Genomic DNA, 108,409 nt, shown 5'->3' with positions numbered 1-108,409 from the left:
ACTGCATTTAGGCATGTAGACATGGTGAAGACGATGTGCTGCAGGTCAAAGTGGGCATTAGAACGGGGAAGAAAGGTGATTTAAGTGACTTTGGTTGTTGGTCCAAACTAGTCTGAGTGTTTCAGAAACTGCTGATCTGTTGGGATTTTCATGCACAACATCACTAGGGTTTACAGAGAATGGTCCCAAAAAGAGAAAAGATCCAGTGAGCGGCAGTTCTGTGGGCGCAAATGCCTTGTTTTAGCCAGAGGTCAGAGAAGAATGGACACACTGATTGGAGCTGATAGAAAGGCAACAGTAACTCAAACATCCACTGGTTCCAACAGAGGAATGCAGGAGAGCATCTGTGAACACACAACACCACCTACTTTCTAGCAGAGAGGGACCAGCAGCAGAAAACCACACTGACACTTTATTAAGCACCAGGTGTGCCTAATAAAGTGGCTGGTGAGTGTATATACTATCATTAGTTTTATCAATAATAAAATTTGTAGCCATAAAAACACCATCAGTGGTATTTATCATTGTAACACAGCTGTTATTACCACTTCTCATCATTGATTATATTTACCACCATGATTTTTATCATTGTCATATTCTATCACTTTAGCTGTGCTTATTTCTACTATAACTGCCATAACATATAAGTCATATTCACATAACTTTAGATATTATTATAGTTACTGTTACTTTTGTGGTTGCTTGCATCTCTGGGTCTTTGTCTCTCTCTGTCCATCTGTCTTTCTTTTCTCTCTTTCTCTCTCCTTTTCTTCCTCCTCCACAGAGCTGGGTGTGTCCAACGTTCCTGCCTGTTAAAGGGAAGGTTTTCGTTGCCACTGTGTGCTCAACGAGGGAATTGTTGGGTCTTCATAAATACGTCATAGTTAGGTCTTTACCTACTCTGTAAAGTGTCCTGAGATAACTTTTGTTATGATCTGGCACTATAAATAAAATTGAATTGAATTAAGTCTCATGACTGTAATCCATTTTATGTATTATTATAATGAAATGATAGAGACCTCAAGAATGGTAGCTACTGTCTAAGAGAGACTAAAGCTCATAAACAAACAAACAACAAGGTAATTCAAAGTGCTTTACAGAAAACATTAAAGCACATACAAGAAGAAACATATACAATAACATTTAGATATTAATTGATACTCAGGTAAAATAACTACACAATATAAAAACAAGCAAATAAACTAAATCAAACCAAGAATATCAAATGAATAGAAGTTACAGTGCAGTATAAAGAAATAACACATTGTTTTGTTTATTGAAAGGCAGCACCAAACAGTCTCCAGTCTTGATTTTAAAGAGCAGTTTTCTGTGAGTTTGTTCCAGATATGTGGAGCATAAAAACTCTGCGTTCCTCTCCGTGTTTAGTTTTAACTCTGGGATCAGAGTTATCCCAGACGATCTCAGAGGTCTGGATGGTTCATAGCTAAGCAGAAGATCAATTTCAGTATACAGCTCGTAATTTATCACAGAAGAAAAGCAAGAATATCAGCAGAAAATTGCAAACAGAGGCGAGAGTAAAAACGAAGGCATCTGTACTGTGGGCCAGCTGTACCCTGCTTACACACTATATTTATAACATCAGCAGCTATTATAAGCTCATTTAAAAACAAATTAAAAAAACACAACAGAAACATTATCAAGAACCGTCGCTGTGTCTGGTGATGTTAAAATAAGGGCTAATAATAGAACTAGGAATAATAAAATGAATGATGGCAGAGTTGCATCTATAGCTGCTGCATCTGCAGGCTTCTGGTGTTGTGCATATACTGTATATAAGGATACATATACAGTACATGGTGTTGTGCATATGCTGTATATAAAGATATATATATACAGTCCATGGTGTTGTGCATATGCTGTATATAAAGATATATATATACAGTCCATGGTGTTGTGCATATGCTGTATATAAAGATATATATATATATATATACAGTCCATGGTGATGGGCATATACTGTATATAAAGATATATACACAGTACATGGTGTTGTGTGTATACTGTATATAAATATATATATATATATATATATATATATATATATATATATATATATATATATATATATACAGTCCATGGTGTTGCCAGCTCACAACCACACTTTATGTCAATCTCAATGTGCACTAATTTCCTCTGTGCCTTTGTGGTGTAAATTTAAAACATTAAAAAAAATATTGTACATATTGTTCCTGTTAATCCTATATTTTAAATTTACCTGTGTTTATATTGTTCATATTTTTCATACAATTTATTGTTTCTTATTGATGCTTCTTCCATGTTTGCTATCCACTTTTCTGCTGTAATAAGGACATTTCCTCTTCGTGGCACTAATAAAGGAATATCTCATCTTCATGGACACACAATGAGAGGTCGAAATGACTGCAGTGATGATAACTGCTGTGGTACTATGCATGTGAAATCACTCTCCCTATAAGCATATTAATAACAGAATTTGGTCAACATGTTAATTTGACCTACATTTTAATGATTACAGTTTTGCAAAACATATTTTAGTAATAAACCAGGAAGCCACCCTCTCCATGACCTGCATGAGTCATGTCTATTGTCTATAAATATCATCTGACACTGTAGTAGCACACCTATATAAAGGATAATTATGAGTACTGGAAAAAATAAAAATGGTACATGGAAAATAGTATAGCGTGGCTCGTTGGTCTAGGGGCATGATTCTCGCTTTGGGTGCGAGAGGTCCCGGGTTCAAATCCCGGACGAGCCCACTTTTCCTGCATTTTTTTAATCGTAAATAGCTTTGTTTCTGTTATACTTCTTACTACTATGCATCAATCACGCATGTGATGATTTCTCGCACTCATGCCCTTTACATGTTTACATGTTTTGTTGTAAATGTATAGAAGGGACAGCTCAACAAGGGCATAAATAGAGAGCATGGTTATACTGGCCTCTAGTGCACCTTGACAGTACTACAAATATGTATTTCTGTTTATTGTTTCTTCACTAACATGCAATGAATTATTGTCTGTGTGTTATTTTCTGCACGAGGTACCTCCTCATCTTTCAGACATATAATTCAGTATCATAAATAACATCTTAGCGTGGTCAGTCACCCACTTGTGTCAGTTATACTGTAGTTTACCTCATATATAGACTGTATGGTTTATCCAAATACAAGAGGTTTGCAGTTAAGATATGCAGGATAGATAAAGGAAAGAAGTGCATGCAGTTTTCAGTTTTGTGCATCTTCTTTCAGTTCCTCTCTCTTGTGACAACACATCATCTCTGTAAGGGGAAACGCATCATCAGGCTACACCATCAAGAGCTAAAAAAATTGCTTACAAATAAAACAGTCATATGTTCCGGGTCTGAATCACCTGCCTATACTTATTCTGTGCAGCATCACTCCAGTGGTGCAGGAGGAGCATCATACTACTTAAAGATATGCTCACTTAATGCCTTTCTGTCTTCATTGGGCTTATCTGAGCTTGTTGTTGTGACAGCATCTCTGCTCCCCTCCCTCCAGTCTGGCTCAGGACAGCCACTGCTCCGCCTAACACGAGTCCAGGAGATATCTCAGTAAATACCACTTCCCCCCCCTTTTTTTTGTTACAGCAGGCATATCATCACCACAGGAGGTACACTATTCCCATTATTTCCATAAGCCTCTTACTGGCGCCATGCTCTGTTATTTAGGGGCTTCGTAGTATAAATTGTGTGTTTCTATACATTTGAAATGCCTCTTTCCTGCACCCGTCCAGTTAATATGGCACTGTTACTGTTACTTCCTGTTTTACAACAATAACATCACATTAAAAAGAGGACATGTTATAGACGAGCAAACCTGTCCAGTTAATGTCTAATGTTATACAGAAATAAGGGGAAATCAGTGGCAGGTAACATGTGAGAAAAACAAATATCATAGTGGAAAATACTCGACTTTTAGTAAATATCACAAACATGCAAAATACTCCTGTGGTCTTTTGTTTAAGCATGAAAAGATAAAGAGAGTTTTTTGCTCACGAAACACAAGAAACGCTTATAAAAAATGAAGTTTTGTTATATTTAAACTAAACATCATTCTTTACAGTTGAAGTCAATTAATCAGTTAGTTGATTGACAAAATATTAATTGGAATTAATTTAACTTTTCATGCAAAAACATTTCATGGTTCCAGCTTCTCACGTTTGCTGATGTGCTACTTTTCCTTTTAATGATTTTAATAATGTTAATGTGTTTATAATGTTGAGAGTTGGACTGTTGGACAAAACAAACATCGTGAGAGCGTCACTTTGAGCTCTGGGTGATTTCTCACTGCTTTCAGCATCTTTACAATTTCTTTACAAAACAAAAAATACTTCTGTTACTGGAGAAAGTCATCAGCAGAGTAATGACAATAATCATCAGCTGCTGAGCTACTCCTCCACAACTGAAACAGTCAAATGTCTCATTAATACAGTAATGATAATATAATGGTATAATATGAAATAGTTCAACAGTCACAGGGGGGGGGGCATTTTTCTACACTTTTAATACTTTAAGTGCTTTTCCTTGTTTATACTTATATACTTTCTCTATGAGTAATTCCTTCATCACTGATTGTAGGTTAGTGATTATGATGATAATAATAATAATAATAATAATAATAATAATAATAATAATAATAATAGAATGTTGTGGCAATGATGAACATTATGTATAGTGACGCGCTGCACGTCTCAGTTTGGGGGCACTGATATAAGTGTCTTTTAAAAATCAGTCATTAGATTATTATGTTTTTTTGTGTTTTTAATATTATTATTTTATTGTCTGATTCTTAATCCTTTTGTACTGTGTGTCTTGCTTTTATTTTTTGTATGGACCTTGAGTCTGAAATAAAGCTTATCTAGCTATCTAATAATAATAATAATAATAATAATAATAATAATAATAATAATAATAATAATAATAATAATAATAATAATAATTGAGTTTTCAGGTTCATAAATTAATTTAAATAAAACTTATTTCAGAACTTATTCTAAAATGAATAACTTTAAGGATAAAGGCATGATAGGCAATCAATTGAATTACTTTTTATTAAATAGGTACGTAGAGAAAGTCGAATCGATTCCTCTCTTTGATTAATGTGAACGCCGTCCTCTTTGTACCTGAAGGCATCATCAGATTCGGTCTCATTGAATCACAGCAAATCACTGCAGCGATCAGACCAAGAGCTAAAGTTTCTGCTTTACTTATTATTGGCAGAGTTATGGACCTTTTAATTAGATAATTAATACTATAAAATGAATCAAACCACCTACTTATAAGTGTTTGACTGGTGTCCCTTAGAAATATCACAGATTCTGAGTCAGATCCCTTTGGGGTCCGTAAAAGTGTACAGTTTAAAGTGTGGAAGAGCGCAGAAACAACACAATAATAAAAACTTTGTATATATTTGTATATATATGTATATACAAATATATATATATATATATATATATATATATATATATATATATACATATATATATCACATTTAATCCAAATGCCATGACTTCAGAGAGCTATTTCAGTCTCTTTAAGCAAACATTTTTACGTTTGAAAAAAAAAATGCACTGGAGACGTAATCAGAAGAAAACTTTGAGCCGCAGGTTCAGTTTCCTCCTCCCTCCATCGCCACGCCATCATCACCCCCTTCACCAGTCTGTCATTTAAAGTAAGCAGCCGCCTGCTTAGCCGGCACCTTTCACTTCTCAAGCAGGACTTAATTTACTGCAGGACATTTTAAATCTCCTGCCTCTGTGGCACTGAGTCGCTGACAAATGCCTGGTTGCAAATGTATCTCATTGACTGCTGACTCGGTTGTATTACAAGCCGGCTGATAGGGGCTGCCACAGTACTGTGGCCCTCAGGTTTATCCTCAGATGTTGGCGGGAGTGTGTTAATTTAGTTCGGATGGGGCCTTATGAAAAGTGTAGTGGCAGGCAGAGACGACCAGATCTTGTTTTCTCTCTCTCAACCTCTCTGGATTGAAGTTATCTTCCACAGAGCTAAAGCGTATTCCACCATCAATGTGTCAGGGGGAAAGCTATTAAAACAGCTTTACTTTTCCTAAGTATCATGAGAATAAGCACGAGATTTAGTGAAATCCCCCCCAGAGCACGGAAAATCGTGGGGATTTTCCCCCTGAAATGTTTCCTAATGGGCTGCTCAGAAGTGTCACAAACTCTTGCGTGTAGTTTGGGGATTTCAGTGTATTATTTGGAGCTGAAATGACACAATTTGAAGTGCATCTGAACTTTCCACTTGCTCAGATGCAAACTCATTCACCAGTTCACTAGTAGGCCTATAGATAGTGATAGTATAAAACAGTAATAGTAATATAATTTGATAATAATAATAATAATCACTCATTCAAATGGAGGATTTGAATAGAAATGAAAGTGTGGATTCATAATGAGAACATTTATAAAGGAATCCTGCTTTGGTTTACCACGATGTTCAGCAAAGCACAACAAACTGACAGCGTTTAGACCTGAGCAGCAGGGACTCTGACCTCCATCTCATCAAGTCTGCCTTACTTTCTAAATACAAGTACAGACGTTATAATGTTTACAATGACATAGGAATGCAACTTACAATCATTTTAATGTGAATTATTCTTTTTTTCAATTAGTCGATTGTCTACATAATGTCAGGAAATGGAAAAGAGATGCTGTAGTGGGAAAAATACTGTAATACTTGGTACTTGTTTCCACAGTGTCGTGGTGATCTGACCCTATACTTTACTGTCGTCCCTGTTGTGTTGGGTCTGTTTCCTGGCAACAGTATTGTAAATAAATGCATTCATTGTAAGATAGAGATGCAACAATAATCGTTTTCATCACGGACTGCGATAAAAAACACTCACAATAATTTCCATTATCGTGATCACGTGAAAATTGAATTTTGTGATTATCGTGATTATCGGGAACATTGCGAATATCGCGATTATCATTTCTATCCTGATTATCGTGATTATTGTGATAATCGTGTTTATCAATATTGTGATTATCAAGAATATCGTGACTATTGTGATTATTGCGATCATCGTGATTATTGTGATTATCGCGATTATCATGAATATTAGAATTATCCTGATTATCGTGATTATTGTGATTACAGTGAATATCGTGATTATTGTGAATATTGTGATTATCTTGATTATCGTGATTATCGCGATTATCACGATTACAGTGAATATTGTGATTATTGTGAATATTGTGAATATCCAGATTATCCAGATTATCCAGATTATCCAGATTATCGTGATTATTGTGATTACAGTGAATATCGTGATTAGCGTGATTAGCGTTGACATCCTCACGAGGGACCTGACTGCAGTTTGATATGATATTTTGCTTTTCATTTTGAAGCACATTGAGTTGACACCTGTCATATGAAATGTGCTTTATAAATAAACCTGACTTGAATTTTTGCCATTAAATTAAATGTCATAATCTTTGCCGTACTGGGAGCACACCTTCAGTAATAAATGCTGCAGCTCAGCACAACATGGACTGAAAGTAAAGTCATCAGCATACATGAGATGATTGATAAGTTTCCAACGAGACAGCCTGTGTTACACCCATTCAACAGTTTCCATAGGTCATCCTATACATTAAACAAAATAGGAGACAGAATTTCACATTCATTATTTACATGAAACAACATTGCCCCATTTATCCTGCACTGTCACACCAGAACGCAAATATTTTAAGTATATTGGGATACATCTAACTAACAATTTCAAAAACACAGTTAAATCGTTTTACTACAGTTAACTATCATTGAAAATAAAGAAGAGTCCTCACAGTTGAGACCCTGGAGCCAGATAATGTTTGGCATTTGTCAGAATAGGGTCATTTTCTCTTGATTGACCAATCGCAGCGTCAAAAATGACATATCCTTTTGTTCAGGTCTTTTTCAACAGTGGAAGATGATATGCATATAATATATATGCCGCATGTAATCTACTCTAATAGTATTACCCGACTCTCCTGAGCAGCTGCCATTAAACCCAACATGACGTAAGTCACTGAATGCATCAGCATCAGTAAACAATACAGTTGTCAAACACTTCAACTGAGAATGAAAGAAAGAACATTTCACAAGATGCGTAATCAGCTCTGCCAGTAATTATCCAGTAAATCAATACAGTAAATCAGTAGGAAACATCAGCTTTTTCTTCTCCAGCGTGGAGTGGACTTGATAGATTCTTTTCTTGTCAAACGCTGGCGCTCTCCCCTGGCCCGTGCGCCCGTCCTGCCTCTCTGTGTCGTCTTTCATTCCCTTTTCACCCCCAGGTCTTTCTGTACCTGTCAATTTCTTTCTACAGTGTGACTCCTTAATCCACCTGAGTGCATGGAGGACAGTTTTGACATAAGAAGAAAAGATAGACTCCTAAGGAGAGGACCAGTATCTTTAGAGCCCGTGGGGATAACCGGATTACGACAGCCATTTTGTGCTGCTGGCAGTTTTTCTTATTACCCATTTTTTTCTCCCCCTCATCTCTACGGAGTTGAAATGCTGCCCTTTCTTAGAAGTCACACACCAAACACTGACTAGTACACAAAAACACATACTCTCTGTGTTTTTCCCCAACTGAAGCACATGAAAGCTTTGAGCACAATGAAACCAAACAGATGACAGTAACAGATTTCTCCATCCTGCCCTTCAGGCACTCTCATGTTGTTGTTCTCAGACCGTTTTTTTTTCTTCTTCTCAATGTTGAAAACTCTCTAAAACACGGTTCCACTGTGGAAGTAATCATCGTCTCTGTGTGGCGGTGGGCGCCTCCCCCGTGTGAAGGCCTGAACCTACAGCACAGCAGATAACAGCACAGCCATGAGGAGACAGATCAACTGTCTGACCCCTGCTGCCAATCACTTTATCCCTCCAGCCCGTCTGCTCCGAGGAAACCCAGAGAAAAACACTCTCTGAAAAAGTCTTATCACCTCACCACTGATGCAGCGTGCACCACTGGATCTTTTATGTCCATTTATTTTGCCTCTGAAGAGGATAGCGGTGCCTTTGATTGTGGGAGGTAAATTGAATAAAGGCCTCCTCCTGGCTCGTACCCTAATATCGAAGTTTATCGCCTCTGCCAAAAACCTAAAACCAGAGCTTCCACTAACCCACACGGGTCTGTCTACGGGAAACACATCACGCTTCTGTCATGGTAATAATCCTTTTTGCAGAAGCCATTTTGGGTGCAACCTGGAAGCTTCCACCAGACACCCCAGAAGGACTGCTCTGAATTCGTCCTTGTAAATTGAGCTTCCTGAGTACACATGCATACTCCATACTGTTGTTATCCCCTTGTGACCTGTAAGCTCCAGTATACACATGCAGTTTGTAGTTAAGTTATTGCTCAGACTTTTCTCCATCAATGTCATTTCAATAACAGACGAGATGGCTTTATTTGATCAGATAACGTGGAGTATAATTATGAAAACTGTAACAACCAGTGAGTCATCCAGAGCCAGTGAATTACGGCTGTGATTAATATTGATTTGGTCGAGTATGGAGGAGCGAGAGGTGAGCCGTCTGTACAGTAAACATATTGATATATAGAGAAACTAATTTTCCACCAGGATTTAGTATTTCTACCCCAGAACTGTATTTCTAGAAGGATGGAGAGAGATTTGAAACATAATTTAAACTTTTATGTTAGGATATCAAACAGTTTTTTTTTACACTTGCTAGTCTGTAGATTTACATCTACCTGCACTAGGAGACAGTTATGTTGTTGTTTTCAGAGGATTTTCCTTGAAAGAATTGCTTTTACTTGCTTTAACAGTTGATCACGAAAAATCCAAGTAATAATAACATTTAGAGACTTTCTTTGTGGGGTTGTGAGGGGCGTTTGGGGGGCTGTTGACTCAAGTCTATGCAGCAGATTACTCTCTTCACTGGTTTCCTTCCTGCACTTGCCTCAGAGGACATTTGGAGAGACTAAACTGTTGGAGAGAGAGGAGGGAGTCCCTCAGCAATGTTGTAGCCACTTTTTGTGAAGGGATTACAGCTCTCTCTCTCTCTCTCTTTCTCTCTCTCCCTCTTTCTCTCTCTCTCTCCCTATCTCTCATTGGCTTGGCCCGCAGTGGCAGTGATGTGGTGATGAGTGGTTGACATGCCCAGCCTCATCCATAACACGCTTCAAACTTGGTCCTGTGTGACTCCCATTCATGCACACAGGCTTTGCGCTTTATGTACTTTTCAGCTCCACTTTGTGCAAATGCTTCAGACTATTTGGAATTACGGTTTCTAGTATTTTTCTTGCCAGAGAGACAGAGAAAGTATTTATGAACTGATCACTTTTTCCTTTTACGCACGAGGAGAGCATGAGCTTCTTGGAGAGGTGACTAAATTTAAAGTAAGGAGTGTGTGTGGTTGTGTTTTTTATTTTAATTATTATTAATTAATGAGTCAGTTTCTGAGATGGCAAAACCTTTAGATCACATCAAAAGACCCATGAATGCGTTCATGGTGTGGTCCAGAGGCCAGAGGAGAAAAATGGCCCAGGAAAACCCAAAGATGCACAACTCTGAAATCAGTAAGAGACTCGGCGCGGAGTGGAAGCTGCTGTCCGACTCAGAGAAACGTCCGTACATCGACGAGGCCAAGAGGCTACGGGCTCAGCACATGAAGGAGCACCCGGACTACAAGTACAGACCCCGGCGCAAACCCAAGAGTCTCCTGAGGAGGGACCGTTTCGTTTTCCCGCTGCCGTCTTTACTCGGAGACGCCGCGGAACATCTGAAGGGATTTTCCATGGACTCCTTCCTTGTCCCCGGGGATAAAGCCAGGGCTTTCCTCGCCCCCGTCTCCTCCCCTTCCTCCTTCTCGCTGCTGGAGCCGGTGGCGCAGTTCAGCACCGGAGCTGTCCAGCGGATGGCTGAGATCCCGCACGCTCTGGCCGCCGGCGCCCTGCCCTACAGCGCGCACACGTTTGGATACCAGACTGGAGGGATCGGGGGTCTGGCGTGCCACGGACAGCACGCACACACCCACCCGTCACCCACCAGCCCGGGATACGTGATGCCGTGTAACTGTAGCGCCTGGTCTGCTGCCAGTTTACAGCCTCAGGTGGCCTACATCCTCTTCCCTGGAGGGATGACCAAGAACGGCATGGACTCGTACACTTCACCCAGCTCCAGTGTGTGACAGGCTGGGTACACTTGAAGACGCGCGGTCATAACGGGGGAAAAGTTCTCATCTTACAAATGTCACAGCAACAACAGAAGACCGGGGAAAGTGTTTCTGCAGATATTAGATACATTTCAAACTGCCTAGGACCAAAACACACGACAGGTCTCTGTCTTACTCGTTATTCCATGATGTAAATTCAGAGTAAAGATTTGGGCGCAATGTGAAGACGTGTTTTGACAAAAACAAATAGATATAATAACAATAACAAATAAATCCAAACCAGTTTAAAATAAAATGCACGAGGCCCATGCCTAACTTTTCTAAATAATTGATTCAATCAGCAGAATTGATCTCAGTCAGGTCAACATACAGCTGCTGTGGCTGCAGGAAGACAGATGTGTTTTTGACATGTTTATTTATTATTATTATTTATTATTTAAGTCTTTTATTTCACTTTTGATTCCTACATTTTGGACAGTAACACCTGTTTGTCCCCCTCCAGTATCTGTCTCAGTATAGGTGGAAATAATAAATGTTTTCATAAAGAATTGTCTTATAATTGGATTTATTTTCCTTATTAATAATTATGTAAAGAATGTCCAAACATTTTATACAAGCAGCTACATCAGTTTGGGATAATACGCAGGTGCTGTTCAGTGAGTAATTTTCTTCAGATTACAGTTTGTATTTGGGATGATCCACATATTTATCCCTTGAATGTCATTTTATGTCAGACATCAGTTGTAATAATAATTGGGGGAAATATGTTTTCATGTTTCTGGCCACATAAATGTTCTTATTAACACAGGCTGACCGATAAGGTTCAGCTTTCACAAAAGACAAACAGATATAAATGTAATAAAGCAGAAGTCCATCCAACTGACGAACATAACAAAATCCAATCCTCTGGTCCCATCATGCTCGGTGAATGCTGTGTGAGTTTCGTTGTGTGTTTGTGAGAGCGAGGCTTCTGATAAGAGGAGAATAGAAACTTCTCTCCTCCCCAGCTGTTGACAAAGTGATAAGGTGATAAAGTTGAATCATGGAAATCGTATTAGGTGCTGTTTGTTTCAAAGTTAGTAAGAAGGAATGAGTCCTCACACTGAAACCACTGAGCTCTACGTCTCCATGTATGACGGCTCATAACGCTCGTCCTGTTCTGCGTCTGTGATGTAGAGTTATTGTACAGGAAGGACCTGACATCAGTATGTTTGGGTCGTGACAGGGGGGGATTTTTTGCCTTTATTAAAGATTAAAAGAGAAATGCAATGTCCTTGGTTGGACATGAATCAGGGACGTTGGAACAACATGGATAGCGTCTTCTCAGTCACTTTTCACTTAACACCGAGAAGAAGAGAACGTTCTTAGGATGAAGTGTCACATTTAAAGATGTCCTCTTGTTGAAGTCTCCTCGAGCAAAACACCAGATCTTTATCGATTCAAAGGTCGAGGTGTGCAGCCCTGTAGCTGAGTTTGACCTCTGACCTCCCAGTGGATGTGAGAACGGTTTTATTTCACTGGTTTCTCTTGTTCTTTTGAAGTAACACCCTGAGCATAAATGAGAATCTCTACTAATCTCAGGTGTGTTGTTTTGTTACTTCTCTGTCGTCCATTGTGCTCGAACTCTGTCCTTTCTTTAGTGTGTGAGGGTGTTGACTTCATAACTTGCTCAACTGTTGGCGGTTTACCTAAAAAGTCCTGTGGAGTCAGTGATTCAGTTCCCTGTATTTACACTGAAACAGTTCTCATTTAGGTGCCAGGTGCGCCTATCACCACTGTGTCCACACCTCTGCAGGACAAGGTAGCCCAACCCATGCTGCTGTATCACCCACTGGGTGAAACCCAACCGTCTCCACCCAACGTCACCCGTCACTACAAAGTGCCACTTTGCCCATTTTCATTCTGCACACCTGCTCACCTTTGGCACCTTTACTTAACCTCAATACATGCAGCTATAGTTCCAGTGTTTGGCTTTTTATTCATTTAAACTGGGCACAAACCGTCCTGTGCACACTCTCTGCGCCCCTCGGTATATTTCATTACTTCTGAAGGAGGAATCGACGATGGCGCCTTCAGTTCTGCAGAATGGTGGCTTCGTTTTGGGATTGATCGGTGCAGCAGCCCTCATCGCCGCTACTGCTATGAACAAATGGAGCATCAAGGACAGGCAGGGGGATGTGGTGACCTCTGTTTACACCTACAAGGGTCTGTGGCAGGACTGTGAGACCGCTTCCTCAGGATTCACAGAGTGTCGCCCGCTCTATGGCCTCCTGGGCTTCTCAGGTAGGACAAGACTCTACTTATATTTTAATGTGCAGAGCTTCTCCACTGACTGACTGTTTACATCTAAACAGCTTTTAGATCATTGCTGTTTTAAATAATTGACTTATTCTAGACACAAACTGTGTCTAGAATAAGTCACCTTCACTGTCAAGGCCACGGCCTCAGGAGTTTTTCTTCTGAGGCAATTCAATTTCTACTAAAGATCCTGAGCTTTCTCTGATCACTGAACAATGATGCAGCGAATAACAACGTTTAAGGAAGTTGTAACTGAGCAGTCCAGTATCAAGATCCAAGAGTGCCTGATTAGTTCTCCTCAAATGACAAAGCAGGAGGTCTTTCCGGTCTCATTCGGCATCACAGGGCCGATGATGATAAGGTTGAGCAACAAAAAAGGACAAATCTTCTCTCTATGCATCTTATTCACACCACGTTTTTATGAAATACTATGTAGGGAAAAGGGGATGATGAGAAGAGCAGGTGGTGGTTGTTGGTTTTAAAACCTGACAGAAACATGTTAACTCTAAAGATGAAGTACAAAAATTGTCCCTCAAATGCACCAAATACCTCGAATGAAGTTGTGGAACAAATAAATTTGTCATGGAAGCGTAGAAATATATATTTTGTTCAATTTAAAGCCAGTTTTAGGGGGAATTTTGAACATGAGGCATGGTACGGTTTATTAAAATAGATGAAATCACTTTGATTTGGCGCAAAACAGAAATCTTTGAGGTGCTGAGACGATAAATGTGACATTTTCACGAAGGGAAGCCAAAAGCAAAAAGCGTATCCTTAATAACAAATCATATTTTTCATTTAATAGATAATATTTAAAAACTATTTCACTCTCAGTTTCTGTCGTCCTCGTACTTGCTTTTGTTCCGGCGTCAAACCCACTGCTATCAGTGTTTGCATTAGCACCGGTGCATTCTGGTCACTAAAATGGACAGCCGGGCTGAGACTTAGTCAACAGAGTTATCAGAAACAGAACAAACAACAAGCAGAGGGCAGGTTCCTGCAGCACACCTACTGCGGGAGAATTCAGGTGGCATTATCAGATTAAAGACTTCTGTTTACTTCATCGTCTTTGGAAGAATATGAAGCTTTTGAAACATGAGACAAGTTCATGTGAAATATTAGTGTTGTTGTCAGAAGCATGATTTACATCTCTTGTGATGCAGAGTATTGTGTCGAGCATCTTGGTAGAGTAAGACACAATGGACTTGTTTTTAGAAATATCAGACTTAATGTTATATATGTTGAGTGTGTGTTTTCTGTGCACTAGGTACCTTCCAGGCTGTGCGAGCCCTGATGATAGTGGGCGTGGTGCTGGGTGTCCTCGGGGCGGTGATATCAGTTTTCTCCCTGACCTGCCTCACGATGAACAGCATGGCCGACACCACCAAGGCCAAGATGAGCCTCACCGCTGGCATCATGTTCATCGTCGGCGGTACGTTTACAAATAAAAGAAATAGGAGGAACAATTTTTATTTTTTTACTTTAACATGTCTGATTCTCTTAAGCGTTCCACTTAAACAGTTACTTTATGAAGAAATAAGTCATAGAGTGTGGTCTTTACCTACTCTGTAAAGTGTCCTGAGATAACTTTTGTTATGATTTGGCACTATAAATAAAATTGAATTGAATTGAACTGAACTGAAGTAAATAAATCACTGAGCTCCAGTCTACGTCACTCTATACCAGAGGTGTCAAACATACGGCCTTGGTGCCAGAGACGGCCTGACAGAGGGTCCAGTGCGTCCCGAAGAAGGACTTTGCAAAGTGCACAGAAGTTATTAACAGGGTTCGACTTTACCAATGTCAAATTCAAGCCCTTTTCAAGCACTTTCCAGGTCCATTTTGAGCAGCTGTTGTAAATGACATATTTCTACGAATACATACATATTGAAAATGATTATTTCACCTTTTTTTATCACGTTAAAAAACATAGTATTATGCTATAAACCACTAAAAACTAACATTGTGTTTCGTAATACCGGAAGGATAAGAAATTAAATCAAATTTCTATTTCTATAGCTCTTTTTGTGAAAGAAATGCAGATACAATTTCAAACATTTTTGAGTACTTTATCCAAAATTCAAGCAATTTTCAAACCTTGAAAACACAGCATTAAAATTTAAGCATTTTCAAGGATTTCACACACCCGCACGAATCGTGTAGTAATTCCAATTTTGCAATATTCCACCATTTATTATTAACAGATGTTAATGGGAAGCCAGCGTGCTTCACAGCAGCTTTCGACACTCAAGGAATATTTCATCAGCGCCACGCTCGGACTCATTTCTCCCACACTGACCAGAATACAGCTGACAACTGAGACAAACTGTTGAAATAAAACTTAATTTTATTAAAATATCTCAAGCTGTTCATCACCCCATTGTTCATTAATTTTCATTGTCTTCAAAATTGACTTCAATTTCACTAAAAAGGTAAAACACAAGCATGGAAGTGTTGTTATTCGGTTATTACGCATGTGTGTATGTGAGTCTGACACCTGTGCTCTACACCCTTCATTCAGGTGTGTGTGGCATCGCAGGAGCTTCCATCTACGCCAATCAGATCGTGGCCAGTTTCAGAGTGGCCACCTCGCCCAACTATGGAGGAGGTTTCGGAGGCAACATGCAGGGAGGGATGGGAGGAGGAATGGGAGGAGGACTGCCCAGGTGGGGAATAAAGATGATGTGTTTTCATATTTTCATATTATTTTCATGCTGAGCCTACATTACCTTTTGTTTGGCTGGTGTGTATTGTTTGTCTTTACAGATACACATTTGGCCCCGCACTGTTTGTAGCCTGGATAGGAGGCGGCGTCCTGGTTATTGGTGGCATCCTGAAGTCGCTGGCTTTCAAGGGAATGGTGAAAGATGAAAAACCACAGTGAGTCCCTTCACAGATTTACACTCACCGGCCACTTTATTAGGTGCACCTGTCCAACTGCTCGTTAACGCAAATTTCTAATCAGCCAATCACACGGCAGCAGCTCACTGCATTTAGGCATGTAGACATGGTGAAGACGATGTGCTGCGGTTCAAAGCGGGCATCAGAATGGGAAAGAAAGGTGATTTAAGTGACTTTGGCTGGTCTGAGTATTTCAGAAACTGCTGATCTACTGGGATTTTCACGCACAGCCATCTCTAGGGTTTACAGAGAATGGTCCCAAAAAGAGAAAAGATCCAGTGAGCGGCAGTTCTGTGGGCGCAAATGTTGATGCTAGAGGTCAGAGGAGAAAGGCCAGACTGGTTGGAGCTGATAGAAAGGCAACAGTAACTCAAATAACCGCTGGTTCCAACAGAGGAATGCAGGAGAGCATCTGTGACACACAACACCACCTACTTTCTAGCAGAGAGAGAACAGCAGCAGAAAACCACACTGACACTTTATTAAGCACCAGGTGTGCCTAATAAAGTGGCTGCTGAGTGTATAGTTGCTCACCCAGATGTCTGCGGTTTCACGCTCTTTTTGTTTGCATCAATCTCCAGTAATTGTTGCCTCTTGCTTTTTCAGTTACCCGGGAGTCACGTACAAACCTCAGTCCAACGCCAAAAGTGACATCAGTGTTCACCATTCAGAGGGCGGCCACAGAGACCAGAAATATGTGTAACTTTAGCAGTTCACATGCAGCATGCTTTGGGGGATGGTTTTTTTTCCAGTTCCTCAAATACACATTAAATACTACGTCTTTACTATCTGATAACAGGAGTCAATAATATCTCACACAGCAGTCCAACAGGTGTAATAAATGCTGCATGTAATTGAGGCCTTTTTTTTATTACTTGTTTTGTTTGATTTTTATGTTAATAAAAAAAATGATTTGTGAAATATGTGGTTTCAATTTTCTGTTTATTGACAAGTGAAACTTGTCATCCATGTATCGAGGACTTTTATGAGTGAAGGCATTTTGAGGAGGATGTGTTCATATATCTGCAGTGTGTGTAAGTGTAGATACAGCAGTGATCTGCAATATTTAAATAACCGCCAACAGCACCTTTCCTTGAATAAAAATGTACAAAAATGCACAAGTTAAAAAGAACTACAAGTAAAATCAGAAGTTACAATGCTGCTCTTTGTAGGAGAAAATACAGGTTGTAAACAGAGGTCAGCGTAGGTGGATTCACATACACAGTATTTTTAAATCTATCCATTATCTTCATGCTGCATCGTCGTGTACTTGAAACGATGATTTTCTTTCCCTTTCAGAGAATACCTGACAGGGTCAAGTATACTGTATAGTTTTTTTTTTCCATTTGAAAAGCTCACAAATACAGATATTGGTGCGATTATATACATTCTAGATATATATTTTAGGGCAAGCTCTGGCAATACAACAACCCAAAGCATGTTTTCTCCCTCCTTTTTTACAAAAGCAGGCTGAAACGTAACTTAAATATTCATGGGAGCATTATCTAGTGTGCAGACCAGGGCTGGGCGATAATTAAATATGATAATTTTTCGTCTCTCAATGGAATCGTATTTTGATAAATTCATGAGAGAGTGATACACAATTATGTCTACATTGATAACTAGCTCATTAATAAAAATGTCTTAATCCTTGTTTTTTGTGAATGCATGTAAAAGCCAATGTATGGATGGAAAAAACATTATTAAAATGAGAGTATAAGTAAGGAACGTAAGTATTAAATTCACACAGGAGCAGACAAAACTAGGCCTTAACCGTGTATTTATTTCATGTAGACTATTTAATTTAATTAGATGCTGATATATTTCATTATGGAGATATGAAATTACCTAAAACAGGAAAATTGCCCTTAGTGAAAGGTTGTCTGTCTCTGTTCATCTCTATGTGCCTTGTGATAGACTGGCGTCCTGTCCAGGGTGTACCCCGCCTCACGCCCAGGGTGGACCCCGCCTCACGCCCAATGTCAGCTGGGATCAGCTCCAGCTCCCCCGTGACCTCGACATAAGCGGTTGAAGATGAATGAATGAATGAGGATAGAAGATTTTGACTCAACCCTCCAGCCCAATATCGGACTACTTTTCTAAGAGTATTCAGCTCAGCACTGAGCTGCAAAGCTGCATCACACCACTAGATGTCAGTGGTTTATAATCAGTATGAGGAGAGTCTGTCACCACCTGTAGTCCAGTAACAAAGATGACTGTTATCATACACTGAATTTTCCATAAACATAAAAAAAAGAAAGAACACAAGACAGAAAAACCTTCAGAGACTTGGTTTATTGTTGCATATTTAAACTGTCACCTCTCTGCTCAAAAACAAACATCCAAAAGAAATCCAGTTTCTCTTCAAAGCAGAAGATGCCGAAGCACACAAACATCAGAGCTCACATCCCAACGCTGGTTTACTGTGAGCTCTTCACTAAAGTGCGCTTCAGCAAACATCTGCGCTTGGAGAGCAACTGGGACTCTTACTACAAATCCCATCCGTCACAATGTTGAGCGTTATAAAAAAATAATCATACAAGAATATCAGACAGACAACAAAACCGTTCATGATGTGAATTGTTGCTGTTTTTCAAACCTAATGGATTCACTTTGATTAAACTGGGTTGGTGATCATTATTTCGGGTGTGCTGCCCATCTGGGCTCTGTGATCGTGTCTTTTTCACACTCGCATAAGTTATTTGGTAAATACAAAAGCAGTCGTATAGTGATTTAACAACCATCTATCAAGGCCGAGTCGTGTACAAATTGGTAAATAACTAAATGGTTGATTCACCCAAATTAGATTAAAAAAAAACAACCTTTTATCAGTAGCTCCTAGTGGTCTCTAGCAATAAGATAGTTTCAATTTTCTCAAGCTTTAGAAGTTTTCGTTGGGAATATTTCTTCAGTACAAAGTGGTTCCAAAGAAACCTGTTGAGTTATCAGGACTGACTGCGGTTAAATATTTTAAATGTAATTGTTTTTCCTGCTGCGGGCGCCACAAACAAAACTCCATTTATCGGAAGGTAGACACAGAAATCTCAGGAAAATATCTGCATGGCTACATACCAATAGAGGTGTTATAATTTGGGTGAACCTACCCTGTAACTAAAGATTTACATCCAAAAAAAAAAAAACATACAAGTGTTTATATCCGGTCTAATTTCTCACTCAGGAACTCCTCCACACTGTCTGTGTTCCACTTGAGGATGCTGAGTTCTTCAGCGATGTTCCCGTTATCGTCCAAAAGCTTTAGTACAGGATCTGAGCCTCTGACGTACTGCAGCGTGGGAGGGCGTGAGTGGGGAGGAGAGAAAGAGAGAAAGGGACGTTAGGAACGTTTCCTCATCAATACGGATTAAAAAAACTAGTAAATGTGTGAGAGTCATATGACTGATTTGTGATGTCTACCTTGATCTGAAGACCCTTGAACATCTTTGGCTTGTCACTCCTGACAAAAGCTGAGGAGAGAATAAAAACACCAGGTCAGGTAATGAATCAGTCAATTAGTCTTTCATTTTTAGCACTGACGTCTGTAATTAGTGACAACTGCAAAACCTCCTGGGAATGCAGCGTTAACAGCGACAGAGACAGTTGAGAACACAGGAGAGCTACAACTGAAGTAAACAAATGGCGGCCATATGGCACTGACGGGGGCTCCAGACGTCTACCCCATACTGAGGCGAGCTGCAGTAACTCCATCTTTGTAACCCGACACTGAATTAACCAAATGTTACACTGAGCAGAGATGGGGGGGTCTGCTCCCAAGACACACACGATAAAAACTTCAAAAGCTTATTTGAAAATCAGCCCTGAGGCATTTTAGACCACCTACTGCAAGAAAAGTGATTTCAAGAAGATGTCACACACACACACGCACGCTCCTCTGTGGAAGTCTGATTTAAAAGACGCCTAACACACTTAGAATTTAAGACATATTTCACTTTATTGGTATAACCAAGTTACAGTGATGTTTGGGCAACTCTCACCTCGGCTATCTTTCTTTAAACAATAAAAAAGGCTAAATGACATCAGAAATTCCTCTGCTACTGCTTTAAATGTTGGAATGGGTATCAGACAGTATCCAAGTCTACGCACCGGACCTATATCACATAAAAAGATAACTTTAGAAGTAGTTTCACCAAAATAAAACGTCCGTTTTCCCTGGAAATCAATTCTTCCTCGCCCGCTGTAAAACAGCAGCCTACACAGCAAGTTTACATAACAGCCTATTGAAAATACGTTACAATCTGAACATTAATATGATCCTGAACAGAACTTTTCACATGACAACGTTATCCATTTTGGGGAGCTCTGATAGTCTTGTAGTTCATTCTCAACTAAAGGAAACTCTTGAGAATGTTGAAATCGTTTTCCAGGACATTTGTTTTCCATGACTAGGAAAGTGGGCCAAGTGTGTTTCAGGTTTTCCAGGACACGTAAAAAAACCCTGGAGTGGTGACTGTCAAAAATGAGATAATAAAAGTCAGAGTATAGTCATGGCCTAACACAGAACTCACCTTGGACTTGGGGGAACCTCCCCAGTTTTCATCCACACACCTCGAGGATGGCCCCGGCGTAGAGCTGTGTGCAGAGATACAATGTCAGGTCGTCCATGAGGAGTTTTTTCTCCCCCTAAAACACTTCAATGCCCGCACAGAGACAGAACAGGCTGCGGCCCTGCTGGTGGTAGGACGCTTTGCCTGGAGGAGTAATTTAATTCAGGCGGACTGATTCATAAACATGTCCAGGCGACTCCTTGGGCGTCATTAAACTGTGAGGCTGTGCATACTGTATGGAGCAGAGCTGATGGATGGTGGTTTGTGCGGGGCTCACTTGTAATCAAACCTCCAGCACCAATATACGATAAGTCAGAGGAAATTGGAGTGCTGCAGCAGTATTTCAAGACCATGCTCTGCTCACCGTTTCAGAGAGGAAAGTGGTAAATGGCCTGGTTGGTTCACGCAGCAAATTAAATTATGCATGCAAAGCCAAGATCCTCTTCCTCCCTTCCCTGTAAACAATCCAGTAATCCAATAAACTTTGTGTGATTTTCAGATTACCCCAGATGACGGATGAGAAACAAGTCGTGAGAGCAGGACACTAGGAGATAAATGATAGGCCCCTCTAGCTGGACCCATTGGAGCATTTTAACGTTTCAAAATGCTCCTAATTAATGAGTCACCATCTCTACAGTATAAGTGACAAAGAACAAAAACAAGCCTGAAAAGATACTTTCTCAGTAACTCCATCCATGTTCTCATCCTCTTTATTTCAGTTCTTCAAACAACCTTGCAGGTTTTGCCCTTTAACTAAGACATGGGAATTTTAAAACCAGAGGGAAGACTTTCAATGCCAAAAGATGTGGATTTTTTTCTTCCTTAATGGGAGATAATTCTGGATCATTCAACCCCAGGTCTTCAAAAAGACTACATAATTATTCTGTAAGCCTCTTAACCTCGCAAAACAACATTCTGGGAATCAATATTAATGCTAAGGCAAGGGATATTATATATTCTCTTATTGTCGAGTCGACGTGAAAAACACCAACATCAATGACTTGTTGTTACTGTTTTCTTCTTTCACTTCAGTCATCTTGGACTTTAAATAAATAACCACTAATAGACTTGTAGGAATAGGTTGGTCTGTTCCTACTTCATCAGTATTCAAAGCACAGAAACCACTGAGAGTCTCTGATAATGAAGAAAAAACGGGATCAACTCAAACTTTGAAATAAAACACACTAACACCTGATCAGAAAAAGCATGTTTTACAAGCCGGGAACCTTCTTGGCCTCAACCTCCCTTCCAAAATAAACTCAACAACCAAAACATGAATTAATAATTGATTAATTTCATTGTGGATACTAGTCACATCTATTTATGTTCGCAAAGGTTTGATTTTAACATTTCTCATCTATTCTACAGAGAATCTCTCTGAAGTTTCTTCACTGACCAGTCTGGTTATTTCATTCTGGTATGCACTGGAGATGCAACGATAAGTCGATTAGTTGTCAACTATTAATTAATCGCCAACTATTTTCATAATTAAATAATGATTTTTAGACATTTTTAAGAAGAAAAAAAAAATCAGAATTCCCTGATTTCAGCTTCTCAAAGTACATATTTTCTGGTTATTTTTCTCTATGGCAGTAAACTGAATATATTTGAGTTGTGGACAAAACAAGACATTTGAGGACATCATCTTGGGCTTTGGAAAACACTGACATTTTGCACCATTTTCTGAACCAAACAACTAATCAATTAAACCGAGAAAATCATGGACAGATTAACAGACAGCGAAAGGAATCGTTAGTTGTTGTCGTATGTAGAGGTCAAGATAATCTTTCTGCCTTTCTTTATATACTTAGTCTGATAATCTCTGCTTAATATTCTCAAATGATAAAAAATGATCACAGACAGGTTATGCAAGTAATACATGTACTGTAACTATAATAATCACATGTAGGTTATGCATTGATTCAACACACTCAGTACTTTCTAACTCCCCCAGCCTGTGGGCGGCACTCAGCCCCAAGCCCACCGGTTCCTACTGAAGAGAGTCCCATTTTAAAACAAAGACCACATCATTTCCTTAACAGCTGGGCTGCTCAAACACCAAGAAATTGAGCAGAGCTGCAGCACCAGGCTACACAGACAATACCTTTAAGTAGGAATACACTGTACAGGGCTGAGAGACTCTCTGACTCTACATAGACATACTGTAGTGTGGCACCCAGGGGAGCTGAGGTGCTGCAGGGTGCTCTGCACAGAAGCACATATTCGAAAAATGAGTAACCGAAATGTCCTCCATGCTCAGTGAATCTTACTAATCGACAAGGCTAAGCAATAAGCCATTTCTCAGAGGGTTTAATGACACGGCACTGATGTCAATTGTGAGACTGAAAGAATTCTTAAGGCAGATAATTGTTGCCGTCTGAGGAGAAAATGTGCTTAGTGACACTGTCGTTTCTGCGGGTACCCTCAGAGTGCAGCTGGAGACAGCCGATTGCTTTTCTAAGTGACATTTTCGCTCAAATTGTGAAGAGTAATCTTTCCTCTAAGTGTCTGTCTGAAGCAGAGTTATCGTCAGGAGGTGTAATGAGGTGTGCACTACACTTTCCCCTGGTGCTGTTGCTAGGTTACCACACACGCTCTTGGGGCTTTGATTAATCAACAAAGAATGACATTGTTTTTCCATCACCACTTGACTCTGTGTTTATCCTCCAGTGCCCAGCACTTTTATATCTGCAGTAATCACCGGAGCAAAGAGCACACAGTACAGAGAGGGTGTTACTGCAAAACTTGATACTTCCGCCCCACGGGGAGTGTCGAGCCGGGGTTAAGGAGCCTCGACTCTGAACGTCAGAGAGACAGAAAGCTGCCGACAGAGTTTGTGTGTGGCAGCTCTTTTCTGATGCACAGCTGCAAACAGTGCAAACAGACCCAGTGACAGGGAAGCTAAAACCAGGATGCAATCTTGTCAATAGATGTGACAAGGATCTCCTCTGAGTGAAACCACTATCCACTGAGGAGCCCGTCATCTATGAAGCTCAGTAAATGACTAGAGGCAGCATAAAGATCAGCTCAAGACTCCACAATTATCTGTTGTGCTTCATCAAATGTGTGAAGTCTCAGTCATGCAGCTCAGAATAAACATAGGCCTTTCATTTGACAATTTTGCTGCATGCGCATCTCCCTTTCTACAGGTCTTTGTAACACGCTCCTCACGCTGCGCCTGATCTTGACAGGCATTTACTTTATGTTTGCCTGTTCCCTGGAGCTCTGTTGTTCCTTTTACCTTGCGCGCTTCCATCTGGGCCTCCTGCTGGCAGCACCGCCGGCAGTCGGGCTGGAGCTTGGTGAGGCTGAACTCCCCGAGCAGGTCACAGGAGCTGCACAGCAGGTTGCTGGAGAAGCCCAGCTCCCTGCATGCCTCAGACGTCACGTCGGCACCGTACGCCGACAGCTGCAGAGAGGAAGAAGGAGATTAAGAGTCACACAGGCCAAGTTTAAATAAAAAGGGCTTTATTCCTATAGGCAGAGGTTACAGAATGAAAAAGAGCATTATGTTACTGATAAAACAGCCTGAAATTAAGAATTGGGATTGTGAATAATTATGTGCTTTAAGCTCCTGAAAGGAACACAGATGAGTTTGTGAGTTGTGTGTAGTGCTGAGAATAAATCTAAATAGACAATGAAAAGTTCAGTGTGTTGAACCAGAGAATACGTCTTTATTAGCCTAAAGGGCAGCAATGCTAAACTGACAATATCATCATCTATGATATTTACGATTACTTATGATTTATGACCTGTATTTAGGTGTTGTTCCCCTTTGAGTAGAGTGAACAAAGACAAAAAGAGCATTCATTTGATTTGTGATACAGACATAAACCATAATTAACAAATGTTTGTCATTCTGCACTTGATGAATCAAATGTAAACCATAGTTAATTAACTGTTGGAGGAATGTGGGTAAACAGGCTTGCATGTTAAAGTGCACAGTGTTCATCCTCTTTGTTGCTAAAGAACAAACGTAAAGCAGTGGTGAAAATGTCCTGGTATCAGAGAATAACAGTGGATTCAGTGAAAGCCAAGCTAATAAAGACCAGTTACATTAAACATACTCGGTTTCTGGTTTAATATGATGTATGCCTCTTTGATTGTACAATAAAACAAACAAATCTGTTTTTGCTTTCAGGATTCAGGAAGCCAGAGCCCTCTGAAGTCTGATTAGCCCTCAAAAATATAATATTTAGCTTTATGAAACAATGTTGGCATCCTGCATTACCGAAGCTGAATTTGTAGATTGTTTTAATGTTGCTTCATTTGATCTACATTAGTATCTTTCAAAAATGTTTTGTTAAAAAAAACAAATGTAATACTAACAAAGATGTATTTATAACCAATTCTTGAAACGCACATAATTAATTTGATAATTTACTTAGTAAAATCTCAACGACAATAAATGGGCAAAAACGTATTATTTATTACTTATTTAGGCAATTCAAATGTACCTTTTTTATGTTTTACTGTCTTTGTGCATTTTAACTTATTTCATTATTATTTCTGCATTTAGAAATACATTTTTGGTATTGTGTATGACTCTGGAAGATGAAAGAAAAGCCATGTTTATATTAAATCTTTTCTATTAAAAAAAAAACTAGCTTAGCTGGAAACAATATTTTGAGGCATTCAGGCTCATCTTAGAGAGTGGGAAACGAGGATATTCCAGATTAACGTTAAAACGACCGAAGTCTTGGTTAACCGTCGCCCCCCTTTTTTCGAAAAACACTTTTTGGACATCCCAATCTGTTTATAAATATATATTTTTAGAAATACAGTTATCTAGCAAGACAAACAGTGAGGAGGCTTCATTTTCTCATCATAGCTCATAGGTGTATCACCAGTCGTGCGCCGTTCGCTGGTGTTATCCCTATCCGGACGGATCTTGTTTGCCGCCGTTTCCGGTCTTTTCGTGGTGCTTTTACTGGGTGATTGCCACCAAAAGTGAAAGTAGATTTAATTTACAAACTTCTAAGAATCTACAAGTAAAGTTTCATATCTGTACATGGGCATTTACATGTCAAATTAGTTAAATAAAGTGACGTTTATGAGAGAAAGCAGTAACGCTTGGGCCACGCTCACTCTGAGCCGCTCAGGTGGTGGTTTAAATTAAAAATGGGAATTAAAACGAGTTAACGGTATATTTTGAAGCTTTTAAAGCATGTTATTTTACTGTGTAGTACTGAAATATGGTCCCATGGTATGGTATCGGGGTGTCCGACTAGGGCCGAGAGTAGCACAAGGCTAATTCACCGGTGTTAGCGTCGTTTTGATGACTCTTGTAAACAAAAAGCTAAATTAGACCGTTAACACGACATATGGTAACAAAGATAGGAAGTAAGACTTTATTTCTACACCATTAAATTAACTCTAAAGATTACAACATAATTTATATTCGTAGGTTAAACAGAAAGTTTGATTTAGCAAAAAACTGTCCGACTGGTGACACAGTTACGCTCGATGATGACACGTCACGTTGAAGCTCGAGCTCTGGACTTAACGTTCGACAGCAGGAAGCTTCGACAACCGTTGGTGCCAAACTAACACCAAAGCTGCTCCACCGAAACCGGCGAGGACAGCGCTTATTTTATCGGTAATAAACTCACCGTTTGTAAAAGCGACAGGAGCCACAGCAGATACACCTCTCCCGACATTTTACCGTCTGCGGCTTTGTTATTCTGGACCCCTTTAGTAGCTGAAGGGCGGCCCCGTCGCGCCTGACCGTTAAACCTCCTAACGGTTAGTTTATTTTTCAAAAAATGACCGTTAAACTTCCTAACGGTTAGTTGCTCTTTTTCCAAAAATGATCGACGCTTCCTGGCGCAACATCGCTCGTTAGAGGTATTTTGTCCAATTAAAACTCATAACATGCCGCCTTAAATCACAATTTCATAGGGTCTTGACATATGATTTAAAAAGTACTGCGCAGGGAATCACTTACCGTGCTTAACTTTGTTGTTTATTTGTCATAAACAGCAAACAGCGTGTCACTGCTTAACTTACCTGTTAACTGGTCTCAGGTAATGCCCAGCTCTTTCCACCATCTTCCTTTTCTGCCAGTGTATGGGACTTTTTTATGCATGTCTGAAATCTCTAAAATAAATAAAATATTTATATAAAAGGAGGGTATAGTTTGTTAAGCCAAATCATATTTTCAACGGAGTTCCATTGCTAGGCAACAGCCGTGTTCCTTGGTAACTTCCTGTCAGCTGATGCCATTCACAAACACCACAACAGGAAATAAACTTTATTTAAATTTTTCAAATTTACCACAATAAGGCAGATTAACATTTTTAAAATCAACATAGGTGGAGAAAAAAAACATGAAAGTAGGATACATAATAAAATGGTACAAATTAAAAATATAAACAAACCAAAATATAAGTAAAAAAATGATTATGTTTACGTCTTAGAAAAGGTCCATATTATATTTTCTAAAATAATGATCAAGTTAATTATGTTAATTAATCTGCAGAATATTTGGGATTGTTAGAATTAATAATAATCTTCGTTAGTACATTTTTTCAATACATAAAATTTTGAAAGGTACTTCTGTAAATCAAACCAAAAAGAAGTAACATGGAAAAAACAGAAATATTATTTATTTTAGGTTAGGCATCCTCCAAAGTCGACTCTAAATGTTCTTGTTCGCCTCTTACTCGCTTTATTATCGTGGTTAAAAAAAAAAAATGCGACACCTGCTGTCCGAGTTAAAGTGAGTTTGTGAAAACTGTCCAATCAGGTGCGAGCAGACAGCGATTGTCGACCAATAGAAAGCCTCCGCTGCGTGGTGGACTGTTGAGGCGTCCAATCAGCGTGAGCGGTGGAGATAGTGTGTCCGTGGTGCGGTGGTGGACACACACTGGATGGGACAGGGCAGCGCTGCATGGGGGGACTGCGGGCGACAGCGGCTGGTACCACCGCTCTTAACGTTTACACCCCCGGAGAGACCATACCACCAAGCCGCGCTCTGGAGGGACCTCTCGGGGCTTTACGAGGCTCCGCTGCTGGGAATTGACTTGACGAAATACCCAAGCCGAGCATGCACACAGCGAATTTGAGGTAACCCGAGGATTTGAAGAGATATCCACACACAGAGGGAGAGAGAGAGGGCCATGCTCAGACACTCAGCCGCTTTGTAATCGTCGCTGCTATGTGTGTGTGTGTGTGTGTGTTTCAGTGTATCCCTCTCTGAGCATGGACTGACCAAAAAAATCCCTCTCTGGATGATTTGATGGGGCTGCTCAGAGTCATGATGCCGCCCAAGTTGCAGCTTCTGGCGCTGCTGGCGTTCGCAGTGGCCATGTTCTTCCTGGAGAACCAGATCCAGAAGCTGGAAGAGTCCCGGGGGAAGCTCGGTAAGTTTAACGGGCTGCACCAGCACCGATCCCCGAACCCCGTCATAAAAAAAAACCCACCACAGCAACCCCGCTCTCTCTTGGGTCACTGTGTATATATTTATATTTATATGTTTGCGCATCACCATTGTGCATTTTTGGGTCAGTGTGCTGGGAGACCCACCACAAATGCTTCATGGTGTGGTTCAGACAGTGACACGGAAATGTTTTGATGACCTGGGAGCTGTCCTGCTGAACTTTTGCATGGACATTTCTAGTGTCTGTGGTGATTTAAAGCGTGCAGATAGTGTCATCCTTATGTGTGCAACGCTGTGTGGAGGTGCTGCTATTTTCAGCCTGTTGCCTTGTGGCAGTGAGTGAGTGTTCGTATACTTCAGAGCTGCTGCAGCCAACAGTTATTTTTCACTATTGCTTAATCTGACCATTGTTTTTTCCAGGGTGTTATTAATCTTAATCAGAAAGCATTGTAAATTGCTGTATGATCGTTTCCCAAAGCAGTCCTATACAACCAGTGTCCAAAACCCAAATATATTCACCTGGAACTGGAGCGTTTTATTCCATTTATGCTTCAAAAATAACTGATAATTCTAATAATTAACTGATTTTCAAAGCAGTTGCAGATTGATTTCCTGTCACTGACTATTTTTGAGATTTTTGGGACATGCACTATCTTGATCTGGGATGGTCAGTGATGAATAAACAGTAAACCTCTTTTTGCTCAGTGTAAGTTTTAGTGATATTCTGCACCCTCGGGGGACGCCACCCTGCTGCAAATCCTCTCCCGCCCCTTTACCAAACTCTCTCCTCTGATTGAAACGTTGCCTCCAAAATCTCATTGCGAGCTCCCATCAGGGGCTCACTCCCAATAAGGATCTGGGACATTGCAGGATTATCTCTCTAGTGCCACTGTTGGGGATTTTTTGTATTTATTTATTTAATAAGGAACAGCAGAACGGTGCAGTGAAGAGTACCTCAGGGGTTCAAACACCGCCTCTTTCTACTATAATTTGATGAGAGTGGGAGCCCGGAGAGAGGACGCTTACGGACCATTTTCACGGCAGACATTTTGACACGTTGTAGCAGGAAAAGCACAGGTGTAATCAATAACATTAAAAATGGCTGCAGCAAATTTCATTTAGGTGAGGCACTTCCAGGGACTTGTACTGCGTGTGCTTGTTTATTGAAATGGCTTACAGGGATACTTAAGGGAACAGACAAAGTGTTACTTTTATTAGTAACACCTGTGCTGTGACAAGTGAAAATATACATTGTATATTTCAGAGAAATACACCCACACAGGTGTCATTCTGGATGATTCAACCTCTGCTCAGGGGGACGTTGGGTGTAAATATGAGGTCACTGAACGCTGTGTGTTTATAAGGTGCAACAAAACGAACAGGAGAGCCAGGGAGCTGTCAGTCAAGCACAGTCTGTTCAGACCCACTCTGTTATTATGAGACACAATGAGTAATAACACCTCTTTGTGTGTGTGTGTGTGTGTGTGTGTGTGTGTCTGTGTGTGTTTGTGTATGTGTGTGTCATGACTACGTTGGGGCTTGAAAGACGGGCTGCCACCAGCGAACATATTGATGAATATGTTGAGTCTTTTTGAGATTTATGAACAAATCTTTAATCCAATTGAATGATGAACTTTGGTTTACCCGGTCTTCTTCCAAGAGAGTGAGGTAACTCTTTTTGCAAGCTGTAAACAAAGATGTCTTTTTTTTAGGTGTATGAGGATGATGATGATGATAACACCAGAATTATGCGACTCATAGCCCTGTTGTTCAACATTACTGCCTGCTAGTCGAAAAAACAATGAGAACATTTGGCAAATAGTGGCCTTGCAGCTAAAGCTAACCTATTGATTCAATTCAATTCAATTTTATTTATAGTGTCGAATCATAACAAAAGTTATCTCCAGACACTTTACAGAGTAGGTAAAGACCACACTCTATGACTTATGATTTATGATTTACATAGACCCAACAATTCCTCTGTAGAGTACAGTGGCAACGAAAACCTTCCCTATAACAGGCAGGAACGTCAGACAAACCCAGCTCTGTGGAGGACGGCCATCTGTCTTGACCGGTTGGGGAGGAAGAAAAGGAGAGAGAAAGAGAGAAAAGACACACAGATGGACAGGGAGAGACAGACAGACACACTTCCAGAGATGCAAGCAAGCAAAGCCTAACAGTAACTATAATAATATCTATAGTAATGTGAATATGACGTATACGTTAACACAGTTAATACAACAGGCATTAAAACTGAAACGGAAAAGCCAACTGCCCCAGAAGGTTAGCTTTAGCTTCCAGGTCACTATTTGCTCTATTTTGTACCAAATTTTCTCATTAGCCGTTTCTCAATCTGCGTTCTTGTCTGTACTTGTGTTCTCGTGGACTTGTGAAACGTCATCAGTTGCAGCCCAACTACTGTTCCAGTTTAGTAGTTCGCATCTCGCAGAGTATGGTCCAAATGCCCAGATGTGACTCGCTCCTTCCATTTCATCGATGATGCATCGGAGGTGACTATTGTGGACTTCGGACAGCCAGTTTTCCCAGAATGCATTTCGCACTAACATTAGCAAAGATTGCGCAGGAGACAACACACAACTTTGAGTTACAATTGAAATACTACTGTATTTGTGTCACGAAAAGCAGATTTAAGATGTTTTTTTCGATGAGAATATAGTTGTTTAAACTTTGTATTAAGATAGAGCCTATTTGTTTTCGGAAATGTGAGGTCCTGGGGTAACCCTGACAACCAAGACGAGCTGAGATGGTGACGTCATCAAGTTTGCTGCGTCCTCCGGAGTCTGGACTCCCGAGTCGAACTCGCCAAGTCTGAACTACTAAGTCATCAAGGGGCTTTAGGGTACTTGTCCCCACGCGCCCCAGGCCCGTTTGTACTCACACTACCGGGGCCTCGGCGGAATGCTTCTTGCTGCCTATACATCATCACGCCGTAACACGTCACTTGCATTGATTGTCATCGCGATGCGTCACATTGTTTACAAATCTTTCCATAGACCTCCATAGGAGTTTTTGTGCGTCTTGTTGACTGTTTTTGAATATTTCATCCGACCAAATCTGCAGTAAACACTCCACCTCCGCATCACACCAACGTGAACCTTTCACCACCATTGTTTTAAATGTCCCTGCATGGTCCGTCCTTCTTTTTTCTATGTCCAAAGAGGCGCACACAAAATTATGTCACAACTGCCGTAGGCTTCGTGCTCGTGCTCGTACACGTGCGCATGCTCGTGCCCGTACATTTGCAAACGTGCTTTACAAAAGCCCACCTCTCCCAAACGGGCCGTGGCTGGCAAGTGTACCGCTCCTAGACGCGGTACGGCTGCACTCACACTGGTCAAACGAACTAGACTTTACCCGTGAAACGTACCTGGGCACGGTGCGGATGGACAGTGTGAGTGCGCCTTTAGTTGATTAGTTGTTAAGGGGGAATATATCTGCAGCAATTTTGATGATCAAGATATGGTTTTAGTCATTTTTCAATCAAAAATGACAACAATTCGCTTGTTTAAGCGTCTCAAAGTTTTCCATGTCTGTTTCTCTGGGGCTTATGTGTAGGTGAGTAGGCAGACATTGTCAAAGGAGTCCAAGATGAGGCTGTGTTGGGAAGTTTACAGGCCAGATTGTAAATAAAGTAGTTAACAATCCTCGTAATTGAATGAAGTATCCCAGCTGGGTTTTCACATGTTGGAACAATCAGCAGTCCTGGGGGTATAGATGACTATATTGGCCTGTGACATGGTTTACTGCTGCTGTAAAGGGTTATACTTTACACCCAGGGAAAATCCAAACTCTCCTGGGCTACACACACACCCACACACACACACTCACGATGCTGAAACAGAACCTGAGAGGCTTTTCCCCCGACTGCCCACCACCACGAGAATCTGTGGACTTAGCAAAAAGCGCTGTGATGGATGACTGGGCTGAGCAGACGTCTGCATGCTGGGGCTCTGAATTATGTGCTGCATAGCCAAATAGTTGTGACCGAGGCTTTTAACGGGCACGGTGCTGACAGAAAAGCCACAGGACCAGTCACTTCACCAGGTATGCCTGCTGCAGGTCCATCTGTGCAACAATAAAAACCACAACAATGACATGTGGTGATCCAAACCCTGATCTCAACGTCATGGTCGCGAATCACTCTTATGTGATATAAATGGAAGAAGCTCTATATGTCGCCTCGCTGCATCATGTTTTCACACGTTCACATTTAACTTCATGCAGGTTGGAATGACCATCGCCCTCTTCTCACAGCATGGGATCCAATTGCCTGACACGTAGGTTGAATAATTTCCCCCATTAGACGCCTCCCGCTGGCAGACAAGCTGGGATTCGCTTCCAAACTAATCGTCATCCCGAGGTTTCATTGAGGAGTCATCTGCTTTACAATCATGGCGCGATGCAGCTGTGTGTCCCGCTGTGGGCCTAAATCATTATTCTGAGTATTTCTCTCCGGCTGCTCACCAGCACTGCTGCCGGCTGGGTTAACAGTAACTGTGCAGGGATGGACGGGTGGAAATAATAACAACGTTTCTTTAATAAAGAGCCACAAACAGGGATTCAGGGCCACTTTCTCTGTCAGCCTTGACATTAATTCCCCCTCAGTCTGTTTCACATGCTCACCTTGAAGAATTCTGTGCTATAATTTTGAAGTCTAAGACTGACATTCCTGCATAATGACTCATTGACGTCAAACTAGAGATGAATGCCTGAATCTAATTCAATGGTGTTTGGTTCGAAAATTCGATGAATCAGTTTGTGAAAGGGCACCAAAAAGCCCATAATCGGAATGATTTTAAAAGGACTGAAAATAATGTGCTGTCAAAGTAAAAGTATGTAAATAGTCTTTGAATTAGGGCCCGCTTGAAAGATTTGTACAAAAATGTGAATATCTTCACGGGTGATCATCTGCATGGCTTGTCTTGTGAAACTGATTCAAGTGACGCGTTTTTCTTTTGTTTGTGCAGATTCATTTGGAACTGATTGTTTTTTAAGTGCTAAGCTGACACGCGTGACTCCTGGATGAGACGTCATGTCCCTTCACAATAAGCTCAGTAAAGACAATAATAATAATAAAAGAAAGCCAGTGTGGTGTGTAGTGGGTGATGATACATTATTACCAGGGTCCCTTTCATTAGGAGTTATTTGTTTTCTAGCTGCAAGTATGTTAATTACACAGTTTATACAACATTATTTGTGTAAATCCCGCCCCTGCTACCTGCTTTTATGGGTTCGAAAATTGCAGAACTTATTTCCTTTGGGAAAATATTCATTAAACCGTAGTTTTCATTCTATGAATCCTTACTTTTTAACCCTTTTCTGATGCTTAAAAGAATAGTTGATTACAAAACACCGCCAGGTAGCAGGTTAATTCTAGATTTAGAAGATTTGGCATTTATGGTATGTTGTAAGCTGCGTAAATAGAAACGTTGCGTATAAAACTGTCACCTCATGGCCCTTGTAACTGTAGCAAACAACCTCTTCACCTTTGTGCCCCGCAGGCCGTGTAAGGGCCATGTGTCACCCAGAAGGACGGATATTCAGAGCGTACTCACACTGTCCTCCCGGACCGAGACCCGGACTTTAGGGTACTTGTCCCCCCTCCCTCTCCCCCCCGCGCCCCAGCCCCGTTTGTACTCACACTGCCAGGGCCGGCCAATGGTTCTTGCTGTCCATACGCCTTCAAGCCGTAACACGTCACACGCATCGATCGCGTGTGTGTGGCTTTGTTTACAAATCTTTCCATAGACCTCGGAGTTTTTGTGTGTCTTGTCGACTGTTTTTGAATATTTTCATCCGACCAAATCTGCAGTAAACACTCCACCTCCGCACCACACCAACGTGAACCTTTCACAGCCATTGTTGTTGTTGTTAAATGTCCGCGCATGGTCCGTCCTTCTATTTACATGTCCGAACATATAACGCTATTGCCGTAGGGCTCGTGCTCGTGCACGTGCGCACGCTCGTGCTCGTACATGTGCAAACGGCTCCGCTAAAGCCCACCTCTTTCAAGCGGGCCGTGGACGGTCCGCTCGCCGCAGTTGAGCGCGGAGCGGGTCCACTCACACTGCTTAAAGGTACTAGACTTTAGCTGAAAAAACGGTTTTGGCCGCGGCCAAAAGGACAGTGTGAGTATGATCTCAGAGACTTTTTCCCCCTCCTCCTCCTCAGCATCATTGCCTTTTCATCTTCTGGCAGTTATTCAGCCTGATTAAAGGAATTCAATTTCCATCTGTTGCGTGGTGATATTTAGTTCCAGACACAAGTGGCTCTGTGATGAGCTCTGAGAGAGAAGAGAGATACTGTCGAACGCAGAAGGAGATGCATGCGCTCATTGTCAAAGAGCTCATGCAAGACTTTTAAGCGGGCATTTGTCGCAACAGCTTGAACTTGACTTTGATTGTCATGCCAGGCACTCGTTGCCTCGAGCCCACCCTCACACTCTGCCGCGGAGGGACCTGGGGATCTGGTCAGAAATTTGCTCTTGAAATGACTTTCGTCAGGCATCGCTGGTCTGTCACCGCACAGACTTTGGTTGGACGACTTTATACCTTTGAGCTGCCCTGCGCCTGTCACTGATAAAACCTTTAGCTGCGGTTGTGTTTGAAATTCGACTTTATCGATGATCCAATCATCTACCTGACTCCTTTCACTCCTACACATTTGTCAAGTGTGTGTCAACTGGTTGCCGTGACTCACTCAAAGGACCGAACACCTAACAGGGGCTTTCTTTTTTAAGCTAATTGGTGACACATTGGTAGCACTCAACTAGACTGAGCCCTGTGTCCTCTCTGCAGCTCCAAACCTCATGTGTGTAACCCTCTTCTTCCTCTTGTGCTCTTATCCTTTCTGAAATGGCACTCAGTTTCCTTTTGACCTCTCCCAGACACCCTGCAACTCTGTTTTTAGCTACCCTCCGGAGTATAAAGGGTGCATGAGTCATTTCTTTCACTCTGCACGTTGGCATCTGCTGCCATAAGCAGCCGGTAGTGTCTTTCGCCTGGACCTGCCAGCTCAGTCACTCTCTGAAACATGCCATCTGAGCAGCTAATGGAGGGGAGCTCACAGCGGAGATAGGTGTAGGTGTCGGCGATGGATCTGTTGTGAGGAAGGGAGGCTGAGTGCTAATGGTCATACTGGGCTTTTGCTGTATTGTTAAAAGCATGGCTTTGATTGGGGCCGAGGATTTATGGCCCCTGGTGCACACTTTGTCTGACAGGGAATGTGTTTCCTGCAAAGTGGCCTGTACGGCAGCAACCGGAGCCAGCGCAGTGTTTTGCAGCTGTAGCAGGATGACGGACAGGCTAATCGGGGTGTTATGGACGGTTTCACACCCTAGATGTAATTGGAGGCCGTTCTAGAAGAGCGCCCCGCTCCCTACACCCACACGCCATCACTCCCCTCAGCTGGCCTCTCCTCACCTCTTCACTAAGACCCACTTTATTCTCACAGGCTCCCGTCCGTCTTCATTTCTTCCTGTGTCACTGTTGGGCAGCAGATGTGTCGGTTCAGTTAACTGGAAGAAAATGGCCTTCAAATATCATGCGGCAGTGAAACACTGCAGGCCAGATTATATTGAGTTAACTCGGGAGGACAAGTGGAGCTCTGACTGATGGCTGATGAGTTATTATTTAGTCGAAGTGATGAATCAGACGTACAGTATGTCGGCGAACAGTCCTGCAAAGATACTCAAGAGTGCACATTGATCCTGAGTGCTGTGCTGATGCTGTGCTCGTTTTTTATGTGGTCTCAGAAATGATCCTTTTTTTCTTTCTCCACGCACTATTTTAATGACGGTATAAGCTACAAGATCAAATTTAAACTCTCCGGAGGTCACACCTTGCTGTACCTAAGCCTTATGGGGGCTTTTGACGGATAATGCAGCCCGTGGTTGTAAACATTGGGGAGCAGGTGTCTGTTTCCTCTCTTCTTCACTGTGTTTCTTTTTCTCTGCAACAACTATTCAGCTCCTATTTTGGCAGGGGGAACAGCAAGCGGCTAATAAACCTGTCTCATGATAATAACTTCTAATGACAGTACACTCATCTAGCTCCTTCCTGGATCAATAGCTGTAAACAACTTCTTTATTTTTGCGTGCTGGGTCTCCTTTGTTATATTCAAATCCTTCTTATGTTTTACTAACCCCATTGGGTGAGCACCTGAAAGCAGAATATCACCGCTGGCTTTGAAATAAGGTGCTATCAAAGGAGGAGGAAGTGTGGAGGGAGGAGGGGGTTGAAATGAAAGAGATGATTTAATTTTCATTGCGGCACAGAAATATTTAAAGCCCCAGCTTAAGACAAAAAAATCATAAGCGCCTACAAGAAAAAAGGGAAAAAAGAAACGCCTGCAGCATTTTTACAACCAATTTCATCAGAGCACGGAGGGATAAAGGAGGAAAGAAGGTGGTCGGGCGGCACTGCCCCTCATCCTCAGCGCTGCCCTTCTGCCTCAGCGCTGCCCTCTCCTATTAGTTTTAGAGTTGACTTAAAGCTACCTTTATCTTGTTTTCCTGTAACACCAGGCATTCTTGGGGTTCTACTACTCTGTTTCCCCTCCTCTCCTCCCTGTCAGAAACCTCTTATCTCTTATCTGTTACTCCTCCTCTCACTCCGCTGTTGTCTTTTCTCTTGTCTCTGCTGAACCATGTGAGCAGCATTGCCAAACAGTTTGAAATTCAACTTGAAGTTCATTAGACAGAATACAAATAAGTACACTGCAAACAGCTAAGTGTGTCTATGTGTCTGTGCACAAGACCTTATTAATGAAATATCTGGGTTGCTGAATATTCAGCTCGTACACTCAGTCCGTCGCCCGCTGAGAGAGGATCAGTAGATTTATGTGTCTGCATCTCTTCCCCTTTTTTCTGTCGTGTTCATATTTTTTTCTCAAACACTTTCAGTAATGCTGCACACAAGGTTGATTGATTTGCTTTTTTTTATTAGACTAGTGTTTGTATCTATGCTGTCACTGGATTAGTATTTCCACTGAGTCAGACCTTATTAATCAGATCGGTCTGACATGATTAATTGATCAATAAAAAAGGTCTCTTTGTCAGTGTCGTTAAAACAAATGTAAAATCAGTTTTATAAACCTTCTACAACAATATCCACAACCAGCAACATAGTGTTTCTCCATTAATGTCTTCACTGATGTTGGTTGCAATCAGCAATTATTTAAAGTTTGGATTAGTCCGCCAACTATCTTTACAGCCCATTAAATGTTAGAAAATAGTCAAAATTCTTCCATAATTCCCAGAGGCGCACGGCCATGTCTTCTCATTGCTTGTTTATTCACCTGGTGCAGTGGCCATTCAGAGCGGGCCGAATGCTTGGCCCAGGAAGTGCTGCTTGCAGTTTTCTCGAAAAACCACCGATCTGATTGACCTCGCACTCAACGCTGCACTCCCTCAGGTCTTCAGCAGTAAACCTGTGAAGTGGATCGGATGGTCGGTTCTTGATATACACAGGCAAACAGAGATTCCTTCCTTTGACGTTGTGGCACCAAATTTGTCATATATTATCTACACATGTCCACCAAATGTGGTTGAAGCAGCAGAAAGAGTTCAGGAGATATCACATGCTTTGTAATATAAACAAACCGCCAGTAAAGAGGATGTGTCACTGTCAGATCACAGCTTCAACAGTCAGAACATTTTTGTTATTGTGTCTAACATTGTGCTGTATTTCAAAAGACAGATTAAATGTCTTTTGGTAAATCTGCCGCCCACGACATTTGAGCAAACTTTGAGGTTTTTATCGCCACTGTTGCTGTTTGCTCATGGAGGAATTGTTGGGCCTTTGTAAATCATAAATAAGTCATAGAGTGGTCTAGACCTTGAGATAACTTTTTTTGAGATTTTGCAGTATAAATAAAGATGAATTGACTTGAAATTGAATTGAATCTGAAGGCCAGTTAGAGAAAAACTGTATTGGAACATCAAAAATCTGAGAAAAGTCACTTTTTCTGGCTTGGTCCAGAGATGTTGTTTCTCCACATGCACTGTTTACCTTTCTGCAAACAAAGTCCACTCAAACCTGAGGGGTCAATACTACTCAGACTACAAACAGAAACCAGAACTTAAAATCTTGTCCCATCCACATTCATATGCGGAATCTGTTTAGAGATTACTGTGAGCGCGACGTAGAAGAAGAGATCGTTTTAAGCAGCACTTTAAGAAGTGTTGTGTATTTACAGCATCACATGACCGTACACACAGGAACGATCCAACTCCACATAGAGATATCAGAATCTGTATTTAGAGAGTAAAAGTGGGACCTGTGCATAGATCCTCTGATGGCTAACACGTTGCTATATGCTAAATATAATGAAATGAAAGAAGAGCAGCAGAGAACTAAGAGATGAAAGACACTGAGATTAGCCCGCAGAGATGAAGCGATAACAAGTTGAACTGATGTCGCAGCAGAGATGTTCTGCAGCGCGCCGCTCTCTCTCTCTGTAGCATGTTTCTGTGTGGGACAGATTCTCTGCGGTGTTCACCTGTCCCTCCCACTCGTCATTAAAACTATGAATAGCTGTCGTCTGCTCCGTCTTAATAGAGTGTGGAGTTCTCCCCGGACTCCCATACATGCATTATTAATTATCCGTTGCAGGGCTAAGAGACGGAGAGGGAACGGAAACATCTGATATCTGGGTTGTAGCTTGCAACCAGATCTACGCTGTTATGCAAACACTGTTTGTTGTTATATCAGGATATGAGACTTTATTTCTGTGTGAATTTAGCAGGTTTATCCCATTTAACGCTCTCTCAGATTTGCCTGTTATGTGTGTGTGTTGAGTGACGACAGAAATATTCCTGCTGATTTTGTTTATTACTAACTATATATTGAAAGGTGATCTGTGTCTGATATCCTTTGAGTGTGCATGTCAGTTTGACCTTCGTTGTGCGGAGTCCTTAAATCAAAACATCCTCTCTATTTCCTGTGAGAAGCTCTTATCTTTGTGCTCTATAAAACTGTCTCTGGAGGAAAGAGGAAATATGAGACAGGTGTACTGAGTGCTTGTACCGTTTACGGAAAAGATTGTCTGTTAAAACAAGTACTTATGAAAGCATGAGCCCTGTATTCATATGAAAACCTGTCATAAAACTCAGAACAGACTGCTGCTTTATTGTGGAATTTTTTACAACACTTTTTACTAACTTTTGAAGCACAAATGCCTCTTAAAATCAGGATTCAAACAAAGTTTGGAAAGTTTGGAAAATGTTTTGTTTAACCGTTGTGTTAGGAATATGCTTCAATTCTAATACACTCCTTGAAAAATGCTTGTTTTTGGTTTTTACACAGTCACTGATGTCATCAAAAAAATCTTTTAATGTTTGAAGCGAAATGATCCCATCTTCATAATTTTGTCTCCTGGTGTCTCATACCAGACAAAACATACAAAGTGAGTATGAACAGCTGGTTAAATCAACATGACAACATACATTGATTGCTTTTGGGTATAAAGCGATTCTGTAAACTTTATTTTTTTCAATTACATTTGTAGTAGCAGTTTAGATGTGTTGATAAAGGCTTCCAGTCAGAAATCGGAAGTCGGAAAAGTACCTTGAAAGGGCTTGAATTGTAAAGCTGTATGAACCCTGGGAAATGTTGGCTAATTCCCACTGCTTAGTCATTAGAGATCTGTGCCAAGATGAGATCCACTCCAATCAATCCAACCTTTACTTAACAAGGCAGCGGAATGATGGGATCTGCCATCTGTGTAAATTGCTCCATAATCTCATCTGACAGGCTGTTTCTGATGAAGCAGACAGCACGTGGCCCCCCTTTACTCTTTCTGTTTTTCCAGACATTATTGGCTCACCTGTCAGACAGCACTACCGGCTTCGATCGCACAAAAGACATATTAGCGGAGAAAGTGGCAGGTTGAACCATGACGATTATCATCTCCATCTATCCTGGATTGTTATCATTAGTGTAAGGACATGGTTTGCATTTAGACTAGGAATTATAAATCGGCCACATGTGGCGGGAGCTTATTTAGTGTACCCTCGTGTGTAGTCGGATAGGATGTTGCCAGCTGTGACAGGGGCGCTAGTTTTGTTTTTAGCTTGTGTGTGTCATCATTAGGGTTGTAAAAACAATTTTTCAGTGTTGGCATTAAAGCGTAATTCCAGCGCCAAAATCATCCCATCGTCTTGATCGTCACTAACATCCATCAAATTAGGGCTGCCCCTGACCACGGATTTTCTTGGTCGACCAGTGGTCGTCATTTTGTAACGGGTTTGGTTAGGACCCAATAGCAGCACAAATACAGGCAGGAATCGTTGGTAACAAACTTTATTGGCTTTGGTGCAGGGAATAATCAGAGTCACGGCGCTGCAGGTAGCCGCAGAGGAGACTGGAGTTACACTCACTCTGAAGAGCTGAACCAGGTAACCACCAGTTAGCCACAGGAGCCGACAGGCAGAATCCAGAAGGGGACAGGCGAGGATCGTGGTCAGGGACGGAAGGCTGAGGTGGTTTCCAGGAGATCGGTCAGGCAGGATTGTCGGAGGCAGGCTGGGTCGAAACCGGGAGATCAGGCAGAGTAACGCTGGAGAGTCTGGTGCAAGCATCGAGAACAATCTGGCAATGAGTGAGTGTGGAGATGGGGCTTAAATACAGCCAGAGCAGAGAGCACAGGTGAGTGGAGTTGGCTTGATGAGAGGGGTGTGTCTGATTGGCAGATTAAAGCAGGTGCAGAGTGTGAGGCAGAGATGAACTGTGACACATTTAGAGCGATAAGTCATTAGTTGACAAACCAATCAATGAAATTTTGGTTCGCTAATGATTTTTTTTCAGTCGACCAGAGACAGTTTTTTCGTGTATAAACTATTAACGGAGAAGTCCAGGAGAGTCGCTAACAGACAGACGTGCTAACAGTGATTAGCTCGGGACAGTACGGTGAAGGCATTAAAATATCTTTTTTAACCACTAATATTGCTTAAAATAACACCAACCTCGGCAGTAACATGATAAGAGTCCTTACACACAAAACGAAGCACAACGTAGTAAGTGAACCCAGAGTTTATTAAAAGAGTGTTTTAAAGACTTACCTACTAGCCCCGGTACCAGCTCCTTCAAGTCGATTACCAAAGTCAATCCAAAAGGAAGGAGCCCATTGATGTTTCGTTCAATAAAATAATTAAAACTTGAAGTCTGTTGAAATTTAACGTTTTTTAATTGTATTATTTTGCATGGATGTCTGCTGATGACAAAACATACTGTATGTTTAAATTTATGTTTGGATATGATACAGTTCTTTTAATTAACCCAAATTTCCAGTAAATTCCCATAATTCCCATGGAAACTTTCCAATTTGGAATATTTCCATAATTCCCCAGCTTAACGTCCTATGGACAGTTTCTGGGAAAATCTCCAGGAAACTTTGCAAACCATCATGGCAAAATGTGCTCCTGGAGAAACCAAGTGGAGCAGGAACAGTGAGGCAGTTTTGAGTATTTTGTCAGGTGTTCATATGTCTGTGAACAGATTTTGTCTCCATGACACAATGGAAGATAGAAGATACACACACAAAACTTAACAGGTTTAGATTGAAGTTATGGCTGAGTTCAAAGATGGGTGTGGCCCAAGGAAAGGGCTTCGGAAGTAGGGGTATAGGGAGTACAACATTACGCTCCTGCCCTGCTTTGGTGTCATGGCTGGTGTTATCGCTGTCAGAGCCAAATATGTTATTATAAGTTATTAATCATTGAGCGTTGTTGTACAGCGTGCTATGATTCTGTGCCCAGGTGTAAAAGTAGGAAGTTACTGTTGGCGTCTGACTTTGGCCGATTAAATCTGAGAATAAACCTTTTTCACGTTACACGGATAACTGAGAGAAACGATTTTGCAGATTATTGAACGCAGCACAAGACAAGGTATCAATAGAGTGCGTCAGCCAGATCATTTTGGCGTTGAGTGACCTCAGCAGCCGATAGTATTACACTGGGCTCCTACAATTCCATCTCAAAATAGTCCTCTGTAGTTCATGAACTCTACAGAGCAATAAACCCTCATCCTGAGCTTCTAGACTCTGTTATTCCCCCTAAAAAACTCTGAAGTTTATAATGTTAAAATCTTCTTCAGTGACACTCAATGGATTCATTCTGGTCTCAAGACCCATACCCCAAACCACTTAACCACTTTAAACTGTCTGCACAGTGTTGTGTGTGAGCGCAGACAAGGCCGAGGTTTGTCTCTTCTCTTTATACGAGGAATGCTTTGTCGGCAATCTCTGACAAGAACATGCTTGTTTTCAGCATGCTACATGCAACTTCCAGACTTTTCAGGATACACGACCTTCACATCGATTGTTTGTGCTGAGTTGAACTCCAGGGCCCCGGCAGCAGCAGCATCTCTCCAGAGAACGGAGAGCCTCCATCGGGCACCTCCCGTTGTAGGTGGAAATCCGGCTTATGACCTTAACAGCACGCTGCCCCCTTCTCACTTTCCTCCTTTCCTCTGTAGCCTTCTAATAAAAGCAGGGCTACCGTGAAAGTCATAACAATGAACAACTCTTCAGCCTGTATTTATGGAGCCCCACTAGGCAGCAAACTGCCAAGTCCAGGACAGGAAAGATCACGTCACTGTGAAACTTGTTATTTACGAGAATATGCAATGTAGCCAGACATTTTATTCGGCTGTGTCACCTCACCGGGTGCATCTGTTGATTTGAATTTCAACAGTGGAGCCTTTCTTTTGCAGATGTGGCAGTCTGACTTTAATTCATTGTTCAGCACCATTTCTAGCATCTGCAATCAGACTTTCCTATTTCCTTTTATCAATGTTTAAAGACAAAACAAATAGAAACTTCCCAGATCCTCCTGTACACAAGACAGTTTTGTATGTTTCTGTGCTTTGTCATTCAGTGACTGTCCTGGTTGGATTACCAGCACCACCACCACAGGCCACAAAACTCCCAGTTTCTCAGGATTTAGTCGTTTTATTATTGCAAATTTGTCAGGAAAGCTGCCACTAATGATTGTATTCATTACTGATTCATCTATTAATCTTTTTTCATACTTATACTTGTCTTTTTACATCTCTAAGTTAAATCCAAGATCTGTATTCTGTTACATTGTTTACATTGGGGAAATACCCGGGCTTACTTTTGGATCTGATACAGCGGATCAGTATCGATACTGACCTTGGGGAGTGAACTGGGTATCAACCGTAATGTGATCATTCCACATCCACACTTGTGTTTCCACTACCATTTAATAAAAATAATAATAAATGCTTTATTTTTGGATAGGGACAGTGCACATTAATGAAGATCGATATTTAAACATCTCTGTAAATATGCCGATTATTCCAAAGATACTAATTAGCATCTGTAGTCCCTAATAAATAAATAAATAAATGAAAAAATAGAAAAAATACAAATAGAAGACACAGCACACACAGCACAATACATTGCATAGTAAGGACCACACCAGACAGGATATAACAATGCAATAAGAAGTAATCCTTAATTATTCTCAAGTCCAGTTAGTGGTAGCAATTTTACATCCATCAGGCACGGCACGCCCATGACTCATTTCTTAAAAAAGATCACTGGCATGAAATCGGTACTCAGTATCAGTAGATACCTTGAGTTGAGGTGTTGAGGTGTTGGCATCAGTATTGGGAGAGAAAAAGTTGCATCGTTGTTAATGCTATAGTTTCTATTGTGCTTTCAAGTTACATATTCCAAGTTTAAATAAAGAGGCCAGGATTTGTTATTCCATCCTCGGGGTACTAGCTGGTGTCTGGGTCTCTATGTATAAATAATGAAGCTACCAAGTACAGTCTGCCAAGTGCACCGTGTTTAATGGGAACTTGGAGGCGACAGGATACACAGTGAGTGCACAGAGAGGTCAGGTTTTTACCCTGGGCCCCCTAGGGTTAATCCTGCCCTGGCTGTTTTACATGGTGATCAAATTGTTTGGCGACATTATTGTCGGTCTCCTTGCGACTCAGACCTGGTCCTTCTCTCCCTTGTCTCGTCTTCTTTCTTCTCTCCCCCTACCCTCCCACCTCTCCTCTCTTCCTCAGCTGAACTGTGGAGGATAGAGCAGAGTGAATGAGACCTTTCATAGAGTGTCAATGTCACACTTGTGTGTCAAAGCCAGTGGGAAAAAATGCCTCAGCTTCAGCAATTGACCTGTTCAAATAAAACCACATTTAAAGAATTGCCCATTACCTCAAATATGTGTTTTATCTTTCTCTAAAACAAGTGAAAATCTGTGAAATACGGCATGCAGCATAATAGTGTGTGTGTCTAGTCTTACAGTATGTTTTATGTTTCAGTGTGCGTGGTTGTGTACGTCTCTGTTCCTCCTCTTATGCTGAGCTTGTTTGAAAGCTCCGAAGGTGTTTTAAATGTACCAAACACCTTTACAGTCACTTAATGAAAGCGCTCCTTTATCTGTCCCCTTTTTTCAGCTCCCTGCAGCTGCCAGCAGAGTTTAAAAAAGCTGCACAACAGATTCCTCTCTCAGCATGGTCTATATTCCTTGTCATCACCTAAATAACAATGGTAATGCAGGCTCTGCTCAGTTAAATCAGGCCTGACTCCCCCTGTCAGTCCTGTTTCCTCTGCTAATCCACTCTCTGCTAAACGGATCCAAAGACTGAATTGGAATAATTAGGAATACGGAAGTGCACGGTTTATCCAAATGTTCCTGAGTGCTGCAGTGGTGACATAATTGTCCTCCCCCTAAACCTGGCACCGCAAAACAGCGGCGTGCCTCCAAGTCTATATAGAGGGGAAGAGGGAGAAACAGCACCAGCAGCAGCAGACTAACTCCATTTTTATACAGCAGCAACCTAGATCTCCTCCCTGTCATCCTTCATTGATTTTGCAATCCAGCGGCATCCGAGCAGAACCATACAAGCCATACACCTCAGTCTGCTGCTGATAGCCAATCTCTATTACCCACCTAGCCCAAGGCTTCAGTTGGAAGGGCTAACCCTCTCAGGGGAAGCAGACAGAGGAGGAGAGCTCCGACTGGCGGATCGGAGCGATGATAGATTTATGTGCCGCTTGGAGAAAAGGATCATCTTCTCTTCCCCCACTTTTATTATCCCATCAGATCTGACGTGATGGCAATAATACACGACGGCCTGTCACATATTCCCAGATCTGGCGGGCGAATATGAATGACGATTCCAAATGCTTGCATCTAATCAGCCGCGAAATTGCTTCAGTAAATATGTTCAACTAGCAGCGCTCCGTCTTCCTCCTGTCTCTCACTTTGAATGAAACTCAGAGTAATAGGCTTGTAGTTGTCACAGTGTTTAAGACCTGTGTTGGCTTCACGGTTCATAATTAGCTTTTAATGCACAGAGACGGCTTGAGGGGAAGAAACTGACGGAAATGTGGAATGAAAGTAGGCCCGCTGTGTGGCCATAGTAATTCAAGCTTTTCTTCTCTAATTAAATGACCTCAGAAGGGAGCGCTAAGCTTAAGTTTGTGTGTGTGTGGCGCCCTCTGATATAAAGGGCTGTGCCAAGTGTATTCAGCCTCGCAATGAATAGGGCGTCTACTACAAAGCCTAAGAAGCCCTCTCCGTCCCCGCTTCGCCTCCTTGTTGACTGTTGGAAATTTGCCACACAACACCATGTCTTTAACAAGTGGTTTCTGGGCCCATTTACATAGTTCAGGACGCTGTATTAGGGGACACAGTAGCCCCTCGGTTTTTCTCACTCTCCCCAACCTCCTATGGAAGAAAAAAAAACTGAGACACTGCCAGCCTTCTTTGCAAGCTTGAGCTGCACAAAAGCTTATATTTGTGTGCAAAAAGAAAGCTTACATGTTGATGCATGTTCTTCTGTTTGTCAGCAGTTCAAAATATGGAGAAGAAGTGTAAGTCTGTAGAGTTTAAAATGCCACGTCACTCAATTAAACATCTTATTTACCTCTGAATGATATCTAACCATGTAGCTAGCTTTTGTCCATTTTGTTCTTGAGTTTACTGCTGGCACAATGGAGGTGCATGGAATTTAATTTGCGATGCTCACAACATTGAAACAAAACATTTAAAATGTTCATCCAACCAGATCTCTTTCAGAAACAACGCCCTGGCTACTCTGGATAATCCACAGACCTCGCTGTCAACACTTTTCACTGAGTATTTCTTCAATGCAAAGTTCTTCCAGTGAAATAAACTGTTGACAGCGAGGTCTGTGGATTATCCGGAATAACAGGGACATTGCTGTTGCATTTAATTTTTTTGTGCTGCTCACAACAGTGAAAAATGTCAAATGTAATTCCATTCACCTCAGATAGCTTAAAGCCTCGGAAAACCACTAGAGATAAGAGAGAAAATATTGTACCATGGTTGTTATTTTTGCCATTTAAAGCCCCAAGAACTCAAAACATAACGAATAGCTTAAATAAGCAACCATCAAAAGTTAAACCTGCATCAACAGATTTTCTTTGGAGCACCTCAACATGCTCTACATTGACATATCATCGCCTCCAAGTCACAATAGTCATCGTAATATCTGCATTAAGGTAAGCAGCATCATGTCCATCAAAGCCCCAAATGAGCCGAACCCTTGAAATGAGGATGCTGCTGTACACCAGACTGTATATACAATGAAGGACAACGTGTCTCCACTTCCTCCCACTGTACAAAAATGAAGCCAAAATATCGCAGATACAGGCGCCGCCATGTTGTAATGTGGTGGCGCAGTCCGCACAGTAGTGATTGGACGGTAGAGTCGACCAATCTGAGCTGAATGGAATTACATCTGACATTTTTCACTGCTGTGAGCAACATTAAAAAAATTTAAAGCAACAGCAATGTATTTTTTCAGACAAGTGTCCCTGTTACTCTGGATAATCCACAGACCTCGCTGTCAACAGTTTATTTCACTGGAAGAACTTTGCATTGAAGAAATACTCAGTGAAAAGTGTTGACAGCGAGGTCTGTGGATTATCCAGAGTAACCAGGGCGTTGTTTCTGAAAGAGATCTGGCTGTTGAGCATTTTAAATGTTTTGTTTCAATGCTGTGAGCATCGCAAATTAAATGTCATGCACCTCCATTGTGCCAGCAGTAAACTCAAGAACAAGATGGACAAAAGCTAGCTACATGGTTAGATGCCATTCAGAGGTAAATGAGACGTTTAGAATCGAGAGTCGATCACGGCCGTCAATCATGACACGCTACCCCGTTTTTTAGCCTCAAATAAAGAGGCTATATCCATTTTGATATGGTGAAAGTCATCTCAAATTTCACTCCCTGTTACCTCTGTTTTTGGTCTCCACCAACTCCTGAGGGAAATATCTGTCTCTTTAGCCGCTAAATGCTCCATTTTGTTCACCAGTTAGTCTCTAACTGTGTCCGCCTGCTGGTAGGTGTTGAGTAGATGCATACAGTGTGGTTATCTCAGCCTTTTTTCTGAAAAACACGTGTGTGTTGCTGCAGGAAACAATACTCGTGGAAGGCATAAGAGTGAACAAAAATATAAAAGGTTTGAGCCGTACATGAAAGCAATACCCAGATAGGCAGGTGGTCTTTTTTTTTTTCATTGATCCATTAATGATGTACAAATATTGATTAAGAGCAGCTTTAAAGTAAATAATTTCACTATTCTTTATGAAGAGTTTAATCACTCAACAACTCAACTAATCTGCTTCATCAGGACTATGTGGGACAGTTTGAGATTTGATCGAGTGGTCTGGCAACAGGAGAGACCCCTCTACCGTCACTTAGATTCAGATGTTGCTTAATTCTGATTGGTGCGTTGTGGGTGTAGGTGACATCACCGGTTTCCAACTGAACCATGTGAAATTGACACAGCTATTGTAACTTCTTACTCATCACTTAGTAGTAAGAAGCTGATGGACACCTGGTACTACGCATCAGACGAAAAACACTTAATATTTATGACTTGCATTGTCACGGGTTGCACTCGGACTCTGAATGCCACTGTCTCTCTGTCTCCTCTCACTGTACGCCGTCATAAAAATAATCCTAAAAGGACATTTGAGCCCAGGCGATAAAGTTCCAGCATAGCAACTGTTATTGCTGTTGTTGTTGGCTAATGCATGCTTTGGAAGGGAGCGTGAATGAATGTCTCCATTACAGTTGTTCTGCGTCGCTGACAGCCTTCAGCCATTACAGCCACCTGGCACGTCCCCACACCGCCAGCCCAGGAGCAACCGTCGCAAGTGCGCGGTAGCGGCACGGCTCCGTCCGTAACCAGATCCCGCTTTGATGAGTGGAACATTAACAGCTGCTCAGGAGGGTGTAAGAGAGGGGGCAGTGAGAGTATTTCTGTGAATGTGTGTGTGTGTTTTGTGTGTGCTTGGCCACGTGTGTTCACAGACTTTGCAAAGATGAAGGAGAGGCGCGGCAGAATAACAGTTGACATCTTAATTGGGCACCGGTGCCAGATGATGCCAGCCTCTAAAGCCGGCCAGTCTAGGCTGTAACAGTGTCTGAGCGCCCGGTCCGGGCTTTAGGAGTCCGCTGGCTCCACTGAGCGCTCCCACGGGTATTAGGTGCTCCAGTGTTGTGCTGCCTCCCCACCTCACACACACACACACACACACACACACACACACACACACACACACACACACACACACACACACACACACACACACATACACACACACACAAACATCCTTCCTGCGGAGCACTCAGAGGCATTGTCAACACTGGTCAATCTGAGGCGAATTCAGACGAAGAAAAGCCCAAGGCCAACAAAGACCTGGGCTTCTTTGTGTTGAATCTGTTCACACCGAGGCACTGAGGTCTGGCTTTTCTGTTGCTTTATGCAGGGTTAGGATTGAGATCCCTCCTTCCTCCTCATTTTAGTGTATTGATGTCCTGTAAACATCCAGTTAGCTATCAAATAACTGTAGCCTTATTGTCCAACTACTGACCTTCAGCCTGCCACCTCTCCCTCTTCACCCTCTCACCCGTGGCTACATGATGCTTTTCTAAGAAGAAGAAACTAGGTTGGAGAAATCTATTCACACTATCCCGGGCACACAAAGATGCACTTGGCCATATGACAGTACATTTATTTGATCTAAAACAGGAGCACACAGGCACTCTGCAGTTAAATAAAGAGAGTGAAAGTAAAGGTAGGATATTAAAGTGGAATCTCATTAGCGAACAAGAGAGGTGGTATTGCAGCGTGAAATAGGCTGCTCACAAAATGATTAACTAATATTCCTGTTTGACATTATTCCTGATCCTTGGTGTGAAGCAGGGTTTTTATCTATCTGCTCGCTAAGAGAGACTACGTTCGAATTAAATGGAAATCCATTTTTAATGAAGTTACAGTTTAGTCTCATACGCAGCAGTTCTACTTCTGAAGGATTTTTTTAAGCAGCGGAGGGAAAAGGTTTTGGGGTGTGCATGCCACTGGCAGGCGGAGTAATTGTCAAAAACATTACATAAAATTATGCTTTTCCTTGACAAATTTTAGAACATATTTATTGACAGATTTTATTCATAGGGCGTGGCACTAACAGCAACACTTTCACCAGAAAAGATGACCTGAGAGTCATGAGATCTATTTCATACGTGGCCACTTCCATCCTAACGTTGTACAGGAAATGTCAGAGTTGTGTGAAGAGCTGTGCAGATTTTACAGCAAAAACAGTGATTCTCAGATAGGAAAGTATTTTTTTGGACAAAATCTTTATCTTGACTCGTACTGTTAATGTTGAATTTATAGTTATGTAACCTTTATTTCATTAGAGAGAAGTGTCTTAGGCACTGTGTGAGGTATTTCATCTGTGCTGATTTCAAACAACCATGCTGCTGCAGGGGTGGGGATGGTTGTAGCAACACACACATAGGCCAATATAGAGATTAACATGATTTCGTTTATTATGTGAAATAGTTGGAAACATTTCTATATGTGTAGCCGAATAAGGATAATTGATGTCAAAATTTAAGATGTTTAACTCATAAATTCAGGGAAAAGGGTTACAACCATCCCCGATTTCCCTATACATTGGTATCAATAAAATCTTTAAATTCCCCTTCTACCCCTAATGTAAAGGCATGTGGGAGTTGCAGATGGTAGCGTTTTTGCTTGTGATACCCACAAGTTTAACTCTTCGTATCTCTCTTGCTGACTCTTTACAATTTTCAGTATTAACAAGAAATACCTGCTGTTACTTTTTATAGACATTTTTTTATCGACTTATTCTGCTCCACAGCGCGATCAGAGTCCAGGTTCAGCTCCAGAGCAAAACTCCTGCAGCTGTTTGGAGCTCGCTGAAAGACATGTCCTATCCCCTCACTACTCCTGTTCTGCAGTGTTACAGTTTAACTCACCTGTATCTGTCTTTTCCCCGCCGTCCCCTCCAGAACGAGCCATCGCCAGACACGAAGTACGAGAGATCGAGCAGCGGCACACGCAGGACGGACTGAGGGAACGGGACTCGTCTGCCTCTGCGCTGTCCGAGGGAGAAGACGACATCGTCATCATCTACAACCGCGTGCCCAAGACGGCCAGCACCTCCTTCACCAACATCGCCTACGACCTTTGCGGGAAGAACCACTACCACGTCCTGCACATCAACACCACCAAGAACAACCCGGTCATGTCCATACAGGACCAGGTCAGTGACGGCTCACGCTTCACAGGCTTCTTTAACATGAATTGACCTTTTCGTCGTTGTCAGTATGTGGTAAACTGTGTTAAAAAACATTTCTTCCACTGGGTCATGATTTGGTTTAGGTGCGGTTTGTAAAGAACGTGACTGAGTGGAGGGAAATGAAGCCGGCTTTCTACCACGGACATGTCTCCTTTCTGGACTTCACAAAGTAAATATGTTGTCTTACAATATAATGGTAACACTGTTAAATAAAGTTTATTCTCCCTGCCGTGGTTTTGTGCAGCGGACGCCACCTTGTGGTCGTTTAATTTTCACTTAGGGTTTTAACTTGGCAGTAACATTCGTCCTGAGTGATCCGATCACAAGTTGACAGCTCTTACAGATGTACTTTGTAAGATTTTCATCTATTTAATTATCTTTTAAGTTTCTATCAAACAAAGAGTGAGTTAAAATAATGGTGATTGATCATATGACCCATTAATGAAAGCACTTCTACTTGCCTCTTTGCCGAGTATTTCAATATCCGTGTCTGTGACGACATTCCTGGGCTAGATGTAAATAAGCCGTCGTGTTAGTGACACTGCTGACAGCCGTTGGTCTTCCGGCTTAACTCGTCACTAACGGTTGTGCTGCGTTCACTTGTAATCAGAAATCTGGAACTTCCAACTTGAGTCAGGGCAGAAGTGTTATAGGAACATGTGTGTGTGTGTGGATTTAAGAGGGTAACATATAGGGGAAGGACTGGAAGTAGAGAGGCGAATGTGTAACAATTAAGTTAACTAAAAAAATAAAAAATAAATAGTCAACACACTTTGAACGTGACAAGATGGAGGCTCTGAAAGAACCGGCTCGCCTGCAGTTACCTCTTACCGCCAAAGACGCCTCTAGAAACAACATACTGTATCTCAATTCTTATGGAGTACAAATTTGAGTACAAGTGTGAATGCACCCAGGATGCTTTGAGATCCCATCATTTAGACCACATCCGGAGGCCGCATGTGTCCACATTGTTTTAGCAGCGTGTACAGGAATGTATAAAAGTGTAAAAAGTGAATAAATAAAATGTGCACACACACTTCGGTAAAGTTGTAACTGCCTTTTCTGACTGACTCTTTTAGGAAAGCTTATTTATTTATTTTTTTAAGATTATTTATGTGGTTCTTTAATGCCCCTATTTGTACAAAAGTGAAGGTATACAGGAATGTGATGGCATCTAGGAAACACAAAAATGCAGAAGGCAAGGGTCGTATGGGGCTCCAACACAGCTGGAGTGTGCAGCGTGTGCTTGGTGCTGCTGTTTACAGAGCGCTATCATTCATCATCGTCAGTGCTCACATGGTTATCGTGATAGTTATATTTATAGTTTTAGTTCTTGGTGTGGACACTTTAAAACCAGGTGAGAACGGGCGCTTACACAAAGCTTCAACAAAACAAATCTGCTAACTCTCTTGTTTGTCTTAAGAATATGAATTGTCGGACTCAAGTCCTGTTGAGTTGAGTGCTTCAACCCAATCACTGTCTTTTCTGTCAGGTTTGGGGTGAAGAGGAAGCCCATCTACATAAATGTGATCCGGGACCCCATTGAAAGGCTGGTGTCTTATTATTACTTTCTGCGTTTCGGGGATGACTACCGCCCCGGCTTGAGACGCAGGAAACAGGGAGACAAGAAGGTTAAAATCCATACATTCTGTCATTCTTTTGTTTAAATCATTCCTAATGTTCATATCAACCATATAAAGTCAGTTTGAAAAGTAAGTGTTTTGTTCAAATATGCTCATGCGTTGCGTTTGCGTTTCAGACGTTTGATGAATGTGTATCAGCCGGCGGCTCAGACTGTGCCCCAGAGAAGCTCTGGCTCCAGATCCCCTTTTTCTGCGGTCACTACTCTGAATGCTGGTAAGTGTTCAAGCGCCTGACGCTTTTCCTGTTCAGCTAACAACACTGAGTCAGAAGTACAACCTGATGTTTGACATGACAGAAAGAAAGCTTGATTTACTTCGGTGATGATCTATAATTTTCTTATCGTCCATTAAAAGTATAAAAAAGACATATATATATTTTATCTTCTCAGGGACAGCACATTTTAATAAACATCACTGTAAATATGCCAGAATTAGCCAGGAATCTAGTTCTAATCTGTAGCCTGTAGGCAGGTGGGAAGTTGGCTTCCTAAAGTCAGGAAACAGGTTTAAAACAATCATCTTAATGTAAAACATATCAGGAAAAGTAGAACACAGACGTGGTCATCAATAAAAGCAGAGTAAATGATAGTTCAACAATGTAAAATCAAACATTTACCCAACATCTTAGATTACAGAACAGTTTAAAAAAAAACAAAAAAAACAGACATAAGCAAAGACAGATGTGTGCAACAGGACAGCTGCTGCACTAATGCAAGTCAAGCAGCAGGGAAGTTCAGCAGCATACAAGTTTAGTTTTTAATCAAAACTAACAGAAATTTTGGTCGAAAAGGACGAGGCGTCCAAACTAGTGCTGACAGATGTGGTTTGGATTTAAGCCTTGATTTTTACAGTCTAGAAAAGGAAGTGATGAGTTCCCTGATGAATTTGCTTCTCCTAAGAATTCTGTTATGTAACGGAACTGTGTCACCAGTCGGACAGTTTTTGGCTAAATTCTATGAAACTTTCTGTTTAACCTACGAATATAAATGATGGTGTAATGTTTAGTGTTGATTTAATGGTGTTAAACTAAAGTCTTACTTCTTATCTTTGTTACCATATATCGTGTTAACGGTCTAATTCAACTTTGTGTTTACAAGAGTGGTCAAAAGGACGCTTACACCGGTGAATTAGCCGTGTGCTACTCTCGGCCCTAGTCGGACACCCTGAACCCCTCGCTGTAAACACTGGGAGCTGCTGGTCGTCCACATTAACACCAATGCTGTCAAAACATCCAGGACCATACTTCAGTCCTTCACAGTAAATGACATGCTTTAACAGCTCCAAATTACACTGCAAAGTCTTCTTCATTTCCATTTTTAATGTAAACTGCCACTTGAGCGTCGCCTAATGTTCTCACTGCTTTCTCTCATCGTCACTTTCATATACCAATATGACATTTAAATGGCCATGTACTTGAAACTTCACTTTTAGATACTCAGAAGTGTGTAGATTATTTCTACTTGCACTTCGGTGCAGATCACCCAGTAGCACCAGGAAAGCACCAGGAAAAGACTGGAAACTGCGGCAGACCAAATCTGTCCGGATAGGGATAGTACCAGCGAATTTAGTCCGATTGGTGTGTAACTAAAACCTGTTATATCTTATTCTTCTGAGCCCCATCGTCCAACAGTCCACCACTCTGTTGCATTCATCACTCACCAGCACACCAAATGTGTATAAACGACCACGACTGAAAATAGTCCCCAACATATGCACTGTTTACTTCTGTTTTAGAACCGTTCGCGAAAAACTACAACTGTAGAAACAAGGTGAGCAACATGGAAGAGGATTCGCTCCCTGTGTAGATATGAACGGTTCGTTCTAAGCCTGTAGTTCTTAAACTTGAAAAAGTACCAAGCCACGTACCTCTTGACCAACGCAAAACATTTTTGGTAGGAAAAAAAAAGTCTATACAAAGAGTAACAGTACATTTCTGTCCCATCAGTCATCAACACAGTCCATCTCTAAATTCATGGCAAACCAATGTTGTGTCAGCGCGCAACAACGCTAAGACAGCATAGAAGTTGCATTGAACGACGTCTTTTGAGTGAAGTTTACAATTTAGTGAGAAACGTGTGAGGATCTCTTTCTGATTCAACCACAAATCCATCATATTGATTTTCGTCCGTCATTCAATAACAAAACTGACTTCCCGCTCACAGCGAACAAACGCAATCTAGGATTATGTAGAAAATATTGAATTTATAATGTAGTTTAAGAAACATACATTTATTTATTAAACTTATAATATATACAGTATTTATGCATGACGCACGCTCACTCCCATTGAAAAACACAGTTCTAAGATAACAAAAAAACACAGGTGATTATACGCTAATGAAGACATAACTATGGCTATTATACATTTTACACTCTGCTCCTTTTAGTTTGAATGGTCGGCCTTTAGGTTACGTACCACAGATTGGGTAGAGACACGGACTAACTCATTGTTGTTTTTTTGTCTTTTTCAGTTGAATAAAATATAGAATACAGCCAACCTTGTCTTTTTCTTGCCCGAGGCAGTTCAGATAGTTCAGAGGGGATTCTGTATCAGTTTTGTTTCATACCGCACGACATTAAACCTCAAAGTCATTTTCTATCACTTCTGCTCCTCTCATCTTCACAAGGTCTCTGATAGCTCTCTCAGCCATGATCCATTCTCTCTACATGACGATCAGTATCAATCTCTCTGCCCTCACTTATCCCTCTTACCCTCCTTTAATCTCTCCTTGACTCTGCCTTCCATCTTTTACCCATTTACCCTCCTGAAGCAGGTAACCGACTGAAGGTCAGCGCGTCTAAGATTGAGTTCACTGCCGTGCACCAGCAGCATATTAAAGCAGTGGAAAGTCACATTGGAAACTTTACATAAATAAAGACAAAAAGGTGATGTTGCTGCCAGTCCTCTAATGCTTTTTATCGAGGCTTTGCCAAAAAGTTACTTTATTGGTTTAAACAATTTACTTCCTCCCTTATTATTTAATTTCCTGCAGGACAACGCCTGGCACTGACATCATATTTTTTTCCACATTCCTTCCTGCCTTTCAGCACCGTCCTCTGGTCCTCCTTGTGTCTCATCCCTCTCTGGACTCTGTTCACATCACACTTAATCATTTTTCCTGTCGCTGTCTTTGTACCTTTCAGCTCACTCTCTTCCTCCCCCTCGTTTCTGTCCTTTGCCAATGTTGTGATCGTTTTACATCCAGCGGAACCGTCACCATTTCATCACAGTACAAGGTAAAACAAATCCAGATACAATGAACATGATCCTCTGCGCAGGAACGTGGGCAGCCAGTGGGCTCTGGAGCAGGCGAAATACAACCTAGTGAATGAGTACATGCTGGTCGGAGTAACGGAAGAGCTGGAGGACTTTGTCATGATGCTGGAGGCCGCTCTACCACGCTTCTTCAAAGGAGCCACAGAGCTGTACAAAACAGGTGAAGAATAGTTAGAAACTACACTTAATTTTTTTTTTGTTTCCCTCACCAATATTACAATATACTGAATAACTGACTTAATGGCTCACTCACATTTCGGTGCTAAAGTGTCTTTGTGCTGTGATTGCATATTAGCCGTCTGAATTGCTCCTCTGACAATTGAGTCGTGATCAATATGCACTCATGCCTCTCGCTGGTGTAGTTACAGATTAGTTACGAGTGCAGCCAGCATGAATAATGGAGAGCGCAGAAGAATTAAATCTGACAGTGATATAGATGCACTGTGGCTCAAGTATATGATCTTCATCACTTTAGCAGCAAATATGCACCCAAGTACTCAAGTTAGTCAGGGATTAATTTAACGAATTTAAGTGTCAGAAGTCATGCCGTCTCTTTCCTAACCCCATACAAAAACTTTTAAAAAAGAAAAGAAAAAGATCTCTGTATTCATGCTTTGCTGAGGTATAGCTAATATTACTTAAACCTTGCAAAATTAAAGCAGCCAAAATCGGACAGGATTTAATAATTCCACAATAAACATTTCAGACATTTTGGGAAATACATTTATTTGCTTTCTCACTGAGAGTTAGATGAGTAGATTGATGCAACTCTCGTGCCTTTCAAAAACAAAGACAAAAGAAAAAAACAACATGAATCCCATCATCCCTCCCAATAACCCATGTCAGACACGGTCACAATGACAACCAAGCAGCCGCATAACATATAACATAAGTAGATAGGTCAAGTAAAAAAAAAAATCAAACTAAAACTCATAGGAAAAATAAATAAAGTAATTCAAGAAAGAAGAAAACAAAAACAAAGGGGGGTGTCTCTCTCCTTCCAGCACTAGGAAGTGTCCTCAGCATCATCAGGAGTAACAGTGAGACTGTTACTAATAAGAGCCAGCAGTGGGTCCCAAGTTTTGTGTAATTCTGTCAAAGATCCCCTCTGTGAAAACCTTAACTTCTCTAACTGTAGACATTGTAAAATATCACGTATCCAACTGTTGTGAGTCGGTGGAGAAACATGTTTCCATGTAAGTAGAATGTTACGTCTGGCGAGCAGGGTGGTAAAGGCCACGACCCGTTGTGTAGTAACGGGCAGATTTTAGATGCCGAGAGCCCAAAAAGAGCAGTCAGGGGATTTGGCTCCAAATTTGTGTTAAGAGCCTGTTTGAGGGTTTGAAATATATCGGACCAAAATTCAGCAAGCTTCGGGCACATCCAGAACATGTGTCCGTGGTCGGCTGGGGACTGCTTACAATGGTTACAAGCGTCACTGTGACTAGGGTATATCTTAGCCAGTTTAGCGTTGGTGAAATGTTCTCTATGAAGCACCTTCCACTGTTATAGGCCGTGCCTGGCACAAATAGAGGATGAGTGGACCAGTTTGCCCTCCACTGGACCTCAGTAATGTCTACTCCCAAATCCTTTTCACATGCATCTTGTGGATTTCTAAAGAAAAATATGTATATTTTTTTGGAAGTGTGGGACTATTTCTTGACTGGTTGCCGTAACATCCTGGTGTCTACGTTAGTCTAGCAAGTAACCCCTTGTTAAACAACAACTAGATTTTTATTTTTTTTTACACTTAATGTACAAAATGTTCAACAAATGTTCTTTTCAAATTTTCATACTAAACTAAGATTATCGTCTCCTGGGTGCAGCTTAATTTACCAAATAGATATGAGAGTCTTATTGATTTGAACCAATAAGCACCCTTCAAAAAAATACCATTGCATTAAATAGATATTTTACTTTTAACTGTGTTTCCCTCCGTTCAACTGCACAGAGCTTGATTCAAATCTGACTACTTTAACATTAAAACTAATAGAATACATGTAATCCTCAATCACTGAGCTACCCAGACCCCTTCAATCCTCCTCTCCTTTCATCACAGGGAAGAAATCCCACCTGAGGAAGACCAGCGAGAAGAAGCCGCCCACGAAGGAGTCGATTGCCAAGCTGCAGCAGTCGGCCATCTGGAAGATGGAGAACGAGTTCTACGAATTTGCGCTGGAGCAGTTCCAGTTCGTCCGGGCACATGCTGTCAGAGAGAAGGACGGAGAGCTCTATCTGCTGGCACAAAACTTCTTCTATGAGAAAATCTACCCCAAAAACTAAAGAGGCACATGTCCGTAGAAGAGTCTGGAGGGGACACTAAAGGCTCAGATGTTAAGTCTGAGACGAAGAAGAGAAAGTGAGACTAATAGACTACAGTTGACATGTTGGCGGCTTTGTAGGTGTGGTTGAGAATGTGTGCTGCAGACAGACCCGTCTCTGGTGACAGCTCAGTTAAACGCGTCTGTGTAAGCCAACCTGACGAGGAGCTTGTGTCGCAGGTCGTGTTCCCAGCAGCCCCTGGGCCTCCACCCCCTTTCACTTCCATGTCAAAGGTCGTCTGCGCAGAGGCACCTGTCTGGAGACGGCCTGCCCAACAGCTGCTCAACGGTCCTCGACTCATGGCTTCGCTGTTCCCTGATCCAGAACAAAACATTTTCATCAGCTCTGTACTGTTTGGTTGTGTTTGGTTGTATTTTAACTCTTTACTATGGTTGTCTTTTGTATGTAAAGACGGTGACATTTTCCATGGTGACACGACATCCCCATGCCTCACCACTACTAACTTAAAGAGATTTTAAGTGTAAAAAACTGACTACTGTGCTGTATTATTGGACTTGAATGAGAACTTTTGAGGTTTTTATGAAATAAAAATCCTGTGACCATGGACTATTTACTGGAACAAGTGCTTGATGTGTTTTCGCTGGATGTAAATGCGCAGCTTTGCCCAAAAGGCTTTTTCCTCCTAATGAAAGAAAACGTGATGTAGTTGTGAAGGTGAAGATGCTGCTGCTGTAAATATTTACTACTTTTTCAGTCTGATTCGTTCAGACAGATTTGCTACGATATAAAATTAATCCATTTATCCTGTTAAAGTCTTTATCAGGTCTGCATCTTCTCATTGTAGAACCAGTTAAACATGGGTGTCTACTAAACTGTTAAATCAGGAGATCGATAACACTTCATAATATCAGTCCCATAAGCTGCATTTCCATCTGACACATTCAGTTTCGAACCGTACAAAACACATACAGACATGAACCTAAAAACAATCTATTTTGTGTTTCAGCCACACACGGAGCTCACAAATGTAGGCGGGGTTATTATCAGATGGTAAGAGTCGTGCACTGAGACACGAGGAACATCTGCACAGATCCACGGACTGCACTGTTTCTACCTTTTAATGTCTGATCAGTGTGCTGTCACCACTGTTGCGGTAAACTTGATTATGGAATGGTTCTATTGGTACCATCTGCAACTTTTGACAATGTAAACGCAAAAATAACCTTTCTTATGTTTAATGATCTGAGCTGTGATGAACCAGACGTCTCTGTGGAGATGAGACTAAAGATTTAAGGCTACAGTGGAGAGCAGGTTAGCATATAGACCTGTTTTTTCACATCAGTTTTTGTACGAATCAAACTAACAACATATAAAGTGTGAATTCACGAGCCTTCAGTGTTTATGCTTAGTTAACATGGCTGCATTACATTTCATGGACTTGAGTTCTTCTGAGTTAACTCATATTTTCACACGAATGTTGAACCATTCCCTATATCTCTGCTGTTTTCTTCACAGTTCTTCCTGTAAAAGAGGCTGGTAATAACTTTGCTAATTCTTCTCTTGTGTAGTGTCATTTTGGTTTTTTTTAAGGTTGGGTTTATTGCGCTTTTATTGGCCGATCAAAGTTCTTGTCTGCCTTTCATAAATTGCTAACTAACAATTGGAAAAGTGTCTTAATGACGCCCCCTCAATTAATTCACCTGGAAGAGATTTTTTTCTACTGGTTCTGCCACATTACAGCATCTAAAGTATTTAAATACTGAATCTAATAATACTGAATCGGTATCATTTTTATCTGAGGAAATACTGTAGTTTTTCTGTGCCTTCTCTGCACCCAGCTCTCCCTGTGCTGCAGCTTTTGTCAGATGAAACATAAAAACATCATCAGCTGTTTTCATCTGTTGATTGGAATATACAGAACATTTTTAGAACCTACTAGAGAAGCGTGTGTGTATGTGTATGTGTGTGTGTGTGTGTGTGTGTTTTAATCTAATAATCATCAGGTACAAGAAAGCTGGTAAAGATGGATGAAGCTGCTGCTGTGAAAATTAAAACTGGATTATTTCAGGGGGCGGTGTCCTGCAGAGGGAGATAAAGAGCTGCTGCTGCTGCCTCGGCTGTGTGTGTGTGTGTGTGTGTGTGTGTGTGTGTGTGTGTGTGTGTGTGTGTGTGTGTGTGTGTGTGTGTGTGTGTGTGTGTGTGTGTGTGTGTGTGTGTGTGTGTGTGTGTGTGTGTGTGTGTGTGTGTGTGTGTGTGTGTGTGTGTGTGTGTGTGTGTGTGTGTGTGTGTGTGTAATCATTTTCACATCCTTTTCATCAAGAGTTTTTTTTCCAGTATTGATATGGTGATTAAAGTTAGTTAAATATGTCGACACCACACAACTAAATTATGCTTCATTAACATCTTAAAAAGGACAGAAAGTTGTCTTGTAAACCTGAATTTGTATATCCAGTATTTCCTCTTGTTGTGGAAGTCGTTATCTTGCTGCTGAAAACAATAAATAAATTGAGAGCACTGAAATAAGAACATGGTACCGTGAAGAGAAGAGGAGTCATCAGAGGCCCGAGAAAGTTTATATGAGCCAGTGCTGCCTCTCAGTGTTACTCACCTCGGCTCTCAGGTAATCCCTGGACAGTAATCAGCTATTGGACTCATCTGCATTAATCTCAGATCATTTTCCAGTTACAGCTTCCTGGTTTTGAACCTGTGACCCAGATAAACATAGAGGCGGTCTCCAGTAAACAAAAAAACAAGCACTAAGATGATTTCAGTGTCTGTGGGGATGTCAGGATTTAGTCAAATGCAACTCATCTGCACATAAGTGGCCCTCCACTCAAGAAAACCTTTTGTAACCTCACGTTTGAGCTTCACTGTGCAGAATGTTGTATGTGCACACTTAATGACATTAACACAGGGTAATATGTGTACTTGGGAGCCTGATTTTGTGATATCACAACTAGCTTTGAGTCACAGGAGGTGATCAATTCTGAAGTGTTTAATGAGGCAGACGGAAAAGACACTTTTTTTTTCGTATCAGTCGAGTATTTTTATATGGCTTAAAACATTTCTGGCCGTTATTATTTTGTAAAATAACCTAGAGCTTCCAAAAACAAGGAGGGAAGGAAGGCCCCTGGACACAACAACTACATGTTCAATGACTTTTTACAACCTTGTGGAACAATCCCTAATACCTGCGTGCTCAATAAAACTTAGCCATCATCCCATTAATCAGAGCATTGAATCATCATTTTTATTGTGGGTAATAATAACACGCCCACGGAGCAGTAGTGTTCATTCAACGGTAAAAGCAGAGCTGGAGTAAGAGCTGCAGAACAACACACATGTATCTTTTTCGATTAAGACAGCTATTAATTAATACGATGCTACAGAAACAGCATTTTCATATTCAAACACTGCACCAATTAAGTGCATATTGATCCACGCATGAAAGACAAAACCATCACGTCCTGTCTGAAGCACCTGTCCTCAGTCGGCCTCTGGAGAGGACGAACTTTAACAAAAGCACATCACTCATAAGTCTACCCAACAAGGCCTCTACCACTTTCATTATGTGGACAAAGCTCAGTTTATGAGTGAGGATCCTGCGTCGTTGTCCACACCAATAAATATTTGAGACATAAACACAGTGCCCAGTCTCTGAGACATATGGCTTGTGATGACTGTGTCCCTGAAGGTTATGTAATGCAGCTGTAAGTCTTCTCACTGAGGTGTGACAAGTCCTGCACCGGCCCTGGTGGAGAAGAGTTCAGTGTTTGTTCTGTGGTTTCTTCACAGCAACTCTTCCTCATCTATCTGGCTTGACAACTCAAAAGTAAACTCTTACAGTATTTAATACGGCACCTCTTGTTTGCACGGCATCCGCACGATGACTCTCAATTTGAATTATAGTTTGATGAGCAATATTAAATAGGTGACTGTCTTCGTTAAGTGCAGTAACTGCGTTTAAGTACTCCAGTACAATTTTTTACTACTACTTCACAACATTTCAGAGAGAAATACTCGTTACCCCGTTACAATTACCTGACAGCAATTAGTTGTTATTTTGCAATTTTTAAAGAACATATTTAATGCATTCTTATACAATAAACTCTCCAACAGTTAGCAGTTAAAGTCATATCCACTTTGACCTACTGTAATTACACGCCTACACAGCATTAAAAATAATAATACAAATATTTATAAATATTAGAGATGCACCGATCTTGATATGACCACACATCCAGTCATGCAAACAACATTACAGTGGCTTTACTATAAGAAGATAAATAACTACAAATGTAAATTAATTTATATTTATATTCCATATCTTATGTCTATTTATCTTTCTGTGCACAAATAAATCTATGTATCACATATTATTTGTGTTTTGGCAATAAATTAATACATAACAGAATAAATAAATGCTGAAATAAATAAATAAATACATAGATAAATACATGAATAAATGTATAAATAAATAACAGAATAAATAAATGAATAAATAATTAAATGCTGAAATAAATGGGACCTCCTACCTCTATGACATACGGATACAGAAATATAGAAATAAATATGTAGGGGAACAAAAATGTATAAATAAATGTGAATCATTTATTTATTCTTAGATTTGTTTATACATTTATTTTAGCAATAATTTATTTATTAATTTATTTATTATTTTTTAAATGTATTTATTACTTTATTTAAGAATTAATTATTTCATTTACTGATTTATTCATGCACTTATTTATTACTCTATGTATTTATATTCATTTATTGATTTACTTATGCATGCATTTATTACTTCATGTATATATTTGTATGTTAATTCATGCATTCATTTATTTATTTCAGCAGTTATTTATTAATTTATTGATGTATTTATATATGTATTTATTACTTTATTTAATTATTTAAATATTTTAGCAGTCATTTATTCATACATTTATTCATGCCTTTATTCAGTTATTCATTTATTAATGCAGTTATTTATTACTTTATGTATTTATATTCATTTATTGATTTACTTATGCATGCATTTATTACTTCATGTATATATTTGTATGTTAATTCATGCATTCATTTATTTAATTCAGCATGTATCCATGCATTTATTTATTCATTCATGTATTGATTTATTTATGCATGTATTTATTACTTTATTGATTAATATATGTATTAATGCATTTATTTACTTATCTATTTCAGCAGTTATTTATATATGTATTTATTAATACATGTATCAATGCATGTATTTAGTTATGCATTTATTTCGTCATTTATTTCTGCATTTATTAATGTGTCTTTATTTATTTATTTATTAATTTCATCTGTTATTTATTCATTTATTTATCTACGCATGTGTTTAGTTATGCATTTTTTTCATAATTTATTTCTGCATTTATTAACGTGTCTTTATTTATTTATTTATTGAGACTTAGGTCATGTTTAGTCCTCCATAATTAGAATATAAGGCCAGCCTATATGAAGTTATGGATCACGTGTGTGTGTGTGTGTGTGTGTGTGTGTGTGTGTGTGTGTGTGTGTGTGTGTGTGTGTGTGTGTGTGTGTGTGTGTGTGTGAGAGTGAGTGTGCGTGTGTGTGTGTGTGTGTTAACTGTCCGGGCTGAGAGAGGAGCAGCCCATCAGCAGCAGCAGCGGCGGCGGCGCTAACAGCTCCTCTGGGCGGACGCTTCAGCTCTAAACCACCGCCTCTTTCTCTCCAACTGCACTGGGACAGATTTGTGCTTTAGGTTTTTTTTTTTTATATATATTTTTTTATTTCTCCTCATCTATGAACACAGGTCAACCGTCCGGGACCGCGTCAGTGATGTGTGAAGACGACATGGGAAGCCCCGTGTACCCGAGATGACCGAGGATTTTGATCCGAATTACGAGGTCTTTTTGAGGGAAAGTTTTAAAACAAGGCTCGGTGACGGAGTCCCTCCTCCTCCTCCTCCTCCTCCTCTCTCCCCGTAGGATCTGATTCAAAGGCGAAAACCAAGATGGCCGCCGACTCCGTGCAGGTAGGAAAAGTTGTCAACTGTTGAGAAAAGTGCGCAAACTTCCTCCAAAAACAAGTTAGGAAACTGTTTAATTTCACTAAAGTTGGGTCGTTTTGAGTCGGTTTTTGTGTTGTACTTTAAATTAAAGGTCTTTTGCTGAATCCCTAAAGGGTTGTGTGGGAATTATCCATGGATTGAGGCCTGGGAAACAGTTTTCCAAAGTAACTTATCCTGAAATATCCCAAAGTTTTAACCTGTTTATTATATTTGGAGGCTGCTGTGTTAATGAATGTTTGTGTAAACGTTTTTTGTAGCTGTAGTTTCTGTTTAACTAACGGTAACAACGGAAGTTTTACTGTTTTAAAAATAAACAGTGCCCTCCGTGTGTTCATTAACCGGTAACACCATATCTTTCAGTTTTAATATGTTATCCGTTATATAAACAGCAGTGTGTGAAGTTACTAAGTTCAGTTACTTTACTACAATTCTGAGGTTTTTGTTATTTACTTGAGTATTTCCATTTTATGCTGCTTTATACTTCTACCCCACTACATTTCAGAGGGAATATTGCACTTTACTACATTTATTTGGCAACTTTAGTGACTTTACAGATGAAGATTATTAATACAAAATAGCATCAACAAATTAAATAACTAATATTGTTATAGATTAAGCCCCACAGCAGAATATAAAGTAAATAAAGGTAGCCCCACCTTTATCATCTGGAACATTAAAGTGATATTTACATTAATCTCTCAATAATTGTAATCTGATATACTAATATTCTTAAATGGGCAATTCTACATAATGAGTACTTTTACTTTTTGTATTTTAAGTTCATTTAGATGCTGATACCTTTGTACTTTTACCTGAGTAACATTTTAAATGCAGGACTTTTACTTATCACAGTGTTTCTACAGTGTGACAAGTAAAAGCTCTGAGTACTTATTAATTAAATTCAGTTTTATTTACACTGTCGAATCATGGCATGTATCTACAGACACTTTACAGAGTAGGTAAAGACCAAACTCTGACTTATTTATGATTTATTACACCCCTGATGAATACGGTTAAAATTGTTCCATCTTTTGCAAAGGGAAAGTGTTCATTATCCAGGTTCAGGGTGTCCGCGCATCCTTAAAAAAAAAAAAATCATGTATCTAAAATAAAGGGCTTAAAATGTCATATACTGGTCTTAAAACATTACTCAAAGGACCTAAATTTGTCAGGGCAGGAATATTTAATGTTATATTTTTTTCTCTGTCTTGCGGGACTTTTTGAGAAGATGTAGAGAGGATACTTTCTTACTAGCTGCTGATTTAAATAGTAATCTGCATACTTGACTATGGGAAAGTGCGAATTTATTGAGAGTTGGCTTGACGACGTACGTTTTCGAAGTTGGCTCACGTCTGTTGCCAACCGAGACAAGGCCACATGCACTCTGTGCAAAAAAACGTTGTAATACAGAGCGATCCCCAAACCATCGCCTGTATTGATAGTGTTTTCGTTCTTAAATTTCATTCAAGGTGGCATTAAAAAGGCGTTAAAAGTCTTAAATATGACTTGCTAAAACCTGCACATACCCCGTGTTTGCTTAACGTAAAGTTTTTTCAGAACCACGTTACCGACCTGGCGAACTTAAATCAAAAAGAAGCACAAAAAAGTGTATTTTAACATGCAAATGCACATTTTTCCTGTTTTTAAAAGGGGAGTTGGCGCGTGTAAGCATCACAGTCACATCTCATTATTCTCTATGAACAGTCATGACTCACTGATTAATGTGGTTTCACTTGAGTGACGTCAGGCCTGAAAGAAGTCTGAAGACCTACAACTCATCCACAACTTTATCTAATCACGTTTGAAGTGCGGTCAAGCATCGGCTTTAGCAATATCCTCCAAAAACTGTGTTCATGTCCAGAGCTAAGACCAGGGCGATTACTCACACTGTTATTCATGTGTACAGGGAGTGACTGATGACAGCAGATAACAAAAAGCTAACTCTTCTGAAAAGTATTAGTTTCTGGGGGCAACAGGTGGTGATGACGACCTGCTGTTATTGCCTTTACTGAAACAGTTTAGAAAATTGCTCATTACACTTTAATGTTAACTTTTATTTTAGTCACTCAGCACAGGTGTTTGCTCAAAAGCTTTATTGGCAACACGCCTGATGAACAATATTTTCTAATGTGGGTTTATAAAACTAAATCCACACAGTCACAGCAGCCCATATCAACCAGCGTCTGAACACAGCTGTAGGCGAGACCACCTGTCGAGTGTGAGGACATATATGGATATAGATGTCCTTTTATGTGGGATTTCATCCCAGTATTGGTAAAGTTTATGACTAAGAAACAATAAAGACACACAAATATCCCTGAAACAAATAGATCTGCACGTCGTTAGAAAGATTTTAATGCCGTGAGTCGGCTCTTCCTCAGACTTCAGAGCCTGGGGCGCGAAACGTGACGGCGTTAAAGTCCCTCTGACGGGAACTTTTTGGTGCATGCATGGATGTATTTGTTTTAATAAAAAGGTTTATAATGAAGCCAATCGTTAAGCAAGGGTAGGGGATATAACCAGCCTTTAAAAATACAGACAGGAACAGTTGCCATGTTACCACTGGCAACCAATTTTGGGCTTTTTAAAAAACATATAACACAATAAATAGGCACAGCAAAACACGCACCTCATAATTAATATATTTTTTGTATTTTTTTTTTTTAGTATTTGTTGCATTAGTGCATGTGCACAGGTGTCTGTTTTAGAGACTATTCAGTAGTTTGACTGTGGGGTGAAAAGTTTGGCCACATCACAAACGTGCAAATTGATCCAACTGACAAAAGAACCAGATTAACCTAAATTAAGGGGGGGAGAGCACTTAAGTACATCTCTGGGTCTTTTGGGTCACATTTTCATTATTAAGACAAAACTGTACAGTACCTTTAATAACTCTGAATATAAGAGGAATAAAATGGCAATACCTGATGCCTGGCTACTACTTAAATAAACAACAATAACACACTTTTAGCTGCAGAAAGGGTTTATTTTTTTATCAGTGTATTTTAAAGTACAGCTATAAATGCAAATATACTTTTCACTGAATAGACTAATATTTCAGCCGTTAGAATTAATACTGCAGTATGAACTGATTTGCCGTGCTTGATGGGATTTTCTTTAGGTTTAAAACTAAATGTGTGTGTATTTAACACTCATACATTTGGACTGGATGCATTAATGTGAAGTTAAACTGACCCGTCTTTTGCAGCCCGCTCAGTGTTTAGACTGTTTAGATGAGATCATAGTACAGTTGTGCATATTAGGACTTTAAAGAATACCATCTTAAAGTCATGCTTTCTCTATTTAAATATCTATGTTAAGCTGAGGATGACCAAGCATGAATAAATCACCATGGTAGTTTATATGGAGTGGAACCAGATCTGCTCAGTGGAGCGACAGGTGCGTCAGTGCAGAATATCGCTCGTTCTCCTGTGTGACATTGCAGCGTCGCGTTGACCTCAAGTGCAAGACGTTACCTACAGTTTGACCTGACATGGGATATGTCTAAGGCTCATGTGAAGGCTGCATTTGTAGGATATGCGTTTATTAGCTTGTGTTGCTATTTCTGGTTGCAGCAGAGTACCAGGCCAGTACTCTGCAGCCAGCAACAGTTGAGACGGCTGGGTGTCAGGTTGTAGGTTGAGATGGGCCTCGTGCAGAAATGGCAGGGGCTTGGCTTTTTAATCATGAGCCTGGATAGTGGCCTCAACTTTTCCATTGTCCTATTGTCTGAATGGAGCTCTTGTTGTTGGACTTGGAGCTTTCGGGCTTAAAGAGCAAGTTAACCTGCTTACACTTGAGGCTCAGACCTAATGTTTGCTTTACTTCACCGTTTCCTTTCATGTCTCAAAGTGAAAATAAAAGAGCCCTTCAGCAAGGTCAGCATGTGTAGGTAACCGTTGCCTTACCTTTTGTAAGAGTAATATCAACAGTGATCATTTCTAATACAGTTTAGAGCTATAGGTTTTATTTATATATTTATACATATATTTTTATCGATCCATTAAATTAAGTGCCTCTTTCATTTCTGATGTTTTGAAAGTTGAAAAGTAGCTAAAAGGTTTTAGGTGCAGCCTTTTGATTTGTCTTGAGCTTAAACATTTCACAGAGCAGCCAGCAGAGCCACACTGTCAAGAACAAGTTCCCTTCATCCATCACAAACTGTAGGCATTGTGCTACGAGTGGAAACATTTGCTTACAATTCCAGCTTCGCTTGCCTTTGAACCTAATAAGTCTTGAGTTCTCTGTGTGGTGTCATTCTCCTGACAAGGCAATTCATATATGCAGCAAGAATACCGTACAGGTAAAAGAGCAACTTTAGGAAGTATTAGTTACAGAGAAACAAGAGGTTAAAGCAATCCCGCAAATGAGCTCCTGTTCTTTATTCTTTGGATATAGTTTCTTTGTTTGATCCCAAATTAAAACGCAGGCCCTTGCTGGTCTACCAGCTGATTTATTTCCACCTTATCTGATCGGCCTTTCATGGGTTTCCTTGCATTGTTGCACCGTAAAATAGGCCCTTTAGGGTGTCCTCATGCTGTCCTCGCACCACGTTGGGCAAACACAGAAACAGTGCAAACATGTTTTGCAGGGCAGTGAGTTGAAGAAGAGAGCTGCCCCCTCTCTCACACTATTCTTCCACCTCCAGGAGTTGTGACCTCCATTTTACCTGAGTCATCAAGGAGCCTCAGGACCAGGAAATATGCAAACTATAGTTTCCTCTGAAGTGAGCACCTATAGAGGAGAGTGGGGGTTTTGAGCACATTGAAACCGCTTAATGTACCAGGCGTGATTTTGAACAGTCAGAGGTAGAGTAGCATTTCCCCCAGGTAACTGTTAAGCTGAGGCACCCAGATTAGAGCTGCCCATTACAACTAACCTCCTGATTTGAATCCCAATTTTGATTTCTGACCCAATTTGATCCAATATGTATTCAATCAGGGATATTTAAGTTACAATACCAACTTTGCTCTGATATGAAATATTCTCAGCCAATGTTGTAAATTGTAGGAACCCTCTAACCTGGTGGATAATTAAGTATCAAAGTTCACATTAGGAATTGACCCCAAAGCAGTTACATTAATGTACGTTTTATTTAACATTAACACACCACAGCAGCCAACACAATAAAGTTCAACTCTGTAGACTCTACAGTCAGTGAGTAATAGTGATTCACCAGAAGTGCAGAGACGGTTTATCCAAAGACAGTTTTCCCACAACAAAATTTTGAGCGCTATTTCCCAACATGCTAACATGACATGCACAAATCGCACACTGCAGTGGGTGTACTGACATTTGTTCACTGTGTGCCCTCTGTACTCACATGATCGGTACAATCAATTCCCCCAGTAAGTGCTGAAAATGACGATTGTATTTCTTCTTCTGTTTATTTTTCCAGAAGCTTTTCAAACAACTCGTCTGACTCAGCACACCGCCAAAAGTCCTTGTGATCCTCTTTTTACATTTATAAAGTAAATCTAATTGTTGCCGCTCCGTTGTGCTGTTGTTCCGCCATTTTCCATTTGGAATTAAGGCAACATGACAGCGATTGAGGGCGCTGAGTAACGATCCACACTCAACAGTTTGGCTGTTTTTGAGTGTATAACCGGTGAAAGCACTTCCACCGTCAAACTGGGAAGTGTGCAATTTTGGAAACAGCAATGGTTGGTACCAATGGTTTCGAATGAATCGATAACCCAGATCCTGACGCAACTTGTCTTATGATGATCAGTTTAGTTAGTAGGTGACGGCCTAAATGATAGCCACAGACACGGATGGCTTTTGCGGTGTGAAGTATGGCCCCTCTTTCCGAAGAGCAGGTGGATCTGGTCTTTGTATAAGGCGAGGTAGCCAGCCTCCTAAAATAAAACATTGAGGGAATCCCCTGTATTTTCTGTGAAACCGTAGCATAGATAAAACCGGCTTGTGTCTTTCCACAACAGCGCCGCAACGCCAGCTTTCTGGTCATTCACAAAGACCAGATCGGACCCAGAATCTGTCAGGTTTATGCGTTATCGTAGCACACGTTTGATTGAAAGAAGGAGAGAAAAGAGAGAGGGGAAGAGACAGTTGACTATTGCACGCAATGTTTCTGTAGGTTATTAATAACGTAGGCTACTCTGAACGCTGCTCTCTCACTTTTTGACCTGCCGGTTGGTCCACTCGCACATCTCTACTGTGTGTCGTTCAACCTGTCCGCCTTTCCCTCTCACAACGGCTCTGTGGCTATCCCCACTGCCGACTTTAGAGGTGTAACCAATCCGTCGATTCTGCCTCCGTGCTTTTCACAAAGACTGCGGCGTGTCGTTTTATAAAGGTACACAGGTAAACAGCCCCACAACAAAAAAGCTAGAGAGAACCTTGCAAAGTTAATTTTTAATGAGCTCTTGTGTGTTTTTTAAAAAAGCGTAGTTTTCCCAGGCGCTTTAAAACTTCACTTTCACTCTTCGGGGGTGTCGTTTCACAGCTTCTCCTCCTTTACCACACAAGTTGCTTTCCAAAGGGGGGAGGCCACAATGAACAGCCAGTGTTTGTGTGTTTTTCATTTGGGTTAATTTTAGACCCAGTCCACTCCCTGGAGTGAGATTAGGTCCCATTCTGGGCTGCTCTGACCTCACAGAGTTAGACGCTAAGAGGGATTTGGCCGTCACTGCTCAGACGGTTTATCTTCCCCGTTGATGTCGTCAGTGGTCTGTGTGAGAATGAGGGAGCTGTTCAGAAAATCCGAGGCCAGCGAGGTGAATGAGTGTGGCGCTGGACGGAGCCCCTGCCAGCTATCGTGTAGCCTAACCTTTGTGGCAGAGGATATAATTTCTCCTAACAGAACTTCAGTGGAGTTTATGTAACGATGGTTAGCGCTGGTCAGCAGAAAATGCGAAGACGAGGCGGTTCAACTGATCTAGAGATGGAGTTGGCTGAAACCGATGAAGTTCAGGTAAAGCAGAAAGATTAGTGAAAGCCTAGAGGTTCTGTCTCACTGACTCTTTTTCTTCCATCCTCTCCTCCAGGCAGTTGTGCCCACAAAATCAAAGCTAATTGCATAAAGCCTTAATGTTATAGAGCGTTTTGTTTGACTGCTTTCTTTTATCGTAAAGTCACGGCGAATGCAACAAGAAGCACATCTCGTGGTAGTCACGGAGAGGTTATTTACTGTTTTTCAATCTCATTATACCCTCATTTTTAGGAATGGAATAAGTTAATTTTGCACACATGTAAACTCTGGCACAGTTTCACAGGCTGTCAGAGGGCAGCCAGTTCCAGTTTCACCTTTACATTGTACGTGTTGAGTTGGTTCTGTTATCTGGAGTTTGTGTGAGTGCACTTTACACTGATCATTTTTCTAACGCATCAAAGGTCACAGATGTTGAATAACAATGTGTATTTACAGCTAATTGAGCAATGGTAATAAGCACCAAAGTGAGGGCAGGGTTTTATATTTTGGTTTGCTATTTGGCCTGTTTGAGCTACAATGACTCATAGGTTGAAATGTTGTGGTTTCATAGTTGTAACCATGTCAATTAAAAGATTAAATCGTCCACAAACAAATTTAAAGTTAGAAGATATTTTCAGAGCTTGTTGAGCTGTGTAATGAAACAGAATAAACTGATTGTTCACAATCTTCAGATAATCCCAGACGTGTTCTGTGATCAACTAGTGGAAAGTATCTGTTTTCATGATGAACTTTAAAGCCAAAGCCATTCAGGAAGCGACGGCTAATCCCTCTTTAGTTAAGGTGGAGGCTTTATGGATGCAAGTAAATAGTGACTGACAGCAGCAGTGAAAACACTGCATACAGAGGTTGCATCAAGTTCAAAACGCACCACTACAGCGGGTCGACCTGAGAATAATCATTTTGGCTGTCAGGGTTAAATCTATGTTTGACCAGAAGATAATGTCACTTAATTTAAGTCATTAGAACGTCATTAATTTTGAAAATATTGTAGAAGTTGCAAACTGGAAATGAGTATCGATCACCTGAGTTGTTAAAAAAAGTTGGATCAGAATTATCCGGATTTCTATCCATGATCAGCTAATCCATTTTACTTTTGTGCTGTTTTTTCCAAGCAACATTGGATTGAATCACCCTGATCCAGATAAAAACTTTACAAGGTGACCAAATCCAGAAAACCATTTGACGAAAAACAGCACGGGGGTTGTTAGAAACTACTTTTGACATTGTAATTAACATAGTGATAAATAAAAGTTCAGATTTAAATATTTTTTTGTTTAATATTGAGAGTGACACAGGAGCGGATTTTCACTCCTGTAAAAAAAAGATGCATTAAAGAACAGTACACTACATTTAACCTACAGTATATTTGATTGTACTTGCATTCTTTCTAACATCATCCTTGATATCGTCTTTTTTCACTGCTGTGTCCATTTTCTTTCAGTTTTTATCCTGGTTTTTTAAATGCTGGGTTACTCTTATGGGCTCTTGTTTTGAAAATCTCATGAGGTTTTGTGTCTTGCAGCGACCTATTGTAAGTGCGTTGCTTTAAATGCTAATTTAAAAGTTTTATTTCATTTTGTTCCTGAAATTCATTCTTCTAGTGGTATATATATATTGGAAGAAGGACCAGCTGGGAGAGACCTAGATCAACAACACCCTTTATTTATATCATGGCCGTATTAAAAAAAAAAAAATTAAAAAAATGTGTTCCCACTCCCGTTGACTTTTACTCCTGATCACAGGATCAGTAGTGAAATTCACTCCTGAATCACAGGACTCCTAGAAAATTGTCCGTCTCTTCTTCACTCCACTGAAAGCCTAATGTCTACTTTATTACCGTAAAAGCCTTTGTCTGAAATGATCTTGTTTAAAATAAGTATGATCTCACTTTGTGTCAGTCACGTTTACACACCGACTCTAACTTTGTCATTAAAGTTTTCAGGAACTTTCTCGGGTTTTTTTTTGCATCCATCTAAAGCCGTGTGACCGTTCACATCCACCGCACATGCAAACGTAATCATCCAAACCATCTGATGAACTGATTCATTCACTGATTGATGACTTATACAGCTTACTTTCAACAAGTCAGATAGAAATATTGAAGTGGTGGATATGATGATGAGGATGATGACGACGAGGAGGGTGACGAAATATTAACCCTTTTTTGTTGCCGCAGTGCCAAATGCAATGCAAGGGCAAAGGGTGCCGACAGCCGGGTGACAGCATTTTGTCTTGCATTATGAATCTTCACAGCAAATAAAATGATAAAATGCATCCTACTCGGTGTGCAAGGTTTCTGTGCGTAATGATTTTTCGCATAGAGGGAACGCAGACAAAAATAGGGACTAGGTGTTTAAAAGCAAGTGTAACAAACAGTATAAATAAATGTGTGTGTATATACTATGTGAAACAAATGTATTATTTGGCTAATTTAAAAGTTTTATTTCATTTTGTTCCTGAAATTAATTCTTCTGCTGGTATATTTTTATCCCAGTATCCCAAACAACACATGCTTAAGGTTTAATCCAGGACAAAACCACAACTGTATTACGTGATCTTATCTGATTTCGGAAACTTTTTTTCTTCATCTTGGGAACGACCCATTTCAAATGCCTTGTGAGACCGTCCATTGTATTTTACTCGCAGATCAGTCAAAATTTGGCGTTGGTTTTGGGGTGGATTTATGTGAGACGAAACAAGAAGCGACTGTTCAGTGTAAACAACATGGCGTTTTCCACGGATGAGTGCAGCTATCAGCAAGCCGCAGGCTAACGCTTTTTTCTCTTGGATCCTTCTGTTGGAATATGAACCGGGCACCTGAAATTGTGCCTTTATCTGTAAATCTGCGACACACAAACGGCAAATATCCTTTACGACATGTTGTTTACTTTCTGAGCTTTGCCTCGATGCTGTTAGTACGTCACAGCTTTGTTGATCTGATGGTTGATTTGGCCTGTATGTTGGTGATGGACAGATGATTTATCTAATCAGCAACCAGTATTTTCGCCCCCTTCCCAAAAGATATCCAAACGAGAGTTCCCAGATGGATATGCAGAGCAAAGATCCATCTGGCGGAGTCAGGTTCCCATTTCACAAGGTTTGATCCAATCTGATAGCTGAAATCCTATCAGATTACTTCTTAACGAGTGAACGACTCTAGATCAGATCACTTGAAAGTATGCTGGTATTGTTTTCACCTTGTGGTCCCGTAGACTAAGACTGAAGTAGGAAATATTTCCTCAGAGGCAGTTTTAAGTATTTTTTCAAGGTGATTCAGGTGTATTCATCGCGGAAGCATCCCAACCTTGCAAGATACAGTCACAAAACGTTTCAGGTGTGTAGTTGTGACCAAAACGAAGTCTGAGTTTGAAAATGGATGTGATCCGAGCAAGGGCACCGGAAGTAGGGGGTTAAGGAGTAGGGAAGGGGCCATAAACCCAACGAAAATACGCCCCTGGCCTCTGATTCCAACACAAGATGGTCTCTAGTTCACAATTTTGGTGGCTATTATGTGAAACTCAGTGACTGCTGGGATGAAGCTGTGTCTCGAGCTTCTCCTGTTTTTATGGCTTTCCTCTTGAACATAAATGCATTTGTTTCTTTGAGCAAAAGCTTCAACAAACACCAGCAAGTTGGCTCTGCTTTGTTTATATTGATAAGTGCTGTTAGTTAAGCGCTGCCCGTCTATTTGTTGATTGAGTCACTGACCTCTCTCTGTCCTCTCTTCCTCTCTCTCTGTTATCCCACTTCTTCCTTCTCCTCCTCCCTTGCTGACCTCCTCTAAATGACATTCCACATCTCTCTCTCTCTCTCTCTCCCTCATCTCCTCTTTTTCCTCCCTTCCTTCAGGGGGATGCCAGGGGCCAGCTGGTGGCGGAGCGATTGGGTCTGGGCCACAACCTGGACCTGTCAGATACGATGGTTCAACAGAAGCTGGACGAGATCAAGGAGCAGATCCGCCGCGAAATCCGCAAGGAGCTGAAGATCAAAGAAGGCGCTGAGAACCTGCGAAAGGTAAACTGAATGAATATGTTCTGGAAAGTCTTTTTCCATCTGTGTAATACTCCCCATGACTAGTAAACTGACATTCACGATTAAAAGTCTCCTCCGCTCTCCTCTGCCCAGGTCACCACAGACAAGAAGAGCCTTGCGTACGTTGACAACATGCTGAAAAAATCTAACAAGAAGGTAGAGGAGCTTCACCAGGAGCTGCAAGAGCTCAACGCCCACATCGTGGTTAAAGATCCCGAAGAACTGCTGGGTAACAACACAATCAATACAGTTGCATTTAAACATTGATCAAGCAGTAAATTCAGTTGACATTAGCTAACGCTGGACTATACTCCATAAATATATATATATATATATATATATATATATCATTGTTGTGCGCTTTTACATCAATTGGAACTTTACTTTCTTTTCTCTATTTATTTTTAATTTTTATTTTGATGTTTTCATGTGAAATGAGTGGGCTGATACAGTTTATTTAAATGACAGTTGTGAATGAATGAATTGTATGAATGAATTGTCTTTATTGTCATTGTACCAGTACAACGAAATATACAGTACAATCCCTTAAAAGTGCAGAAATAATTTAATATTAAAAGCATCAAATAGAATAGACTAGACCTTTAAAAGACACATTTAAAACGACAAGCTTACACACGCGCACACACACACACACACACACACACACACACACACACACACACACACACACACACACACACACACACACACACACACACACACACCGTAGCAGCTTAAGGAGACAAAACAAAAAACAGTAGAGTGCAGAGACCTTGAGCATCATGTACCATCATAGGTAAAGGTATTTGCGGTGTTATGGATAAAAACTGTTCTTAAGTCTGTTAGTCCGAGCATTCAGAGACCTGAAACGTCTGCCCGAGGGCCTGTGATTTGTCTTTGGAGGGTTTTCCTGCAGACATTTCTGTGTGATGACTAAGTTTATCTGGGGTTTTCCCCAGGTGTAATGTCACAAAACAGCAACTTTTCTCAATTATTGTCATTACCTTTTATGTTTGGGCTGCTCGATTATGGCAGAAATCATAATCTAGAATATTTTTGCTCATAATTAAAATCACAAGGATTTACATAATATTGACTGACTTCGGAAACATAATGCACAAATTGAACTTTAAAATAATTACTTTTTTTATATAACCCGAGATTTACACCAAATTTAATTCGACTGAAGAACAAATAAAAAAGAAATACAAAAAAATAAGATGACTTAAATAATAAATAATATATACTATATAATTTAAAAGAATATTAAAAATCATAAAAAAATAAATTTGATTTTGTTAAATAAAGTCAACATGTTGCTACATTGGTGCACTTAATCAACCTACTGAAAATATATAAATATTAAACATAAACATAAAAATAATACATAGAAATAAATTCATGTTGTTGTGCATTGACACAACTTACTGAAATCTCCTAAACATCTATTCAACATCTTGGTAAACTAAAGTTCAAACTAGACAAAACGACGATCATTGAACTGAAATGCGGTGCAATTATCTTTTTTTATCTCGTCGTCATCGTTTGAAGCCAAAACCTTAACTGAAAATAAAATTTGATTGATCGCCCAGCAGCATCTCTCAGTCATTCTCTGATGCCGGTTTATTGTAAATACTGGGTATCACTGAGTAGATAATTTTGTCAGTGTTGTGTCAGAACAACACCTACATGAACACACAGAGCGCACTGAGCGTTTGGAGGTGACTCACTCTCCAGAGGCTGACATTGTTGCACTCCACATTCCACCGACAGTTGCAATGAGCCGTCGATTGTTCCCCTCCGAAGCTGTTGAAAGCCCGCTCCTGTGCGTTTGTCGACAACAATGGAATTTGTAAAGAGTTACCCACAGCATAATGTAGTTTTGTTACAGTCGTTGCCTTATGCAGCATTTGTTGGTGGCGAGTGTCCGGGTGAATTCAGGAAGAGAAGGAATGGTATTTGTCTGCCTGTTGCCATCACATCCCCCCGGTTCAGTTGACATTAGGAAGTAGACGACACAGAGGGGGAGGGAAGGGAGGTCATCTTGGTAAATGGTTATCTTAAGTGGGAACAAATTTAGCCTGACTCAGTGACTCTCCAATCTGATGAACGAAGGCTTTCTTTTTAAGGGATGCCACACCAGCGGAATGTCGCTGGCTATCGCAAAAAAAATGATGGAGACGGACGGAGGGTGGCTCAGCTCAGACCTACAGTCATGAGACGATTTGTTGAAATGCGTTTTAGCTCTCAAACCTGCAAAAGACAGCACTTGTTTCCTGAATTAGTAGGAACGGAGTTGCTCTGCACTCTGCGAGCAGAGTATGTTTTTGTTCCAGGAGAAAGTTGAACGTGTTCTGGTTATTCTCCGTTGCTCAGCCGACGCCAGAAATGGGCCGACTAACTCTCAGGTGGCGTAACCAGGCGAATCATTTAGAACAAATTTTTATTTACAAAGGCGGCCTGGCAAAAGGCTTGAGGGAACATGGTAGGGGCTGAGAATAAAAGTTAAACAGAAAGACATTTCCAACATACTCAGTACTTATATACAGTCACAACAAGCAGCACATAATTGACATGCAGTCCAGCACATGAGCATCATGCAGGTAGCTAGCAGAAAATACAGCAGCACACGAGTAACATACACAAACACCAAGATAAACAGGCACGGCGAAAACAAAAAACTCAATGCATGGGCCAGTAAGGAAACACCTGCACGTATGGGTGAAAAGCTCCATAATAGAGTTCTTAAAAGATTCACTTGGAGATCAAATCGTCCAGTTTTAGGGTTTTTTCCTGAGGAGCTGCTGCTGCTGTGATGCAGGGTAACCAGTCAGTTCCCTCTGTCACACATGATCTCATTCATAAAGACACTTGCCCAACATCAGCAGTTCACTCCCTGAATACAAGTCCAGTCTGTTTTCCTTCCAGTCGTCATCACATCTCTAGTGACAAACCTCCACCCACGCTAGTTTTAGGTCCAGTTCTCCGGATCATGATGCAATTGTTTACAGAGCATTGTTAGCATATTTCTCGTTGCCTTCTCATCAGACACAGATGGGGTTAATCTGAGGGAGGGTTCCCCTTGACAGCTGTCCAGCAGTGACATCAGCCCTGCAGCTATTCAGTAGCTCAGTATCTTGTCAACTGGCCAAGCGTGGGCTGAACCTCGCTGAGAAGGTCCTTGAATACTTGGCTTTGTGTGACCTTAAGCAAACCCCCCACACACACACACACGCACGCACGCACGCACGCACGCACGCACGCACGCACGCACGCACGCACGCACGCACGCACGCACGCAGAGAGGAAAGCCTCAAATGTAGATTGGGTGACTAAGGCAGCGCTTTTGAAAGTGTGTTTCTCAGCGGGCCTTTTTGTCTCTTTCACAAACGGCTTTCTAAAGACGCTGACTTACTGTGATGTTAATGTTGTCACCGTGACACAGACTCTGATTGCGCAATGTGGATGTCAGTTTTGCCCCGAGCCCCTGTTAAATTCTCACCTTGCTCCACAGGCTTTTCTACACATACGTAGTTTGGATGGGAATCTATAAGTGCCCACTTTGTTTTCCTGTCTAGCCCTGTCTCTCTCTCTCTCTCTCTCTCTCTCTCTCTCTCTCTCTCTCTCTCTCTCTCTCTCTCTCTCTCTCTGTCTCTGTCTCTGTCTCTCTCTGTCTCTCGCTCTCTCTCTCTCTCTGTCTGTGTGTGTGTGTACACAAGAGGGTTGCCCTGGGAAGGCTAGCATCCTTCCCTCCTACACAAAAACCTCAGCAGTGATGCTCTCTCAGCCTATTAAGGGTCATTAGATGAATCATTTAGACTTTCAGTTCAAGGCGTCACATGCTTCCTTTTTGCCCATATCCCGCAGGTGTTCAAAGGAATCTTTAGACACTGTTTTGATGAAACTGTTTTTACTCTGTGAGTAAATGACTCGCAGACCCGCCTCTGGTTATTGTTATCTGTGTTTGGCAACGTCTTCCTTCTAACTGTTTTTCCTCACCACTGTTATTTTAAGCTACGCCAGTTGCTTAAAGTTGTCTCAAGACAACTTCAGGCAAATCTTTTTGTTTGTTTGGGAGTATTTATCTGACTTGTTTTTGACATGGGACTTTCTTTTAGATTTGAAATATCAAAGAATAGTATTTAGCTAAAATACTTTTAGTTGTATACATAATAGACTGTGGCACCTCTTTCTACTACATGGTACCTCTCGGCTCTGCACTTTGCTCTTTTCGTTTTCCACTGCCAATAGCACCACCTCAGTGTGTAGTTTAGGTGTTTCTCAGCTGATTGTCATAGCGATGCCGCAAACAAACCGCAGTGACAACATCCTCAACGCAATATTTTTAAATATGGGTTAAGTGAATAAAATTAATTGCGGCCACCATTGACAGTTGCTTGGCTATAAAATGTCTTGTTTGTGCAGGATGTCCTTCCACTGACGCCTCTCTCTGACCAATCAGTGTTCTGTACAAGCCCCCACCACAGCGACTTCCTGGTTGATCCCATAAGGAAGTGCCAAACTGCAGTTCTCTGAGTTTCCACAAGGGGCAGGTTTCTTAATAGAGCAGTTTCTCATTGACCCCCATGTTAAACGGACTGTTTTCCCAGCATCATTTACCTATTTAAGGCCTGGTACAAAAAAAACATTCTAGTCTGTATGTTCATATCTACACAGTGTGAGGGGGTTGCATTTTTTTTGTAAAAGGCTAGTTTTTATTTTATTGGTGGTTAAAGTTTATGAATAATTAGGGGCGTGGTCTCTTGAGTCACAGCTAGCCGCTGGCCCTCACTTCACCCCAGAGGTATAAGTCAGCCAGATGGACGTATCTCCCGACGTCACATACATGCCCTTTTTTGGTAAGAGGAAATGGGGCGGAGTCAAAGTCTGACAAGATGGCGACTCCCGTAGCTGAGTATGATTGGATCAAGTTGAGAGAACGGACCTCGACGGAGATTCTATGTGAATTTTTTTTATTCAGTCGATCGATCTGCAGTGCTTTAACTCCAAGATTTTAGTATCAGCTCAGCTTACTTGGAGCCTTGACTGCATAGACTGTAGATCGATGGTGTGACAGCTCCCTGAAAATGAATCCAAAACATCTGGATCGCCCTGGTGGCTGGCTGCAGTATAGTCATAAGCCCTTGTCTACTCCATGTTAGCAGATGGGACATAAGGCAAACTAAAAAAATCAAGCACTTATCCAATTTATTTTTCCCAGAGATGATTTCTGTCATTTTAGGTAGTTCTTATCAAGATAATATTTGTTCAAGTGTTAATTTCTCTGATAAGTTTAATGAGTTATTTGATGGAAAAACAGGATAAACGTCACGATTGACAGCTGCAATTGGTCAGGCAGGACTTTGATACCAGACGATCACTATTGTGGGAGCGAGTGGAGCCGCACCTGCAGTGGAAGAGCAGCATTAACGCACTCTGTGGGTCCTTTCTCAGAGGAGTTGCTTAATGACACACAGGCGTTGAAACTGAACTTGCGAGTCAGGAGAAGTCAGGCAGGTTTTCTTTGCCCACCCCACCTGTGTGTGAGAATGTTTTCCTCTTTGCTGCAGGGATCAGCCTGGGGAGGGGTTTTCTCTGCTCCTTTCGAGTCCAGGCATGACCAGAAAAACACTACAAAACAGTGAGCTCATCGGCCTGAACTGTGGTCCGGATCAGGGGATAGAAGACACCTTTTCATTTTCACTTTATGTGTCTGAGTGGTGTTTGTATGAATGCACGAGGAACTCAAATGCCTACATAGATATGGGCCAAGTAGCACATGCGCTTTTGTCAGCTGCTTTTAGGGTCTGGGCAAAAAGATATGTAAAAAATGAATGAATGAAATTGAAATTGTTGTGGATATGTCCTTGTCATAAGTGTTTACACCACATTTGCATATGCAGTAATGTCACTGTAGTAATGGTGGTTGTTTGCAAGTTCACACATGTTTTTTGTTTCCATTGGCACAGATAGAGATGGCCGCAGGGTTTCCCTCTGCTGTTTTAAGTTTAAGCAAACTTCAGGAGAGAGCCAATGAGATGACAGGAAATTCATTTGAATAAGCAGTGATTGTCTTTTGTAATGTATAGTTCCTGAATATCAGAGTAACCCTAACCCTAACCCTAACAAAGCAGACTGAATATTGATGTAATCTCTCTTTTTTCTGGGTCTGCATAAAAGAGCAAAGTAAATTGTACAAAAGACACATCCAATCCAATTGATGGTCTCCCTCTGGCACCATTTATTTATCTGAAATTCTACTTTAAGACAGACTCTTGGTCTGGATCTTATTGCTGTTGACTTGTGTGGTTACTTTTGTGTTGAGAGAGTCAATTGGAGTCTTGTGTTAACAAACCTCATCAAAGTATAAACAGCAGACCTTTTCTGGATGCATTATGTGACTGCTTAAGTTGCTACCCCGCGTGTTTTTGTTGGCAAAGGTAGTGCTGCAGGACTGTTCAGCTAACTTCAAAATGGCCAGCAGCCAAAAATAGCATATGCAAGCTGAGTTACTATTTACAGTGAGTTTGTCACAGTATATTTGTGAGTCACGTATCTGTTTCCAAAGTGCTATAAGGTTATAACGTACTTTTTTTTGTCTGTCTTTACCCAGAATGCCCTTTGACCCCAGACACCCCTAACAGCGAGGCGAGAATGTGCACCAGCAGCAGTCGCCTAGCTGCTCTGAAAAGACAGAATGACATCGAGCTCAAGGTCAAACAGGGCGCTGAGAACATGATTCTGATGTACTCCAACGGGCCCTCCAAGGTAAGATTCAGGAGAAGAGGGGAACCTGACATTCAGGTTCAAGCTGGTTCATGTCTGGCACCCAAACTGACATAATTTATATTGTGACATCTCCAAACAAAAAGTCAAACACGAGCAGTCAGACAGTCATAGAGGTTTTTTAACAATCACTCATGCTTGCCAAATGTATTTGGGGGCGAAAATGATGAACAGTAAACAACTCTGTCGTAAAAAATCCACCAGTTTACAAATCAGCTTCCTCTTCCAACTTTGAATTATTGTAGTTGTGTGCAGACAGTTTTTTCCTGCGCAACGAGGGATTACTGCTAAAATTTGTGCTCACTTTCTGTTTTACCTCCCCAATAAAGTGGGTTAGCTCAGTGTTTCCCACCTGGTGGGGGGTGTAACAAACCATTAGCCTTTATACCAGGCAGTTTAATACACAGGTTTCTTAGCTGGTCACTTGCATTTTCTACCCTTTTATTCAATACAAATTCGACTCTTTTATTGACTTTTGATAGATGTGTTATGATTATGTTGTTGTTGCTGGTCCAAATTAATTTTCCCTGTTAAAACAAGCCCTTTTCACTTGATTTGAATTGTTTCTGCAGTCTGGGTATTTTGTTCTGTATTACTTGCAGCTAATTGAATTGGTGTCAGTTGTGTTGTAATTGTTTTCTGTGTTAGGATGATACATTTACTACATGTCTGATATCTCAGGAGAGGATCCTTGGCTGAAAAACAATTGAGAACCACGCCAATGAGGGAACAATTACAAGGAGAAAAAAAACAGATTGAGGGAAAAACTGCTTCCCTGTCTCGTTAATCATCTCCTGACCTGCTAGATAACTCTTGCGATCCCTTGTGGGGGTCTGGACCCCCAGGTTGGGAAGCACAGATTTAGATAATCTGGGTTAAGTGTTGTCTTGTTCACAAACTGTCTGAATGTCTGAGTGCTTGTTGTGTTCCCGGATCTCAGTTATTACTTACAACGGTTTCCAGACTTGCAATCACAATGCTCATTATGTATTTTAAAAAAATCTTTTTTAGAAAGGCACCGTGGTCGTTCCCAGTTTGAAAACCAGTCTGCAGGCGGTGGAGTGATACATGTTGGGTTTTCTTTTACAGCCTCCCTGTAGGGGAGGAGGAAACATGAGAAGGCGCTGACACATACTGTGTGTCATAGGCACTGCTGTTTGTTCACAAAGCTCTTTGTTGCTCCTCTAATGCTCAGAGTGAAGAAAACTATCATTTAGTTGGGAGGGGTGTGTGTGTTTTACCAGAACTGATAGCTGGAGCACTGCAAGCTCCTGCTCATCTTGGTCAGTAGTAATTGAAGCCACTTTGTAGTAGACAGTTTAGTCTCGTGTAGAGTTTAAGTTTTGAGTCTCTAATGTGCCAGTGATATAATTCTGCTCTTCATCATATGTTTCTGTGGATAACATGTCAGTTGTTATTTAATGTAGCATGGATCCATTACATCTCCCATGCTTAATAATCCTTTTAAAGAAATAGTTTGACAGTTTAGGAGATACGCATATTTGCTTTCTTGGCACGAGTTCGATGAGAAGATTGATACCACTCTTATGCCTATGGGCTAAATATGAAGCTACAGCTAGCATTAGCATAGCATAAAGATTGGAAACAACTAGACTTGCTCTTTCTTAAGGTAACAAAATCTGCATCTTGCTAAATTGTGCTGATATGAGTTTTAAATTGTTTTTTAATTAAAATGATTAAACAAATATGTCTAGACACTGTCAGTATTACATTTTGAATGTCTTAGTTTGGTTAATATCTAATTTTAAGTCAGAGAACGTTTTTGGTGTGGAAACGAGAGGTACCTGCAGAGCTGCAGTGTGTAACTGTAGTACATGAAAAACATGATCCCCTCTCTCTGACCGGGGGAGGTCACAGTGTTTTGTAAGCGACCTCCCTGTGTCAGAAAGACAGACAGACGGACTGAGGCACCTTCCAGTTGGAAATAGTCCTGTCCTGATGTCAGAGGAAATGCCTGCTGGACAGCGGCCTTTCCTGCGTGCAGCGGCGCCAACAACCAGGATTTAAACTTCAGAGGAATTCTGGGTGGAGTTTGCTTACTCCGCTCTGTGTGTATGTGTGTATGTGTGTGTGTGTCTAGTTGCTTTTTCGATGAATAAGATTTTCCATGTGGTCACTCGTTCTTTGGCTCCAATTAAGGGCATAAACTGGCGTCCTGGCTGTTTCTGTTACATGCTCACAACAATAAAACACAATAGGTGAAGGATGGAGTGCATGGTCATCTAAGAAGTCCTGACGTCCAGTTATTCTGCTCAGGAGACGCAACATAAACTTGATTCAAACACTAATGTGTATTGACAGCGATATTTTCCCACCAAAAGAAGTGTTATTATGTATTTATTTATTTATTTAGAAGGGACAGTGCACATAAATCAATATTTCAGTTTCCACTTTAATTCATTTCTATTAATTTCTAATTTTGTTTATAGGATCGTAAGTTGCTAGCGACTGCCCAGCAGATGCTTCAAGACAGCAAGACGAAGATAGAGTTCATCAGGATGCAGATTCTCAAGGCCAGCCAGGCCAGCGAGCTGAGCTTCGAGAATAACGACGTGATGGGTGAGCCTTCACTTGCTCCTCTACATCGATTCAGCCAGAGTGCCTTTTGAGGAGAAATGCCTCCACAAGTGCACACAAGTTCTTATGAACAATTAACATCTTAATTAAAGAATCGTGTCCTTGTTTGTCCTCTCCAGACAAGCCCATCATCAGCCCGCTGGACCTTCGGGTGGAGGAGCTGTGTCACCACGCCAAGATAGAGTCAGCGGTGGCAGAAGGAGCCAAGAACGTCATGAAACTGCTGGGCTCGGGAAAAGTCACAGAAAAGAGAGCACATTCAGAGGTGTGTGAGTTACTGTCAGGGCTCCCACGGTCAAGGAAAACCTGGAAAAGTCATGAAATTAGTAGATTTTGTATAGTAATCTGTTAGACGTTCCTGTCTGTTAAGGGGAAGGCTTTTGTTGCCACTGTGCACAAGATTACTGGATTAATACTATTTATAATAATTACTACTACTTTTATTAAAGATAGTGCGACTTATTGCTCCTCATGGGGGAATTGTTGGGTCTCTGTAACTCATACAGAGAACCAACCCATACGTCAGTTTGTGGTCTTTACCTATTCTAAATGTAAAGTGTCTTAAGATAACTTTTGTTATGATTTGGCACTGTAAATAAAATTTAAATAATATGAATCATACATAAAATAGGGCTCAGCACTAAATTTATAACAGCTTTTGGTTGCCAATACTGAAAACGTGGATGCCATTTTTTGTCGCCTTATATTTTGAGTAATTAAGGTACTATGAGGTTATACTGAAGAGGAAGTCTTGACCCGATATCCACTGGCTTGACAGCCTGAAATATACGCCGTTGACCCCAGAGGCTTAATCGTGTTCGGACAGATAGTTGATACATACTTTTGTTGCGCATTATTTGTTAGTTATCCAGAAATGAGTTCATAATGAAATGCGTCCAGGATACACCGATAGTAGTCTGTTCTGTTTTCCCTCATGTTTGAAAACAGGACTGATCTATGTGCTTGTTAAGCTTCTCTTTTTTTTTTAAAGGAAAATATCTATATAGACTGTGCCTATAGTTATAAGTGAATCTAAGCATATCCAACTATTAGAAATTGAAAAAGATTGCTGTTTATTTTCAAACAATAATTAACATTTGGAGTAAAGTAAACTTTATCCGGCTCTAAAGTCATTACGTAACGCCCTTTTCAAAATATGATTTCCGGGTCCAAGCCTCGTATTTCTACAACGCCACACTGCAGTATTCCCCGTTGTTTGAACAGATCTGAGTTTTAAAAAAAACAACATAATTGTCACAGTATCTTTTTCTTATGGATGAAAAAGGTGTCTGACTGAGGTTAGAGGGGATCCTAATTGTTCACATGTTCGGCTGTTGTGTCTGTTTTATTTCAACAGAGCGTTTGGACCCGGTAATTGTATTTTGAAGGGTGTTACGTCGGACTGAACAGCCGGATAGTTCTGTTTGAGTTATACCTTTTGAATGATCATGGACATTTTATTATGGGTCCTTCGTGGAAAAGTTTTGAATTTTGTCAATGAAAATGTGTGGGAACCCTGTAATGTCCATGTAACATTCACATCTTCCCCCCTCTGTGTGCGCCGCAGGGATTTAAAAAGAGCAGTAACCAGATTCTCATCACTTGAGGCCTAATGCAGTTTCATGGACTTTAAATGAAACTGATCTCTGCACAGCTGTTGTGCTCTATTAGAGAAAAATGGGCTGTGTAATTTATGTTTTTTTTTCTCTTTCTATCCTTCTCCGACTACTATTTCCTTTCCTCCAACCCTCTTTTGCTTCCTCTGTACTTCCTTACTCCTTCCTCTCTCTCCAGGCCCAGGCTCGTTTTAACGAGTCCAGTCAAAAGCTCGACCTGCTGCGATATTCCTTGGAGCAACGCCTCAGCGAGTTGCCTAAAAACCACCCTCGCAGCAGCAGCATCGTGGAAGAGTTGTCCCTGCTGGCCTCACCGGTCCTCAGTCCTAGATCCAGCATCATCTCCACACAGAACCAGTACAGCACCGTGACGAAGCCCGCTGCACTCACAGGTAACAACAGACACAGCGATGGTAATTTATAGATGATGTATACGCCCAGCATCATCCTATTCTTCCTAACCATCAAACAATCATTAAATTATCTAAGTGTGGGTTTTGGAACATGCCATGTGCATTAGTTTTGGTCTTAATATTATTTTTCTGTACATCGGTTCCTCCATCTTTCATAGGATAGGGATAACTATAATAATAATAATAATAATAGCTTTGAACAAGACAGATTGTGTGATTGTATGGATTTGTATTGTCCCACCACACTTCCAGGAACGCTAGACGTCAGGCTCATGGGCTGTCAGGACCTTCTGGAAAATGTCCCGGGTCGTTCCAAGGCTGCATCTGTCCCGTTGCCCGGGTGGAGCCCCAGTGAGACGCGCTCGTCCTTCATCAGCCGAGCGAACCGAAACCGCGGCGTGAGCGCACGGAACCTGACAAAGAGCGAGGAGCTCTCCAGTGAGTAGAATCAACGTCATACACTGTCTGGGGAAAAAAAAAAAAAATGATATCATTGAAATCACAACTGGACCTTGATGGGTCTGTAAGACTGCCCAGAGAAACGACCTTGTCTGTAAAACAACTGATATCAAATTACAATCATGCATAGTTCATACATCCGCCTAATAAATAACGTGTGTGTGTTTCCTTAGATGAGATCAGCGCAGTGTTGAAGCTGGACAACACAGTAGTTGGCCAAACAAGCTGGAAGTCGGTCAGTAACCAGGCCTGGGACCAGAAGTTTACATTGGAGCTGGACCGGGTAACTAACACACACACCCACACACACACACATGCATTTCTGCCCTTGACCTACATCTGTGCTATTGACTCAGTGTTGTATGAGTAACCCAGTCAGTGTGTTTTGTGTGTGTGTGTGTGTCCTGTAGTCTCGTGAGCTGGAGATCTCAGTGTACTGGCGTGATTGGCGTTCGCTCTGCGCGGTCAAGTTCCTGCGCCTGGAGGATTTCCTGGACAACCAGCGTCATGGGATGTGTCTGTACTTAGAGCCACAGGGGATGCTGTTTGCTGAGGTACACACACACACACACACACAAACACACAAACACACAAACACACACACACACACACACACACACACACACACACACACACACACACACAAACACTATTATTGACCTCCTCAGCTCTTCGTAGCTATAGTGGACAAAACGAAAAAAACAATAATTAAGTTTGAAAACCAACAGAAATGTCTGTTGATATTTTTTGTCATGTTTGAGTACATCCTAATGTTTGGAAGTGTTTCCTGCCTTACATACAGTTTACAGTTTACAGTACCAGCTGTTTTCTGTGTTTAAATTTATAATTTTTCCCGTTCAGGTAACATTTTTCAATCCTGTCATTGAGAGACGACCAAAGCTGCAAAGACAAAAGAAGATTTTCTCGAAGCAGCAAGGTGAGTCACCATTATTCAGACCCTTTCACACGTGCACTGCAAACCTGAAATTATCTGGTCATCATCCGGCGGGGCTGTATGTGCGAACGCAAACGTCCGATTTAGTCAGCAGGGCATCAAAGAGAGTTTTCCCTCTCAGCTCACAAGTTCAAAGATAGTTTAATCTCAAAGTGAGAATACAGTCGCTCATTCTCCGGTGTATTCACCGGGAGCAAAAGGGTGTGTTGAAGATGTTTTTATCACGCTGCGGTCAACATCGGAGGGACGGCAAAAGTCTGAACTTCTTGCGGTAAGGACCAACGTCAAAATCATCAGACAAATTCAAAGAATCACCTATTTTGCCAAGTATGTAATCAGATTGCACACTAGGAATTTGACCTGGTGTTTTGTGCAGAGCGGAATCAGAAATATGCACATAGAATACACAGAAAGAATACAATTAATGTTAAGTTACACACAATAAATTAGGACAATACAAATATATATATAAGAAGAATTTACAAGTTATAAATATGGAATATAAAATAGAGATCAGTTGCTCGAGAGATCAGTGGCTGAAGAAAATTAGAGATTATTTTGTAATATCTACATGTTTTCCTGATTTTTTTCCTTCTCTGACTGTTTCTCACTGTCGTTTATCATCACCATTTTGTGTCGTTCGCTTCTTCTATATCAGGCAAAACCTTCTTGCGAGCCCCTCAGATGAACATCAACATCGCCACCTGGGGCCGCCTGGTGAGAAGAGCCATACCGACCGTCAGCACCAACTCCTTCAGTCCGCAGGCGGCGGAGATTGGGCACAGCAGCCTGCCTGGTTCACCCACGCCCAGCAGGTAACCAAGCACAACTCATACGTACATGGATTAAAGATATTCCATAATAATCAACAACTCGTTTTTTAAAAACACCCTTTGCGTACCTCTGCTGATACACAGTGACCCACTGGTGACCAAGCTGGACTTTGACAAAGAGCCCACCCCAGGACCCAAACATTACCCAGCACCTGACGACATCCGAGAACCACTGGTGCAGGAACAGATGCCCGACAAGGAGGAAGTACAGGTACAACGATAGAGGAATTACTGTTATTGATGACTAATGTGTGAGTCATGCTGAAGTCACTTCATGTTAGAGAAAATGCCTGTCTTTTAAAAACAGTAAAAAATAATGCCTAAAAGCTCGTCCCTAATCATTTGTAGTTGGCCAAAACCCCAACAATTTCCCCGTTTCACATTTATTCACTGCTTTCTGTTTGTCTCTGCAGGATGCACTCGCCTCATTTGACTTCTTGAACAAGAGGAACAGCATGGCGGTGAAGCCAGACCTGGACAGAGTGGTGGAGCAGGAGATGCAGCATCCCAGCCTGGAGCTCATTACCATCCAGAAAGACACAGAGATAAGGTAAGAGAGCTTGTTTGTGTTAAGCCCAGTTCAGACCAAAGATTCACTATGAGATGAGTTGTAACTACTACAACTACTTGCAACATGCAGGTCTGCAACGTTCTGAAACCTGACCGTTCACACCAGTGAGACTGTGCATCATCCCCATAGCAACGCCTCTCTGTACTTTCGGATTAACCTCCGACTGTTCAGGCTTTTTTTCTTAGTTGGATATAATTTGTAGCGTTATAAAATATAAATGAGGACAGAGACGGTGAGATACTTGCTGCATTTCTAGTTGTGATTAAACTGCAAAAATACAGTTTTATTTCCCTGGTTCACTGCTTTGTTCTGGATTACGGCGCTCACGCTCTCCTTTTTCATTGTATTGCTCACTCGACCCTTTCCCCCTCTCTCTCTCTCACACACACACTCACTCACTCACTCGCTCGTTGAGCCTCAGTCCATAACAGCCTTTTCAACCAGCTGACAGATTGTCAGTGACTTGACCAGCTGACTTTGCCAAGACTAAATTGGCTGTTGAAACAGGTGACGTGTTCTAAAACCAGCTGCTGTCGATTTGACAAGTTGAATCGCCGGCGACAACATCAGCTGGTTTGAGTCCAGACGAGGCGGATCAGTTCACAGTGCTGCAACTTTCACCTGCAACGTTCTAAAACAGTTTTGTCGTGTTGCAAATCATTGGTCTGGGACTGGGCTTTACCTTTTTAAAGCTTCAGTCAAGAGACGAAAATCTTCATGTTCTATTTGAGAAGAGGAGCTGGAAGAGTAAAATGAATTGTGGTCACATTTTGCTGCCAACCTGCCGCCATCACTGCTTTTGTTCTTACAGCTCTTGACATCTTTGTAATGTTCTGACTTGCAGGTGTCCAGTGGAGCTGAAAGTGTAAACACTGCCCCCTGGCTTTGAATCTTCATGCTTTTGGGTTCAACTGCCACAAAAATGAAGATGTTTGTCTGAAGGCTGGTTCTGTGTTCAAACCTCAGGTCTCCCTACATGTCATTCATATTGGATACTAATGTAAACACTTATCTGTGTCCAGGGAAGAAGAGCAGTTCCACTTCAGTCTCAAAGACTTCAAATGTGTGGCGGTCCTTGGACGTGGTCACTTTGGAAAGGTACGTTCACACAACACTGGGCTGCAACTCATTTCCATTATCAAATTAGTCTGTCTCTTATTTTCCTCGCTGTATTGTTTTGTCTCCAAACTGCCAGAAAGTATTCAAAACAACATTATAATTTCCCAGAGCAGAAGCTGACATCTTTAAATTGCTTCTTTTGTGACCAACAGTCCAAAGCCCAAATGTATTAAGTTTACTATCAAATATGACAACAAACAGCATCTAATCCTTTTTCCAAAGCTGCAACTGGGAAATGTTTTACTTTAAATATTACTTAAACGATTCGTACATTCTAAAAATAGTTTCCAATTCATTTTCTGTCGGTTGTTAAAAGAACAAAGCAGGCAGAAAGCTGAAATGTATTTTCTTTTGAAGTGTCTCTCTCCTCTGCTCCCCCTCCTCAGGTGTTGTTAGCAGAATATAAAAGCACAGGAGAGATGTTTGCTATCAAAGCGCTGAAGAAAGGAGACATTGTGGCTCGTGATGAGGTGGACAGGTAAACATTTAAAGTTTCTGCTCAGACTAGTGCCTTAAATGCTGCAGGGCTCCAGTTGGAAATGTAAAGAAAATAGAAATGTGCTTTTGTGTGTTAGAGGATAGTCAGAGAGAAGAGTTATCAGTTATCCGTGCTGCTGTTACTCACACTGTTGCCTTCTCTCTTTGCCAGTCTGATGTGCGAGAAGAGGATTTTCGAAACGGTCAACAGCGTCCGCCACCCGTTCCTTGTCAACCTGTTTGCGTGTTTCCAGACGCAGGAGCATGTTTGTTTTGTCATGGAGTACGCAGCGGGAGGCGACCTGATGATGCACATCCACGCTGATGTTTTCTCCGAGCCCAGGGCCATGTGAGTGTCTAAGACCTCGTTTACACCACGGCATTAAAATGTAATTCCAGCGTATTGCCATTCCACTGTCTTTTTCAGCAGAATATAAATCAAATACGTTCTTTTTTGTTGATCACCTATTTACAGAGAAATTCCAGAGATTCGCTAGCAGCCAGACATGTCTTACACTGAGTAGCACGGGGCGGAGCTCTGAACGCATCCAAAACAGCTTTTTTAATCACTAATACTGCTCAGAATAGCATCAAACCTCTACAGTAGCATGATAATAGTCCCTATACATAAAATGAAGCACCAACAACGTAGTTGGCGAACCCTGAGTTTATTAAAAACATGTTTTACAATACTACAAGCCTTAGCCGCCGGCTCTGTTCATATTGAGAGGCAGCCCAAAAAAGACGATTACTGAATGCACTGCATTTCAGTTCAAGGAGGAAAGTATTGAACATATCTCCAGTGCATGTGCTAATCGACTTGGGGCTTATTCAATGGCTTATTTGATGTATATTCATCCCGAAAAGACCATGGAATGCAACTACACCAAAATTACACTTTAAAATGTGTTGTTGTTGAGCCCATTGCAGTCGGATAGTGCTTCTTCACGTGAAAGTACAGGTGTAAATGCAACCAAAACGTATTGAGGATTGATTGTAATTGAAGCGGCTTCAAACAGGTCTGGATTTCATGGAACATTCAGCCCAGACTGGAAGGATCAACAGGAGAAGGGTCCCGTTAGAGAAAAGAACAAAATATAAAGAATCACAGTGCAGCTCAGCGATAGTGTCCGGTGCTGGTCGGCGTTCCACCTCTAAAATGTCCCGAAACTACATTTGAAACGACTCGACCTCTGCAGCAGCAGATGGTAAAGAAAAGAGTGACGTTCTGATGTTTGAGCTGGAACAAAGATCAATGCGAACACTGGAGACGCATATTAACACCAGGCGTAAATGTAATTGCGTTAAATCACATGTAGATACAATCTGGATACGAGGCACGTTTTAATGCCAGTGACCACACATCTCACTGTCACTGAATTGAGGGCTGTTTGGACTTCGTGGTTCTCTCTGCTGGTCAGACTCATTATGTGTCTTGTTTCTGATTGGCTCATGGGTGCCTTCATCATTCATATTTTCACATTGTAAACTGAATTGCAGAGAGTTTACTGAGTTTATTTACAGACGCGTCAATAGGAATTCTGAAAAAACTGTCTTTTACGTATTCTACACAAATCTTTTATTCCTCTAAATCCTTTCTGTTTTCTTCATATGCAGTGGAAGTGATCTAACCTAATCCCTTGGATGTTTTTTCAGATTTTACGCAGCCTGCGTCGTATTGGGGCTACAGTTCTTACATGATCATAAAATTGTGTACAGGTAAGCAGTTTGAGAAATGTATAAAACAAGTAATTCGGCTCAGTCCCACGTGTGTCTGGAGCGTGAAATCTTTAAAAACCTTTTTTGAATTTGCAGAGATTTGAAGCTGGATAACCTGCTCCTGGATACAGAGGGTTATGTAAAGATTGCTGACTTTGGGCTTTGCAAAGAAGGTGAATAGAAAAAGCACACATTAACAAGAGTTTATCATGTAATTTCAAAATGTTTTACCTGAATATTCCTGACACATCAGTTATTGATGTGCCCAAACAAGGATTAAGAGGGAGATTGTGATAGACTTGGAAAGAAGAACTGGTCCTTTTATTAAACTGTCTCTGTGTTGCTTTCAGGAATGGGTTTCAGGGACCGCACCAGCACGTTTTGTGGCACGCCAGAGTTTTTAGCTCCTGAGGTTTTGACTGAAACGTCGTACACTCGCGCTGTGGACTGGTGGGGGCTGGGCGTCCTCATCTTTGAGATGCTGGTTGGGGAGGTGAGCTCTCGTTTCCTCCAAGTTCTTCAGCGTCATCAATGCTCCATGATTGATTTCACAAACGTGTAGTCATCTTTACATCGTTGCAGTGATTCATATTCAGCAGCAGTTGTCACATCTACATCTTCTTCTTCGTCTCTTTTCAGTCGCCCTTCCCCGGTGACGATGAGGAGGAGGTGTTCGACAGCATCGTCAACGATGAAGTCCGCTACCCACGGTTCCTCTCGACCGAGGCCATCTCCATCATGAGGAGGGTGAGTACAGATTCATGCTCACAGTGAACAAAAGCAGAATTTACATGAGTAAAAATAGAAATATACCTTCACATGATTGGACATCATAAAACTATACATTTATCTGTATTAAACATATCTACTCATACATACAGAAAATACAACCACACACTTGAATACAATCATGAATAGCCATCAAATAAAATAAACAGAACAACTGCGGTTACATAACGTCACGGTTTTATAATCATAAGAATTGTAGAAGCTACGATATCGATGGTGTACAGGTTTCACACTGTGCGGTGAAATCTCTCACAAGTCATGTAACACGTGTGCACACCCATTTGTTTTGTGTGTTTGAGTCGTGTCGCTCACCTGGAGCGTTAAAAAGAGGAGCTGAACACACATTCAAGCCCAGTATCCGCCAAAAAATACCTTAAATCGGCAGTGAGGTATTTTGGATATGATGACCCCCTTCATCTCTCTCTCTCTCTCTCTCTCTCTCTCTCTCTCTCCCCCTCTCTCTCTCTCTTTCTCTCTCTCTATCTCTATCTCTCATTTTCTCTAATTTCCAGGTCTAGATAAGTCTGGAAAATGGAAAAGAGTTTGGAAAAATGTTTGTGTTGAATATTATCTCACTTTCTAAAATCAAATATATTAATATGTAAAAATCTAAACAAGCTTACTAACGGACCATAGCCGACCTGTAGATGATATGAAACTAATCAAGGTGGCTGTAGAATGGTGTCGGGTAACCATGGTTACTGTTTGTCGTGCGACTCCTATTCTCATTTATTGAATTTATTTCCAAACGTGTCGTCTACATTTAATTCATGATTTATTTATTTTTTGTTACTATTTTATTTATTTACACGTATGTTCACTCCATCTAAAGCTACTGAAGCAAAGACTTGTAGTTCCTGGTCCCTACTGTCACTGTCTGTAGTGTTGCAGGTTCACAGTTATTATTGCACTCTTAAGCATCTCAATGCATCTCAAAGAGTGCAATAATAACTTGAGTAAAATGCTGTGAATTGAACATGTCCCGGTTTAGAGTTCATTCACTTTTATGAGCTACAATACGTATGTAAAAGTAATTACTTGGCAACATAATGGTATACATGGTCAGGATTTAACAAACGTGTTAAAAGTTGGATTTTAAACCATTTATTGACATAATAAGCATTGGTCTCTCTCTCTCTCTCTCTCTCTCTCTCTCTCTCTCTCTCTCTCTCTCTCTCTCTCTCTCTCTCTCTCTCTCTCTCTCTCTCTCTCTCTCTCTCTCTCTCTCTCTCTCTCTCTCTCTCTCTCTCTCTCTCTCTCTCTCTCTCTCTCTCTCTCTCTCTCTCTCTCTCTCTCTCTCTCTCTCTCTCTCTCTCTCTCTCTCTCTCTCTCTCTCTCTCTCTCTCTCTCTCTCTCTCTCTCTCTCTCTCTCTCTCTCTCTCTCTCTCTCTCATGAGTTAAGTCAAACTGTAACCAGCCAGACGTCGCATCTACCTATTGATGAATGGTATATTATTTACGATGTGTTTGTCATGGAAAACGTCACTTTTTCAATTAGGCTCCAGCAATCTGAATTAAATGAATCTGGAAGCGATGGAAAATGTACATTTCCCTGAAATGCCCTTCTTTTAAGTTTTTCTTTTTTATATTAATTTACTTGATTGGAAAAGTATTTGGCTGTAATATTATGACAGAAAATACCCCATGTTCACGTTGTGATTCTTTATAAAATGCTTTGTAAAAGAAAAACAAAATTAAATAAACTGTAACTAGTGAATGTGACGTTACTTAGCTGGAACAAAACCGTTTAAACTCGGCCGGAGTAGTTCACGACGTCTAACTTTAATTTCTGAATCTTGCGGTGATGTGTAAAAGTTACTTGGATGTAACTCCAGTTCTGAGTGCGGGCTGAAGCTTTTGCTATTGGCAATAAAAAGTCGGCTGACAGGTTTTATGTGTGTTCTGATTTAAAAATCGTGATATCGAGATCTCAAATTGTGACGTCCCTATGTATGAGTTTAATATTTACTGTGTTTTATGTTTCTCCTTGTGCTCAGCTTTTGAGGAGGAGTCCAGAACGACGGCTGGGAGCAGGAGAACGGGACGCAGAGGAGGTTAAGAAGCATCTATTCTTCAGGGTACGGAACGAAAACAACTTGCATGTTCATACGCATGTTCATACATGTTCAGAACGACTGATGTGACACCCCCCCTTCTCTCTCTGTTTCTCGGCAGAACATGGACTGGAACGGACTGTTGGCTAAAAAGGTGAAGCCGCCGTTTGTGCCAACTATTCAGGGCGCCAACGACGTCAGCAATTTCGACGATGAATTTACCTCAGAGGCTCCGATCTTAACCCCGCCCCGGGAACCCCGAGCGCTGAACTTGGACGAGCAGAACATGTTCTCTGACTTTGATTACATCGCCGACTGGTGTTAGCTTCACCTGACCCCCGTCTACACGCACACACACACATGCACACACACACTGTGAACCAACCAACGCAGCGATGACTGTAGCTCACATCACTTTTTTAAACTTTTCCTCTTCGTTGCCCAAAACGTTGAGGAGGAGCAGCGAGCCCTCGGGCAAAAACAAAAATAAAAAAACTCTGTGCCATTAAGAAGAAAGTCCAGAAGCCTCCAGAGGACCCCCGCTTATTTTTTAATCCACATGAAGAACGTGTTTTTTTTATTATTATTATTATTAAGAAAAAAGAAAACAAATGAAACTCTGTTGTTGGGGAGGGAAGGAGGAGGGAAGCTTCGTCCTCCTGCGCACGTCGTCGTCGTCGTGTCCATTGTCTGACCACTGAGAATGTTTTTCATATGAACTCCTGAGAAGACGGCAACATCACAATCATGTTATCCAGTGTCACTGTCTTTTGTTTTGTTTTTGGATCTGTACAGATTATATTCAGTCGTATATTTTATTGTTGTTGTTTTTTTTTTGTCTTTATTCGCCCTCGCCATAGCTTAAGGACATTTTTATCTCACTGTAAAGTTTGACATTTCTGCCCGGCGTTCAGTGAATTTAAAGTGCTCAAAGCATTTTCACTCGGCGCTCAACGACAACAAACATCTTGACTACTACTGCTACTGCTGCTGCTTCTTGACTTGAACTCAGAAGTCTTCTCTTTACATTTCCTTATGTCGAGGAGCCGGACTTTGTCCACAATCTTGTTTTAACGCCTTTTTCTCTCACTTTGCTTTCAAGTCTGCAAACACAAAATAATAATACTCTTCCTCTTTAGTTTAAAAAAGCAGTCCAGTCGGTGTTAAGTGCTACATCAGCTGTTAAATTAACTACTTTAGTTTCATTTGGAAATGATAAAACAGAAGAAATAATGCAAAATATTTAATAATCTTTTCTGTCTGCTGCCCTCTAGTGGCTACGGAGCTGAAGTGCTGCTTGGATTTGCAGTATTTTTATAGCAATAAAATCAAACGTTAAATTAATTATTCTTTCAGAGCGGAGTTCAGTCGGATTGAAGTTTTTTTTTTTTTTATTCCTCAATGAGTTCTTGTTACCTCGGTCAAAGTGAAAACACTAAAGTGAGTCGCACAGTTAAAAGCTACCAAAACCAAACTCATCCTTTCCCTCTTGAAGCAGCAGACGAACGACTCCTCATGGTTTAAAAACAAAAACACTCTCGATAGATGGACCGACGTGAACCCAGTGACAGATGAAGCAAACGTGTGTTGTGCAGGAATCCATCAGACATGCTGTGTTTTTTGGGGGGGGGAAGACACTTATTGCAGGTTTCTGTCAAAACGCCATTTAAACGCTTCTGTTCTGTGATCAGTTCACGCGCCAGTCTGGCACAGTGGGACCAGCCGACGTGACTCTGTCAACTTGCATGTTCTTTATAAACTGACTCAAATGTTGGAGACCTGTTGATATGAATCACTACAGGGGAGGGCAGGGTATATTATATATACATACTGTATGTACACAATTAAGCTGAAAGCACTAATTTTATCAATAGTTTTTAATTATCTACGTTTCTTAATGATGAAAATAGATTGTACAAAGTTGTTTTTTTTATTCTTTGCTTGTGCATGTTGTTGCCAGAACAGACAAAAACTTTATGGATGGTACACCAACACTCAACGTCAGTCTCAACTATTGCAGTTCACCCCGGTGTAAAAAAAACAAATAGAAACAGAAAAGGCATGTCTGCAGTCGTTGTTGCTCATCATGAATTCACAAATTAAACATTTGTAATAGTGGCTTTGCTTTTATTTGTACCCCTGACACTGAAACGTCCTAATGGTTTCCTCTGGGTATTTAGAGTTTTACCTTTTGTTCCAGAAACTAACGAAGGACGAAGAGGCTGCAGAGTTCTAAGACATTCAACCGATAAATGAGGAAGAGTGAAACAGGTTTTATGTAAACAAATGTTTAATGTTATTCAAACTGAGCTGATTACCATGCTGTAATGAAAATCTTTTAATTTTTAAATTACTTAATACAATTCAAACTAACAAAATAGAACCAGGTCATTTTTCTACAAAAACAAAGTTTTATGTATACAGTATGAAACCAGCCTAAAGTTGCAAGCGTGGATTACATTTTCCCACTTGGACATATATACATGATACAGTATATACACTCAAATGAAATACTGTAAGTACAGTCTGCAAGCTGTTTATTCAAGCACTGGAATGTGTCCGTTTGATTCCTGTGAGGGCGCCTCCACAAAAGGCCAGAAGTCTCAGGAGGGACAAGAGAAATCTTCCAAATCCAACACAAATATGATTTCTAAGAAATAATATCCTGTAAGTACAGCAGAAAAATATCGTCACTGTGTCGGGAGCGTCATCTTCACAGTTGGGGCAGCTTGTCGACCGGTGTGTCGAATTTGAAGTCCGGAGGGAAGAGTTCTGCGGCGCGTGGGTAGATGAGTCGGTATGACTGTCTGATCGTAACGTCTGCAACGCCGGCGATATCCCCGATTTCTGTGGAATTATCAAACACAGAATCTGAAACATGCGTCTTCAGAGCGTTTCTGAAGCTGAGACGTGCGAACAAACAAAGAAATAAAATGAGTTTGACACCACGGTTTTGCTCAAGGACACTTCAACAGGGCGGACGACTGATGAGACATTTTTATCAGATGAAATGTTGACTCTCAGCTTTACCCATTTCCATTTAATTGTGTGTGTGTGTGTGTGTGTGTGTGTGTGTGTGTGTGTGTGTGTGTGTGTGTGTGTGTGTGTGTGTGTGTGTGTGTGTGTGTGTGTGTGTGTGTGTGTGTGTGTGTGTGTGTGTGTGTGTGTGTGTGTGTGTGTGTGTGTGTGTGTGTGTGTCTCGCAGAAAAGGGCCACTGCCAAGGACTCAGCCCACATGCGGCACACGCTCCAACAGGTGAGAAAGAAGTCGCCCCAGGCACAGTTAAGCCGAAGGATTCACTGTGCTTTCCAAATGTATGTTTAACATTAGAACATGATGTATTAATACGTTCATAAATATTGTTTTAATAGCAAAGAGCTCCTCAGCCAAAAAACTTTTAAGACCGCCAATCTAATGGCTTTAATTACTTGATGCTCTGCGGACGAAGGTAATGCGCACGATACATCCAAGTGTCACAAACTCTAATGTTGTTGTTGTTACACGAGCAGGGGTTTATGGGTATTCAAAGCATCAACAATAATACTGACAATTATAGATTTGACTGTTTAACACTGGTTTTACGATCATTTCAAAACTGCAATACTAATACAACTTCACTACATGTATATGACACGTTCTCAAGTGAACTGATAATGCGTTGGTGTTTTAATTTGAAAGTTTCCACTGGCTGCTTTTATATTATGTCTATATTTGATCAATTAATGTTTGCACAGCAGGTTTGGGAAGGTTTTTTTTCCAGCTCGGACTGGATCCAAAACCAGTATATGTGAATATAACTCATTTATGACGTACATATTTTTCCATTAGTCTATCAACAGGATTATTACTCACCTTTCTGGGTCTTCTTCTCCGCAGAGGCCTGGGAGGCCATGTAGATGGCTGCCGCAGCCACGGAGATGGGGCTCCTGCCGGGCACCAGGTCAAGTTCCACGGCCTTCCTGGCGATGTAGGTGGCCGCCATCTGCACCTGTTTGGGCAAACCCAGGTTTGAGCAGAAGCGGGACATGAAGTCTCCGGTGGTGATGAGGTCCACGCTCGTCTCCAGCGCCTTCAGGATCAGCTTGAAGCACCTGCCGATCTCCTTCTTGGAGATCCGAGAGACGGCACAGATCTCTGCGGAGGGAAGGAGAGATCAGGGGAAGAAACTTGTCTAAATGGAGCGATGTCAAAGAAACGTGTCTCTTCAGGTATTTTTGGCTCTGTTGTTTCTCCACTTTCGCTTCCACAGTAAAATTAGAGAAGAGAAAGTTCACCAATCATCTATAAATACGGTGTCAAATTCAAAGTCAAATTGCTTTTTTGTAATGGTGACAAACATGAGAACACACCACAGATTTATTCCCAGTGCGAAACACTTTTGGGATTTTGTGTTTGAAAGTTTACCAGAAAAAGACAAGAGCAATTTTTAAAGAACATATATCAATGAACCACTATCATATATCCGTAACTTACTTCTGTACTGGTTAATGTTTTTTTCCTCGAGATGCGGTCGTGACGAAAATAAAATGGCAGATTTCTTAAAATCTAAAACGGTTTGTTCTGACCTTTGAATGTTCGTGGTACACCTTCTTGTCTGCAGGCGATGTAGAGACAGGCTGAAGCGATGGCATCATTGGCTCGCCCCTTCAGGCTCTTCTGTTCATAAACCTGCTTGAATAAGTTGTTTGTTCTGTCCTGCAGAGCAAAAACATTTACAGAAAACTCATTTTCTGCATCCCGTTAATAAAAAAGGTCACCTTTATTCTCTTTTCTTTAGCGACTAAATAGCGTTTGCCAGCACAAACCAAAGATCTTTTTTAAAGTTAATTATGAACATCTCTGTAAAACAGTGTAAAACATTGTCCTTAACCTAATGCATATGTGGCTCTGCTATTTACGTGTTCACTCTATTTCTGTTTTTGTCTTTTTCCTTTGATTAAATGAAACTTTCATCATCATCATGTACATATTGAGGCAATGTCTGGAGCTAAAGGAACAAAACTGCAGTTGTTTTATACAGGAAACAGGCATGCGAAGCATCTTTAACCCGCGTGTGTGTGTGTGTGTGTGAACTTCCCAGAGTCACCACAAAAAGTTCAGTTTCATTTCTCTTGTTCCCTTGCTCATTACGCGTTAGACGTGTTTTCATTCATCTCTGCTGTCGTTCGTGCGTGTGTGTGTGTGTGTAGATACACTTACTATGATGTTCCTTGGCAGGTTGATGCGATCTGCCATGGTGCTGATTTCTTTAAAGGCGTTGAGCATGGCCCTGTCAGAGCTGCTCATGGTCCGTCGGTTCTGGTACTTGGAGTTACCGAATTCATCAAAACTAGCTGCGCCAGTTCCCTGAGGTGGAAACAGTGGATGTTTATCAGTAAATACTGTCGTATTTCAAGAGACGCCATGATAACTTTTGAGGCTGAGGTTTGCATGACTCTGGTGCACTGATAGAGGTTTAAAATAACAAGGGTACTGGTAGCCGACGACTTTTTTTTTTGTTGTTGTTTATTTAGTTCTTGCTGTTACTTGTTCCCAATTTTGTGCGGTTTTAAGGTCATTCAGCCCTTTTTTTACGCCGTCTTTGAAAGAGCACAAATTCAATCATGCTAACAACCTTTAATTTAACCTTCTTTCACATTAATCTTTTTTTAAATAACTGCATCAAAAGCATTTTTAACCTTTTAATATTAAGCCAACGTGAAACTGACAACAAAGCAGATGAACATCAGCCACTGCAGTTGGTAAATATCATCTTATTGGGCAAACTTCAATACTAAAATGAAAACGATGATCAATACCACGGCAAAAAGTCCTTGGCACACAAAATAGAATACGTTCCTTTTATTTTATTAACAATCTGCCCAGTGCTGAACAGTCACTGGTGTCATACCGACACACTGTTTTTTAATAGCTTTGATACTTTCGACACTACCGAATGTGAATATCGTATATAGATTTGAAACACGTGATAATGAAAAGTATAAAAGTATTTAAACTTTTGACAACCTTCACTGGTAAACTGATGTTTCTGGACCAAGCGCACTACAGAAGTCTGTACCAGTTAATAGAAACGCTGCAAATGCCGACATAATTATCAAAACTTTCAATACCGTGAGTGTTTCAGCAATTACAGCACATCTGAACATAATCATCATAATATTCACACCACTGTATGTATGAAGTATGAGTTGCTTAAATATCTTTTGACCTTTCAATCATTTAAACCGCAAACAAACGTGTTTGAACTGTAACTTTGAACCAGATGCACACGAGGCTCATGTAAACAATGCACACAACCGTCTCTCACCTTGCTGATCATGGTGGTTAGGTCGCCCCCGTTGAGCAGCGGGTTCTGGGCGTCTCCCACTCTGGATGGATCTTTGAGGGCTTTCTCATTGGAGAACGTCCTCCACTCCGAGCCGACATCGATGACACGGTCGCCTGAGGAAAGAATGAACAACTTAAAATAAATAAGATATTCAAGAAGAAGAATTCCTTTATTAATCCCGCAAGGGGAAATTCAATGTTTTCACTCTGTTATTATATTCAGGTTGCACACACACATGACCCATATACATGCAATTAATGGAGAGATGTCAGAGCGAGGGGGCTGCCAAATGAATCGGCGCCCCGAGCAGTTGGGGGTTCGGTGCCTTGCTCAACAGCACCTGAGTTAATAGAATATTTTAATCCCTGAGATTCATGCACCAACACAAGAAACCAAAATGTTGTTAATGTTAAATGCTTCACTTTGGATTCAGATATGCCGCCAAGATTTAAAATATTTTTCAGACTGAACTAGACCTTCAGTCCAAATTCAAGTGATAAACATTTCAAGCTACATTCTTCCTGTTTCTGTTTTTTGATGTCAGAGTTTTAATCTTGTGCACTGATGGCTACACTTGATCTTAAACCGGTTTCTTTTTCTTCCTTCATTGATAGAGACATGAAGTAAAAAAGAAAAACGCACACCGAAGAGTACATTTCAGAAATGGGACATGGTGGTTTGATAAACGTGACATTTTGTGAAAAGTTCTTTGAACCACCTGCAAATACAAACAATAAGTACGCTGATAAAATACATTGACTATGTTCTTCTGTCCGTATTTCATCCCTGTGGAATAATTAACCAGGAGATGGTGCAATATTCAACACAATTCCCTCATGCAATCATACTTTCCGAGACTCAAATACTGTAAATATTGTCTTATCCTTCTGCCCCGTGTGTTTCGCCCTCTTTAAGTTTGATTGTAGTCTGATTCTAGCTCAAACATTTCACACATCATCCCTTCCACTTAGTCTTTCTCATTTTCTTATCATGGCGCGTTGTGAGACAGAAATACGAAATAAAATATGAGCAAAACATATGTTCAGTCCTCAATTGTATTAAATCAGGGATGTACAAAGGATAAAAGGCGTGACAAAGTCAGGGCATAATGCTCGTTATCATGACTGTCAGTTCTTGGGACTGTGAAGCCGGGTCCAGGATTAGATTTCTGATATTTTAATCCTGTTAGTTTTGCCATCCATGAGACTTTCTAACATCTCGAGGCAGAGTGACATTCATCTCCTTAGAGGACAGCCAAAGCTATGGGAGCAGGAACAGAGGGCACTTTAGCTTGCATCAGAAAGCGGCTGGCGTCTTTTGTCTCCCACCTGACCTCGGTTTGTGCTCAGGGGGCTCATTAGTGGAGAACTGTGTGTTCCCTACAGCTCTGTCTTACAGCCTATATCACATGTTAAAATGATTTCAGCTTCATGCAATTTATATTTGTGCCTTTCGTGCTTGTTTGATGATAAACGACAGACTGATTAAAACACTCTGCTAAAATTGCACAAATAACTGTTAACAGTTTGTTCAAAAGCTTCCCTTATGTTAATTTATTTTCAAATCATCTTTATTCATTGCACTTGTATTGGGGTGTTGAAAGCGCAGCAGCAGAGATGCCAAAACCTCAGTTTCTGCATGACAAAGTGCAAATATATGCTTTTGTGATGTGGCCGAATACAACATAAACCAAGATTTTCAGTGCTGCTAGAGCCTTCAGGGTATCCAGAGGAAGGTTAAATACGAATAAATGTATTCTGGCTAGCTTTTCCAGATTAGCTCCACGAAATGGAAACATTGTCCTTGTGTAACCTGTCAGGTCACATACAGAACTATTTTATATAAGGTGAACTCAAACAAAACGAAACAGGTTCAGGAAGATGTCTGATGACTTTTGAGTGCCCCGATGGCTCTGATATATATTATCTGATATAGTTCAAATGAGTTAAGTAAATGCAAAGAAACCAAATAGAAAGGAAGAATGGGTTCTAACACTGAAAGCTCTACGATACAAAAGCAAAAGTGCAAATGCTCATAATGTATATACTGACCTACTACAAGGCCACATTCAGGGCAAATCATATCCCCTGCTCTGTAGTCCTCCACCAGTATGGCATCAGGGTGGTTGGGACACTGAACTCTGGGTAGGGCCAGGCCATCTCCGCTGCAAAAGCACAACAACAGTTAAATGATCAAACAGTTCTCAAGGCAAGAAAGATTGGAAAGGGAGGGAAAATGAAGACAAATGTGTGGTGGGGTAGAGAGAGAGTTCATGCTGAGGTCAGGACACCAAACACACATTACAGCTAGCTGCAAAGTCTCATTGACAAGAGAGGGAAAAACAATGAAGCAAGACGCGTAAAAGATCAATGAGGAGAGCAAACTAAAGCTAATTTCCATTTCTTATCGAGCAGGGAGAAAAATCTTAATATATAATGTTAAATAAATTGTCCAGATGTGCTGGTTTCCCTTTACATCCACTTTTGTTGAGGAAAAGAAATACCTGAGCCAAAGCAAGCTTAAACCACAAAACCGGGTAAAGCTGGCTTGGTTAAAGTCATCACATGAATCCAGACAATAAGAAAAACTGTCAAAAATTAAAACAATTTAATCCATGATTAACTTTGTCAACAGCACAGAGACAAAATCAAAAAAGAAGAAGAATTCCTTTATTTGTCCCGCAATGGGGAAATTCAAACAAACTGATCACAAAGCGTAGCAGCAGCAGGTAGTTAAGAAGCATCTGTGTCTTAATCAGGACTAAAACAATTATTCTCATCATTGAATAACCTGCCAATTACTTCTGTAATTTGTATGAAATGTCAGGAAAAAAAACCCATAAAAAAGCAATGTCTTCAAAATGCTCAAGATATTAGATCTACAGTTATAAAGAACAAGTTAACAACAGAACAATGAAAGAAGCTGGTTTAAAAATATTTGGTATTTTTGGACTTTTCCTGTCACTCCCAGTTGTGGTAAACTACATATTTGTGTACAGTACACTACTCAGTGTTCAGTCCCTCATCATTGCACTTGCTCATCACATTCAATTAGATGTTTTTGTCCTATGAACAACCAACATGATGTTTCAAGACAGATTTCTACAGAAGGATGACAAATTAAAGAAAACCAAAGTTTCATGTTAGTTAATAGACTTGCCGTTTGAGGCTGCAACAATGAATCGACTAATAAATGGACAGAACTGTAATAACCAACGGATCATCTGTTAATCACCAAAAGTCATATTTCATGCAAAAATGTCACAAAATGTTACCAGTCTCTCAAATATGGAGATCATCTTTTTTCCGTCTTATATCATAAATATTCCATCTCATATACAGGATTCGTACAGGTGCTTTAAATCCTTGAAAATGCTTGAATTTTAATGTTGTGTTTTTAAGGTTTGAAGAGTGCTTGAATTTTGGATAAAGTGCTTGAAATGCTTGAAATGTATCTGCATTTCTTTCACAACAAATGAATGAATGAATGCTTTATTTCAAACATATGAAAAATAAATTACACTTGAAGCACTAGTCATTAAAACCCTTTGTATGTTTGAAAAGGAGCAGGAAGAAGCATTAGCTTATTAATTCCTACCCCTTCTCCACTTAGTTCCTAGTACTATAGGTTTTCTTACTTCCTGTGTATCCTGTTTTTTTTGTTTCTGTTAAATAGCTATAGAGTAGAAATAAGATAAGTTGGAGAGCCTGAAATGAAAACGTGAAATAACCATTTTCAGTATGTATGCATTCGTAGAAATGTAGTATTTTACCACAGCTGTAAGGTGCTGGAATAGCTCGGAAATGGACCTTGAAGGTGCTTGAAAAGGGCTTGAATTTGACCTTTTAAAAGATGTGCGAACCCTGCATATAACAATCAAAAAAGTACTTTTCAAACACTTTTTTTTATTTCCGTGTGGTGTTTTCACGGGTTTCCAGCAACAGTACGTAAGTGAATCTTGATATTATAATTAAAAACATGTATACGTTGACTCCTGGACTAAATCCAAAACGTTACGATGATGTGGCGCAAGCAAAAACAGAAGATCTAATGGGCGTCAAGTCAGGGACAAAGTGACATTATTATGAATTTACTTTCTGACTTTCCACTCTCTCCTTTATATTTACAAAACTAACAGGTATGTTTACTTCCTGTCATCTCTACAATAACACCATCTTCACATCCAACGGTTACCTACAGTACTTTGAGTCCATCTTTATAATGTTCTGCCATATTATTTAAAGCATTATTCGACAATATGCTCACATATGTGAACTAATATAATCGGAAATCATCAAGACACACAAGAAAACCCATTTTACAAACATTTCCCCGTCAACAAAACATCAAATAAAAGGAGAGAGAAGCTAACACGTATTATTATTGTAATCATTACTATTATTATGACAGTGTGCCCAACTGAAGCCAGAGTATAATCATCTTTAAACGCGAGGACAACGGTGACGGACTGACCGTTAACAGCAGTTTGTGATTTCTGGCAACATCTAACGTTAAGCAGCTATGCTAACTATGCTAAGTAACCGTTACACACGGTAGGAATACAGGCCTGGTATTTTTTATTACTATTCTCATCATGACTAACTCGATAACGTTTTTACAAAATGACATTATGAGAGCCACACACGCGAAAGAAGAAGAAGAGGTGTTATATATTCTGTTAAAGTTGCTACGCACCGGCTGGTTGACGCCATGTCACTCCTCACTCCGCCCGTCTGAAAAACAATTGAACGCACCACCTGCATTTATAACCTTTTATGGTCACGTGGCACGTTGGAGTAGGGGAAGTCGTTAGGCTCAAAGTAGTCGAAACCGATTCCCGTTTGCATAACAGTGCTTTGTTGATAAATGGAGGCTGCCAGATCAATTCTAACACAACAGCACTGATGTCTATGATTATACAGTTAGGTATAACATATGTGCAGATATATTTGTATGGATTTATGTGGATAGAAGATTTTTTCAGCAAAATATCAGGCTACACCCAAGATACCCGAGGGTGAACAATTAAAGAAACAGGTCAACACCGGTTTGCATACAAATCAAAATATCATAAGAAATTAAAGACCGAGTCAATAAAGTTACACCAATGGATATTTTATTATATATAGGCATTTTATTCTCATATTATATATCTGTATAACTATTATTAATTAATTAATTGTTATATTATTATTAATTAGTATAGTAAATGTATAGATATCTTTTGGATCTGTTTTTTGTATTTATTTTTTAGGGAATTATTATCGTTATCATATATACTATACTATATTATATATATTATACTACAATTATTATAGTATATATTTGATATGAACATATAAGTAATACATTTTATTTATAGAAAATTACATATTTGGATACAATAAAAAAAAATATATAATAAGTAACAATAAATGGAAATGTTAATGATTATTATTATGAATAAGGAAGCTTAATTAAAATGATTTATGGAGAAAGGGTGGGATTAGATAAGTGCAAACCTCTTCCCACCCCTTTTCGAACATGCTTTTCTTTTCAGCAATGTTTGTCATTAATGTTTCTAATTATGCTTTATATTTCGTGAAACATCGTTATTTCCTGTGACAGTTTCCGTTTTCGGTTTTCAGTTTTCTTTTGTTTACATGTTCAAAATAACAAAATGATAATAATATATATATATATAAATGACTACAGCATCTCCCATCACCACATATTTCAAATATGCAGACGACACAGCCATAGTAGGTCTTCTTAGTGATAACAGTTCCATGACAGCATACCAACAGTCAATAACACAGTTTCACACTGATGCACAGACAATTACCTCCAGTTAAACATCGACAAGACACAGGAAATGGCCATACACACATCCAAGACACCCCCTACACTCAGTCACACATCCGTCAAAGGACAACCAGTTGAACAATTCAGTAGTTTCAAATACCTAGGGCTCACCATAGACGACAAACTCAACTTTTACAAACATGTCATCACCACACACAAACGCGCACATCAAACATCATAGGCAAACTGAAATCACTGTCTGTGGCCCCACACCTACTTATTTTTCCAAATTTTTAAATCATTTTTTTTGCGTCAAAGCGTCTGCTTTAAAGTGAAAAAGAAAATAAATCGATAGATAGATAGATAGATAGATAGATAGATAGATAGATTTTACTATACTCATTTATAATAATACCATTATATATATATATACCTGTACATTTACATGTATATAAGAAAGCATTTAGGTTTTCAGCTCTCTGTATGCAGGTGTTTTTCATATAAGTATTTTTTTATTTGGCTAATAACTTGATTTTTTTCATACTGTAACTGTATTGACCACGTCTCCCTTGTAAAATAGGTCTGTGGTCTCAATGGGACCCACGTGGTTAAATAAAGGCTAAATAAAAAATGTAAATATATATATTTATTCTTAAATTTCCAATACTAATTTATAATAACAAACAACGCATTAATCAACCCGGGT

The 108,409-nt window shown here is 40.7% G+C and overlaps 6 protein-coding genes across 6 annotated transcripts; 4 read left to right on the top strand and 2 right to left on the bottom strand.

Annotated features, from left to right (window-relative positions):
* Positions 1 to 10,455: 10,455 nt before the first annotated feature.
* LOC310958102 (transcription factor Sox-14) lies at positions 10,456 to 11,181 on the top strand (the record flags this gene model as incomplete). Its single annotated transcript, XM_083928915.1, has 1 exon — positions 10,456 to 11,181. The coding sequence occupies one exon, from the start codon at positions 10,456 to 10,458 to the stop codon at positions 11,179 to 11,181; it is 726 nt and encodes a 241-aa protein (XP_083785041.1).
* A 2,048-nt stretch (positions 11,182 to 13,229) lies between these two features.
* cldn18 (claudin 18) lies at positions 13,230 to 17,068 on the top strand (the record flags this gene model as incomplete). The annotated part of the gene is made up of 5 exons (XM_083929034.1): positions 13,230 to 13,449; positions 14,732 to 14,896; positions 15,986 to 16,130; positions 16,231 to 16,344; positions 16,972 to 17,068. 5 exons carry the CDS (start codon positions 13,230 to 13,232, stop codon positions 17,066 to 17,068), a joined length of 741 nt encoding a protein of 246 aa, XP_083785160.1.
* Positions 17,069 to 18,641: 1,573 nt separating this feature from the next.
* On the bottom strand, positions 18,642 to 26,606 carry selenof (selenoprotein F). Its single transcript, XM_083928918.1, has 5 exons — positions 26,540 to 26,606; positions 24,169 to 24,336; positions 20,889 to 20,952; positions 19,780 to 19,829; positions 18,642 to 19,648 (listed from the first exon to the last, which is right to left on the bottom strand). Exons 1-5 carry the CDS (start codon positions 26,585 to 26,587, stop codon positions 19,517 to 19,519), a joined length of 462 nt encoding a protein of 153 aa, XP_083785044.1. The 5' UTR covers positions 26,588 to 26,606; the 3' UTR covers positions 18,642 to 19,516.
* A 1,203-nt stretch (positions 26,607 to 27,809) lies between these two features.
* On the top strand, positions 27,810 to 58,760 carry hs2st1a (heparan sulfate 2-O-sulfotransferase 1a). The gene is made up of 8 exons (XM_083928462.1): positions 27,810 to 27,995; positions 28,114 to 28,291; positions 50,664 to 50,917; positions 51,037 to 51,122; positions 52,446 to 52,584; positions 52,713 to 52,810; positions 55,876 to 56,033; positions 57,933 to 58,760. Exons 2-8 carry the CDS (start codon positions 28,168 to 28,170, stop codon positions 58,154 to 58,156), a joined length of 1,083 nt encoding a protein of 360 aa, XP_083784588.1. The 5' UTR covers positions 27,810 to 27,995; positions 28,114 to 28,167; the 3' UTR covers positions 58,157 to 58,760.
* Positions 58,761 to 63,826: 5,066 nt separating this feature from the next.
* pkn2a (protein kinase N2a) lies at positions 63,827 to 97,702 on the top strand. Its single transcript, XM_083928997.1, has 23 exons — positions 63,827 to 64,181; positions 75,019 to 75,183; positions 75,295 to 75,430; positions 81,815 to 81,969; positions 84,438 to 84,567; positions 84,705 to 84,850; positions 86,380 to 86,593; positions 86,867 to 87,052; positions 87,247 to 87,356; positions 87,484 to 87,627; positions 87,935 to 88,010; positions 88,687 to 88,843; positions 88,946 to 89,072; positions 89,275 to 89,411; positions 90,455 to 90,530; positions 90,938 to 91,029; positions 91,201 to 91,377; positions 92,685 to 92,747; positions 92,844 to 92,920; positions 93,098 to 93,240; positions 93,387 to 93,494; positions 95,534 to 95,614; positions 95,712 to 97,702. The coding sequence occupies exons 1-23, from the start codon at positions 64,161 to 64,163 to the stop codon at positions 95,913 to 95,915; spliced, it is 2,925 nt and encodes a 974-aa protein (XP_083785123.1). The 5' UTR covers positions 63,827 to 64,160; the 3' UTR covers positions 95,916 to 97,702.
* Positions 97,703 to 97,876: 174 nt separating this feature from the next.
* gtf2b (general transcription factor IIB) lies at positions 97,877 to 106,655 on the bottom strand. The gene is made up of 7 exons (XM_083928058.1): positions 106,615 to 106,655; positions 103,971 to 104,083; positions 101,899 to 102,032; positions 100,791 to 100,937; positions 100,157 to 100,286; positions 99,444 to 99,725; positions 97,877 to 98,437 (listed from the first exon to the last, which is right to left on the bottom strand). The coding sequence occupies exons 1-7, from the start codon at positions 106,629 to 106,631 to the stop codon at positions 98,304 to 98,306; spliced, it is 957 nt and encodes a 318-aa protein (XP_083784184.1). The 5' UTR covers positions 106,632 to 106,655; the 3' UTR covers positions 97,877 to 98,303.
* Between the last annotated feature and the right edge of the window lie 1,754 nt (positions 106,656 to 108,409).

The sequence above is a fragment of the Echiichthys vipera genome (assembly GCF_963691815.1).
Source record: "Echiichthys vipera genome assembly, chromosome: 15".
Classification (NCBI taxonomy): domain Eukaryota; kingdom Metazoa; phylum Chordata; class Actinopteri; order Perciformes; family Trachinidae; genus Echiichthys; species Echiichthys vipera.
The sequence above is the reverse complement of the archived record's forward strand: the minus strand, read 5'-3'. Positions and strand labels throughout refer to the sequence as shown.

What these genes read in the sequence shown, in the direction of transcription:
- hs2st1a (XM_083928462.1), top strand. Translation starts at nt 28,168, where the DNA reads ATGGGGCTGCTCAGAGTCATGATGCCGCCCAAGTTGCAGCTTCTGGCG. An exon ending in TCCTTTCTGGACTTCACAAA is followed by an intron (nt 51,123 to 52,445) that starts GTAAATATGTTG and finishes CTTTTCTGTCAG; the next exon opens with GTTTGGGGTGAAGAGGAAGC. An exon ending in GGTCACTACTCTGAATGCTG is followed by an intron (nt 52,811 to 55,875) that starts GTAAGTGTTCAA and finishes TCCTCTGCGCAG; the next exon opens with GAACGTGGGCAGCCAGTGGG.
- pkn2a (XM_083928997.1), top strand. Translation starts at nt 64,161, where the DNA reads ATGGCCGCCGACTCCGTGCAG. An exon ending in AAAAGAGAGCACATTCAGAG is followed by an intron (nt 84,851 to 86,379) that starts GTGTGTGAGTTA and finishes CTCTCTCTCCAG; the next exon opens with GCCCAGGCTCGTTTTAACGA. An exon ending in GAAGCCCGCTGCACTCACAG is followed by an intron (nt 86,594 to 86,866) that starts GTAACAACAGAC and finishes CCACACTTCCAG; the next exon opens with GAACGCTAGACGTCAGGCTC.
- gtf2b (XM_083928058.1), bottom strand. An exon ending in TAACCACCATGATCAGCAAG is followed by an intron (nt 100,938 to 101,898) that starts GTGAGAGACGGT and finishes TTTCCACCTCAG; the next exon opens with GGAACTGGCGCAGCTAGTTT. An exon ending in ACCTGCCAAGGAACATCATA is followed by an intron (nt 100,287 to 100,790) that starts GTAAGTGTATCT and finishes TTTGCTCTGCAG; the next exon opens with GACAGAACAAACAACTTATT.